At 38.1% G+C, this 127,500-nt stretch overlaps 1 protein-coding gene across 1 annotated transcript; it reads left to right on the forward strand.

Annotated features, from left to right (window-relative positions):
* Window positions 1-11,337: 11,337 nt before the first annotated feature.
* FGFR2 (fibroblast growth factor receptor 2) lies at window positions 11,338-112,821 on the forward strand. The gene is made up of 15 exons (XM_032224940.1): window positions 11,338-11,515; window positions 21,784-21,953; window positions 39,533-39,656; window positions 69,864-70,054; window positions 71,001-71,145; window positions 78,232-78,434; window positions 86,534-86,685; window positions 88,259-88,380; window positions 90,782-90,892; window positions 92,394-92,584; window positions 98,939-99,061; window positions 101,054-101,124; window positions 103,982-104,119; window positions 107,610-107,715; window positions 111,691-112,821. The coding sequence occupies exons 2-15, from the start codon at window positions 21,813-21,815 to the stop codon at window positions 111,853-111,855; spliced, it is 1,983 nt and encodes a 660-aa protein (XP_032080831.1). The 5' UTR covers window positions 11,338-11,515; window positions 21,784-21,812; the 3' UTR covers window positions 111,856-112,821.
* The last annotated feature ends 14,679 nt before the right edge of the window (window positions 112,822-127,500 follow it).

A 127,500-nucleotide genomic window follows, 5' to 3' on the forward strand; every position in this document is an offset into this window, starting at 1 on the left:
TTGTTCATGCTATCTCCAATTGAGTAATTTCTGTGCTGGCTATGCATATTGCGATCCAGGCACCACTTTGGTGGTATAAAATCTGTTTTGATTAGCACTATAGAAAAACCCAGCATCTTGTTGAAAGCCAACACAGTGAGATAATTCACATGGTAAACTAAGTCCAGTGGATTGCAATAGCAGTTAGACTTATATACCGCTTCATAGGACTTTCAGCCCTCTCTAAGTGGTTTACAGAGTCAGCATATTGCCCCAACAATATGGGTCCTCATTTTACCCACCATGGAAGGATGGAATGCTGAGTAAACCTTGAGCCGGTGAGATTTGAACCGCCAAACTGCAGCTAACAGTCAGCTGAAGTAGCCTGCAGTGCTGCACTTTAACCACTGCGCCACCTCGGCTCTTTTGTCAAGTTTACCATTACCTATGGAAATTTAGTAGAGCAGGGGTCCCCAACCTCCGGTTCATGGACTGGTACCGGGCTGGGACATGCCGAAAAACCAGGATGTGCAAACAAGTGAAGCGCCATCCACAGGATGCAGGGAGCATATGAAACAACGACTCTTCTGATCTTTGGAAAAACCTCTTTCCACGGAACTGGTCCCCGGAGCCCAAAAGGTTGAGGGATGTTATAGTAGGGAATTTATTCTGTCATCTTGCTCAACCACTTTCATAGTCTTCTAGTTACAGAATATTATGGAAGGAAGGGTTGCTCAGAATATTCTTTTTAGCTCTTGGGAGACATCAGTGGTGGGATGCTTATCTCGTTCCAACTGGTTCGGTTGGAACGGGGCCGGCGGTGTCCTCGTGCATGTGCGCAGTTCACGCATGCGTCTTAGTGCCTGCGCGATGGTCCAGCTGCTCGCGGAGAATCGCGCAGGCGCTGTATGTGCCATGTGACTGCATGGAAGCGCAGAAGCTTTCAAAGACCGGTAAGGAGTGCGGGCGGCGGGGTGGGCCCTTCGAAAACCCACCCCTGGGAGACATGTACATCAATCAAACAAGCAAGTAGCAGGTAGCAGCAACTGGAAATCTTGACCAAGTTCAAAAGCTAAGGAAGCCAAGCCTGATTAGCAGTTGAAAAGAGACTTGATTTCATATTCTTTGTGTTGAGTAGCTATGTGAGTACAATAAACCAACCAACAAATTCTCAGGAAGTCCCAAGACTATACTGTCTCCTGAACTGCACTTTATAAGCATTTCCTTCTCTCTGTTATGTGACTTGCGTGCTGAACACAAAGTTCAACCATAAGATAGAAATCTCTGTTCGGGTAGTTCAACATGCATGATACTTTTTCATCCTGCGACTAAGAAAATTGTATGGATATATTTAGGTAGTCACCATAAGTTGAACTTGAGTCAGGGACATCATCACACTACCGCTAGTGTGGAAATGTTCCCTCTGGCAACAATTCCATAAATTAACGATATGCTGGATAATTAAATCCTTCCTTTTCTTTGTCTGGAATCTCCTACCAATAGATTTCATTGGATAATCATGCATTCTGGCATTGGGATAAAAATTTGTCCACACCGTACGAGTTTCATCTACTTCAGACATTTTTTCCTTGCCAAGATATATGGGGCCCTGCGTCTGGGCCTATTTTATTTGTACTTTTGCCCAGATTAGATAGCAAAACCACACAGGCAACTTGTGCAATCCCATAAAAATGTAGGTTGATATGTTTGATTGTAGCCTTTCACTCTCTCTGATATATGACTTGAACTATGTGCGAGAAATCCATCAGGCAGAAATCTCTATTCAAAGTAGCACAGCATGTTTGGTGTCTCCCAAATTTTGTTTCTGGTTCAGAAGAGCATGGTTTTTAAATGCATATTTTAACTTGCAGCAATGTAGTTTGCTTCTTGGTTCATATTTATATATACATTTATTTTACTGTAAATGAGTACAAAAACCTTGAACACCTAGAATAAAAAATCAAAAGCATATTATTTTCTTTTTAATAACAAAGGAGCTGGCTTTCCCCCCCCCTTATATTTGTATTTCTAGATTTAGATCCTATCAAATGCTGAGACTTTAGCTCTCTGTTTTAGCTATAACCTAATAGAACCATTGTTAATAAAGTAGGCTTTGTTTCCAAACTCTTAGCCCTTCTTTATGATGACAGTGGGCTTATTATTTATTATTTATTAATTGGGCTTATTATCGGGGAGGGGTCTTATTTTCAGGAAACAGGGTATTTATATTTATATTTCTTTACTTTACTTTTATAAAAAACTGGTTAAAATTCTTCTGTCCACAAACTTTATGATAGATTTATGAAGTATGTCAAGTGGAGCTGAAAAGTCTCACATATGTATAATGAGTTTTGAAGTGTTATATAATATAATATTGTTAATAATTAATAATAATTAATTAATAATAATAATATGCCAAATAGATTGAAGCAAGCATATTATTTTGCTTGTGTGTTGGTATCCATATTAGAAGAAAGAAATACTCAGATTATTTATTTTTAACAGCCATCCTGACAGTAAAGCCACAGCAGCCAGAATTCTGATAGACCAAGAATTTTGCTGTCGTGTCTACATCTTTCAAATGTAGTTGCAAGAATGTATTTCTTGCCAGTTTTTTTTTTTTAAAGAAGCAGCTACTGAGTTTCACTGCAAATCCATGTTTGTGTTCCAAGTTCAGTTGTACTCATGCCCAGGACAGGGTATAGAATTACAGCTTGAAACTGTATGTTGAACAAATATGGACCAAAATTGTTTATCTTATTGAAAAATCTAGAAAACAAAAAAAAGGGGCATGTTTTTTGCATATCTTACAAATCCTATCCTCAATAACTTTCTTGTACTGCTGTTTTATTTCCAAAATGTAAACCTTTTGTTTACATTGGTATTGTTGCCATCCGTCCACGGAATATAACAAAACAACTGCAGATTGAAAACTTACAAAGGCTAAGTTAGTGGAGGTTAAGTAAATAAGTAGCAGATTTTCTCCCTGCATATAAAACCGCTTTCTTGTTTAATGGATGGATCCCCCTTTTAATTTTATGCAAAGTGGGCTGCAGATTGGCTGAGCAGTCCTCACTGATGCTGGAACAACAAGACTTATTCTTGAATAATGTTTTGACATTGGCATGGGTGTGTCTCAGCTTGAATGAGAAATAACTTTGAAAGGTGAGCTAGTAATGAATTCACTTCCATAACAATGCCTGGACATCCGCAGAATAGCAATGATGCGAGAAAGATTCATGTTACCCATCTAGCCCACACTAACTTCCCATTTTAAATTCAGAGAGATTCCCGAACTAACTAAAACAATAGCAATAGCAGTTAGACTTATATACCGCTTCAGAGGGCTTTCAGTCCCCTCTAAGCGGTTTACAGAGTCAGCATATTGCCCCCAACACAATCGGGTCCTCATTTACCCACCTCGGAAGGATGGAAGCCTGAGTCAATTCTGAGCTGGTGAGATTTGAACAGCTGAACTGCAGAACTGCAGTTAGCTGAAGTAGCCTGCAGTGCTGCATTTAACCATTGCGCCACCTCGGCGCAGTAATAATACTGAGCAAGCATCCTGCTTGCTATGAACTAGTACAGAAGGATTGTTGTGTTGTTGTCGTTTTTTCCACTGTAAGCCTGAAGACAGTTGTAAGGGCATTTATGTAAGCTGTGAATGCATTAAATATTGCTTGTTGTATACTACCCAGAGTCATTTCTGGTGAGAAGGGAGGCTATACAAATTCTGACAATAAATAAATAGATAAATTATGAGTCAAGAATGACAGCTTAAAAGAGAATAAAGAACTGTCCTTGAGACAGAACTAAGATTTTGGGTCAAAAAACTTACAATGTTTTTTTTTAAAATCCAGATTTTGAAACTTGTTCCATAGGGATCAAATACGTATAGTGGGAGGGTAGAAGCCCCAATTCATTGCTGTAGAGCAGGGGTGAAATACGCTCAGCGCATACATATGTAAGTCAGAAATGGAAATTTGGTGCATTTCTTGTATTTTCCAAGGGAGCAATAAAGTGGAAATGACCTCCATTTTCGCTTATCCTCTTGGATAATAGGAAATGTGAAAAAGACCATTGGCTTACCTGAATGGTCGTTCTCTCGGCGCTGCGGAGTGTCCAAGCACGGGTTAACTTCAGCTTGCTGCCCAAGGAACTGAGTTTAATTTTGATTGTAGCTCCGCCTCTTGGTTGCCTCAGAGGCTCAGTTTAAAAAAACTCAGTCGCTCTTGCAGGAGTCTTTCTTGGGGCTCCAGTCCTTGGGCAGCAAGCTGGACCCCAATTTATTATTTATTAGTGATATTGCAGCTCCTTTTGCTTAGGACACTTAGTTTAGGTTGCAGATAGTTTTTTCGTTGAGATTCTGCCTTTTGTTAAATCCGTCTGCCTCACATCGAGCAGACACGCTCCCTGGGGCGCTCGCAGCCCAGCCACCACCTTGGGCTGCTTCTAAGTCGGGGTTTCCACTGGAGGAACGGTCTCAGTGAATACTAGGGAGGCAGCCAGGTAGCTAGAGCCCCCTGAGCCCCTGACAGGAGCGTTAGGCTCCGTGCAAGCCCGACGACGTTCCAGGCGCGTGGCGTGAACGCCGACTCTGACTCTTTGGAACTGGTTGTTTTAGTACAGGTAGTCCTCAACTTACAACAGTTCACTTAGATTACAATGGCACTGAAAAAAAGAGACTTATGACTATTTTTCACTCTTATTATCATGGCATCACCCCCCCATGGCTACGTGATTTACATTTAGATGCTTGACAGCTGGTTCATTTTTATGACGGTTGCTGTGTCTCGGAGTCATTTGGTCCCCTTTTGCGACCTTTGGACAAGCAAAGACAACGGGGAAGCCCGATTCACTTAACAACCGTGTTATAAATTTAACAACTTCAGTGATTCACTTAACAACAAATATGGCAAAAAAGGTCATAAAATGAGACCACTCATTGAACGAATTTCTCATGTAAAAAGAGAAATGATGGGCTCGATTGTGGTCATACATTGAGGACTACCTGTACACTATCAAAAAGTGACAGAAATTTCTGCATACCAGGATCTGGTGAAGGATATGCACAATATCAGCGAGATTATTACAGGTAGGCCTTATTTGTGACCACAATTGAGCCTAAAAGTTCTGTTGTTAAGTGAGACATTTGTTAAGTGAGTTTTGCCCCATTTCACCATCTTTCTTGCCACAGTCATTAAGTGAAGCACTGCAGTTGTTAAATTAGTAACATGGTTGTTAAGTAGATCTGGCTTCCCCATGACTTTGCTTGTCAGAAAGTTACAAAAGGAGATAGCAATAGCAGTTAGCAATAGCAGTTAGACTTATATACGCTTCATAGGGCGTTCAGCCCTCTCTAAGCGGTTTACAGAGTAAGCATATTGCCCCCAACAACAATCCGGGTCCTCATTTCACCCACCTCGGAAGGATGGAAGGCTGAGTCACCCTGAGCCGGTGAGATTTGAACAGCCGAACTGCCGAACTAGCAGTCAGCTGAAGTAGCTACAGTACTGCACTCTAACCACTGTGCCACCTCGGATCACATGACCCCTGGATATGGCAACCATCAAAACAGGACTCAGTTGTCAAGAGTCTGAATTTTGATCACAGGACCATGGGATAAGTGTGAAAAACGGTCATAAGTCATTTTTCCCAGTGCTGTTATAACCTTGAATGGCCATTAAATGAACTCTCATAAGTCAAGGACTACCTGTACTGCATATTAGCATCTGGCATACAACTTAACATTTTATATCACGGGTGTCAAACTCGCCGTGTCACATTGTCATCTCGTGACGTATCGCAATATTTTTTCCCTTCACGGAGCTGGGTGGGTGTGGCCTGTGCATGACGCATTCAGCCTATGGGCTGCCATTTTGATATCCCTGGTTATATCAGAGGTGGTAATGACCAGTTCTGGAGAACCGTGGTGAGAATTTTGAGTAGTTTGGAGAACTGATAAATACTACCTCTGACTGGCCCCATCCCCATCTATTCTCTATCTCCCAAGTCAGACAGCTGATCGGGAGGAAATGGAGATTTTGCACTAACCTTCCCCTGGAGTGGGGAGGGAATGGACATTTTACAGTATCCTTCCTCTGCCACATCCACCAAGCCACGCCCACAGAACTGATAGTAAAAAATTTGAATCTCACCACTGGTTTATATGCTGTCAGTGTATTACTGATGGGCATAACAAGTGGCTCTGCATTAGAGAACAGGTGAATGGTTTATTGTGGCTGCTCCAGCCCTTTGGAACGAGCTCCCCGTGGAGATTCGGACTCTCTCCACCCCTTCGGGCCTTCCGGACGGCTGTGAAGACCCGGCACAACAAGCCTGGGGTTGAGTTCCTCCCCTTACTTGAATTTGCTGTGTCTGTTGTGCTTTTAAATTGTTCGTATTGTCTGATTGTTTTTGTCCTACTTTTTGTAATTTCCCCTCCCTTGGCTTTTGTTCAGCCGCCCTGAGTCCCTTCGGGGAATAGGGCGGCCTACAAATTGAATAAACTCCAAACTCCAAACTTTATTTAGGTTTGTCTCTGCTGTTTTGCAGTATTTTAACCAGTAATTGAGGGCACAGCAGGGTGGAAAGTCAATCTACACTTTTAGGAGAGGAAAAAAAAGAAACCTATCAGATCCAAAGTGATCTGCTTCATAAACGTAGATCATGAGAAGAGTCTCTGGGAAATCATGCGTGTCACATGGATTGAAATGGTCCCTGCCTGATCTGGCTGGAAGGCCATGTGGTTGTTGCTGCATAATATATTCCTGGAACAAACAGGCAGCCAAGCACTATATAGCTGAGTTCATTGTTTTTGTGCTAAATTTCATGTAAGTATTAAAAAGTATGTATTAGTTTAGCCCAAAGCATCTCAGAGGGAGATGGGTTAAATCTGTGGAGCAATATGGTTTTCAGGTTGCCTGGATCTCATCAGTATTTAAATCTGGAGATTTTTCCTGAAAGAAAAGGGCAGGGTAATTCTGCAATATCTCACCTGCACTCTTTTTGATTTGGGCGCGGAGTCAAAAAGCCGTGCGGAGAGAAGTTTTATAGACAAGGCTTATAAAAAGTGACAGGCTTTAGCTGCTTCTAGGTTAGAATCTGGCAAAGCAAACAGTTATGTCACGACTGTTCTTAATATTTTATGTTTCTCATGCTAAAACAATTATTCTTACTATTTCTAATGTTTAAGTGTAAGGGCTGATGCTTGTAGAGCCAATATGACCTCATTATTCAGGCACTGGAAGAAGGGATCAGAAAGCTTTGAAGAAATATTAATTTAAAACAAATTTTTAAAAATGAAAGAATACTAAAAAGCAACTTTGAAATTCAAAACAAAGGAATGGGTGAGAAAATAGGTTGAGAGGCAATGAAATGGAAGATCCTTGAAGATATTATAATTGGATGGAATAGCGGACAAAAACATTTTGCACTATGAGTTTTTTTTCAATACAGCTATGCCTTTGTCATTCTAAGATCTCTTCTTTTTTTGAAAATCATTAGCATTTCCTCCCCTTCCCCATTTATAATAAAATTGACTATAGCTTTTAAAGGCATTCAGTGGAACACAAATCATTTTGGAAAACACATCCCTGGTCAACAAAGTTAAAGCCCCACCCAGTTTTTGCATATAATGGGGGTAGGACTTTGATCTCCCTGTTTTGGGAGATAAATTTTGGCTATAAATTTTGTCATTCATTGATCATGAATGTCAAAAATGCTCCTATTTCATGCATCATCTCCATCTTTCTTGCTACAATTTTGATACACAAATGTAATCTCTTTAAAAGTAGATCTGCCTGGTTTGCTAACAAGGTTCTTAAAGCACAGTTAGTTTCTGATTGAAAATCCTTCATTAACATGACATCTTAGCTGATATTTGAATATTTCATGGAGCTATGCTTGAAATAAATCTTAGATCTAGTTAATTTACAAAGTTCTCTGAGCTGTTGATTAAATCTAAAATCAATAAATCTACGGTCTGAAAAGTTATATAAAGAATTGTTTGTGTTCTGAGTAAGTGGAAGGGGAGCTGAGTGGAGAAATTTGTGACATTGTGGTATATTTTCCCTATGTATTTTAGTATATGCTGTCTATGTATTCTCAGACCTTATAAATATGAAAGGACAAAGCTTGGTGTATGATGTTGCAATGAATATTTGTCATTTTGGAATAAATGCTATTTAAAATGAATGCCTTGCGTAAAGAACAGTATTAACTAAGAAAGTAAGCTTATCTTACTTATTTTTAAATATCCGAAAACCTAAACCAATTATGAATTCTGGGCAATTTTTAAAAAACTTTTTAATCATTTTACCAATATAAAGTTTATAGTAGACAGCAAATCATTTGCCATTTAGGATGTCTCTCTCCTTCCTTCCTTCCTTCCTTCCTTCCTTCCTTCCTCTTCCTTCCTTCCTTCCTTCCTTCCTTCCTGTTTCCCTGCTCCTTCCTTTACATTCCCATCTCCTTCCTTCCTTCCTTCCTTCCTTCCTTCTTTCCCATGTAATCGATTAATGCAAACGTTACAATAGATTAATGGAATCTGTAATTGCCACATTAGTTAATGCAGTGTATTAGCATTCATTGAGGACTTTTTAGTCAAAAGAATTTTGAGCTGTTGAATATCGAGACTCATTTTTTAAAACCATATGTGGGAACTGTTGCTCTTTGTATAGCAAGATTATTTAGATTATGATCCGAAGTATTTTGTAATATCAGCCACCCGTCTTATGACTTGAAAATAAAAGAATCACATTGCTTTAGTGAGGCAAAGCTAAAAGAAGGAATTTTTGCCGTAGAAAAATAATCATTGTTTTTCACAGTGCTAATTTATGGAGAGTGGTCAGGATTAGCCAGTAGTTTTATGGGCTTGGACATTTATTATGTTCTTCCACATCATCTTTACACCTGAAGACAGTTTACGTAGTGTTATGTTTTATTAGTGATTGGTGGAAAGCGATGACTGGTGCTCAGCCATTCAGATCAGTTATACCATGAAGGAGAATAAAGACGAGTGAATTGGTTCTGCCTATCTCAGTGAAAAGCAGTAGTCCTAATCGCAAGTTAGGGAGGCATTCAGTGATTTAGAAAACCGATTTCATGCATCTCGAACAGAGAAGACTCCCATTGTGAGGTTTGTCTTCAGTTCATGATGAAGTTAGAGAGCCAACAGACTTATTCCTCCTTTCCCACATTGTGTTTTTGGCCAACCGAATATGCTGCTATGTAGGCTGGCTGTGAGCATTAGATAATGGCTCAAAATAAATAAATAGAATTAAATAATCCATAAGGCAACATTTATTTACTAACCATCATTTGGCTGCTGCCTATTCTCAAAATTCTCATTAAAGCACCAATGTTCCTGAAACAAGCTAAATTATGCATACAGAAGAACTGCTATAATATGCCTCAGAGCTGTGATCCCCCCAAACATCTGGTAGAAGCCACCGTGACATTGTGTGCAGGTGTCATGGCGTCATTATGTAAATGATCCAGATAATGTTATATGTGCACTTTGCAGAATTTGCATCATTTTTGTGAGGATGCCACGATGTGCATGACATTGCTGGCCAGAACCCTGCCTGACTCGCCTATCTCCCCTGCAGACACACACATGCCTTTGAGATTCTATTGATGAAATCCATAGGTCATGCAGACTACAATATTTGTAGGTGGTGCAGTGGTTAAATGCAGCACTGCAGGCTACTTCAGCAGTTCGGCTGTTCAAATCTCACCAGCTCAAGGTTGACTCAGCCTTCCATCCTTCCAAGGTGGGTGAAATGAAGACCCAGACTGTTGGGGGCAATATGCTGACTCTGTAAACCGCTTAGAGAGGGCTGAAAGCCCTATGAAGCGGTATATAAGTCTAACTGCTATTGCTATTGCTATTGCTATTTGTTAGAGGCAATTTATGGTCGTGCCTGTAGGATTGTGTATTACCCAGAACTCCTCAGAAGAAATTGTAAGAGATTTTTCCTATTGCCATGTCATGCTACAGATCAGTGGTGAGTTTCAAAAATTGTTGGAACCTACTCTGTGGGTGTTGCCTCCTTTGTGGGAGTGGCTTGCCACCCATGTGACCAGATATGAAATTATGAATTAGTACTTAGGTCAGTCCAAGTAGCTATTCAGAAACTCTGGCATTGAAGCATGCAAGTCTTAAAGCTGTCAAGTTACAAGATCCTTGCCAGTGGTGGGTTTCAAAAATTTTGGAACCTCTTCTGTAGGTGTGGCCTGCTTTCCAGGTCCACTGGTGGAACCTCTTCTAACCAGTTCAGTAGATTTGACGAACCGGTTCTACCGAATAGGTGCAAACTGGTAGGAACCCACCTCTGCTATAGATCTTGTAATCAATTAGATACAGTAAAGAGATCTATCGAAATAAATCTCATAGTCAATTAGACTATAGAACCAAGACAGCTGTTGGCTCTACTTGATGTGGAATGTACCTACATTCAGCATCTTGCAGTACCTTTCACTGAATGCAAAATGTTAAATTTGCAATGTTCTTTTACTAGGATGCTTGTGTGAGGAAGAGGCTCCCTCTTCTCATCACAGCCTGCCCTTTAATTGTCCTGAGAAGTGCATCCACTTCTCTTTTGAATCTAATTTTATCCCAGACCTCCTAGGATGGTATGTTGTTCTTCTTACCAGCTATCAATGATAAAGCACATTTTATCAGTGTCTCTAGCTTGCTCAATATTATTAAAATGGTAGCTTGCAGAAATGACCTCCAATAGACCGATTAGATCCCACAGATTAGGCCTCCTCCGAATTCCATCCACCGGCCAATGCCGACTGGCGACTACCCGGAGGAGAGCCTTCTCTGTGGCTGCTCCGACCCTCTGGAACGAGCTCCCCATGGAGATTCGAACCCTCACCACCCTCCAGGCCTTCCGCAAAGCCCTTAAAACCTGGCTGTTCTGACAGGCCTGGGGCTAAAGAGCTGTTGCCCCCCGCCTCGAATGGTATGACTGCTGTGTGTTTTTAAATTATGTATTGTTATGTTCCGTCTTTTTTATTTCTTGTCCGTACCCCCCTCCCCTGATTTGAATTGTGAGCCGCCCTGAGTCCCCCTTGGGGAAAAGGGCGGCATATAAATGTAATCAAATCAAATGATGATGATGATGATGATGATTGTTTTAAAATCTGCACATACTTTGCTGGATCAAGTTCTTTCACTGACAACTGTTGGACATTTCCCCCCCCCCCCCCCACTTCTGTTGCTTCCTTTCCCTTCTTTGCCCACCTATATTTCACTTTAGCAGAGCCACACACCAAATATCAAATCTCTCAGCCTGACGTACGTTCTGTACTTCCGGGAGAAACGTTGACATTGCACTGTCAAGTGAAAGAGGCCACCACCATCACTTGGACTAAAGATGGAAAACGTTTGGTGCCCAATAACCGGACAGTCATTACTGGGGAAACTCTGTGGATTAAGATACGACACCCAGAGATTCTGGCCTTTATGCTTGCACTGTTAGGATTGCAGACAGTGAAAGTTTCTACTTCATTATAAATGTCACAGGTAAGCTTGTTGAAAGACATTTTCCAATGTACGTAGTTTAAATTAATTAGGTATGGGGATGCAGCTTTACTTTTTACTAAGGTAAAAGAAAATATGCGACGTAACATTCTAGTTATTTTACATTACCCATCTGATCTAGCTTTTTCGGTGATTTCATTGATGGCCTTTTTAGTATCTTCCATGTGAAAATCAAATAGGTTTTAACACAAGAGGGGATTTTCAACTGTCCTCCCCCAAATATTCATCTCATGCCAATGATGGGGTTTTTTTTTGGACCCAGCAAAACAAAAAAATAGCCCTCTTCTCCATCAACATTTTAATTTTTTTATCTGCTGGATTTAATTTTTTGGGAGTGGTTGTGGTTTATGTAATTTTTTAACTTCTCAAACCAACTTGTCTTAGCAACAGTTTTGCTGAAAAATGGCAGCACAGTGTATTTAAGGGATTAAATTAAAAAGTATTTTTAATTTTAGTATTGGAGTAAACTGAGGAATGTTTGATTGACTTCTGAGTTGCTACCTACACATAAATGAAATTATTGATTACTCTGAGAAATACAGATAGTCCTCAACTAATGACTTACCAGGATGATTAGGGAACTGGACACTAAAACATATGATGAATGGTTGCAGGAACTGGACATGGCTAGTCTAGTGAAGAGAAGGACCAGGGGAGACATGATAGCAGTCTTCCAATATTTGAGGGGCCACCACAGAGAGGAAGGGATCAAGCTATTTTCCAAAGCACCTGTAGGCCAGACAAGGAATAATGAATGGAAACTGAACAAGGAGAGATTCAACCTAGAAATAAGGAGACATTTTCTGACAGTGAGAACAAGCAACCAATGGAACAGCTTGCCTTCGGAAGTTGTGGGAGCTTCATCACTTGAGACTTTCAAAAAGAGATTGGGCTGCCATTTGTCAGAAATGGTGTAAGGTCTCCTGCTTGGTCCAGAGGTTGGATGACCTACAAGGTCCCTTCCACCTCTGTTAATCTGTAAATTGATGACAGTTACTTATTTACCATTTGACCATTACAAGCAATATTCCCCTCCAAAGCTACTTATAACCAGGTTTCAAAGTTCCAAAGTTGCTTTCCTGGTTACGTGACTGCATTTTGCTTGGAACTGCCCTGAATTTATGACTGTTTGCAGCATCCCACCATGACCATGATTTATGATGGCTTTTGCCAGGAACAGGCATGTACTCCTGGTTTCTAGCAGAAACTGGTGCATAGTGAAAATGGGTTTGCTTAATGACTGCTGTGTTCAATTAATGACTGCCACATTTTCTTAACAATTACGATGAAAAAGATCATAAAATTGGATTCAAACACATGGTGACTCACTTTACAGATGTCATGACTTACAATTGTAATGCTAGGTTCAATTATGGCCATAACTGAAGGACTACCTGCATAAGCAGCTTTGTGTGTATATGTTCATTATTTAGCAGCTTGCCTGTATATATTAAAACTATGAAGTCCTTTAAAATAGGTCCTTAAAAATGTGTGTTAGTGTGTACATAGTAGGGGTGGGTTTCAACCAGTTTGCGGCGGTCCCCACGAACCGGTTGGTCAGCGAACCCGGAAGTAAGTAACTTCCGGGAACGCGAAGGGCCGACCCCGCCCGCCCACGTTCCTTACCCGGTTTTGACGAGTTCTGCGCTTCCACGCATGCGCAGGACACATACAGCGCCTGCGCGATCCTCCAGGAGCAGCTGGAGCATCGCACAGACGCTAGTACGCATGCATGCACCGCACGCGTGCCCGAGGATGCCGCCGGCCCCGTTCCAACCGAACCGGTTGCAACGGGGTGAGAAACCCACCCCTGGTACACAGCCTCACTATTTCAGAGCAACCATGACTCATTCCAGAGGCATACTATTACTGCTGTCTCCTCACATGTGCGCACACCCATCTCTTTCTCTTTGCATGCAGAAATGTTTATTTTGATGCCTAAAAAAATGACACAGCTACCTTAATAATTCACATGGAAGCAGTTTACATGCATCCCTGTGTGTTCTGAGTCACTTTTTTTCTATAGATCTGGAATATAAACCGGAAACTAAAAATTATAATTAATAGAGCCACCCAATATGTATGCATCTATCTCTGCAGAATTATATTCATTGGGGGTCACCCCAGAGATAGCCTGAAGGTCACATCATGAGAAATAAGGATGTTTAAATCATTTAATGTTCCCCTAACAAATTGAGTGGGCATATGTGTATTATTGTAATAAAAACAAACTATTTGCATTTTCAGTAATAATAAAGCTATTTTACATTACTTTATATTCAATACATGGTACAGATATGATCTATTCATTTAGGCAAATATGTATATTTCTTAAGTCACAAATGTATTTTATTTTGCTTCTTAAGAAAAAAGAATAAACAAGGTAATATTTTATTTACGATTTTGATTCATGATCTGTATATATGCATGGAGGGGACAGTAGTGCATACACATGGATGTTCTGAAGCACAAACCTAGTTTCATTGACTTACAACCTATGGTTAGTTGCACAGTCAGCTAGATGTTTAGTCTGGATTTAACATTTTAACATTTTGATCTACTTATCGAATCCTTCCAAGGATGATGATGATAATGATGATGATAAGTAAGACTTTTCATTGGCTCAAGGTTGAGTCAGCTTTCCATCCCATTATTTCAGCCAACATATTATTGGGGGCAATGTACTGACTCTGTAAACCGCTTAGAGAGCTGTAAAGCCCTGTGAAGCGGTATATAAATCTAAGTGTTATTGCTATTTTCAGAATCATCTCTCACATATGTATTGTTCTTAATATCCAGACTGCAGAAAAATGCATGTTTGCTTACAACATCTAGCAGATAAATGATTTTTAAAATAATTTTTTGAAACTTCAGATGTTCTTTCATCTGGAGATGATGAAGATGACAATGATGCCTCTGAGGATTTTGTGAATGACAGCAACCCAACCAGTAAGTAGATTCAATAGTTAAAGCTGTTTGGAAGATATGTGTTGAAATACATTGTTCTTGCTACCTTTTCATTATTCTGCTCTTGGAGCTCTTCATCCAAGCTCCCAGCTTAAATTTTGTGAAGATGAAGTTTTGTTTTACAGTGGTTTACTCCTTGGCTGTAAAGTGCCTAAGCTTTAATTATCGATAGTTTATACCTCTTATTTTAAAAATATGTCTATTTGTGGCATGGATATAAGTTAGCATATTTTCCTCTGTTCGTTTATTTGAATATGTACCCATTTATTTCTGATATGTGACAGTAATTTATAATAAAACAAACACATTTAAGGGAGAATATATGATCAAGAAGCTATATTTTTCCTAATGACTGTATGGCATAATTCCAAAAAACTCTAACAAGAAAGTTGACAGTTAAGACAGAGAGTGATTACCATATCTGTCAACATAGAACAGTATCAAAACAATTTGAAACTAAACATTGCTGTCAGATTGTATTTTTAATAAATCAGAAGAAGAACTATATAATAATCATAAACATACTGTCTATATTTAATTGTAATTGAAGGAAAATTTAAAATGAATGAATCCAATCTAGTTTAATTTAACTTCAACAACTCCTTTTTGGAGAATGTCCATGCGATCTCAGTCCAAGATTACACACCAGTTTCTCTGTGGGTTTCCATATATGAGTTGCTTCTTACTTATGAGAGAAGAATAGAACAGGTGGGTTGATGCCAAGCTGCATTATGGTTTTTATAACATTCATATTTTGTTAAAATGCTTTTTACGAAGAAATATAAAGGCAAGAGCACGTCTTGGCTATTCAGTGCAGTTGCTAATCTGCTGTTCCTTCAAATCCATCTCAAATTTGAATTTGAATGTCAACATAGATACTGGATTTTATGGTGTATATGCTTTGATCAGCATTTTAGGTTAAGATGCACTAAGTCGCACCAGTATTGTTCATAATTTGATCACAGCCAGTAGGGATTAGGTTAAGGGTAATTATGATAGATGATGGTGTTATAATGCAATGGTACTAATCAGTGCCGGATTTAGATGAAAAGAGACCCTAGGCTATTCCACTTATGAGGCCCTTTCACCTCCCATTTTTAAGTGGGAGGGCGGCTCTGCTCTGCGGCAAAGGCACGAGGCCAGCCGCCTCCCCTGCTGCGCTCAGCTGCCCGGCTCGGCCCTCACGCCCTGACCTGCCTGGCCGCTGGTGGGCTCCGCATCGACGGGGTGGCTACTGGGAGCGGCCGCGCCTCTCGCCTGACCGCCGGTGCCGGGAACGTGGGCGGGCTCCCCAACTGCCACTGCGCTGGAACAATCTTAACCAATACATTTTTATGTTTGTTTATTAGTCATATGCGTAGAATTTCTCCTTATTTTCGGTTCAGTGTTTTAGTGTTCACTGTTTTTAGAATAGTGTAATTTTAATTTTGCTAACAATTTGAATGTAGGCCCCTCTTGATCTTGAGGCCCTAGGCTGAAGCCTAGTTAGCCTATAGGAAAATCCGGTCCTGGTACTAATTATTGTAATAGTAAAAATTTACAATGCATACCAAACACTTCATGATTTACCTTGAAAATTCATGATCTCCTTGTGTGGCTAGAAGAAATCAGTTTTAGTGATGATCATTTTTTCAAAGGTTGTCTAATGTGACAAAATTACCTAGCTACCTATACTAGACAAATACATTTATTACAGTTTTGAAAGAAATCTAGAAACCAGGATGCCAATATGGTTGAAGGTTAACTAGAACTTGGAGACAAGAGTACACCCTACTTGTTGTTGGTAAAATATAGATTGCTAATAGCAATAGCAATAGCAGTAGACTTATATACCGCTTCATAGGGCTTTCAGCCCTCTCTAAGCGGTTTACAGAGAGTCAGCATATTGCCCCCAACAATCTGGGTCCTCATTTTACCCACCTCGGAAGGATGGAAGGCTGAGTCAACCCTGAGCCGGTGAGATTTGAACCGCTGAACTGCTGATCTAGCAGTAGCCTGCAGTGCTGCATTTAACCACTGCGCCACCTCGGCTCTTGCTAATATTGTACACTATCTCATAGCAATTAATAAATCAGGACCATTTCAGAACATAGTAGCCATATGAATTCCTGTATTTAATGCTGATTCTATTTAGGAACAATTTATCCTTTATCCAGATTTTGGACTTCTCCCCAACAAAGTTATTTGTTTAAACTGCTTTGTGGAGCATGCTGGTTTGAGGGCCAAAATATGTATTCATTATGGATAGGTCTTTAGTAAGATTGTTGCTGAATGAGGGAGGTCGTTCGTTTTTTGTATGTGTGTTGCAGACTTAACTGATTTATTTTGGTTGCCTAAATTCCTTTGCAGCAATATTGCAACTTAGTTTGTAAGATCTATTTTAAGGTTTCCTCCTTGTATACGCCTCTTAAAATACTGAAATATTTTCTTAATATTTACTTTTAAGAATGGAACAGCACATGATCAAATGCTGACTGGTTTTTCTAACTAATTAGTTCTAAAGTCTCCACCCTGAAACAAAAGCAATCACACACACAATGTTTAGAGTGCTTACATTTCTTTTAGATGTTTTCTTTGATTGGTCAGCTTGTTAAAGAGTTTGTAGCCGAACGCTTCCCCAGCTGTGTTTTTATTTTGCTTTGTGACTGAAAGTAGAACAGAAGATTCCTGAATGTGTGTTAGTGGATTCAAAAACAGCTATAACTGAGGGCTGGAAAGGTTTAGTTGTTATGTTCTTTTATGCTAATAAAGGAAATGCAGTTGGGCACGGGGTTGAAAGAAGAATGGTTATGTGTCTGAGCCTCTCTCCTCTTAAGAAATTCCATGTCAACTGATTTATTTCAGGAAGCATCTATTGTAAAATAAATAAATGGCCCTGCTGTTAAACAATTTTAGTTTTAATTTTTCAATAGACAAATGAATTAATAGAACTAACTTATAGTCATGACATTAATACATAGCTAATCAGATTTCCCTTATCTGGGGGAAAAGACTAAGGATGTAATAATTATAGCCCAGGAAAGATAATGAAAATTAGTAGTAATTATGATTGAGCTAAACTACTATTTGCACAACAATGTGAAATCACAGCTGCCAGTTTAGCTTTAGCTGCTGCTGGCTGCCATTCATATTGAGTTCTTCTCAAGAACTTAGGATGTTGTAATGTATTGGCTTAGTATACGGGTAGATCCAAGCAATGTGGTGTTTAATAACTGGCAAATGGAAATTTTGTCAATGCGCAGATTCTTTGCACCTCCCGTCCACATATATTTAAGATATTCCCTTCAAAACTCTAATTCTGAGGCTGTATGCCTTGGCAGGCCACCATCGATATCTTGACATTTAATAATATAGCAATAGCAATTAGACTTATATACCGCTTCATAGGGCTTTCAGCCCTCTCTAAGCGGTTTACAGAGTCAGCATATCGCCCCCACAGTCTGGGTCCTCATTTCACCCACCTCGGAAGGATGGAAGGCTGAGTCAACCTTGAGCCGGTGAGATTTGAACAGCCAAACTGCAGATAACAGTCAGCTGAAGTGGCCTGCAGTACTGCACCCTAACCACTGTGCCACCTCGGCTCTTCATAATATAACTGTCAAAAGTTATATTACTACTTTAGGTTTTTCTGGTTAGATAGGTTTGTTATTAATAATAAATGCTAGTGCATATTACTATGTAAAAGCAAACAAAAAATGAGGTTGTAATGTTGTTATTTTATTTTACTACCCCATGGCAGAGGTGGGTTGCTCCCGGTGCGGCCCAGTGGTAATCTGGCCTGGGTTGCAGAAGAGCACAATCAAAGCTGGCCCCTCCTGTGAACCGGTTCCCCGGTCTCTGTTGCCATTGCTGGCATCTTCTTTATTAGCTTTTAATGGTCTTTATGCATGCGCAGAACCATTTACAAACTGCGCAGGCACGAGCAAAGCGCGCACTAATCAAACCTGTACCGATTTGCATAGGAACCCACCCCCTGCCCCACGGGTGTCAAACTCGCAGTGTCATGTTGCCGTCTTGTGGCGTATCATGACATTTCCCCCCTACACAGAGCTGGGGTGTGTGTGGCCTGCGCAGGACACATCCAACCTGTGGGTCGCCAGTTTGACACCCCTGTACTCAGAGGTGGGTTCCTACCAGTTTGCACCAGTTCGGTAGAACCGGTTCGTCAAATCTACTGAACCGGTTAGAAGAGGTTCCACCAGAAAGCAGGCCACACCTACAGAAGAGGTTCCAAAAATTTGGAAACCCACCATTGACACACACACACACACACACACACACACACACACACACACACAAACACACACACACACACAGACTCACACAGAGAGAGAAAGAGAAAGAGAAAGAAAGGAAGGAAGAAATAAAGAAAAAAAGAAAAAAAGAAAGAAAAAGTGAGGGGAATGAAAGAAAAAAAGGAAAAAGGGACAGAGAGACAAAAGGAAGGAGAGAGAGAGAGAGAGAGAGAGAACACATGGCCGGCAAGCCACTCCCACCAGGTCACATGGCCAGCAAGCCACTCCCACAGAGTAGGTTTTAAAATTTTTTGAAACTTACCACTGCCTGTACTACACAGAAAGAATTGAAAAGTCAATGTTTTTCTCTCTTTTTTCCTTTTCCCCCTACACTTTCTCTTCTCTTTTTCTTTCCCTATAGGCTAATTTATTTTAATCTTTCATTGAATTTTATATTCTGATAAAGTAATGAAAATTTGATGAATGGAAAAGTTACAATAGAGAAGGGATGCTGAGAGGCTTTGGCATCCCCTAACATATTTTCACCATAAGATACAGACTAATGCTTCTGTTTCTGATTTGAAAAATAAGTGATAAGGTAAGGCAAGATGTGATTCACTAGGTATCCTAGGCCCTTATTACTTGAAATAATTATAAGCCTTTGAAAGAGAGAGAGAGAGAGAGAGAGAGAGAGAGAGAGAGAGAGCAAGAGAGAGAGAGAGAGATCTTCACTCTTTCAAATAATGTTTCTAGTTTCTCCTAGCGATATTGTCATGACATTGAAAATAAGTAAGCACAAGGAAAAATTGCTATGTGGGTGGATAAATACTCTGGCTAAGACCTTCCAATTCCATGGCATGTTAACTTTCCCTGTATTAATTAAACTTGTATATACATTCCCACCCCCATTCCAAATGTAATAAAGGGAAATATAGTACAAAAGTCATTTTTACCAGGCATGAATGTAGCCTTTGGATACATCCTAGTATTTATCTGAGTTAATTGAATGTATTTTCTAAAAACAGAAATGGAGCTCATTAAGGTTCATTCCTGAAATTCTGTTGATAGAAATCCTATATAAAATAGAAAACAAGTTCTTTCCTTCCTCTCCCTTTCTTTCATCCTACCTAGATTGCTCAAACTCTTAGTGATATTCTCAGAATGGTTTTTGAAGTATCCATTAACATTCCACTTTTAGTTACTTAGAAAGGTGGGATAAAACTAAAGGAAAAAAGCCCTAACATATTGCAATTTAGAGCTACATATGAAGATTCAGAATCAAAAATAACAATATAAATATACAAAATGGGGGATTTTAAAGAAGCTTTAACCAGGAAGCGGACTAACATGAAAGAAGCTGCTAAGAGAGCATACTTTAATTTGGGACTATCATGGAGACATTACTTAGTAATTAATTACTACAGTAATTATTTTTTCTAGAATTAAGTTGTGGTGTTTTAAGAAGCATTATAACAGGATATGTTTGTTTCTTCTCTCCAACCCACAAATTGTGGCTCAGAATTAGTTCTCACCAGATTGTGTAGGAAGTGGAAGGACTATCACTGCAAATTGTGATGTTACACCTTGGGTTGGGTTGCCTTGAGTTGGGCTGAAAAAAAGGCTCAAATTATTGAAAAAAAATTGAAGGACTTTATCCACACAACCCTTTTTACTATGGCACTGTTAAAAATACATTATCTGAAGAAACATATTGTGTGCATGTGTAGTATTTATATAATTCTGTACCATCATTCTTCATTGTGACATACAATTAAATAATAATGAATAATAGATGTAAAACTATTGTAATGTAAAATTATTGCAATTATATAAGTCCTATATCAAACCATAAAATTGAATAATCCTATGACTAATATACAAATGGATTCTAACCAGTGGTGGGTTTCAAAAATTGTTGGAACCTACTCTGTGGGTGTGGCCTCCTTTGTGGGAGTGGCTTGCCACCCATGTGACCAGATGGGAGTGGCTTGCCGCCCATGTGACTGGATATGAAATTATGAATTAGTACTTAGGTCGGTCCAAGTAGCTGTTCAGAAACTCTGGCATTGAAGCATGCAAGTCTTAAAGCTGTCAAGTTACAAGATCCTTGCCAGTGGTGGGTTTCAAAAATTTTTGGAACCTCTTCTGTAGGTGTGGCCTGCTTTCTGGGTCCACTGGTGGAACCTCTTCTAACCGGTTCGGTAGATTTGACGAACCGGTTCTACCAAATAGGTGCAAACTGGTAGGAACCCACCTCTGATTCTAACGTAATTAAATATAAATAAATCCAGTTAATATTCCTGAATACTTTCCTAAATGTTTTTGTTTTCAAGGTCTTCCTACAATTTAGGAATAATGATGTCAACTAGATCCCCAGTAGAAAGGTATTCCAAAGGATAAGTGTAGTAATAGAAAAATGCTTCTCTGTTGCCCTCTCCTGATTCTCTTAGAAATAAGAAAGAAGAAACACTATGCTCATTCGGGATGAGTCCACTATATGAATAGGATCGGTTTAAAATAAACAGTCCCATAGGCACCTAGGCACCAAGACTTATAGAACTTTGGAGATCAAAACTAGATGATTAAATAATAGTTTTGCAGAACAATCTACAATGTGGTCATTCAGAAGATGATGGATTCAATAAAATTAAGGCCAACGTTTCAAAAGAAATGTTGTAAACTCTGTTTTAATGTAATATCCCGGTTTTAAGGGATTTTTTGTTCAATTTAAGCTTAAAGACGATGGGTTTTTAAAAAGTTTCATTCTTAAACTGGGTTTCAAGTGCCTTAAGGTATGAATCATAAGTAATAATTTACATGACATTGACTAGACTTTTGTCTAGGTACACACTGAAATTTCTGAGATATTCAATATCTTATGTGACTTGTCAGAGATAACATAAATCAACAATGTAAAACATCAGTGTGTCTCATGTTGTGTCTCATTGGAATGTCACCCATTTGGGAAGTTTCTGGCCTGGAATTTACATTTGTATAGAAATTGAGTAATTTTTTTCTCCCTTCTCTTCATTTTTTTTTTTTAAATAGAAGGACCTATATGGACAAACACTGAGAAAATGGAGAAGCGCTTACATGCTGTTCCAGCAGCTAACACAGTCAAATTTCGTTGTCCAGCTCTAGGAAACCCCCAACCAACCATGAGATGGTTAAAAAATGGGAGAGAATTTAAGCAAGAGCACCGGATTGGTGGATTTAAGGTAAGAAGTTTTTTTTTTACGAAAAGTTTTTTTATTAGATAAACATTAAAAACATTGGGCATATAGAAGAGAACTGTGAGAATACGATGGTCAGGGAATTGTGTGATTTGCATAATTCACAATTGAACTGGCTGATCATATGTACATAAATCCTGACTGATCACGCTCCAAAATTTGTAGTATGATTTTAAGTTTGTCTGATGAATCCCTGGCAATTTTGGATGTTCTCAAAGAGCATTGTCGGCTTTTTATGTCTCATGAAAAGCTTGCCATATATGAGGTGAAATATTCATGCATAAAACATTGCAGTTTGATGGAAACTCGGATCCCATACCATTTAACTTGATCAAATGTTATTATTTTATGTTCTGCACACCTATTGATAGGATATCTCTATGTGTCCCAACAGAAATAATTTATGGTACATTCATTGGTATTCAGCTATCCTTCAAAGAAGGGCAATATCCAGTGATCACATACATATTTTGTATGTAGAGAGGTGTTCTGTATTGTCTTAGTACATGACATCTCCACTCCTTTGGGGCATGTTGGAATATTGACAGACTATAATGAGTATTTACAAAACGATTACTGTAGTACTTTGCCCAATCATCGAAACACATATGAGAAGCCAAATAATGCACTGGTTGCAGCCATCAATCATTTTACTTTTAATGACTGTTTCTGAGATCTTTGTGAGGCTCAGATAAATTTGTTGGAAATTCATGTTGTCCTTGGAGTAACTAATTTGCTTTGCAGATGGTTATCTGCAAATAAAGTAGAGTGCCTGGTAGAAACCAAGGAATATGTTGGCTGGTATATTGTCTCCCATTCACAGGGGATCTGTTATGTCTTGTGCCTGTTTCTGTGCCTGTTTCTGTGGGTATGTGTATTGATTTCTGATTTGACCCTAGAATCTCTGGAAATTGGGCAGAATATAAATTTAATAAATACTAATGTTCCTGCTAATACTAATCCTGGTAGCAGGAATAGGAATGACCAATTTTAAAATATAAGAGAGTCATTTGCCAGTCAGTGCAAACAACTAGATGGACCATAATTTTGATTCAGTATATGGGTGAATTCATTTACTCTACTTCTTTTCATTGTGCTTCCAACTCAGATCTCACATTTCATTGTTGATGAGTCTGCTTGGCTGGTAATGTAGTTACATTTGTAGTTACATTTTGGGAGTTGTAATTTATGTAGTAGATCAGGTGTGTCAAACTAATGTTGTCATGGTGGCGTCATGTGACGTATTTTCCCCCTTCGCTAAACCCGGTGTGGTCAGTGTGGGTTCACCGACAAATGCGCACTCGACAAAAGTGTGCCAACGAAACCGCGGGGAGAAAACCGCGAGTTTGAAATTACGGTGACTAATGAGCGCAGAAGCACACCGACAACAGCGCGCCGATAGAAGCGCGCTCTAAACCTAACCCTAAAGGTAACCCTAAACGTAACCCTAACCCTAACCCTAACCCTAAACCTAACCCTAAACCTAACCCTAAACCTAACCCTAAACCTAACCCTGAACCTAACCCTAATCCTTACCCTAACCCTTACCTTAACTGTAATTGCTCTTCTGTCAGTGCTCTTTTGTCGGCGTGCCTTTGTGGGCGCGCTGTTGACATTGCGGTTTTATCGCCGCGGTTTTGTTGGCGCGCTGTTGTCGGGCGCGCATTTGTTGGGTCACGGTCAGTGTGTGATTCATCCAGCCAATGGGCTGGGAGTTTGACAGCCCTGTAGTAGATGGTGTGTGCCTTCACCTGGAGCATTATTTCTGTTTACAGATTTTGCAAAGCCAAATTATCAAAAATCCAAATCGATTATAACTAGTGACTTTCTGGTTTTAAGAGTTTAGTGATAAGGGAAAAAGGAAATAAAATAGAACTTGGCAGTAGCATTCAATAAAGTGTTCTTAACAGTTTGTACTTTTGAGCTATTGCAACCAGGAATATTTCAATTTGGAGAGATAGAGTGAAGCAAAGACATAGAGCTTGGTGATTATAGCACACAATAAAAGAAAATGGAAAACTATTTTAATGAATTTTATGGTCTGTGAAATAGATGTGGGAAACTAGGTTTTTAAGGGGAAAGTAATTACAATTACTTAAGATACTTGCTTGAAATGTTCATAGCATCAGATTAGTCGTCTCTCTTTAATTTCTGAGTTACTGATTAGAAAAATTAGCTAGACTGTCAAGAAAATGCAGGGTTAAACTGAGGTCAGGATTTTAAAAAAGTATTTAGTGAAATTGCTTTTCTTCCACTACTTTAATGTTGCCTGCATAAAGGGAGGGGGGCCATTACAAAGAATGTGCCCTAAAAATCCTTTTTAGTTACACAGGCTGTGCGCGGGGTCAAGAGGAAGGCAAAGGATGAAAACAGCTTAGTATTTCAATGGAAGCCCAAACCTCTTGTATGTACATATGAAATACATATGAAATGGTTGGAACATGCATTGGGATAGCACAATACTCAAATTATGAAAACGATATCACAAACCTCAATACAACTGTTGTTATTCTTATAAAGACAATAGTTGTCTCTGTGACCTGCTCTCCTTGGTAACTAATCAATGCTCAGGAGAACTGACTACCAAATTGACTCAATATTATGCAGCTTGGACGGCTGATGTTGGTTCACAAAGAAAAGAGAACTCTCCCAGGGGCTCACCTCAGCTTCTCTGAGATCGGTTGTGTTACCACACTGGATGCCTCGTGGCGCCCATCTCCACAACTCCGGATTTGGGGATCTGAACCCAACTCCCTTTCAATCTGCCGAGGGTGAAGGAGGCCATCGCCTGTCCCTGTGGAATGGCTTTCGCCTATCTCTCAGGACAGACTGATCCTTGTTCAGCTGCTGTACACATGGAACCCTTCTTCACTTCGGCCTTCAAAGTTCTCATTTGAAGTCGCAGAGCATCCCTTACCTGCTCTTGAGTTGCCATAGGCAAGGGGGATGGGAAAGTGAACTTAGCAGCTGAATCAAGGAGCTGGTATCTCAGTCAAAACAAGGCACATTCCAACTGATATGCTGCGGTTGTCTTCACGGAAACCCACAGTGGTCGGAGGAGAATGACTTTTACAACCTGTGAAATTGCTTCATTGGGGAATGTGACTGATGACACATATTTGGGGAGGGGGAAACAGGGTCAGAAACAAAGCCTGAATTAACTAAGGTCAGAGTTGGCTCCACCTGGTCTGTGCCGGCATAAAGCTCCTAATAAATAACTGGATTTCTTTTGAAGCTTGGCTTGAGGCTCATGATTTAATGTGGTACCTGCTGAAATTAGTTTGTTCACTGCTTCTGTTGAAGAATGTGAGTTGGAATTGTGAATGTAGCCTGGAACTGATTTGGAGTCATCTGGAAGCTCTTTAGTTCTTTTGATATTAGAAGAAATGTCTGCTTGCTGTAAGAGCCTTGATGGAGTTTTGTGTAATGAACTGTTATTGGAAATGGTGGGGATGAGGCATGCTATATCTTGGAAGGAGCCTAATTTAGGGTGATACGTGAGTCTGTTCCTGAGCTGAAATTGGGGTTGGAGTTGAGTGTGAACCTGTAGTGTGGAAGAGTTACTAACTTAGTTTACCCCTCTGCCTGGATCTTTGGTGCTTGGAACAATATAGACTTATATAGTTGGAAAGGACCTTTCAGGTCTTCTAGCCCATTACTCTATAATGCTATTATGTCTTTCTCATGATTCTCTTTGCTAAAATAAACTTAACTAAATCTGAAGAATCTTCTTGGTTGAGAAGTGAAATGTCTTTGAAGAAAAACAAGGAAGTTCAGTTGCCTCTTTGAAAAGCTCCTTTGGGACAACAATGACCTGGATGACTGAGAATTTCCATAAACATACCTAGTTCCTTTAGTTGTTTATCATACGATTTAGACTCCATACCTCCTATTATCTTTGCTACTCTTTTCTGTCCTCTTTTTAGGACCTCACCAACTTTTTTCTATTGTGGTGACCAGAACTAGATCCTGTGTTCCATATGTGGTCTCACCAGTATGATATAGAGAGGTACTATCACTTCCCTTGATCTTGATACTATCTCTTGTGATGATGCAACCCAGGACTGTGTTGGCTTTTTTGACCGTTGCACCACACTGCTGACTCACACTTATGTGGTGGTTTATCAGGACACCCAGATATCTTGAGACTGTAAGGATGTGCTTATCATAGGAGATGTGGTTTGTGACAGTGAGCAGAGGAAGTCAGCTGATTCTGGACCACATAGAAGTTCTTCATCTATGCTGGGGATGGGGCAACTATGTCAGATGTTTGAAAGAGGATTGGACAAAGTCTACTCTTTGGTCTGTGGCCAAAAGAAGCAAGCAAATAAATTAATGTCATTAATGACATATGCTCTCCAAGGCAGCTTTTTAACTGGCTTATACCAATAATCTAATTTCAGTTTAGCTTGCTTCCTAAGATATACATATCAGCTTTTTGTTCAATTCTGTTGCTCAACTAAAACACAGCATAGGCTCCTAGCACCATATATGAAGAAACTCAGATTTGCCAGTTGCAAATGTGAAAGGAGATAGGCGTTGCCATCTCTCCCCCACCGCCACTCGTGGCCAGATTTTCTACAGCTTTTCCAAGGTGTGCAAATGTTCCACATTAATGAAATACATATTTTTCTATTTACTTGCTTACATCATAAAGTGTGAGAGGCCACCTGACAACAGCTTCTGTGTTTCCAAAGCATAAATGGATTGTTTACCATTCAATGTTAGCCGCTTGTCTTGGGGATAACAGGGTAAATACAAACCAGTTAAGGGAGCCTGGCGTATTGGTCTTTACTTCTAATGACGTGTTTCATTTTCAAGAAAGAAAATTGAACAGATGTTTCTCTTCAAGAAGAGGGGTGTAATTATATACAATATATACTGAATGTGCCCCTTGATTGACACCTGCACACACACACACAGACACACACACACAAAATGCATGTGGTTAAAACATAGTATGATGTTTCCATATTGTTCAGAAGAATGTTATCCTCTAAAGTTTAAGAATATTCATATTCTTATTTGAAAGCAACATGTATGTATATGTATACACAAACATATGTAGACATACACTGTGTGTGTGTGTATACATATACATCAGTGGTAGGATTCAAACATTTTTATTACTGGTTCTGAGGGTGTGGCTTAGTGGGTGTGGCAGGGGAAGGATATTGTAAAATCTCCATTCCCTCCTCACTTCAGGGGAAGAGTATTGCAAAATCCCGATTTCCTCCTGATCAGCTGGGACTCAGGAGGCAGGGAATAGATGGGGGCGGGGCCAGTCAGAGGTAGTATTTACCGCTTCTCTGGAAAAAAATTTCGTTACTGGTTCTCCAGAACTGGTCAGAACCTGCCGAATGCCACCTCTGATATATATATATATACACAAACATACATACGAGAGGTGGGTTGCCTGCCAGTTCATCCTGGATTGGCCGAACCAGTAGTAGTAGCAGCAGGCAGCTCCGCTCACCCACTCCGGCCATGTCGGAGCACACCCGAACCCATAGTGAAAAAATTAGCAACCCACCTCTGATACATGCATATATTTTGTGTGTGTGTGTGTGTGTGTGTATGTATGTGTGTGTGTGTATGTGTGTATGTGTGTATGTGTGTATGTGTGTATGTGTGTATGTGTGTATATATATATATATATATATATATATATATATATATATATATATACATATATATATGTATACATATATCTATATATCTATATCTATATCTATATCTATATCTATATCTATATCTATATCTATATCTATATCTATATCTATATCTATATTTATATCTATCTATCTATCTATCTATCTATCTATCTATCTATCTATCTATCTATCTATATCTATATCTATACCTATACCTATACCTATACCTATACCTATACCTATACATATATATATATATATATATATATGTGTGTGTGTGTTGTATTTGTGCTGATAAATAAATAAAGGGATAAATAAATAAATATATATATGTGTGTCTGTGTGTGTGTGTGTGTGTGTGTGTGTATGTGTATGTATGTGTACATCATACTATGTTTTGACCATATGCATTTTATTTTATCATAAAGTGCCCCAAGACTTAGGAGCTGCATGTTATACAAAACTTAGGCATACTTGCCTATATACATTTCCATATGTACAAGCCTGTAAAGAATGAACAAATATTTTTTTCTGGGGCATAGTCAACAAAACAAGGATTTACAATTCAAGGGAAAGAAAAAAGTAATCGCTACTCCATGTTTTTATAGGTATGTGACTTTTCTAGGAAATGTATTTATAAACCATATAAACCATGCATTTATAATGCCTATAAAAATACAGTGCATGTGAAGTTATAACAACATATTGATATTACAATCCTACTTACTCTTGTGTTTGCTGCTTTATTTCTCCCACCCCACCTATTCTTCTCTTGCATGTTCAGATTTTTTGTCAAAAACAAAATTGTAAGAAAACTTATAATTCCCTTCTTAAGTTTAGTTGTGCCTGTCCCTCTAAAAGGCAGCATCCTTTAAAAGAGGGGTCGCTAACCTTAGCAACTTTAAGCTTGGCGGACTGCAACTCCTAGAATTCCCCAGCCAGCAAATAATTCTGGGAGTTGAAGTTCGCCAAGCTTAACATTGCCACGGTGTTGTGGCCCAGCAGGATCCATTTGAGCTGCTGATGAACTCGGATAGCGAGGAACCCTATGAGTCTGCTATGGAAGATGTGAAGGACCCTGGCAGGGTTCAGACTCAGAGCAGGGACCAGAGAAGCTGGTTGGCCACCAGGAGCCGCCTGAGACATGGAGCAGTGGGGAGGACTCAAGGCAGTTTGTACCTGACGCCAGGCAAAGGAGGGCGGAGAAACAGAAGCAGCAGCTGCGGAGGCAGACTCATAAGAGATAATCAGGCCCAAGTGGTTATGGCTTGGCTCCTCCCAAGAGAGTATATAAGTGAGAAATTGGGAGGGGTCCTTTTGCAGGACACAACCGTTCGTAACAGTCTTGAGGAACTCTTGTCTGGTCTGTTTTGTATTTCCGTTCTGTTTGGTTTGGGTTGCTGGCAACCCTTCTTGCCCGAGAGTGTCTCTCTGGGCTTTCAGCCAACGGAGTTGTAATTCCTGTGATTAAAGAGTGGCAAATAGTCACGCCTGTGTCGGAGGTGGGGGTATCAGAACACAAGGTTGGAGACCTCTGATTTAAAACATAGTGGCCTCCTAATGATAGATTTGTTTGTTTCCTTGTTTGTTTGTTTGTTTGATTACTTTGCCATCTCAGGATGAAAAATACAAATGACTGCTACAGGGAAGAATTAATTTTTCTGCAGAGAATGACTCTGCCTGTTCTTTAAACATTTGGAAACTCTTAGGTTTTCCAATAATACATGCCGAGGTCGTATTTCAAAGGACCGTTGCTTTCTTTTCTTTTTTCCCCAAGTTGAAGTGTGCAGTTCTGCCCACACCATCACCTCACACACCAGTCTGCGTGTCTGTTGGAGAATTTTTATGCTCCTTCCTCTCCCTGCCTCTCCCCCCCACCCCATCTACTTAGCCAGATAATATACAGGACTGAAAGTTTATTCTTTCTACTTACTCACCTCCCAGAAAGTAAATTCTGTCTATCAGTTTCTACTGAGGTATTTAAAAAGGGTGTTTGTTTCCTCAGCTGTGTTTTGATAACCCTTTTTGCCCACTAAACTTTAGCTTGGTTAAATAACCTGATAGTTTTCAATGTGTAGATAAAAATATATGTAAGGGCCACATAGTAATTGATCTTACTTTGTAGAAAGGAATAATATTCCCACACTCAGCCTTTTAAGAAGATTCTTTTCACGTATGCTGTACTGCTTGATTGTGGTTCTAATAATCTTTCATGTTGTTCCTGGGCAGAAAGTTACTTATTAAATCTAAGGTAAAAAGATTAAATGTGATAAAAATGTGTACACAATATATGTGACAAGTAGTTTAATCCTATATATTGTCCCTACGTCTCCTTAAATTCAGTTGGATATATTGGTGGAGGGCGGGAATCTAATGTCATTTTACCCCATCTACTGTATATCTGTAAGACTCTTTTATTCAACCATTTCTCTGAGTAAAAATAAATTGTTAGATCGGGTAATGGAAAGGCACACACAGGCTAACGGTAACAACAGCTCTTTATTAACTCAGTAGCAACTATGTACAATCCAGCTAAGTTTGAGTCTGACATCAGCCCTTTTATAGGGAGCTGTCAGATCCTTCGGCCAATGAGATCAAACCTCTGTTCCCGCCGGAACAGAGGACCTTGGTGGAAACCACTATAGCTGAAGCTAGTATCTAACATAAGTCTTATTCTGAAGTTTCATCATTACAATCACACATGCAAGCCTGTGCTCACCATAGCACGAAACATCATTTTACCAGGAGTTAAAATTTTATCTTTGCTTGCTTTCATCAATCCTCATGACAATGTTATGCAACCTAGTTTGATCTCAATTTAGGTCATGGGTGTCAAACTCGCCACGTCACCTTGCCATCGTGTGACGTTCCGCAACATTTTTCCCATTTGCAGAGCTGGAGTGGGCGTGGCCTGTGTGTGACGCATCTGGCCCACGGGCTGCCAATTTGACACCCCTGATCTAGGTAGAGAGATAAGAAAAGAATGCGCCACCTCCATGTTTTTTCCTGATTCTTACCGTGATATAGCATTAGAGAAAGTCCTTGACTTATGATCCCAATTGAACCCAAAGTTTCTGTTAAGCTAGACATTTGTTAGTGAGTTTTGCCCCATTCTATGACCTTTCTTGCCACAGTTGTTAAGTGAATCACTGCAACTGTTAAGTTAGTAAGTGAATCTCACTCCTCCATGGACTTTGCTGGGTCAGTTGCCAAGCGACCGAACTTGGATTATATGATAATGAGCATGCTACAATGGTTGTAAATGGGAAAAATGCTCGCAGGCCATGTATTTCAGTGCCGTTGTAACTTTGAATAGTCGCTAAATGAATTGTTGCAAGTTGAGGACTGCCTGTCCTTTATCTAATGTCATTTTTTTTTCAATCTTAGGTTTAAGTTAGAAATTGAAAGTAAGGATTAAAATTAGAACTAGAATTATTATTTCTTTTAGGAAGCCTCGTTCAATCAGCTTTGCAAATCTTTTTTAGACTGTTTTGTGCAGCCGTAATATGCACTTGTCTAGGAAAGCTGGGCTGACTTTATCCTAATTCTTAAGTGCTGGCATATCTTGGAGTCAGATAAAGGCAAGTAATAATGTGGAATGTTGAGAAGTTCCCTGGCAATACGATACATTATTTGGCAAATGAAAAATATATGCCCTTAGCTAACTGAACAAGTTCTATTATCTGAAGTTCTAGTTATTCTAATATAATCTTTCGCAGTGTACCAAGATTGAACTGAGCTCAGGACTTGTCAAAATCAGATAAGGAGATCAGTGTATCCCCCTCCCCCTCCCACCTCTCCCCCTTTTAATTAAAACATTTGTCTGTTCTTCCAGTCTGTCGGGCAGAGGGCAAATGTCACAGTGTGATACAATATTGTTGGCTTTGTAAATAGGCTAATTGTCCTGTTGCTGTTCATGGTCTTGTCCCCAGCTGATTCAGATACATCTCTCAGCCCTTAAAGATTTCATTCTTCTTTTTATGATAAGTATTCTTCATTCTATGCATACATACCCTAACCCTATAGGTTTTTTTTAATTAAATAGGTATGTATTAGGGTACTACAAAATCATAACGAAGAGGATGATATCAATACTAGATCCCAAAAACAGAACATTGAAATGAGTTATATGTAAATATCAAAACAGAACTTAGTTTCTAAGAATTCTTTAAAGCTTAAGCATCCATGAAGACCCTGGCATGACTAGATTATGTCCAGCTACTTGCCTTATTTTCTCTCTCCTACACACCTACCGGGTGTGCTGCTGGTGTTCTTCCTCTGGGGTTATTATTTGGTCAAGATCTTCATTCTTGTCTGGCACATTTCTTCAACATTTGGTGCAGCAATAGCAATAGCAATAGCAGTTAGACTTATATACCGCTTCATAGGGCTTTCAGCCCTCTCTAAGCGGTTTACAGAGTCAGCATATCGCCCCCACAGTCTGGGTCCTCATTTCACCCACCTCGGAAGGATGGAAGGCTGAGTCAACCTTGAAAACATGTTCCTTTTCTTAAAAAAAAAGTTACATAAACTTTGTGACATAAATAGTGGATAATTTGGTCCTCACCTTTTGTATTAACTATCTGTTTTTAGAAAGCATCTTCCTTTCTTAGCGACTGCAATCTGTTCCTTAAATTGGAAACCAAAAGATCATTAAGTGAACACATAACAGGGAAAGGAGGGAGGGACAGACAGACAGACAGAAAATCATTAGTTTCTGCCCTGTTATTCAAATATGTTTTCTTGTATGGTGTCCTGTGATGGATCTGTCCCCTGAGGTTTTTTCCTCTCCTCACAGGTGGAGAGGTTGCTTAAACAAGCTGCTTTTCTTTCCAACATCTTGAGTTCCTAAAACAATTACTGACCTTAATTAATCGATTAGAACCCTCTGTAGGTGTTACTACCTGAAATTAACCAAACTTTAATCAGTTTCACAACGAAGGCTTTTGTTATCAGGCACACTAAATTTGGTTGTAGATAAACACACTTGGTCAGTAAATAATTATAATTACTATTGTATTTCTGAATAGTTGCTAAACAAGATTAACTGCTAAATGAGGAGTGTCTACAGCAGGGGTGTCAAACTGGTGATCTGTGGGCCAGATGTGTCGCATGCAGGCCATGCCCATCCCAGCTCTGCAAAGGCAAAAAAAGTCTTGATACATCATGTGATGAGATCAAGTTTGACACCTGTGGTCTACAGCAGAGGTGGGTTCCTACCAGTTCGCACCTATTCGGTAGAACTGGTTTGTCAAATCTCCCGAATCGGTTAGAAGAGGATCCACCAGTGGATCCGGAAAGCAGGCCACACATACAGAAGAGGTTCCAAAAATTTTTGAAACCCACCACTGGTCTACAGTAAGTAACACTGAGTCTATGTCAGGCCCGCAGTCATATTCCTTTCTGGATCTTTGGCCTGCCACAGTCTCTCTTATTTTACTATGCTGTTTCATTAGTGGGGGAATTGGGAGGAGGAATAGTAAGGAGTAAAATGTGATGTTGTCAAAATAAAATTCCTTTCTAGAATCCAAGGTCATCCTTTGTTTTGCACCTCTGCATCTGATGGGTGGAACTGCCAGCATGGCAGTAGAAGATTGGACCATGTGATGGACTTGTGGGTGTGGGGGCAAGATCATGAACTTTCAACTGGGTGGGAAAACCCAGGAAGCTTTCAGATTCGGGTTTTCACAGATGTGCCAACATGGTTCTCTTAATAAATTGGAACTTTGAAGGATACTTGGCCTTGGACTCTGATTTAACTTTGGATGTTATTTGGAATGCTGACAGTCCATTGACTTCAAAATTGTATGGAAATTCCTCTCCCCCCCCTCTCTCTTCAATCATCTGTCACATTTTGAAGATTTTCAGATTGCAATTTACACCATTCACATTTAGTGTTTGTACTAAGGAAAGATTGATCTCCTAGTACAGTGTTTCTCAACCTTGTCAACTTGAAGATGTCTGGACTTCAACTCCCAGTGAATGCTGGCTGGGGAATTCTGCGAGTTGAAGTCCAGACATCTTCAAGTTGACAAGGTTGAGAAACACTGTCCTAGTCAATGACAACCATATTTTCTATGAGTTCCAGACTATTTTGACTTCCACTGTAATATTACAGAGCATTTAATAAATGGAACTTTTTAGAAGAAAGTAGTGCAGAAGGATTAAAAGTAGAATTAATGCTGCTTAATCTTGAGCTTGTTATAGTTGATTCACTGATAAACAGCTTGGCTCTGTACTAATAGTCCTGTCTGTGGAAAAAAAAAGATATATCCTGTTAAGGTTTTATCTTGACAATAAGATGACTAATTTGGGAAATTATAAATGTAATTTCCTTATAGGCACCATACACATTTTGCAGGAAAATGAATATTAGGCATGCTCGAAGTAGGGTTAAGTTGTGAATCAAAGTAGAGATTAACTATCAATCTTATTGAGCTCTCTCAGATTTTTTCTCCCTCAACGAAAAATCCATTATGCACAAGACAAGTTATCCTTTCAAACCTTGGAAGACTCTCTTGCTCAAGCCCCAGCCTCTTCCCTTACTTTTATATTAGATACAGCAAAGAAATAAGATTTATTTTGGGTATTAGCAATAGCAATAGCAGTAGACTTATATACCGCTTCATAGGCCTTTCAGGCCTCTCTAAGCAGTTTACAGAGAGTCAGCATATTGCCCCCAACAATCTGGGTCCTCATTTTACCCACCTCGGAAGGATGGAAGGCTGAGTCAACCCTGAGCCGGTGGGATTTGAACCGCTGACCTGCTGATCTAGCAGTAGCCTGCAGTGCTGCATTTAACCACTGCGCCACCTTGGCTCTTATTAGTTATTTAAAAAACTATATTACAGGAGAAAATGCATTCTGGCACCTGAAGTAGGTGTGCAAAATGTGACTAGGCATGTTTAGCTGCTGAAAAGATTATGATTAGATCACAGTTCAGATCTCTCTTTAGTCATATATACTTTGAGTAATACATCCATAGAAATTTTGGGATGCCTAGGTGAACTTTGTCTGTCTTAGTAGTATGGACAACAGCTCAAACTGAGTTGTTGAAAACAACTGGAAGACACCAAATTGCCAATTCCATAACCGGGGCAAGGAACGCAATCTTATTTAACATTTGAATAATTATGATTCCCCTCCACCAAGTTATTAATTTTTATTTCCTGACTCTGATGGGACATGCATTATAATTTATGAATGACTTTCTGATTAGTAACTTATTTATGTAGCATTCCTGGTCAAAATGTACTTTTTGAAACAGTCTTAAAGATGAAGAGCAAGCCACTGTTTCATGAGGTCTCTCTACGGCTTTATATTTATATTGGGAGAAGTAGGAATTAGTTAACATTGCAGTTGACAATTCCCTTGATGTGCTCAATTAAAATCGGGACAAACGTAAGCCACTCAGAATGAATTCCATACTCTCTTTTTTTGGAGTTATAAAGACTCAGTGTATTATGGGAATAGGACCCATCAGAATGCTTTAGAAATGTTTCATAAATCAAATTAAACATTACTATATTGAAAGATCTATCGATGTTGAGCAACAAGCATTGTGAAAATATTAGATCTGTGAAACTTAAAAGAATTTGCATTTGGTTTATACAACATGCAGTGATGTGGGCAAGGACATATGCAACCAAAACTATAGAATGAATATTATTTGGAAAGTTATTATGATAACTATAAAGGGTATATCTGTTCGTGACCCGTCAAAACTGCGCTCGACTAAGCCGCGCCCGATTAAACCGCGTCACTGACGTCATCAACAGGGCAACAACAGCCAGCGTGGAGAAAGAAGGGTGCTTTAAATAGTGCTTTGAAAGCAAGCCGATTCAACTTAAGGTAAGGGTTAGGTTTAGGGTTAGCTTTAGGGTTAGGTTTAGGGTTAGGCTAAGGGTTAGGATTAGGTTTAGGGTTAGGTTAAGGGTTAGGTTTAGGGTTAGGGTTAGGGTTAGGTTAAGGGTTAGATTAAGGGTTAGGTTTAGGGTTAGGTTTAGGGGGGTTAGGTTTAGGTTTAGGGGTTAATTTTAGGTTTAGGGTTTACAGCATGCTTCTGTCTCTGCGCTATTGTCGCCCTGTTGATGACGTCAGCGACGCGGTTTAGTCGGGCGTGGTTTAGTCGAGCGCGGTTTTGTGGTGGAACCATATCTGTTAAATTTATTTGCAGAGCATAACCTTAAGCTGCAATGCAAAGAATATTACAGTGAAGTATGAAATAAATATATTGTATTAGCTTTAGAAGATTTCTATAAAAATTGCATATCTTATTCTATTGACTTGCATAAACGATCAATATAATTTTTGAATTTCCTGTAGTTAAAGCTTCCCAATTCTTAAATATAAAGCTTAATATTTGGGCAACGTGGCAGAGAGGTTTTAAAAATATTTATGGAAAATAAGATTTTTAACAGATATAGTTCAAATTAATGAATCTAGTTACATTGGATAAATGAGGAGAACAATGAAGTTCATGTGTACAATTATATTAGTTGTGTCAGGATTTCTTGCCTGAACAGGGGATAAATTAGAAAATCACCAAGGTCCCTTCCAACTCTGTTCTTCTGTTAAATCTCGTGATTGTATTGGCTTCCTGTAAATTTTGGCTCTTTGGAGTGTGCAATATTCATCGAAGCAATAATAATGGTGTCAGATTGCATCAAAACTGTATCTTAGACTATATAAGTAGCACACTGATTATGCAGGGGTGGGTTCCTACCAGTTCGCACCTATTCGGTAGAACCGGTTCATCAAATCTCCCGAACAGGTTAGAAGAGGTTCCACCAGTGGACCCGGAAAGCAGGCCACACCTACAGAAGAGGTTCCAAATTTTTTTGAAACCCTCTACTGGAGGAGAGAGATAGAAACACACACACACAGAGAGAGATAGACAGACAAACAGACACAGAAAGAGAATCACATAGAGAGACACAGAGGGAGGGAGAGACACACAGAGAGAGAGAGAGAGAGAGAGAGAGATAGAAGATAGGAAGAAAGAAAGGAAGAAAAAAGAAAGAAAAAGTGAGAGAGAGATGAAAGAAAAAAAAGAAATAAGGGACAGAGAGACAAAAGGAAGGAAGGAGAGAGAGAGAGAGAGAGAGAGAGAGAGAGAGAGAGAGAGAGAGAGAGAGAGAGAGAACACATGGCCGGCAAGCCACTCCTACCAGGTCACATGGCCAGCAAGCCACTCCCACAAAGGAGGCCACACCCACAGGGTAGGTTCGAAAATTTTTTGAAACCCACCACTGTGATTATGGAAGTATAATTTATGGCAGCACAGAATATAACAACTAGCAATAACTTGAAGATGAAGTGAGAAATAGTTGGCACTTACCTGAAATATCTTCAAGTATACTTATGCTCCTATAGTTTTTGTGCTAGAATATTTGGATTTAGTGCATAGAAAAACTTGAGCAGTGTGGTGATGCATTGGTTAGATTGTATTGCAGGTACATTTAGCTCACTGCCAGGAGTTCAATCCTGACCGGTGCACAGTTGACTCAGCATCCTTCCTTCTGAGGTCGGTAAAATGAGGACCCAGATTGTTGGGGTAAATATGCTGACTGTAAACTGGTTATAGAGAGCTGTAAAGCACTGTGAAGCGGTATATATATCTAAGTCAGACGTGTCAAACATGCAACTTGTGGGCTGGATCTGTTCCACGATAAGTCCCGCGGTGCCATATAGGAAAGGTGACTGATTGGCACAGGCCATTCTGACCCACCCCACCCACGCCCACCTAGTCGGCATGAAAACCATGCCACACTCACCCCTCAAGGGGAAACAAAATCCTGATACGGCCCATAATGGGATCAAGTTTGATACCCCTGATCCAAATGCTATTGTTAGTGCTTATTTCTATTTTTGCTTTTGAAATCATGATCTCGCCTATTTTTTCATTATTCTGAGTTGCTGCAGCAGGGGGTTGAGTGTATCAACTTCTGCCGCTAGTGTTTCATCCTGTGTATAATGCTGATGCAACCAATTCACCTACTCCATCCAGGTTCACTGCACATAGTGAATGCAGTGCACTGCACAAGAGAATTACTCTAATAATTAGCAGTTAGACTTATGTACCGTTTCATAGGGCTTTCAGCCCTCTCTAAGCGGTTTACAGACTCAGCATATCGTCCCCACAATCTGGGTCCTTATTTCACCCACCTCGGAAGGATGGAAGGCTGAGTCAACCCTGAGCTGGTGAGATTAGAACCGCTGAACTGCAGATAACAGTCAGATGAAGTGGCCTGCAGTACTGCACCCTAACCACTGCGCCACCTTGGCTCTTAATAATTGCTAGTGACTTGCCTTAAATTTCATGTAGAAAGAATATATGAATGGTTCATGGGCTCCTTGTATCTACCATATTTTTGGAGTATAAGATGCACTTTCCCCTCCCCAAAAAGTGGTTGGATATGCCTGTGCATCTTATAAAGTGAATATTGCGGTGGGAGGGGGAAGGAGGAGTTTGGCGTGGTGCCGATCAGTTGTTTGAAAATAGGCAGCGGTGGCAAATGGGTACCGGTGAACAGGCCATGCTGAATGGGCGGTGGCACATGCGCTGTGGTGGCGAATGGGCTGCTCCGAACTTTCCTCCCGATAAACTTGGTGTGTCTTATAGTCCGGAGTATTTTATAGTCTGAAAATTACGGTACATCTTTCTTACTTGACTGTATGTAAACTCTTTTAACTATTTACTTTACATTTGTACAATCTGAGTCATAGAAGGAAAGAAAGGCAGCAGTGCTTATTAAAAACCAAGCCTTTGATTGCTCACTGAATATTTCCTGGTGCTTAATAAGAAGCTAAAATATATAAAGTAAACCCAAGATTTTGTTATGAAGACAATCACTGTCTTTTATTCTGTGTAAAGGCTCATTATTATATTCATCTGTGGAAAAAAAAGATATGGAAATAAAAAAGAACATCTCTTTTCAGACTCTTTAAACTTCAAAGATTTTATGCATAGTATTATATTATAACTAAGTTCCAACAGCATATATGTAAAAGAAGTTATATATAAAAATTATATTATAGAAAAAATAGTAGCTACAGTAATACAAATAACTGGGGTTGGAAAAGAAGCAGAAATTTAATATTTGTCTTTGCTCTGAATCTTGGCCTTATATTGAAGGATGAAGCACATTGGAGGATGATCCATGATGTTTTATGAGCACTTTTGGGAAGGAGAAACACTTTATGTGTTGGAGATTACTTGACTGATTGCTGTTTTATTCAAAACAGAAATAATCCCCTGAGGCTTGATGGAGAGAAAATTAGATGTTGAGAAACTGGATTCTAGATCAGTTATTTTCCAGAAATGCAAGATTTTTTTATTTTCAGCTTTGGTTTTTCAAATGTCAATTTAATGGCTTAATTGGTCGGGAGGAATGTGTATTATTGCTCAATGTTAAATCTGAAATTATGTCATTTGTATAATAGTACCATTCCACAACATACATCATTTTGGTCAGTAGTATGAATTTGTAATTAAATAGATGAGATAAATGTAATGTATTTTGGCAAAGTTAAGTAGATTGACTGGACTGCTTTATATATCTGGTTATTTATCAACTCATTTATTCAGCAAATTTATATAGCTGACCATCTCACAAAGCATGACTTTGGGTGGTATACAGGGCCCCCAAACTTTAAAAACAACAAAATACTTAAACATACGTTTTTAAAAAAACAGACAAAACATAGCACTTAAAAATCCAGGAGAACAAGAAAACAACTTGACATCACACAACCATCTTGTCGACTTCTCATGCCCCCCCCCCCGAGTTGATTAAAAAAACACTTTTAAAGGTCTTCCATTAAGCAACAATAGCCTTCTTCTTAATAAGCAGAAACTGAAAATTGATGCTCTTTAAAATATTTTTATTTTTTAAAAAATTCTGTTAGGTACGGAATCAGCACTGGAGTCTTATAATGGAAAGCGTTGTCCCATCAGACAAAGGAAATTATACCTGTATTGTTGAGAATATCCATGGATCCATCAATCACACATATCACCTTGATGTTGTTGGTAAGTAATATATAGTGGTGATAATACTTTTTAAAAGAAAGTAATATATATATCTTAAAATGATTTACTTTTGGAATATAATGGTTTTGTTATCTATCTATCTATCTATCTATCTATCTATCTATCTATCTATCTATCTATCATCTATCCATCCATTGATCCATTGATCCATCCATCCATCCATCCATCCATCCATCCATCCATCCATCCATCAATCTATCCATCCGCAATTATGCACTTTGATACAGTCATTAAAACATCAGACTAGAAACTAGGGAACCATAACTTTTAGTCCTGCTGTAAGCACAAAGCCAATTGGATAACTTGTGATAATCATTTTTTCTCACCTCTAGGAATGAGACAATGGCAAACCACTTCTGAGAAACTTTGCCAAGAATATTGCAGGGACTTGTTCAGGCAGTCTCCAAGAATTTGACATTTAATGAAAGAAATATGTGTGTGGATGTGTGTATTGCTTAACTAGTCAATTAACTAGTTAATTGCTTAACTGGTTTACCAAATTGCTTGTACTTTCTACAATGAAGGAAATAGAATTTGGGATTCACAATCCTTTCACCTAAGGAGAATCTGAACTTTTTTGTCCCCCCCCCCCCCCAGCATTTTATTAAGATTTGTCATTTTGGGTAAACATATTAATTTTATTGAAATATACTCTTTTTGTGAAAATTACATGAACCGAACAAAATATCAATTTAATACAGGAAACACAGCTCTAATTTTTTGTAAGAGATACAACAACTTTTAAGAGTAAATCCATAAAAGGCTCCAAGATCAGAAACCAGGTTTTGGGTTTAGAAGAGTTAATGTTTTAGTACTACAAAAGTATGAGTTTAATATGAAAGAAGTTTTAAATTAGGCTGAAATATATAACATGTTTATTAAAGATGCCATAGAAGATTGATGTATTATTTCTGGATCTATTTATAGTACTAAGAAGGATTAATGTTTTCTAAAAAAAACAATTCTTAATAATTTTGAATTTAGAAAATGTGAAGACAACACTGGAATATAGTTCTTCATAAGTGCTTAGAAGTAAATATAAAAATAGTAATGAGAACACTTTGAATTGTTTAACGCTATTATTTTAATTTACACCATTTTAATTAAAAACAGCTTACCGATGCTCGGGAAACAAGAAATCAATCATTTAAAAGCTATATATAATTCTGGGCTAAATTAAAAACCAACTGAACAATAAGCACTTTTCCAACATGATTTCAGCACAGTTAATCCACAATAAGACTAATATACGGGCCATGCCCACTTCTGTCACAGCTCTATAATGCCCTGTTCTCACTTTATCATCTTGTAAACTGGAATTCCTATTTCTTAAAATTGTTAATGTAGCCTTAGCTGAATTAAATATAACATTTTAAAAAGAACGACAATTACCAAATTATTTTCTAATTCAAGTGGATATTTTTGGGGGGAAAGATGTAAGTAGTAAGTAAGATCTTTATTACGGTCAAAGACCAGCAATATACATTTGTCTTTACACTATATTAAAAATACTAACATTAAAATATAATTAAAAGTATTTATATTAAAAGAGGATAGTAACATAATGGTCCAAAGATTGTTAGAGGTATGTCCAGATAATTGGTACAAGATGGTACTATACTTCTGTAGCCATTTTTTTTCTTATGGACATTGCAGCAGCACAGAACTTTGCCACTGCATACGTGGGAACCGGGTTAGTGTCCTGGAGGAGAAAGCCTAGATAAACATTGTCTGCCCTCCCTGGCAATCTCTCTAATAAGGGGAGAATATATGCAGACCTACAAGCTCTGTATAGCTCGCAGTGTAATAGAACATGTGAATTATCTTCCACTTCTCCTTTGCCACATATACAATCCCGTTCTACTATAGGTGTTCTCTTATACCTGCCCTGGAGGAGTGCTGAGGGAAGAATGTTAAATCTGGCTCTGAAGAAAGCTATTCTTTGTTTTGGGGAGATCAGGTCATTTAGATATCTTGCCGATTCCCACACACCCTGTTTGATTCTGTCCCTACTGTGGAGAGGCAACCTATTTAGTTCTTCTTGGAACTCCATGCCCCTCATTCTATTAATTAGTACTTGCTTTGCTTGCTCAAAGCCTAGGGACATTAAGAATAATGGTGAGAGCCTATGAGAGCCCAGCTTGTGATCAATTGCCTGTTTCCAGGGGGAAGGGAAATTGTCAGTCAACACTAGTGGGGACAATCCCTCTGCAAAGAAATGCATTTTAAGCCAATAAATGACCATCATCTTCCAGGTTCTTACTTGAATTTGAGGCATGCCTGTCTCAATTCTTAACTGGGCATTTGGAGAGGGGAAAGATGTATTCTTTAATTCAGAGCGCTGAGGAGCTGTTATTTAAATTGTAAAACAAACAAAGCAATTCCCAACAGATACAGAGGTCTCCCCTCCCCGCCAGTAATTTATTCATAAAGGAAAGCAGAATTAAAGATACAGACTTACACACACAGACAAACACACACCATAACCACCATTCCCCTATGGCTACTGTTGGGTAGAGAGAGCCTAGGTGTTGTATGAAGTCAGAGCCTGATTGCTACTTCTTTCACTTTCTTCCTGGTTCCACTTCTTTTAAATGTAGCCCTGAAACCCACATCCTAGAACTGAAGATCTGTTTCTTCTTTCAAACTTGTGTTCCAGTGGTGGCTTTCAAATTTTTTTCGAACCTACTCTGTGGGTGTGGCCTTCTTTGTGGGAGTGGCTTGCCAGCCATGTGACCTGGTGGGAGTGACTTGCAAGCCATGTGTTCTCTCTCTCTCTCTCTCTCTCTCTCTCTCTCTCTCTCTCTCTCTCTCTCTCCCTCCTTCCTTTTGTCTCTCTGTCCCTTTTTCCTTTTTTCTTTCATCTCTCTCACTTTTTCTTTTTTTCTTTATTTCTTCCTTTCTTTCTCTCTCTCTCTCTCTCTAACCTTCCTTTTGTCTCTCTGTCCCCTTTTCCTTTTTTTCTTTCATCTCTCTCTCACTCTTTCTTTCTTTCTTTCTTTCTTTCTTCCTTTCTTCCTCTCTTTCTCTTTCTCTTTCTCTCTCTGTGTGAGTCTGTGTGTGTGTGTGTGGTGGGTTTCAAAAATTTTTGGAACCTCTTCTGTAGGTGTGGCCTACTGGTGGAAACTCTTCTAACCAGTTCGGTAGATTTGATGAACCAGTTCTACCGAATAGGTGCAAACTAGTAGGAACCCACCTCTGTGTGTTCCATCTTGTGGCCTTCCTGTCCTTTCATGCACATGAGCACAATTGAGTCACATGTTTTCCACTCTGTCCCCTTTTGTAACTTCCCTTTTCCTGCGCTCCAGCGGTGCTTCCTCTCCTCTCAGGCTGTGTGCCATGGGTGAAGTTCCTTGTACTTTCAGGCTGGCTGCATTTTGCAATAACATCTCCATATGGCATCCTGGCCTGATTACTTCAGTCTAGCAGTAGGCACCAGGGTCTCTGAATCCTGGCCTAAAATAACATTTTCAAAGTGACTATTGTGAAACTTTTACTCCGGGAGATCTTTAGAAATTTACTTCGTAACGAGAATTAGAATATTAAACCCTGGTCACAATTGAATCTATAGTTTATATTTTTCTGACTTTATTATATCTATTTTTTTCTACATATGGGTATAGAAAATAGTATTACAAAACACTATAAACTTAATGTATACCTTTTCTCCTAGTCTAGCCCAATTTTTTCCCTCCTGTTGCCAGATTTTCTTTCTTAGTTACATAACATTTTAGGCCATTTAGGTCACAAATATTGGCTCAGCTATCTGCCAACCTGCTTTCCTTGACATATTCCTACTGTGATTCCCAAGCTATGGATATGAAACACAATTATCATTAGGCATAGTATATACATTGGATATTTTACTAATATTTCTCTGCCAGAATGCAAAATTCATTTGCTTTTTCTGGACGAAAGGCCAGAATAAGCATTCCAAGGAAGCATAGGATTTTGTAGAGATTTTAATACTTTTTTCTCCTAGGTTGTTTTTTTAAAAAAATTAAGATAACTTGATGACTAAATCATTGTTGTTCGAGCACTTGTTTAACAATGTTTATTGACAGTACAGTTCCAATAGCTGCCAGGAATTATGGTGAATAGCATTCCATGTGACACTGCCCTGAACAGACCAGCTGTTGAGAAAGCACAGCTAAATATATTCACTGGCCAGGTGTTAGGTGTATCCCAATAACTAGAGAAGAAGGAAACACATGGAATATATACAACTGTTTCCAAAGAATAGTTTTCCTTTTTGTGGGAACACTTTAAAAAGAGTGTGGTTATACATATGAAAGGGGTAAAACTATTTCTAAGGATGTTACAGACTGCCCCTGTTTTACTTTTTAAAACTTTTCACTTATTTAGGATAACCCGGGTAAATATTTATGTGAAGCCCCTTGCCTCTTCTTGGTCTTTGAGGTTTTTCAATGCCTTGCATTCAAGAATATTTGGCCTTATTATTTTTCTTGGCAAAAAAATATCAGTGAACTGAGTGAATGAATGGAATGGTAATGAGAGTGATGTCATTTATTGCTATGTCTGCTACTTTAATAGAAAATCATAAAAGTAAATAGTAAAGCCAAGATTTTCCATCATGATTACTAGTCGCTGTGTGTGAGATCTGGCGTTTTCGCTCTTGTCCCTTCCTCTTTCCTCCCTCTGTCCAAAAATTGACTTATTTTTATTTGCAACCTTGGGTGTTTTTTGAAGGCTAGAGTCCAATTCACTTGATAGAGTTGTTGTTGTGGGGAAAATAGGAGAAGAAAGGACTATGAGTTATTTATAGAAATAACAAAGGAGGGATATAAATTAGTTAATAAATAAATAATGTGGGCAGTGGAACATAGTTCTTCTCCACTCTACAATGTCTAGCCTGCAAAACTATACATATCACATTTTTGATTGGTTTTAATTGTATCAATGTTTTTCAACATGTGGACAACTCCCAGAATTCCCCAGGTAACATATTCTGTTCCACCATCAATACCAGGAACCAATGTGCATTTGTCCAGGTTCTTCCTAGGGTATTACTGTGGCCTAATCCTGAACGTACTTGTTACTTTACTTTTTTCCAGATCTGTCTTATGATCCATACCATAACACTCTAAAATAATATTATGGTTATGAACATTGTAAAAAAAGTCAGCATTGCCTGCTAAAACTAACATGGTAAAATCAGAATCTTTTAATCAGATATTTTCAGTGTATAGATTTGCACTGAAAGTAGCTTTTAAGCCATCAAATATAATTTTACAAACCTAACATTCTGTAATGTCTAAATATCTTTCCTTCCCACTATGAACATCCGTAGGCCTAGTGATATGACCTTCCGTCATCACTTATAAAGCCCTTCATGGTATTGGACCTGGGTACTTGAGAGACCGCCTGCTGCCAATTACCTCCCAAAGACCCATTAGATCACACAGGGCTGGCCTCCTCCGGGTTCCGTCTACCAGCCAATGCCATCTGGCTACTACCCAGGGGGAGGGCCTTCTCTGTGGCAGCTCCGGCCCTTTGGAACGAACTCCCCCCAGAGATTCGGACCCTCACCTCTCTCCAGGCCTTTTGAAAAGCCGTTAAAACCTGGCTGTGTCGGCAGGCCTGGGGTTGATGAGTTCCCTTCCCCTCTCGATCTGTGTGGCTGTTGGCTATTTTTAAATGCTTGTATTTGTACTTTTGTGTTTCCCTTTCCTCCTTGGGTTTGTTCGCCGCCCTGAGTCCCGCTGGGAATAGGGCGGCATATAAATAAAACGAAACCTGAAACCTACTTTTTATCCCCCCTGTGTGTATACTGTTAACTAAAATCAGTCCAGACTGATAATGATATAACATTAATTTAGTGTTACGAAAACACATTTGTATATGGTAGTTAGGTAATAGATTCAGGAAAACCTATGTAGAGGTTTGCTGGGTGAATTTTCCATCATGTATACTACACAACCAACAATATAATTATGGGTTGCTGTGCAGTGATTATATATTACTCAGAAATTGGCCTATAGTCAGCAATAAATACACTAAAGATTGGTCTTGGCTTTCAAAAATATTTTTTTTAAAGATTATGGAATAAAAACCACATTTTAATACCTTTTGAGGTATCATTCTTCTTTGAAATCATCTGAGACAGTGTTCTTTCTTTCATAAAAATTCTAGTTGAATGTAAAGGCCATGATGCTGATAATTTTACCCCAGTTTGCCAAAGAACAGCATGCAATGTGTGGTTAAAATCATCATTATTACTTGGCGGGATTAATACTGTAGGTTAAACTCTTCCAGAAAGGGAGATACATCCAACTGGTCATTTAGTGGGTTTTGGTATTGCTTTGAAAGCAAAAAGACATAGAAATTATAGAACATTATGCCAAAACTCAATGAAAAGAAGTAGCTAGCATCCATTTCAAATACTGCACAATTTTACATTTGGAAATGAACAGACAACTTAATTAATTTTTAAAAATTATATCTCAGCAACCTACAAGTTTAGGGGTTGATGATCTATGTTAGGTGGTTTAACTTAAAGCTTATACTGTTGCTATTGTTTAGTTACACTTTCATCTGTCTGCCTTTTTATTTATTTATAATTAGTGGCAGATGAGCATCAAATGATACACACCCAACATTTGTGATGTTTTTGATACGTTTTTTGGTTTTGTTTCTGGCTAAGCTGTTTCTATTCAAAATATTCAACAGCTGAACAGTGCCTCTTTTTCATTTATGTTTTTTAAAATGAATTAGCTGCTTTTCAGAACAAACCTCTGATATTAACATTAAAGAACAGCATTCAAATATGGCTTATAATTCTTATGTTTCTTACTTCTTGCTTCAGGAAAATCCCTTATGATATCAGAGAATCTGAAAATTTTCCAGCCATTTTCTTGCCAGATATTGACCAAAGGCTAAGTTGACAGTGGGCATTATTGTTTTCCTGTAGTAACTTTTGAAAAGCCTCACTCTTTAATCTTCTGTGTATACCAATAGTTAACATAAAGTTTCATTAGGAGTATACATGTTATTTTCAATTGTTAGTTAATATTTGAGAATAAAACAAGTGCATTATAATCTAATATTTTGCTCCAAACATGGGTGCAGCAGTGGTGGGTTTCAAAAATTGTTGGAACCTACTCTGTGGGTGTGGCCTCCTTTGTGGGAGTGGCTTGCCACCCATGTGACCGGATATGAAATTATGAATTAGTACTTAGGTTGGTCCAAGTAGCTATTCAGAAACTCTGGCATTGAAGCATGCAAATCTTAAAGCTGTCAAGTTACAAGATCCTTGCCAGTGGTGGGTTTCAAAAATTTTTGGAACCTCTTCTGTCGGTGTGGCCTGCTTTCCGGGTCCACTGGTGGAACCTCTTCTAACCGGTTCGGTAGATTTGACGAACCGGTTCTACCGAATAGGTGCGAATTGGTAGGAACCCACCTCTGGGGTGCAGGAAAAAAATGGAACAACAGCAGAATATTCTTGGTTAAACAAGCAATGTTCAGTTCAAAATTTTAATGACTTTCAGTCATTTTCCTATATCTCCTGAAGTGAAGATAACCACTTGTTTCAAGTAGAATGGGTGAATATCTATTGGAGGGTGAGGATCAGGTTGGAGGTCTTTGGGTTCTATCTTGAGGAAGGGGGCAGAACCCTTATAGAAGAGTTCAGTGAAGTAAAACTCATTATTTACTATGTAATACAGGTAGTCTTTAAGTAATGAACATTCATTTAATGATCATTCAAAGTTACAATAGTGCTGAAAAAAGTGACTTACAACTGATCCTCTTACAACTGCGATAGCATCCTTAAGGTCACAAGTTGAACATTTTGGTGTTTAGCACCTGGTATGTAAATGCAATGATTGCAGCATCCTGAGGCCATGTGATTGCCATTTGTGATCCCCCCCCCCCCCAACCAACTTCAACAAGCAAAGACAATGGGGGAAGCCGGATACTTTTATTTGTTTAAATAAAAGTACATAACTCAAATAATGATTGCATCACTTTGCAGGTCTAGTCTTGATTGTGATTGTAAGGCTTGGACTACCTGTTATTTTGTTATTGATGTTGCCATGCAAAGTTGAAACTCCTGTCAATACTGAGAGCAAAGATAACAGCCTAACTGGCATCAGTGTACCTTATGAGTAGGGATTTTATTAACAAATGGTACAATGATACAGTAAGGCATTTGATAAGGTAGACCATAACCTACTACTAGATAAAGTAGAAGAATGTGGGTTGGACAGCATCACCACCAGATGGATTCGTAACTGGCTGACCAACCGCACTCAACATGTAGTCCTCAATGGAACTGCATTTTCATGGAGGGAAATATGCAGTGGAGTACCCCAAGGCTCTGTTTTGGGCCCAGTACTCTTCAACATCTTCATCTATGATTTAGATAAGGGAATAAATGGGGAACTCATCAAATTTGCAGATGACACCAACCTGGCAGGAATAACCAACACTCCAGAAGATAAGCTTAAGATACAGAAGGATCTTGACAAACTTGAACATTGGGCACTATCTAATAAAATGAAATTCAATGGTGAAAAGAGTAAGGTTCTACATTTAGGCAAGAAAAACAAAATGCACAGGTACAGTATAGGTGGTACCTTGCTCAATAGTAGTAACTGTGAGAGGGATCTTGGAGTCCTAGTGGACAACCATTTAAATATGAGCCAGCAGTGTGCAGCAGCTCCCAAAAAAACCAACACAGTTCTAGGTTATATAAACAGAGGGATAGAATCAAGATCACGTGAAGTGTTAATACCACTTTATAATGCCTTGGTAAGGCCACATTTGGAATGCTGCATTCAGTTGTAGAAAAGATGTGGAGACTCTAGTAACAAAGATGATTAGGGGACTGGAGACTAAAACATATGAAGAACGGTTGCAGGAACTGAGTATGTCTAGTTTAATGAAAAAAAGGACTAGGGGAGACATGATAGCAGTGTTCCAATATCTCAGGGGTTGCCACAAAGAAGAGGGAGTCAAACTATTCCCCAAGGCACCTGAGGGTAGAACAAGAAGCAATGGGAGGAAACTAATCAAGGAGAGAAGCAACTTAGAACTAACTGAGGAGAAATTTCCTGACAGTTAGAACAATTAATCAGTGGAACAGCTTGCCTCCAGAAGTTGTGAATGCCCCAACACTGGAAGTCTTTAAGAAGATGTTGGATAGCCATTTGTCTGGAACAGTATAGGGTTTCCTGCCTTGGCAGGGGGTTGACTCGAAGACCTCCAAGGTCCCTTCCAACTCTGGTATTGTATTGTAATCATCCTCCCTCCCACCACAAAGGTGGGGTAGATCTCTGGTTCTATGACTGTAATAAACTGAAACTAACTAACTAATGTAGGGCATTGTTTGGTACAATATAGTGGAATAGGATCATTTCCTGTTGTTGGTTTGGGTCTTGGATCTCTACAATTTGGGTGGCAGGTGATGTTGGAAGCTCTTAATTTTTGTAAAAAAAAAAGAAGAAGGCAAATATTTAAAAAGCAATCGCTAGTGTAGATCAACATGTAGAATTCTCTGCAGTAAAATTTCTTCCACAGAGTTCAAATTTGCCCATTATTTGAGGGGCATAAATCAGCTGAATTTGCTTAGCAATCCAACAAATTTGTGATGATCTTTTGTTGTGGCTACAAAAATAAGAGGCAGGTTTTAGCCAATGCATGGCTGAAATTTAGAAAAAAAATTAGATCTGCGTAAACCAGCATCTTGGTTCATTTTCTGTATAAACTTTTGTATTTACCCAGCTTTACTGGAATATGTTTCACTTGGACCTATTCTGGCATTTAAAAACATTTAGAGTTATGTAGGCTTTAATTCTTTCTACTCTAGTTATCTCAAGAGTAGAGGTGGATTCTGTTAAAAAAAAAGTCTGGTTCTTGCTAGACAAAACTGTGTTGTTGCCAGTCATCATTATTTTCAGTTAGGAAAAAAAAATGTTTAGAGCCTGATGTAAAGTGTTGGGATTCAGTATTTGGTAAGCATTGCAGGATTTGATCCAAAACACCTGGAGGTACCAAATTTTGCTTTTGGAGGAAGGCTTGTTTTAAAATTTGTCTTGGTTTGAAAAAACGGATACTTAGAGCATTGCTAACATTTGCTTCTTGTTTACCTTTACCAGTTCATTTCATGTTGCATATATTTGTTGTTCACTAAAGTTCTGGCACCAGTTTAACTTTCAAGGTGGGTCTGTAGTAATGGAAGTTATGACATGCCAAGGTTTACATGTCAGCTTGCTTTGCTTTGCACGTCCAAATAACTCAATCCAGTTTCCACATTAATTTGGCCATTTTGTATCCTGTCAGATGAGCATTGCCACAGATTTTTATAGAGTCGTTGTAGGCCCCAATGGCCAGCCTGTTGCAAAACGTTCAGGTTTTCTATGCAATAGATGCTCCCATTTCATTTTGAAGACCGAAGAGAGTGCTATGTGAAAACATATATTTAAACTTTGAGAAGTTACGTTAATGTGAGTTGATTTAACCTCACCTAACTATGTGGCACCTGGCTTATCAAATGGTATCTTTGGGGGACAAAATGCCTGCCCAATCTTGAGACAGGCCCAAATAATTATTTGCCCTGAGATTTTGAGAAACATCAACATAAATTTACAGTGTGTGTTTAAATATGCATACAAGCACTCCGATTCATTTCTTAAAGCAGTACCATAAGAGGTGAAACTAAAAGAATTAGCTGATGAATTTGTTAAAACATGCACACATTTTGAAAGAAACGATTAATAACAACATGATTCATAGCTAGTGGGAAAAAAATTCTTCTTCCAAAGAATTGGACCATATAAATGTCTTCTTGTTGCTAACCTGTATCACAAACTTTGTTTGATGGTATTTATTGCAACTAGCACCTTACCAAAAAGATGTAATAAATTTTCCTCGCAATATCATTTCTTCATTGAATAGGACACATGGTACCAGACCTCCTGAACACATATTTATTTTACTTCATTGCTTTTCCTGCCAGCCCCCATTTTATGTACATCACATGAAACTTTGCCCGTATCAACATTTTGTTGGAATGGAAATAATTCAGGAAATTGAGTCTATGAGAATAGTTTGATGTATTTGTTTTAATTAGATATTCTATAGCTCGGATTAAGTCTTTATAAACTCTGTATCATTCATCTCTTTGAAAGATCCTGAAAGGTCAGTCAAGAGCAAATTACTTCCCACACTCCTTGCTAACCATAGTTTGTTACAATGGTTGGACAAAAGTGGGAAGTTCACAAAAGAATTAAAAGAGAAAGTAGAATCTGAATATTACTCCATTTGGGATTTATGATATAATTGGCTAGAGGAAAAATGTAGGAAAGCAAAAGAGAAAGGAAAAAAGACCAACAAATTAAAAAACAACTGCAAAACTGGAAAATGATTAAAAGATAGAAATACGAAATAGACTGTAGCAAATAAATAATAGGAAATGGATACAAAATGAGTCAAATGTTATAAAGGTTGTTATACGTAGAATATATGATTGCACCGAGATCCAGAACCTACCACTGGTACAGATAAAAGAATCGCAACTGATATATACAGAGCCGAGGTGGCGCAGTGGTTAGAGTGCAGTACTGCAGGCCGCTTCAGCTGACTGCTAGTTCAGCAGTTCGGTGGTTCAAATCTCACCGGCTCAGGGTTGACTCAGCCTTCCATCCTTCCGAGCTGGGTGAAATGAGGACCCAGACTGTGGGGGCGATATGCTGACTCTGTAAACCGCTTAGAGAGGGCTGAAAGCCCTATGAAGCGGTATATAAGTCCAACTGCTATTGCTATTGCTATATAAAAGAAATGTAATGTGTTGCAAAGATGAGATGTTTGCATAAAGAAAATAAAAAGTTTAAAAAAACGATGCTGGGAAAAAATAATGTTATATACTTGTAGGCCTAAGTGTGTTTGTCTGTGTGTTTGTGTGTGTGTGTGTGTGTGTGTGTGTGTGTGTGTGTGTGTGTGTGTGTGTAGCAGTTTTTCTGTTGTAATGCTTGTCACGGCTTCCAAGAAATTTAAACAGTTACTGTATCCCCATTTGTCCTCCTTTCCAATTGCCATGTCCTCCTTTGCCTGTTCAGATATCTGATAAACCTAGTTTAGCAAAGAAAAAGCAAAGAAACTGATGAAGAGAAGATGAAAAGGAATCGGAGCCAACTCAGGGTAGAACAGGAGATTCTGGTTAGTTGAATATTGAACAGTGGGAAGCAGGAGAAGCCTGCAGCGTTGGCTGCTGAACACCGAGTTTCCAAAACACAAGCTGCTTTTCAACTTAGATGGAAATATTTGTGTGTGGGTGTGTGTGTCTGTGTGTAGAAATGTAATGTATCCTTTAAATAAAACTATAATGGTTCCTGTTCTGTGGAAATAAGTGAATGGAGCAGGATCAAATTAAAGTTAATTTAAGGTACCTACCTGGTAGAAGCGCACATATTTCAAAACCAATTTGCAAAAAGTGCTTTTTGAACCACATCAAGTATAACATTTCTCTGTAATTTTTAAAAAAGCTGCTCACTTTTTAAAGATTTCCATGCAAACTTGAAAGAAAGATATTTCTACAAGTGTTAAAATGCCAACACCTTCCCCCCTCCAAGTCATGCATAAAAAAAGAAATGTGTTCCATTTAATGAATGCTAGAGACATATTCTATTTTTTTTAAAATTTATATGCCGCCCTTTCCCCCCGAAGGGGACTCAGGGCGGCTCACAACTCAACCAGGGAAGGGGGGATACAGACAAAATTAAAAACGACACAAAACAATACATAATTTAAAACACACAACAGTCATACCATTCGAGACGGGGGCAACGGCTCTTTAGCCCCAGGCCTGTCGGAACAGCCAGGTTTTAAGGGCTTTGTGGAAGGCCTGGAGGGTGGTGAGGGTTCGAATCTCCACGGGGAGTTCGTTCCAGAGGGTCGGAGCAGCCACAGAGAAGGCTCTCCTCCGGGTAGTCGCCAGTCGACACTGGCCGGCGGATGGAATTTGGAGGAGGCCTAATCTGTGGGATCTAATCGGTCTAGTGGAGGTAATTGGCAGCATATTTGCATTTGAGTGGGCCCGAAAGATTTTTTCCAAACTGCACATGAGTGCAGCCTTAATAATTACATGCATATTTCTGCTTATGGATTTTTTGAAATGAAACCACTTATTTCCTCTAATACCCTTCTTAGTATTACGTAATTGCCTGGTTTCTTTACAGTAAATCCTTCCCCTAATTCTGTTTTTTATTTAAATTTCTATTATTCATTATATTAATTTGGGGCTTTTACAAAATGTTAATCTAATTTGATCTGGTTTTTTTGGTGTGTTTTTTTTTAATTTTAAAAGAAATATTGGTTGCAGGATAGGAATGTATCTTTGTTGAAGCAGCTTTGGTTAAAAGAAAGTCAGAGTTACATACAGCTTAGCCTGTTGAGGCTTGAATTCTGGCATAGTGATTTGCTGTTGTTGATTCTTTACAGAAGCAAGAATAAACCTGACATGCTTACCTTACTGGAAGGGTGGACATGCTGAGACAGGGGGTTGGGGGCTGTCAGGCAGGCAGGTATCCATGCATTTATCTATCCATCCACACTGGCGCTTGCCTCTAGGTATTTGGATAATAGGAGAATGAAGAAATGTTCTTTCTTTCAAAGCCTGACTGTGGACTTCACACCTGGCATAGGCTTTTGACAACACAACACACTAATAATGCAGAGAGAGAGAGAGGGAGGGAGAATGTAGACAAATAATTAGAAGCAGAGGTTGTGGCTTTGCTGCTTGTCATAGTTTATCAAAGGCTTGTCTAAACTGAATGTGGGGAATCCAGGTGTTGTCATTTGTTGGAGGAATATTGGTTTGACATATTTAAGGTTACACTTTTGAATCACAGGAACTCTGATTTAGCTCTTATGCTCCAGTTTCTCTTAAATTGCTCTTTTCTAAACTACCAATTTCTCCCCTTTACCAGGGTTGACTCAGCCTTCCATCCTTCTGAGGTGGGTAAAATGAGGACCCGAATTGTTGGGGGTGATATGCTGACTCTATAAACCGCTTAGAGAGGGCTGAAAGCCCTATGAAGCGGTATATAAGTCTAACTGCTATTGCTAGTATCGCCCCTTTCCCTTCCTACCCAAACCCATAAATGCAGACTTCATTAAAAATGTGTTAATATATTTTGCACATGTATCCAACTACATAAAGACTTGAGAACAGGTTTGGTGCAGTGGTTAAGAAATCAGGCTAGAAATCAGGGAGATGCATGAAGACACCTGGGTGATCTTGGGCCAGTCACTTTTCTCAGCCCTTGGAAGGAGCCAATGGCAAATCACTGATGAAATATTGCCAAGAAAACTGTAAGGACTTATCCAAAGGAAAAACCTATGAAATTATTCTAGGGAATCTACTGTATTGGGCCACCCTGCTGCTCCTCTCTTGCACTGATTCCTGCATGCCTGCCAGTCTCTAAACCAGGAGTCTGAGACTCACCCGCTAAACAAAATGCATACTTTTTAGGAACAATAATGTGTCATACGGGCACTTCCATGCAGCTACAATTTCCATTCCAGAGTTTCCTCCTGCCTTACTCCACATACAAGTGAAGCAAAAATTCCTTGCAGAGCTTTGCGGGGCTTTGTTGTTACTAGCCTCCTAGCCTACTGGCCTCCTGCAAATTACTTCCCATAGACCAATCAGATCGCACAGACTAGGCCTCCTCCGAATCCCATCGGCCAGCCAATGTCGGCTGGCGACTCCCCGGGGGAGAGCCTTCTCTCTGTTGCAGCTCCAGCCCTCTGGAACGAGCTCCCCGTGGAGATCCGGACCCTTACTACTCTCCCGGCCTTCCGCAAAGCCACGAAGATCTGGCTGTTCAGGCAGGCTGGGGGGCTGTTGAAATAGCCAGCCCCACGGGAACTATGAATGTTGTGTATTTTAAATTGTTGTTTGTCTATTTGTCTATTTATCCCCTTCCTTTGTTTATTGTAAGCCACCCGGAGTCCTTCGGGAGTGGGCGGCATACAAGACCAATAAAACTAAACTAAACTAAACTAAACTAAACTAAACTAAACTAAACTAAACTAAACTAAACTAAACTAAACTAAACTAAACTAAACTAAACTAAACTAAACTAAACTAAACTAAACTAAACTAAACTAAACTACTACAACAACAACGACGTATCTCTGCAATTTGGGTTGCATACTGCAACTGAAGCAGAAACTAGCCGGGATGTAAACTCAGCCAATATTGTGAAATCAGTCAGGTCTGGAACTGCTTTTGAATTGGCGCAGATCCTCATGCGTAGAAATGCCCTTGCTTTTTGTGCAGAAGGAAAGAGACTCGTAGCCTTGTTCGGATTTCTTTTGCCTTCTCAGCCTATCGTGTGAGGAGAGCTGAGTGGCCTCTCACATCTGATTTCACTGATGACTTAAGCAAAGAGAGGATCACAGCACAATTGCCTACTGCAGAGTTCTAGCCAACATGGCAGTGACTCTGTACAGAGCTTACAATCAGCTGGAAGGCCAATTTTTTATTTTTTATTTTGCTTAATATCCCCAACTCATCTTGGAGACTAAAATGGTGCTGCTCCCTGCTTGAATGCTGAAGTGAATATGAAAAGGTCTGGTACTCATTTACCCTTTCCAGTGTATTATTACTTTATGACCTTTTCTTGGAAGCGGAGAACATTTAAAAATGTGTACTTTAGGATTAAGAACTGTGCAAAGCTTATGTGCAAAGTTGAGCATATGGGGAGAAGTTGTGAATTTTCCAGGTTATTGTAAAAATGTTGAGGTAGCAAAAGGATGTCCTTATACTCTGATATTAGAACTTGTTGGCACCACACTTAAAAAACAAACGAACAAAAGCCTAATAAAATATAATGGGAATGGGAATCCAGCTTCAACTTATGTTATCTTAGTGATTAGACAGGACTGATATTTCTGTCTGAAAAATTGGGGAACTGGGTCAGACAGTCCCCAGTAAATAAGAATAATGTGGACTTAGTATCTAATTTAGTATAAGAAAATTTCTTGGTTCTTCTTTTAATAAAAACTATTTAATTATAACATAATGATATATGACATTCCTTTCTGGATTCTTTTTTTAACAGAACAGTATAACAGAGTTGGAAAGGACCTTAGAGGTCTTCTAGTCCACCGTCCGCTCAGACAGGAGACTCTATACAATTTCAGACACATGACTGTCTAATAGCTTCTTAAAAACCTCAAGTGACAGAACACCAGGGATGGGTTCCTGCCAGTTCTAACCTCTTCTGTAGAAGAGGTTCCACAAATCTACATTTCAGCTCCCTCTACCCGCCTGTCCGCACATCATCAAGATGAAGAGCGAGAGGAGGAATTCTGGGAGTTGAAGTCCACAAGTCTTAAAGCTGTCAAGTTTTAACCATGGGTTTTTTTTCTAAAGGATTAGGGTGCAAGGGTCTTGTAACTTGATAGCTTTAAGACTTGCGTGCTTCAAATGCCAGAATTTCTGAGCCAACATTTTGGTTGCTAAGCAAGAGCGTTAAGTGAGTTTCACCACATTTTACAAGTTGGCCACACCCACCCAGTCAGTCACATGGTTGGCAAGCCACTCCCACTCAGTCACATGGCTGGCAAGCCACTCCCACAAAGCAGGTTACACCTACAGAAGAGGTTCTAAAAAAAATTGAAACCCACCACTGCAGAACACCCACAACTTCTGAAGGCAGGCCACTCCATTGATTAATTGTTCTAACTATCAAGAAATTAATTCCTTAGTTCTAGATTGAATCTCTCCTTGATTGCTATCCATTGCTTCTTCTCCTGCCTTCAGGTGCATTGGAGAGTGGGATAACCCCCTCTTCTTTGTGGCACTCCTCAAATACTTACCTTGTATTCATTTAGTTTGTTTTATATGTTTTAATACAGATTAAAGCTCTAGAGAAGAAATGTTCATGTAAGAGCCTGGGAATGTAGATAGTCCTTGATTAATGAACATTTGTTCAGTGACCGTTCAAAGTTATAACAGTGGTGAATGAGGAAACTTGCAACCAGTTTTCAAGGTTGTGGCTGTCACAACATCGCTGCAGTCACATGATCACAATTTGAGTATTTGGCAACCAGCTTGCAAATTATGATGGCTGCAGCGTCCCATGGACATGGAATAGCCATTTGCAAGCTTCACTGCTGGCTTTCCAGAACCAAAGTCAATGGGGAAGCTGGTAGTAAGTGGCAAATAATGATTACATGACATTATGCCTACACAAGATTTCCCTAATGACCGCAACTGGAATTGTCTGAAGCTATTGTTAAATTGTCGTGGTCATATGACATCACACTTTGTGATTGTGTTGTTTAACATCAGAGTTGTCAGTCCCAATTACCATAATCAGCGGAGACTATCTGTATATGCCAGCTATATAAAACCAAAAATACTTGGGGTGTTAGGGGGGAGGGGGGAGGGGGGATATATAGTATGTGTTAGATTTTATAGTAACGCGATTGCACTTGTATACTGTTGCTCTTTAATTTCACTGTAAAAATAGGACAAGCTGAATATATTAATAGATAGTAGAAATACACTGAAGGGAAGAGTAGAGGGTTAGAAGAAAGAGGGGTAGAGAGGGTGGGAGAGAGGACTGGAGGGAGGGTGAGAAGGAAGGGAGGGAGTGTACTGGGAGAGAGGAGTGGTAGAGGGGGAGGGGAAGTAGGGTAGAGGGGGATGTTGGAGGGAAGAGGGAAAGTTGGAGGGGGGCGAAAGAAAGGGTGTATGGAGGGTCGAAGTGGTACATTGGGTTTGTATTTTGGGGGGTATTGTTGACAAGAGGAATGGCTGTGTTTATTGTTTAATGTTATATGGCCCCGGTTATGCACAGTATATATGTGACTGTACGAAATGAAAATGGAAAAATAAAAACACATTTACAGAAAAAACCAAAAATACATTTCAGGCTATGATTTCAGCTAATGTCTCACACATGGCACAATCTGTTTAGTTTAACAGACACTGGCATTTTAGCATTGTATACCCTGCTGCAGCTGGAAACTGATGCAGTCATACTACGCGAAGCCTAGGTTTTCTTTGAGTTGACCTCTCTGATGTTCATCTCCACACATTCCCAAAAGCTGGGTCTTCTAAACAAGCAGGTTGTGACATTGCTAGGAGAAACGTATTTTTTTTCTCCCAACTTCCAGCTTCGTCTGTGAGAAATTTGGTCTTTAATTTTGCATTCCAGAATAATTCTGTTTTATCCTTTTTCAAAAACCTAATCCCCAAGTCACACTATTCATTGTTTTGTTTCACATTTTCCTCATCCAAGGGATGATACTATTTATTTTGCTTATCAGAAGTTCTAAAGCTTTGGTTTTGCCTGTGCCATATTAGGGATCCCATTGGTTAACTTGAAGATTAGCAGGATAGACATTACAACCTTTTTTCCCCTACCAGAACCACATTTTTTCTCTAGGGAAGCTGATGGAATGCATACCACAGCAATATAACAACAGCTTTGGTAATGAACTCTTTTCCCGCCACCCACTTCACAAAGGGCAGATTGGTATTAAGACCATCCGCGATGACAAGCAAGCACTTTAAAACGAGAACATTCATGTCATCTTCTGCCAGTTTCTGACTGGCTGGTGATTAATTTCATTTCTTAAATCTCTTTAATGCGCTCACTAATAAGGAATGCATTTTGATGTTTATTTAGTGAAATGGTGTTCAGAATATATTGTGTAAATAACTCGGTGCCTTACCCACTTATTACAACTCCATCTGAATAATAATGATTGGCAGGGAATGGTTGAGCTTTGTTTAATGCATCACTTTAGCCTACAGAATTTGTCTTTAAAGATTAAAAATCTAGTTACCCCTTTTTGATGGGAATATTCACACCTTTACTCCATACATTTCTGCTGGTTTTTGGATATAGCGCTGGCTTGGTGACATAGTCGATCAATCTTCTAAAATATGGTGCTTTTCTAATATGACACATTTAGCATAGCTTCGTGACCCAACAAAAGCGCGAACGTCATAAGCGCGCCAACAAAACCATGGGGCTAAAACCGTGATGTCAAAAGCGCGCCGACAACAGCGCGCCGACAACAGTGTGCCGACAGAAGCGCGATTTAAGTTAAGGTAAGGTTTAGGGTTAGGTTTAGGGTTAGGGTTAGGGTTAGGTTTAGGGTTAGGTTTAGGGTTACATTACAGCGCGCTTCTGTCGGCGCGCTTTTGTCGGTGCGCTTCAGGGTTCATTCGTCGCTCATTCGTCGCATGGTTTTGTCGGCGCGGTTTTGTCACCACGGTTTAGTCAGGCGTGCTTTTGTTGTTCGCGCATTTGTGGTGAAACCGCATAGCTTTTGGTCTTGTTTTTGAAAATGTGGAAAGTAATTTTGCAACATACAAGTTGTCTTCAATTTATGACTACAATTGAGACCTGAATTTTAGTCATTGAGCAAACTGGTTAGTAAGAAAGAAACCCACACGACTGCTATGCTCAACTACCAGAATCCCAGCTCTCCCAGTTGTTAATTGGCCATTCAGCTTATAAGGAGGTGAAGCAGCTCCAAAGGAGGACAGCCAAGATCTCCTCCCTACATAGAAGGGAAGTCAATGGCAGGTTGGAGAAAGGAAGCATAGATTTTTGTGTTCCAACTTTTCTTTCTCCAGTCCACTGAGTTGTTGCCTTCCCCTCCATGCACGGAAGGGAAATTCAACGCTGTGCTGGAAAAAAGGAGCTCAGATTTACATGACCTAACTTCCTTTCTCCAGCCCAATGCAGGAGTTGCCCTTCCGTCTGTGCTTTTATAAGTCCACCATAACTTTGAACGGTTGCTAAACAACTGGCTGTAAGTCAAAGATTACCTGTATTTTGCATTTGTGGAAAACGATTTCTAGGGAGACAGTAGCAGATAAAAACAAGAAATACAAGGAAAGGGTTCCACCACAAATGCACGAACAACAAAAGCGCGCCTGACTAAACCGCGGTGACAAAACCGCACTGACAAAACCGCACGACGAATGAGCGACGAATGAGCCCTGAAGCACGCCGACAACAGCGCGCTGACAGAAGCGTGCTGTAACCTAACCCTAACCCTAAACCTAACCCTAAACCTAACCCTAAACCTAACCCTAAACCTAACCCTAAACCTAACCCTAAACCTAAACCTAAACCTAACCCTAAACCTAACCCTAAACCTAAACCTAACCCTAAACCTAACCCTAAACCTTACCTTAACTTAAATCGTGCTTCTGTCGGCGCGCTGTTGTTGGCGCGCTGTTGTCGGCGTGCTTTTGACATCGCGGTTTTAGCGCTGCGGTTTTGTCGGTGCACTAAAGACGTTCGCGCTTTAGTCGGGTCACGCAAGGAAAGTGCCCATAAAGAGCTCATACAACACATTTGATTTCTGAAAACCTTAGGTGCTTTAAGCAGTACCAGCATGGCCCTTACTTATCTGAACAACCACGATGTGTTATGGGTTCTCCTCCTAGTTATATTTTCCATCTTAAAAGTATTATACATTTTACTTCATGCAACATATGAAACAGGAACAAAAAACATCCTAACTTGCACATCTTAGAGCAATAATGGTCAAAGATAGGAACAGGCATGATAAAGCCTAGAGATACAACCACAACACACAGTTGTTAAGTCATTCTGGCTTCCCCATTGACTTTGCTGGTCAGAAGGTCCAACTGCAAACGTCATAAATATGAGTCACTTGCAAACGTCATAAATATGAGTCACTTGCTAACTGTTTAAATGTTGTTTATGTGTCCATGCTGCAATGCTGCAAGTTGTAAGTGTGAAAAACGGTCATACGTTTTTCAGTGTCATTGTAACTTGAAATGGATACTAAATGCGTGTTATTTTTTTAGGTCTATCAGAAATATGCCCATTGAAAACTCATTTTTTACCTGTAGATATATGACCTTTTGATTTTAATTTTAGAAAAGGCATGCTGAAAACCAAAACACCATCTTTTTATCATCAAGTTTATTGTGACAGGATGCATGGACCCAAAAAGATCCCACTGGGATATTAGAAAGCATCCAGACAAGCTACTTTGCCTTCTGATAAATGGATGTTTTGTCATTAGATATGCCCACTTTGGAAGCCATTTTAAAAATAAGAATTCTTGCATTGCAGCTATTCTGTATTTGCATCCATCATATGCTCTTAAAATTCTGAAGGTGATTTTAACTACAACAGATTGCCTTGCCCTAATCAACTACATCCTTGTAAAATAAGCACCATGGCTATCTTTAATTCAGTTAATTAATTAAATTAAATTGTGACAGCATCTAGGCTAAGCAACTGAATCCAGTGACCAAATCATTACGTCTTTTAATAAAAGAGGTTGACATCATAAAAGGATGTCCAAAATTAGGTTTAGCAGAAAAATCTACTTTCATTTTGTTCCTTTCATAATGATAAAGGGGAAGCTCTATTTAAAAAAATCTAAAATCTATAAAAATCTAAAACTCCACTTCTGCATTGCTTTTAATAAATTGGAATCTTGTTGTTATTAAAAGCTTTGCAATACAGTGAGTGCTGCTATAGAATATCTGTTGAACATTTGACTGAAGTGCTAGCTCATAAACTTTCTCAACTATAAAATGGTAGCTGTCAATCAGCTCCTTGCAATAATTTCTCATCAGTGTTAGAATGAAGCTATAGATTGTATCATAGTGGATTGAATTGCAAGAATTGTTTTGTTAAAAATGTATGTCACTTAGGTGTGTTAGCCTTAGCTTGTGCTTCAAAAATGAGAATGGTTACAAGTTATGGATATGTTCCTTTAGATTCAATCACATAAAAAATATTGTGGATTCAGGTCAATAGCTGATTAAAATAAAACAATCTGATAGACAATAATTAAGATCATAGTTAACATAACTGAGTGTTTTGTAAAGGTACAGATTCCTGAATGATGCTAAGGATTATTCAAGTGATTAAACAGAGATAAATGTATGGATTGAACTGCCCAGCAGTTTCTTTAATGAAACAAGCAATGCTTGTTTCATGGACATTGTTGTCCTGAATGAAGTTGAATATTTTTACAAGTGATTGTCATACTTAATTTTGTGTTATAACCATTATTTTTTTTTAACAATGTACATTCTATTTGATGATAACTCCATTAGCTAGTTGGAAAGAATATTGTGTAGTGAGGATATTTGTTGACTATTAACTATTTAGCTACATTTTAGGAGTCCAATATGAAGCTCTTACTCACATGGAAAAGAACAGATAGAAAAAGTGTTCTTGATGGAATTCCCCAAATAGGTGAACAGTCAAAGATGCAATTAAAAGCCAGATTGTGCTTTTAATGGGATATGACAAGGTGTGATCTTTGTGATATTGTTGAATTCAGCTATCCAATCAACTTAGCCAAGGTAATGGAAGAAGAACCGAAAGGCCCCATATTAGCCACCATTCCTATATATGGGCATAAGAAATGTATTGTTAGTATTACTAGACTGCTGGGATTACTTGAAAATTTGTTTTTATTATCTTTTGTTATAAAGTATACCAAGTGTCAATAGCAGTTAGACTTATATACCGCTTCATAGGGCTTTCAGCCCTCTCTAAGCGGTTTACAGAGTCAGCATATTGCGCCCACAGTCTGGGTCCTCATTTCACCCACCTGGGAAGGATGAAAGGCTGAGTCAACCTTGAGCCGGTGAGATTTGAACCGCCGAACTGCAGATAGCAGTCAGCTGAAGTACCCTGCAGTGCTGCATTTAACCACTGCGCCACCTCGGCTCTCAAGCAGTTGTTGCTATAAAAGCTGTCAATCTTCACTGTATGGGAACAGTATTTTTTCCTCTAGATAAGTAGCATACTAATTCATATATCAAATCAAAATATAATTTGATTACCATATCACTTGAGTAAATCAACCAGACATCTGATGAAGTGAGCTGTACCTCAACTACCTCAACTAGTTGGAAAAGGTCCTACCTAGGTCTCTCTTTTTTTTTTTAGTAAGCCAAATCATGCAGTTGAAATTAATTTAATAAATGTATGGTTAAGCAAACCATGATTTAATGCCATGATTGACTGTATTCACCACATTTAATCCACCTTTTAAGTAATGTGGGCAGAATGCTCAATTAATTGTCAAAGATTTTTACAGAGTTTAAGCTCCTTGTTGAAGAAATCATATTTCATGATTCCATGAAAAAGGGAGCTTCCCTTTTTCTGGGGAAAGCTCATGCTGCAAATTAATAAATTCTCTATCAGTTCTTGTCCAGTGTTTCTTCCCTTAAAATTATAGAAATAAGAAGAGATATAGAGATAAGAATGCAAGGAGCCAGCCTTAGCTGTATATTTTACAGCTTTCCCCTGTTAGTAAGAAGGACCTTGAGATATATGACCTGAAAGGTTAATAGTTGAGATCTTTTGCTATTCTATCTTAAAAAGTTTTGTATACCTCAGTCTTTTCACAATATTTGGCATACCAGATATCACTGAAGTAACTTTGATCATTCTTTGCTGCCGTCTAGAAAAGGTGTCCGGTTGCTCAAAGTACAGATATGGTACATGATTCTTAAAAGCTATTAAAAATGTTTGGAATTGCCCCTTGGTCTGCAATTTAGTAGGAATTTACGGCAACTCCTATTTTCTTGCCGTAACAAGAAAAATATGTTTTAAGGATGTAAACTGATTACCATGTATGGCAAATAACATTTCACCTTTAATATTTTGACTCATGATATGGGTCTCAGAATATGAGTTGAAATATGATTTAAATTTTATTTTACTATACTATACTATACTATACTATACTATACTATACTATACTATACTATACTATACTATACTATACTATACTATACTATACTATACTATACTATACTATACTATACTATACTATACTATTTTTGTACAGAATAAAGCCAAAAGCTTCATTACTTATACAGTATTTATGTTGGGAATATTTTAGACTTAAATTATGTAAAATTAAAGCCTGTCTTACTGATTTTACATTTATTTCCTGATACAGCCCCAAGGATATTTTATTAGCATGGATGTATTGCTTATATTTATTTACTACCAAAGCAGTCTCTGTTTTAATGATACATAAAGATACAAGCATCTTGAGAATTTTGGATTATTGGCAAATATGCACCATTACCAACTAAACCAAAGGTTTTTATCCTATGGCTATTTTTAGGATTATAAAAATGTTCATATACAGATGTTGCGGTAGTCAAGAATCATCTAGTAATAAATAAAAGAAAATGTAAATTTTATTCTAATCATATAACAATGATTATCCAGCATTGAAAATCTATCATCTTCCTTACTTAAACAGAGACCACTGATTCTATCACAGTTTTTTTTAAATATATGCCAGTTCTCATAAGTACCACTGTATTAATCAGTGAATGCTAGATTATATCCATAATTTAATTAGAAGAAGTATGACATTTTAGTTTGTATATTGCATTTTGCTGCTACTCATTTTCAAAACACCACCAAATAGCGATTTTCTTTATTAGAAGAGATGATGGTGGGATATCATGCACAAAGGCAAAAGAGAAAGTATTAAACATGGGTAAACATCAAGTCTATGTCTTAAATAAAAATGTGCTGGAAGACTAGTCATATGGCACACTAGTGATATACAGTGCAGACTTTTCTGTACTAAAATCAGGAATGTGTTGCTTATGTGTGAAAACTTTCCAAAACTCTATGGGAAACCCAAGGAAGAAAAACACTTATGTGGGAACAAGTTAAGAAACTACCTGTACACATTGAAAGAATGTGTGAAGTGATTTGCCTGGCATACCACTATCATAGAGCTACCACAGATCTTTGCTATCTTTTTGAAATGTGTGAGAAGATCATGTATGCATTGTGTATGTGTGTTTGTGTGTCTGTGTGCTTGGTGTTCACGGAATTCCTGTGTGTGCTTGAATCCTTGCTTTGAAAGGGTCCCTTCTTATTGAGAAATTCTCTTGTCTCTATCTTTTTCTAATGTATCCTGAATGTTCAATTTATATAACCACTCATTCAATCCAATTGAATTGTATGTAGCAGTTGACCAGGCTGAGCCCGAGTGAGGGGGTCAAACATGTCATCAGTCTTGAGCCCCTTCATTGCCACAAGAGATCGAAGTCCAGCCATCCTGAATTCTGTAGATAAGTTTATTCTTATCTGCTGCCAATTTGCTTTGATTGTTAGTAGTTCAGATTTTTGCAGACAACTTTAGCATACAGTAAACCGATATTCATTTGAACTCCCTAGAATCCTGATTTCCTGACCTTGACATTGTATGTGGCCAAGAGGTTTTGTTAGGAGCCAGTCATTCTATGATGTCCATGCTTTCATGGCATATTGAAAATCATGTGAATATCTATGGTAATATCAAAGAAATAACATCAAACATACTTTGTCCCTTTTTTAAACAAACCATATCTAATTAGTGTTGATTTGTTTCATGTTGGTCATTATAATTTGTTGTCATGTTACCATGTTATCAAGTGCTCTTAATGCTTGATGATAGCTAAGTAAACCTATATATGGGAACATTATGCAGAAAACCTGACACTTCTTGTATTGTAGCATGTGAGCATGAAATATACTGTAGTCTAAAAGTTATTATTTTGTCAGATGATGGGAGTTATTTATTGTTAGATGAATATTTGGAAAAGCTTAATAATTTGCATGCTAAAGATTTGTGTTTACTTTCAGTCAGTGGTGGGTTTCAAAAATTGTTGGAACCTACTCTGTGGGTGTGGCCTCCTTTGTGGGAGTGGCTTGCCACCCATGTGACCAGATGGGAGTGGCTTGCCGCCCATGTGACCGGATATGAAGATGCCGACGACACTTGTCAGAACTACCTTAAATTTCCTCACACACAGCACTGGCATGCATAAGAATAGGATGTAAACTTGTTTTTTAAAAGGCATCTTTGGTTTGCGTTAAAACAACTTCAACACACGCAATGTTCTGATTGCACCACAAACGCAGTAGTCATCCTTATCTTTCACAGAGGCACTGAGTTTTATAAATATGAGCATGATAGTGTAGAATAATCATATCCAAGGACCAGTGGTGGGTTTCAAAAATTTTTGGAACCTCTTCTGTAAATGTGGCCTGCTTTCCAGGTCCACTGGTGGAACCTCTTCTAACCGGTTTGATAGATTTGACGAACCGGTTCTACCGAATAGGTGCAAACTGGTAGGAACCCACCTCTGCTTTCAGCCATGCACACCCAGTGTTTCATTTATGTAAATATTTCTGTGATTAATACAGTTTCGAACTCAAAATTAGATCAGCTGTAATATTTCAGTTGCATTGGTATATGGAACTTAAAGTTAAGACTGTATCAAACTTAATACAAAGTTTGGGGAAATCCCCCCTCCTCTTTCTTTATTTTTCTTCTTTATTTGAGGGCAAGAAGTAAGGTCACTAAAACAATCAAATCCTGATGTGCGTAAATGAAACATGAGGCCTGCTGACTTTCTAAGAACACATTAAATAATGTTCTCCAAGGTTTCATTTTTGTACTGTAGACAATTGTAATATTTTTTGGGAAGGTGGAATTATGTTAAAGAAGTGTTAGGCTTGTTGTTTTTCTAACCAAAGAAGGATAAGTGTTATGAAATTGTATCTTATTTATAAAAGATGGGAAATTTTATACATTATTTCCACCGCTGTAAAAATAGTAATGTATAACTTACACCTCAACTTCCACTCTGTTTTTATACCATCTACTTCTACAGCTGATGAAGCAGAACATTAGAAAGGTAAAACATGAATCATAAGTGTGAAATTTGGAAGGATGCTGTTTTATTTCTGGTATTTGTTCCAAGCCAACAGTAGAAGTAGATCTAGGAGGTCTTCTCGTGTATCATTTCATGCAGGAATCGTCCGATTTGACTCCTGTTTTGAACCTAGAGGAAGTTCTTATTTAGCAACTGCCAATTTAGAGGCTGTTCACAGTCATTACAATGATGAAAAAAGTAACTTTATGATCCTTGCAGGCCTGAAGTAAAATCCTAAGCACAGCCAGAGTTAGTAGTGATCGTTTTGCTTATTGATCAAATGTCAGCCTCAATTATAATTGTTAAAGGATAGTTTCCTGACTGGTTTCTGGTTTGATCCCTCATCCTTAAATGGTTTTGATTTTCTCTAACACCCCGCCCCCATTGTATTCTACAGATATTATTAAAACTACTTTGTGATTAGGACATCATGTTGATAGGCAGGATATACATGTTTAAAATACATTAAGAAAGGCAGAAACGTTGCAAAGAAGAATGAAATGTTTTGTGCAGCATCTTTTAATGCTTCCTTAGTCCTTTCTCTAAACAAATTCAGTCTGTCCTGGAAGCCAACAGATACAAAACACATTATTACATTACGTACGAAACAGCAGGATCTGTTCTTGTTTTCCATTCCCTACTCCTGCCTTCTTTCCTGAGATTTCACACTCAATGCTTATGGCCTTTAGGATTTGCCTTTGAATCCTTGAGGGCAAGAACTGAGCTTAATTTTTAATAGAGATTCTTTCAAGTAGTCAGTGCCCGGCATGAAATTCTGCTTCCACGGAGTTAAGACCTAAACACAATTCCACATATAGCTGTGAAATCATTTAAAAACAAGCTTTGCAAGGGGCACAAGTTAAAGAAGACAGCTGCTTTGTACTGCAATGCTATTGCTGTATCAGCAAATATATTCCCGGGAGGCATTTGTGACGGGCCTGCCATATGAAAGATTTCATTGTTTGGCAGCGCTGTTGCTTGCTATATAAACTCGGTATTCTACTTTTGAGGAACCCCACCAAAGATTGTACGACGTTTGGCATTTGGACACTATTTAAATTTTTCTGTTAAATACTTGTACCATTAATAACTTAAATACTTAAATATTTTTATAGCGCGCCACTATCAGAGTTTTAGAAAAACTAGGAAGGAATCTTTTATTGTGAGTAAGAATGTTACAATTTCATCTTTATCTTATGAGGTGTACCTCTTAGTCCAAAGTTTTAAGGATAATTGTTTCCATAAAAAAAAATCCCTGGTAAATTTACATACATACATACATACATACATACATACACACACACACACACACACACACACACACACACACATATATACTCCTGGAAACACCAAACCTGAAGTAGTCTGAAGCCGCCTGAAGATGACGAATGAGACTTCGTCGAAACGTCGCCAAGACATCTCCAATTCTACGCGGGAGAAAACCCGAACAACTAGAGACCTACATACTAGCACCCGCGAAAACCTCAGAAAACATATATATACATATATATACACACATTAGCAGTTAGCTTCCTCCCATAATTGGGGCTTACCAGGGGTTTGTAAAAATCTAATAGATACCTTTCACCCTGGCTTCGCTGATAACTGATAAGAGCCTGTGGCCTAATGGCTAAGATGTCTGCCTAGTATGTAATATAGCCCAGGTTCAAATCCCAGTAAGGGTATGGCTAGCTGACGAGAGCTAAATAGCTTGAAATAGATCTATACTAGTCTCCCTTTATTTATTTATCAGCACAAATAAATAATATATATATTATATGGAATTATTTTCTTTCCAATGAACAAGAATGTCCTCATGTTGTTTTGACTATAGATGACAACAATTGAGCCCCAAATTTTTGTTGCTAAGCAAGGAAAGAAGCAAGGAAAGAAAGAAAAGAAAAAAGAAAGAAAGAAAGAGAGAGAGAGAGAGAGAGATAGAGAGAGAGAAAGAAAGAAAGAAAGAATTTTAGATTCAAAAGAGCCAGTTTGGTGTTGCCCCAAAAAAGTTTCTTGGAAGAAAACCAACATAGATCATGTTGTGACACTAGATGGGTGTGAATAATCTATTCCTTTTACTCTGGGTACCAAGACTTTGTAGCTCCAAACCACAGAATGATGTCATGTGTTTTGAAATTTGCAAAACCATATGTTGGCCTGATAATACCACAAAGAAGTAATAATAATAATATTTGTTTTTCATAATAATAGCAGTCGGCTGTGAACTTAGAAGATTGTATTGTACAGTAAGTTAGGGCATGTAATGACTTTTGTGCAGCTGTCTTGGGAAAGCAGTTTAAGATTCTTAGAAAAGATTTTTCTAAACTGACATCTTTTAAATCGTAAAAAATGAATTCTTATTTTTGAGCATTTTGATCCTTGTTACATTTTGTCTATGTGCGTCTATGTGTATGTGTGTGTTTATAAAATATTTTGGCACATTTCTAGCAGTTCTAACTGTTAAACTCAACTTTAAGTCAATTTTATGCTTGTAATACTTACATTCTAATTTGTAATTAATATTGATAGAACATTTTTCTCCATTTTCAATAATCCAAATGATCTAAATATAAATTTAAGAAATAAATAAAATAATAGAATGCTAATAATCTCCAATTAATATTTATAAACATCACTGTATTGAAGTGATGTATCAAGGTTTATAACTAAAAAATAACAAGAAATAGAAAAAAGAAAAGGTTTCCGTAAAATGATGTCTTCTAGATCTGAAACTGAAACATGCAGAATTCTATGAGAATTATTCCAGATTGAATAAAGCTACCATGGACTATACAGATAATTTTGTTTTACTATGATAGATTTGAAATGATACTATACTTGTCTACTCTATACTCAGCAATAATGTTGATTACCATTAAGTGATTACCATCTTATTTAGCTTAGAACTATTAACATATTAACATTAGTCTTCCTTCCTTCCTTCCTTCCTTCAATCCATCCATTCATCCATCCATCCATCCATCCATCCATCATTTTGCATGTTGTATTGATGCATTTATCTCAATGTCTGCATTGATTTCAAATGTAGAATATAAGTTAAATACTACTTAATGCATATTAAAATCTTCAATTTTTATTTAATAAGTGGTAAATACAATATCTCACTGGTAAAGGGCATTAAATCAAGTCTCGGTCACTTAAAAAGTGGTAATTGATGAATTTTGCTATAAAACTTTGCTCTATATTTCCTTGTGAAATTTCATTCTTTGCTCCTTTAAGGATAATGTTTCAATAGTCGTCCAGCTGTAATTTTTAAAATCTTCTTGAAAGTATAGCTTTTGCTCTGTTTGGTTGTGATATTAAGCCAGCCAAAAGTTGTCTCATGTTCACCCACACTTATTTTGGCGACATTGATTAATTCTGCATCTTTATATGCTTATATTCTGTCTTTTGTATCTCTCCCCCACCCATCCCTCTCTTGATAGAACGATCACCACACAGGCCTATCCTCCAAGCTGGTCTACCAGCCAATACCTCTGCAGTTGTTGGGAGCGATGCTGAGTTTGTCTGCAAAGTTTATAGTGATGCCCAGCCTCATATCCAATGGATAAAACACGTAGAAAAGAATGGAAGCAAATATGGACCAGATGGACTACCACATTTGGAAGTTTTAAAGGTAAGTTTACTATTATTATCATTATTGTACATTTTTGAGACAATAAGTGATTATTTTACAAATGTTATTGTGAAATGGAACTAAGGGATCAAATTCATTTGAATAAACTAGAACTTTTTCATTTTTCCTGTGCGAAAATGAGCTGGCACTCACGGGAGTTACTGTCCGATGTCATCAGGTGACAATACTGTCCATTCTTGACAGAAAGAAAAGCAAACATTTGTTTGGCAATTTGTTCTCTACACAACACTCTTTTTCAACCTCAGCAACTTTAAGACGTATGGACAGACATATTGGCTAGGGAATTTTGGAAGTTGAAAGTCCACACAACTTAAAGTTGTCGAGGTTGAGAAACACTGCTCTAGAAATCCTTTTATTTACTAGCAAAATGATTCATTTTTCAGATTTTATTATTTATTAAGAGAATTGTCATATACTTTTCTTAATATTACTTACGATGGATTATTATTTTTTGCAAAGAATATACAAATAAATAAAGAAAACTATGCTCTGCTTTTAATATTCAAGCCTAGGGGAACACTAAGTGGCCTGGAATGGTTATATTTGATGCCAAAGAATGTTGGCTGTGCTGGTTTTACTGAATGTCAGTGATGCTGAAGTGTCAATTTTTCACCACCTTGTTATGAAACTTCTACTGGGCAATGAACTTTCAAGTTGGCAGCCACTGATTTCCTTACAAAATATTGTTCTGCTATGAAATAATAAGAGCCTGGAATCTAAGGAGTTGGCACCACTCAACAGTTGGTCTACTCAGGAGTTTTTCCATTCTATTCTTGTTTTTTTAAAATAACATAAAATAACTATATTATTTATCTACTCATATGCTGTTTGAAGACATCTTCAGTATTTTGGTGGCGGGACCATGGTGGTGTCTACATTTGGGGTAGCAGTTACATTCTTCTCCTGTGTTATTGGTCTATTCTAGCATTCGGGGATAAATAGTTCCAATGCTGAAGTGCTGAAACTGTACAATGTGACAGAGGAGGATGCTGGAGAATATATTTGTAAGGTCTCCAATTATATAGGGGAGGCCAACCAGTCTGCCTGGCTTGTGGTTCAGCCAGATAAAGGTAAAAAAATGTCTGTTCAAGAAAGGTGGATGTAGAAGCTGGAAAAAGTGGTGCTTTGGGATTCTTCAGGCAACTTCTAGGATAACTCTATGACCTTGGTGCATTTATAATCCTGTCTTGAAGATGCAACTGGTTTTACTCCAGTAGCCATGGAAAAATTCCCACAAACAGTATACATGACTTTTTAATTAGCTGCTTCTGTATTTTTCTTTCAAGCATTCAAATATATTTGTCTATATATCTTTCTCAGTATACTCCGAAGGACTTTAACCTCTGACTTTCCCTTAGTTTCATTCTTCACTTTATGTCTAGCACACCCCAATAGTCACAGAGACCATATGTCCTTTATTTTAAAGGGACAGAACTTTGTTTCAGGAAGCAGCCCTTCAGATTTCTTTCATTATTTATTTTCTTGGTTTTGCTCTTGGAATTTTTCTTTGTAAAGCAACATTATAGACACAAACCTATTTTATCCTCATGAATCTCATACATATTTCCCATTTTTTCAGGTTTGTCCTTTCTCTTTTCTAAGAATATGTGGTGACCAGTGGTGGGTTTGTTGGAACCTACTCTGTGGGTGTTGCCTCCTTTGTGGGAGTGGCTTGCCACCCATGTGACCAGATGGGAGTGGCTTGCCGCCCATGTGACCAGATATAAAATTATGAATTAGTATTTAGGTCGGTCCAAGTAGCTATTCAGAAACTCTGGCATTGAAGCATGCAAGTCTTAAAGCTGTCAAGTTACAAGATCCTTGCCAGTGGTGGGTTTCAAAAATTTTTGGAACCTCTTCTGTAGGAGTGGCCTGCTTTCCGGGTCCACTGGTGGAACCTCTTTTAACCAGTTCGGTAGATTTGACGAACCGGTTCTACCGAATAGGTGCGAACTGGTAGGAACCCACCTCTGGTGGTGACTATAGCTATACCATTAGTCACAACTAGTATTTGGGATAAACTTAAGAAAAGTAATCTTGTGGGTAGCATATTTTGGACTTTTTCTCCGTGGTATCAGACCAAATCTGAATTCCTGTAGATTCAGTTCAGAATAAACTATTTTCCTGGAAATCTAGTGCTGATTACCGTATATACTCGAGTATAGGCCGACCCGAATATAAGCCGAGGCACCTAATTTTACCACAAAAAACTGGAAAAGTTATTGACTCGAGTATAAGCCTAGGGTGGGAAATGCAGCAGCTACCGGTAAATTTCAAAAATAAAAATAGATACCAATAATGTTTTTGAATATTTATTTCAAAGAAAAACAGTAAACTAGCGGTGTATTCAATGAAATACTTCACTCACCTCATGATGCTGATGTCCCGCTGTGATGATGATGTCCCGTGCAGCCGCGGGAGCGATGTCCCGCCTCCTATGACACACGGCACAGTGATTCCTATCATTGGATCACTGTACCAGAGGAGGTGGGACATCGCTATGTGGCTGCTTGCCATAACAAGGAGGAGGTGGGACATCGTTGCAGAGCGGCAGGAGGGGGAGGAAGGGGAATCGTAAGACAGCCCTGCATTACATTAGAACGTGAGGAGGGGGGATGGTGCGGTGCGCGCTGCGCGGCAAACTGACACAGAGGGAGGGGAAACTCACAGGGGCACTGGGCCATTCACGAGTGTCACCCAGCGGCATGGCCCCGCCCCTTTTTCTCCTCCATTTCGGGCAAATTTTTCACTGACTCGAGTATAAGCCGAGGCGGCTTTTTTCAGCCCAAAAAGTGGGCTGAAAAACTAGGCTTATACTCGAGTATATACAGTATATTCTTTATTATCACATTATTTAAATACTTGAGCTGCACAAAGCTATATATTATCATGTGGCTCTTGTTAATAAAGTGACAGTCTTGGTAGCTATGTAAAAGCATTCTGCTCTGATGGTCAATGAACATGAATCCTCTATTGTTAATTCCATTGTTTGTGTGCACAATGGAACAGTAAAGCTACCATGTAGATTGTTTTAGAACATTGTTTAATTTGAGATTCTTTATTTTGCCCTTTGAACAATCCTATTGTTTACCTTGAAATGTTGAACAATAGAGTAGATTTAGTATGAAAAATGGCCTTGTATCTCACTGTACTTGGTGTCCACACCAATAAGATCATTTTAGGGAGCACTGATCTGTACATGTTTACTATAATAGTGTCAAGTTTTTCTGACCTGCTCCCGACAGAAACAGAAACTTTGAAAAATAATGGATGTAGTGTAGGCACACCAAACAATCTTAGATTGACTTCTCATCTCTATTTGACACATAGTTGTTCTGTTTTCTGTTATCTACTACCATAACATTTCATGATTTTGCCTGAGAGGTCTTTTTAAAAATAAGTCTTTAACCTCTATCAAAATTATAATGAACATACTTCCTTTTTTATCTCTTAGTTTTCAACTCTTCCATCTATGTCTCTGATATTCCTCTTTAATTTGAAGGAGAATCTTTTTTTAAAAAAAAGATTTTTCTTTTGTGGATTTTACGTTTCTGTGCCATTTTTAAAAACTCAAAACAGTTTGTGGTCGGATTTTTCCATGTTTGTTTGACTGCATGCATATTTAGGTGGTGAGTATAGGTTTGGTGAAGGGTATTCATGATTTATTCCTCTCTAAGGTGCGCTGGGATCTGTTGGTAATTGCCTTTTGGTTGAGGATTTGTGGATGGGATCTCCCCCACGGCGGTGAAATTTTGCTTCTCCGGAAGTGCCACGTTCCCGTGGTCCCATTTCCCATCCACAACAATTTCCTAAAATGTCTAGCTTTTCTCTTGCCTTCATTTTTCTCCTAGGCTGCCGGTGTAAACACCACGGACAAAGAAATTGAGGTTCTCTATATACGGAATGTAACTTTTGAGGATGCTGGGGAATATACATGCTTGGCGGGTAATTCTATTGGGATATCCTTTCATTCTGCATGGTTGACCGTCCTGCCAGGTATATACTGCTATCTTCCATGGTTTTCTTCCTTTTCCTGCTTCATTGTTGATTGCTACTAAATAACATGGCTTCTGTCTCAATAAGGGCTTTTCAAAGACTGTCCAAAATTATAGACTGGGATGGTTTTGGAATTCATTTGAATAATTCGAACCGTTTTACCCAAATTCCCATTTAAAAAAAAGGAAGAATACTTTAAAAAATCATCAACTTTTCCAGTTTATGTTTCTCTGGGAAGGTTAGACTTTAAAAGCAAATCAGAGGGGGAATTTGAGGGAGCGCTTTTGAAAAGCTATTAATGCCAACAAATTGGGATATATGTCCATGAGAATTTGCCGTACAGAAGAGGGAATACAGAAGCGGTGTTTCTCTAACTTTACAATCAATTTGGTGTACTCTTTAATTGCTGCATGCTCCAGGCAAATGGGCTACTCCTGGTAGTCCTCAACTTAAGTCCAAAATTTATGTTGTTAAGTGAATTTGTTCCATTTTATGACTTTTCTTAAGTTAAGTGAATAATTGCAGTTGTTAAATTAGAAACATGGTTGTTAAGTAAATCTGGGTTCTCCATTGACTTTGTCAGAAGGTCATAAAATGACTCCTTAACACTGCAACCGTCATAAATATGAGTCAGTTGTCAAATATAAATGACATGACCATTGGGCTACTTCAGTGGTCATAAGTATGAAAAAAGTCTCTTTTCAGTGCCATTGAATGGCCACTAAATGAACTGTTGTAAGTTGAGGACTATCTATAATTTGCTTGTTTGCAAAATGTGTCTTGTCTTGCTTGCGATGATGTTGCTTCTGTTTTGAGCAGAAGTGCACCGTGATTTGCTTTTCTAGCTGAAAATGTCAATTAGAAAATAGTGGACATCTAGATGAATAAAAACTGCTTGCTTTGTAACCCTTTAACCTATTTCCGTACGCTGTTATTGTTAGAGAAATGTACCTTAAGTTGTTGAAAGTTGCAGTTAATAATTTGCCTCTCTGTGTGTTTGTGTCTTTTCTGTTTAAAGTTTTATATAAAGATTCCTGCATGTATGTATTGCTAAAGCATATAGTTTATACTTGTGCTGTACATGGCTGTAGATTTTTCTCAAGGTTTCCAAAGTTTTTCTTTCCTGTTAATGTAAGAAAACCCACATTACTATATTTTTAACTTATTACCTTTTGAAGCTCCAAGCTACATCCATCAATAAACAGGTGGTTATGATTTAAATGGCTGTTGCTTCTGTTTACTAATTTACTTCCCTATTTACAATTGCTAAAGCACAACTTAATCAATTTATGTGAAGGAGTATTAACATCACATGATATGGAAGATTAGCTTTTATACTGACCAATTATACTTGTTGAATTACTACTGTTTTAATACTGAAATAAAACGATTAGGTACACATAACATAAACTGATATTCCTAATAGTGCTTTTTTCACAGATGCAAATAAAAAGTGAGGAAAAAAAAGATATCCCAAAAGTTATAAACCCAAAAGTCACTGCAGGCTAGGATACTGTTTGCCATAATTATTTTAATCTTGCATAATTTATTTTAATCACATGGATGTCAGCAAATCATTACACTACCCAAAACAATTGGATATAAAATTGGTCATCCCCTAGAAGTGTAGCTATGATCGCTGGGAATATTTAAAGTTTGCTATTCAACACATCTCAAATATACCTGTTTGGAAAATGTTGATCTGCAAAATAAACATGGGTAGATGGTAACTATAAACTAGAATTGTAATTGTCCAGTGCCACTTTACGACTAGATCTAATATGAGCACAATATCCCCTTGATAAGCTTACTTATATACCGTACTTGCCTACCTAGATATGTGAGTTTATGCTGAAGCTAATTTGTATCTAGGCATAATTCAAAGATTGAATTATGGAAGGAAGTGCTGAAATCATTTTTTTGAAATTGTCAATCATTACAAATATAAAAGCTTTAAACTTCCTGCATTTGTTACTAGGGCAAATATATCCAACTAATTAGGCTACCATTTTCACGGTATAGTCTTATCATTATTCAGGTAGGACAGTAGATAGTTCTTGTAATAATTATAGAAAATAGAAGCCTTGGGGAGAAAAGTTACGTTTTTTTTAAAAAAAGTAATTATTAAAAATAATTTGTTTCCTGTTGGCCTTAAAAAGACCTATATTAGATTTCATGAGTTGCTCTGCCAAAATGTTTGGATATAAGAGTTTTAGGTGCTCTTAACATCCTCTGAAAGGTGGCTCAGTGGCTAAGATACTGAACTTGTCGATCAGAAAGGTCAGCAGTTTGATGGTTCGAATCCCTAGCACTGCGTAACAGAGTGCGCTCCCGTTACTTGTCCCAGCTTCTGCCAACCTAGCAATTCGAAAGCATGTAAAATTGCAAGTAAAAGAATAGGGACAACTTTTGGTGGAAAGGTAACAGCATTCTGTGCGCCTTCAGTGTTTAATCATGCCGGCCACATGATCAAGGAGACATCTTTGGACAGTGCTGGCTCTTCGGCTTTGAAACGGAGATGAGCATCGCCCCCTAGAGTCGGGAACCACTAGCACATAAGTGCAAGGGGAACCTTACCTTTACCTTAACATCCTCTTAAATGTCATTAAAGTGAATAACATTGCTCTAAGACATTGGATGGCAATGCTTTAATAGCTAGTTTTCGAAGGATCTAAAACGTACATCTCGGTTCCTTCTGACGTTAAATGCCCTGATCCTATGCTTATCTCTTAGAAATATATATCACCTTGTTCACTGGACTTACTCCCATATGAGATAGATAGGAAGATAAAATTGATGAATGTTTGGTATTTAACAAAATTTGGCAGTATTCATGAATGAGAAAACCTAATCGAAAATACTTGATGTATTTAGTTCCCGCCAACTTCAGTAGAAGTACAGAAGTCCAAGGTAGCTGATGACTAATCTTTGTTATGCTTTGTTCTCTCATAAGCCTTGCTTTTCCACTAGCTTTCAGTTCTTGTTTGGCTTTCCTTGTATGTTCAGGTGGCCCACAGAGTTAACTACAACGTTCCTTAAAATTATTTTACTAAACCTGTCATTTGCTGCAGGCCAAGTTCTGGGAGTTTGGGATAAATGTTGATTCATCTGGAATGAATTATGTGCCTGTTTTCCTATCTAAGGAACCTTGGCTTTAAAAAAAAGAAAAATAGAGTAAGAAGAAAAAGGTGATCACTCGCATAATTCCAATAATATGTAGTCTTACTTTCAAAGATAAATAGGCTGGCTAATAACCCCGACAGTGATCATATTCACAAGTTACCTTGAAAGAGTCATTTAATAAAGAAAAAGTAGATTCAGTCACATTCTAAAATATTAGATGTGCTAAGCACTAAAACATTAAAATATCCTCTCCTTTAACTATGAAAATATTAGGCATTTGGTGTCTTATAAACTTGGTTCAGCAATACAGGTAGTTCTCGACTGACGACCACAATTGAGCCCAAAATTTATGTTGTTAAGTGAGATGTTTGTTAAGTGAGTTTTGCCACATTTTATGACCTTTCTTACCTCAGTTGTTAAGTGAATCACTTTGGTTGTTAAGCTAGTAACAAATGAATCTGGCTTCCCCGTTGTTTTTGCTTCTCAGAAGGTCGCAAAAGGTGATCATGTGACCTTGGGACACAGCAACGGTCATAAATATGAGCCAGTTACCAAGCATCTGAATGTTGATCACGTGATTGTGGGGATGCTTCATAGGTCGTAGCTTTGAAAAATGGTTATAAGTCACTCTTTAAGAGCCAAGGTGGCGCAGTGGTTAAATGCAGCACTGCAGGCTACTTCAGCTGACTGCAGTTCAGCAGTTCGGCTGTTCAAATCCCACTAGGCTCAAGGTTGACTCAGCCTTCCATCCTTCCGAGGTGGGTAAAATGAGGACCCGGATTGTTGTTGGGGGCAATATGCTGACTCTGTAAACCGCTTAGAGAGGGCTGAAAGCCCTATGAAGCGGTATATAAGTCTAACTATTGCTATTGCTTTCCAATGCTGTCGTAACTTTGGTCACTGAATGAACCGTTGTAAGTTGAGGACTACCTGTACTTGCGGTCCACCTATGTACTTGTTCTTTTCTCTTCAGCTTGATGTTTTTCTGCCTCCTAATTTGTTGTCCCACCTGTTCCCCCTTCACACCTGCACTGTAGCTTCAGTCACAAACAAACCTTACCCAACATATCCAGACTACGTTGAGATTTCCATCTACTGCTCGGGAGTCTTCATCATTATTTGTATGGTGGTGGCCGTTTTCGTGTGTCGCATGAGATCTACAACCAAGAAATCAGACTTCAGCAGTCAACCTGCGGTACACAAACTGACAAAGCGCATTCCTTTGCGCAGACAGGTAACAGAAAGTAGATAAAGAGTTACAAAAACCTATTTCCCTTCCCTTAAGCCAGCAGATCCTTTGGGGGGCAAAAGGATTCCGATTCAGGGAGTGTCTAATGGGTGAAAAAAACAGTAGTTCTATAAATTCAAAGCTGTTGGGGAACCCGCAACAAAGTCTGATCCCAAATATTTAAATGATGTTTAAATCACAAAAAAATGTAGTCCTGGTTTAGGACAATAGTTCTCTGCATAAGCTCTGAGTGTGTTCATCCAGGAACACGTAAAGGAAAGTTGTTATATTTAAAACTCTGATCCAAGGAATTCACAATGTGGAAGTGAATAATTTACAGAAACCCATTTTGAGTCCACAAATTCAATTAGAGAACTGATTTTCAAAGTGTTGCAAGTTATTTAATGTCAGGACAGAAATGAGTGATGTTGAGAAAGAGAGATTAAGTTTCTAGGGGAAAAAGAAATATTTACTGAGCTACAGCAAATAGAAAAGATTTAGTGCAGGAGGAGGGGAAAATCAGTGTAAGTCTACATTTGGGGGGTGGGGAGAGATGCAAATTCCATAGAAACAGAAGTCTTCATCTGAACAGCAATAATTATGCTTTACTATAGCATCTCAACACAGGAATGTTTCCACATAGTGGAATGTGGTTTATGAGCTCTGAAAATGTTTTTTTTGTTCCTGATATCTGATTTACACTATAGAGAGATAAAGAGATTTGCATGTATGAAATTGTGACTTTCTTTCTTTCTTTCTTTCTTTCTTTCTTTCTTTCTTTCTTTCTTTCTTTCTTTCTTTCTTTCTTTCTTTCTTTCTTTCTTTCTTTCTTTCTTTCTTTCTTTCTCCCCCCCTCTCGCTCTCGCTCTCTTTCTCTCTCTCTCTGTCTCTCTCTCTCTCTCTCTCTCTCTCTAGATATGTGTGTGCTGATAGAAAAGAATCTTTAAAAAGAAATAGAAATTGATAATGGGTATTGATATAGCTATTTTATGCTAAGGTACTGTAAATGGCATTTTTGAAGCTCCAGATCATCTCATGTTCATGATATCTGATCTAAACTTCCCATAAGATATTTTGGGGATATATATCAGTTATGATTTTACATGTGGCATTAAATCATCACTGGAAATCAGTTTATCAAAATCTTTATAAAAAAACTAAACTACCTGTGTTTTCCCAAAAATAAGACCTTGTCTTATTGCCACCAATAAAGGCACCGGGTCTTATTTTCAGAGGGGGGATGTCATCCACTGACTCACCTCACTTGCTCGCATCACCCCTGGCCACCTTTTCACTATCAGAGGCCTTCAGGAACTTCTTATGTGACCGGCAAGGCTATCTTGAAGGCCTCTGTAGCCTATAACAGAGCTCTGGATCGATCAGGAAAGCCTTGCCAGCTGCAGAAGAAATGGGCCAGCAAGGCAGGTATTGGGGTGGGCTCGGCCTGGCTGCAACTGTTTGAAGGAAAATAGTAGGGCAGCTCCACTCCCCATTACCCACCCTACTTTAATTTTTAGCCATGCACCCTGGAGTATGTTGGGACCTATTTTGGGGGTAGGGTTTATATTGGGTGCACGTGTAAAAAAATGAAGCTAGGACTTACTTTTGGGGTAGGCTGTATTTTTGGGAAAACATGAGAGCCGAGGTGGCGCAATGGTTAGGGTGCGGTACTGCAGGCCACTTCAGCTGAATGTTATCTGCAGTTCAGCAGTTCAAATCTCACCGGCTCAAGGTTGACTCAGCCTTCCATCCTTCCGAGGTGGGTGAAATGAGGACCCAGACTGTGGGGGCAATATGCTGACTCTGTAAACCGCTTAGAGAGGGCTGAAAGCCCTATGAAGCGGTATGTAAGTCTAACTGCTATTGCTATTGCTAACTGCTATTGCTAAAACATGGTATTATGATTAAACTATTTCTCATTTACATGGTCATCATTTTGCCATAATATGAAATAAAAAAATAACATAATATTTTAATTGAAAGTGTTATTTCTCTAGATGCATGAAGCCTACTTTTAAATTTTAAAGTTTTTGCAAAAGAATTTTGACACCTTTTAAATAACCAGACCTTCTTGTATTCACCTATTGTTTCAACTGCTTTGAAACTCATAGAATTTGGTACTCAATGTATTTTGATGCAAAAAAAAATTGTCCTGATACTCATCGTTTGTTTGTACTCAATGCACAAACTACAACTTGTCGATGTTGGCTGCCTTGTGACTCACTACTTTATTCCTTATGGGAAAATTTTCTTTGGTACTCATCATTTTTGGTACTCATTGTGCCTCCTGGAACCAATAATGACAAGTAATGACGTATACAATACTCATATTTGTGTATATAACAAAACACATGAAAAATTGAATGTCTTGCTGTCGGCTAAACAAAACTTTCACTTTCAGCCTTCTTAAAGATAGTGATCTGAATCCTGGATAAAAGGAAATCATTGGAATGGACCCAAACTAAAACATCTAGATGACCTGACTTAGATAACAGAGAAAATATTATTGGTATAGAGCACCAAGCATCAATCAATAGTTAGGCCATGGTTCACCATAAGCTTAGTCTTTCCTCAATGCCAGTTATCCTATTGATTTGCTTTTGGAATGCTTTACTTTGATCATCTCTCACAGATTTGCACATGGAAGTCCACACAGCAGATCTAATAGTTTGTGTTGCAATTTTACCAAAATAATTGGTGACTAATTCCCCAGGTTTCTTGTTTTTTTATTTATACAAGAAAATAACTCCTGTGATTATCTGGTGTATCTACTTGGAACCTTTGCAGCACTTTAATACATTGCTCTATTCTTTTTTGTGATGTGGAATTGGCAATAACACAATGATTGAAACTTAACATTATTCCCATAATGGCAATTGAATGGTAATTCAAGACCGTAAGTCAAAGAAATTATAATTTGTAGACACAAAGATAATATACATACAGCAATACACATAAAACACACACACACACACACACACACACACAAAGTACACACACAGGTTTCTTCTAGTCCTAAAAGTTACTGCATAATTATATTTAAGGTTAATTTTTTCTACTTTTTCCTTTAAATGCAAAGAAGTTGGGAAAAAGAAATCCAAATATATTTGGTTTACATTCATGTGTTACTGAATGACATGATTAAGGCTTTATTGCTTCTATCCTTTTATGCTTGCAATCTACTACTTTTATTCTGAAATTTGATGAAAAAAAATCTTGAAGTGATTTAATAACAATATTTTTATATTAGCACAGCTAAATAGAAACAGCTAAATGCAGTATGGTTTCTTCATAGCATTAGGACAAACAGTCATACATTAATTTAGTAGTCAATTGGTTTAGATGACATTTGGAGTCCTGGTGATACAGCAGTTCGATTTCCACTTTTTAGAGATTATTTTTCTGTGAGAAATCATTCATACTGGACAAATTAGGACTTAAGTGAAATAGTTCCATATATAGGAAATTGCTTCTAACATTCCAGGTTTCCCAAGCTAAGTTATCAAAATTAATATACCAAGTGCTGCTTGTGATATAGGCTTCAGATATTTTATTTTGCTGCATATATGCTGCAATAAATTGATCCAAGTCAGTAATATTTCCTAGGGGAACTTCCAATGAATGCATGAAAACTTTTTTTTCAGTTTTCTTTATCACTTCGACAAATTTCCCCAATAAAATTAAATCAGGGGAAAAGGAATGCTGATGATTTTCCTCCATTAATAATAATTCAAAGATTATACTTGCTAATTCTGCCAAATCTCAAGTGATTAGGAAACCTACAAGTCTAACTTCATTTGCTAATAACCAATCTATCAAGTAAAGTACAGCACAAACTGCACGTAATAAACTTCACCAGATTTTTGTTATAGAAAATGGTCTTTACTAATTTTTTTTATTAAGGTTATATCACTTGTTCTAAACACTGTTTCAAACCAAAAAGAATGTATCATACCATTGGATCGGATTTTTGTTTTTTACATTCACCAGTTGGAGTGGTTATCAGAAAGTTAAAAGTTAAAATTTCAAAAAATGAAAGTTAATGGCATTTTTAAAGGAAATGTACTATAGCTATGTGCAGAATGTATTGATACATAATATATAAAGAAAAGAAAAATAGAAAGAAGTCCTTTTCTAAACAAAATGCTCTAACTGAATAAAGAATAGTCTGTCTAAACATGAATACATTTTTCCTTCTGAAAGCCAAGCAGGAACTAGACTCAAATGGCTTTCTTGTACCTGAAACCAACCTATTCAATTGTTTTACATAGAAATAAGCATTAATTGTCCTTTACCTTCTGTAATAGTTTTACTCCATAACTAATCAAAGGATGTATTTATCTTTGAGATTCACTTGTTTGTTTTATATCTATCTGCCTATTTGTCTGTCTATCTTTCTGCCTTTCCGTCTATTATCTATTTGCCTTTCCATCTATCTAGCTTTATGTCTGCCTGACTGCCCGTCTGCCATGCTTCCCTCCATGCCTCCATCCATCCAGCCTTCCATCCCTCCTCCCATTCCTCCCTCCCTCGCTCCCTCGCTCCAGCCATCCATCCATCCATCTATCCAATCATCTATCTATCATCTATCTATCATCTATCTATCTATCTATCTATCTATCTATCTATCTATCTATCTATCTATCTATCATCTATCTATCTATCTATCTATCTATCTATCTATCTATCATCTATCATTTATCTATCATCTATCTATCTCTATTATCACATGAAAACACACACACTGTCACACACAGCTTAATATACTATAAAGGAAATGTGTTTTTGTTATAAATCTTGTATATTTTATTTAAATTAAAAATTTAATCAACTATACAGATATGATCTCAAAAGAGATTAATGAAGTTTCATTAGCTTTTCTAGAAGTTCATTACGCATAATATAGTTTTAAGCCGTTTTAAGTAGACTTTTCCATGTAAGGGTCACTTTCTGTTTTGAAAGAAATAAAACTTTTGAGCTGCGTATTGTAATTCTTAACAATTTTATACAATGAACAATGTTCAAATCATTTGATAATGTATCGGTGTATCTCATATAAGGAATTTCAGCTTACATTAAAAGCAAGCATTTTTCCGTAGTGTTGAAAATAAGGATTGGCCTTGGAAAAACACATTTTTTGTCTAAATGTTTTTCCATAGTAGCCTGAACAACGATTCTGTCATTTAACTGTGGATAGCCCTGGTCTTGTTTTGGACAAATTAATGTGAGCATAACTTTTTGGCAGGTTTGAATTCATATTAAAATAATTTCCCCTTTGTTTTCTCATGTTGTTTAGTAACAGCATATTTTACATCAAGCTGTCTTCTATCATTTCTCACAGGGCCCTAGGTTAAATTTGTTTTAACTTTACTACCAGTTTCCATCACAATCTGCTTTCTCCATGATGATGATAAAATTCCAGAATAATTAAAAATGGTGAGCAATTATAAATATTTGAACATCTAAGACAGTGTTTCTCAACCTTGGCAACTTGAAGATGTCTGGACTTCAACTCCCAGAATTCCCCAGCCAGCATTTGCTGGCTGGGGAATTCTGGGAGTTGAAATCCGGACATCTTCAAGTTGCCAAGGTTGAGAAACACTGCTCTAAGACATCTTACTAAATAGCTACTATGGAGAAGCTGTTTATTTTTCCCTGACCCTTGACCCCCCCCCCCCAAAAAAAAAGAAAGTGGTGGACACAAACATTTCACAAAGCATAGCATTTGCAACAGGCAAGCAGGAATCCATAACACATACAGGGTGAGCTGATTAGATAAATGTGTAATTAACATAAATATGTGTGGATAGGGGAACAATTAGTTATTGATTCGAAAGCACAAAGCATCAGATGAGGTTTACTTGATGTCTCTCTAGGCTGTCCTGTCTTGGCCCAGGTCTTCTTTGTTTATGTATATACTTGTTTATTTTTATTTAAATTTTATGGCCATTCACCTCAACAGGGTGATTCTGGGCAGGTATCCCATTAATGTCTCTTCTAGGCAGAGACGCTATTCAAAACAAAGCACTGAACTCTTATATTTTTCGTATTCTAAGAATGTATATGGAATCTCTATGGCGCCCAAAGAGATTTTTGTCAAGCAGATTCATACTAGGCTGCTTTATTTAACATGTTCTAGCTTCACTTAGTATCATGTCCGCTGGAATAAGGAAACCGAGACACCAAAAGAGGTATTTTTGGGACATGAGTTCTTACAGGTTATCTTTGCTCTGTTCTTTGGGGGATATGTATGTATGTATGTACACGTATGTATGTATGTATATATATATATGTGTGTGTGTGTGTGTGTGTGTGCACGCTGATAAATAAATAAAGGGAGACTAGTATAGATCTATTTCAAGCTATTTAGCTCTCATCAGCTAGCCATACCCTTACTGGGATTAGAACCTGTGCTGTATTACATCTTAGGCAGATGTCTTAACCACTAAGCCACAAGGTTCTCCTCCTTATCAGCTGAGCCAGGAAAATAGGTATGTATTTAGTGTCACAACCCCTGGTATGCCCAAGTATGGGAGGAAGTCTACTGCTTCCATTCTCTGTCTATCGTCTCGTCACAAGAGACCATCCAGACAGAAACCCAATATTTTTACTGTTGCCTTTGTTACATTTGTGTTGTATTTGTGCTGATAAATAAATAAAGGGAGACTAGACAAATCCTGTAATATATATATTACAGGATTTGGAGGGAAAGGTTTCAAACTGTATAACATGTTTATAAAATAAATATTGTTAGGTAAACAGCTGGTAAAGAAACGCTAAATTTTACATTTGAATTAGGGGACAAAAATCTGTTCATCTAATAGTCATATCAGATCACAAATGAAAAACATTCACCGAGGTTTTATATTCCAGAATGATTCTCAGATTATGTTGCAAGAAATGATATTTCCATATTTTGAATGGCAGCTTTGCAGGGTCATAATAAAACAGTGTTTTAAAAAAACATTTTTTTCTTTGTTTGGCTTTGGTTGAATGTTTAATATTGAATATGGGGAGGGGGGTGTCCTGAGCTTTTCTCTCTTTATTTTTGCATGTATGAGAGTAAGACTGAACAAATGAATGGACTGGAGTGTGCATTTGTGTATAATCACAATATAAATAAACGATCCAACTGAAGTTACATCCAAACATAACTAGTGAAAGAGGCACTAGGCTAGAAAGTGGGAAACCTTGAATTCTAGTCCCACTTAGCCATGGAAAAACAGTTGGTGTCTTTGGCCCAGTCACTCTATCTCAGCTCAACCTACCCCACAAGGTTGTTGTTATGGGCACAATAGGAGAAGAAAGGTGTGTTTGATATGTTTGCAGTCTTGGGTGATTTGTAAAAATAAAATAATCCTAAATAAATAGAGCCGAGGTGGCGCAGTGGTTAAATGCAGCACTGCAGGCTACTTTGGCTGACTGCAGTTCTGCAGTTCAGCTGTTCAAATCTCACCGGCTCAGGGTTGACTCAGCCTTCCATCCTTCCGAGGTGGGTAAAATGAGGACCCAGATTGTTGTTGGGGGCAATATGCTGACTCTGTAAACCGCTTAGAGAGGGCTGAAAGCCCTATGAAGCGGTATATAAGTCTAACTGCTATTGCTAAATAAAAATAAATAAATACAAAATTAATTACTTACATCTTATAATACGGAAATGTATGAATTTATCAGTATTACATTGGTAAAGTGTACCCCTCTTGTAAATTATTAGCAAGTCTCTAGTGCAAACTCAAGAAGTCTGAATACATTTCTAAAATTGTATGAATAGATAGAAAAGTTAGTCTGGTAATCACAGCATATTTTAAATATACGTTTTGGGACAATAAGGATGAAAGATTGTTACAAATATAGTTAGTAAATAATATGAACATCCATTCAGAATTCAATAAGGAAAGTCTGGATCTATAATTAATTCATTATAAAGTTAATTAAAAGAAGTGTTTTAATAGTAAGATTCCCACCAGGACATTACAATTGTCAGTAGTCCATCTACTCCCTTTCAGAAACCAACTAGTACTCATGAGCTGGCTGTCCTACTTTCTAGTGCCAGTTTGCAACAATTGGGCCCAGATTACATCTCCTTTTTGCATCTTGTATTCAAACAACAGGTGTCTGCAGAATCAAGCTCTTCTATGAACTCCAATACACCATTGGTGAGAATTACTACCCGTCTTTCTTCCAATGCTGACGCTCCCATGTTGGCTGGAGTTTCTGAATATGAACTACCAGAAGATCCAAAATGGGAATACCCAAGAGATAAGTAAGTAATTATGAAAGAAAATGATCCTTCAATCTTTCAGTTCTCATATCCCTCATCCAGAAGAATTATATGCATTTACTAATGCTATAGCATAATAAACTGGTTATGGTATACAGGAATTTCTCCCCTTTTTCTGCTGTATATTATAAATGAATCAATTTGATTGATTTGTATATTTGTATATTATAAATGAATCAATTTGATTGATAAATTATCAATCTTTCAGTTCTCATATCCCTCATCCAGAAGAATTATTTGCATTTACTAATGCTATAGCATAATAAACTAGTCATGGTATACAGGAATTTCTCCCCTTTTTCTGTTGTATATTATAAATGAAGGAAGCGTGGTCCTAACCTCAAACCAAACTCTGGTTGGCCCTCATTCTTAACCAAAGTTAAACCTTTTAGATGCATGTAATCCAGTTTTTAAAATCCACCTCACTTTTTTTTTGCAAACTTCAAACAACTTGTTTTTAAAATTTATCCCTGAACAGTTTGCTTTTTGGCATTTAATGTATATTTATGGAAATACTCATAATTAGGTGAATGAAAGCTAGTGCCATACATTTCACTTGCCACCTGCAAGCTTCTAGTCAACAGTGGGAGTTGTATGCATAACTCTGTCAGCTTTCCCTGAGGGGAAACATTAATGCGGAAAATCTTAACGCATTAAACACTTAAAACAGCATTCAGCATAAATGCGGGTGGACCAGATTTGTAATGAAAGAAGCTCTTTAAATCGAGGTTTATTAGATTGGGGGTCTGTAGGCTCACAAAGACAATATTGTTTAAACTCCTGTAAGAAGCACAAGAACACATAAATTAGTCATTTTCCAATGCAAATGTTTGCTTTCTGCCAAGATCTTAAATTCAATTTTAGTTTCAGAACGAGCACAGCATGATCTCAGCTAAGCATACAACCCGTTAGTCTTTGTCTATTGTTGAAGTAGCAGACATAACAGATATATTAAAGTGTTCATTAATATTAACATAATTAAATTAAAAGCTTTTCCAGTTAAAACTTTCTTTTTAAAGAACATTTACCTTAATTGTGGTTTTTTTTGCCATGGACATTTAATTTTATATGAAAGAAAACATTGTGCATTTACACCGATTGGAAAACATATACCAACAGTAGGTATTATTGTTCGTTCCACAAGAATACATAAAAAAATGTTGCAAGCTTTGAATAGCCATTTGATCTGTTGACATTTCATAACCCATAGCAATATTCCTGAGTTTGGGACAAAATGCTTTGTGCTTTTAAGATACAGAATCAGTGACATTTTTCAGAATTCAAGCAAGCTATAAAATCCTGTTTTGGTACTTCCAAGTGTATGAGGAAAGTGTTGCCAATAAGTATTAATTACACACAGAATCCGTACTTCAAAAGCTGAATGGAGGAACGTGCCCAAACGTCGGGATGTATTTTAATACCCTTGTTAGTTCTTTGTAAGAAATGTCCAAGTCAAAACGATTTGCTGAAAGGTTCTTTTGTGTTTCACTCTTGTATTTCGCCGATTTCAACTGTACATCAGATGCTTTATGCTAATCCTTGATTTACATCCCAGGTTGACGCTAGGAAAGCCTCTTGGGGAAGGATGCTTTGGTCAGGTTGTCATGGCAGAAGCAATGGGCATCGACAAAGACAGGCCAAAAGAAGCGGTTTCTGTTGCAGTGAAAATGCTGAAAGGTAAAAGAATCAAGTGACAAGTTCTGCAAATCATATTTCTTTTCGTGGTCTCTGAAGTCTTAAATGGTAGAAGCCCAAAATTCATTTAGTTCACTGTGGGCTTCAGCAGCTTTCCTAGTAAATCAATATATTCGGCAATGTATTTAATTTTAGTAGTGGCTATTTACAAAGAGCAGTGGTGGGTTTCAAAAATTGTTCGAACCTACTCTGTGGGTGTGGCCTCCTTTGTGGGAGTGGCTTGCCACCCCATGTGACCAAATGGGAGTGGCTTGCCGCCCATGTGACCGGATATGAAGATACCGACGACACTGTCAGAACCACCTTAAATTACCTCACACACAGCACTGGCATGCATAAGAGTATGATGTAAACTTGTTTTTTAAAAGGCATCTTTGGTTTGCGTTAAAACAACTTCAACACACGCAATGTTCTGATTGCACCACAAACGCAGTAGTCATCCTTACCTTTCACAGAGGCACTGAGTTTTATAAATATGAGCATGATAGTGTAGAATAATCATATCCAAGGACCAGTGGTGGGTTTCAAAAATGTTTGGAACCTCTTCTGTAGGTGTGGTCTGCTTTCCGGGTCCACTGGTGGAACCTCTTCTAACCGGTTCGGTAGATTTGACGAACCGGTTCTACCGAATAGGTGCGAACTGGTAGGAACCCACCTCTGACAAAGAGAGCCTATCTGTGTAGTAATCAAGTCACCTGGCTGGAAAGCAGGAGACAGTGAATTCTAGTCTGGCCTTATGCCCAAAGTTAGCTGAGTGACCATTGGCCAGTCACTCTCTTTCAGCCTTAGGAAGAAAGCAGCAACAAACCACTTCTGAAAAATGCTGCCAATAACATTTTAGGGACTAATTCAAAAACCACACAAACAAAAATTACCAACAAGGCAAAAAATGTTCATGGCTGATTAATCACCTTGCTGTGCGGTGTCATTGGTTTACATCATAGCAATAGCAATAGTATTTAGACTTATATACTGCTTCACAGTGCTTTACAGCCCTCTCTAAGTGGTTTTACAAAGTCAGCATGTTTCCCCAACAATCTAGGTCCTCATTTTACCGACCTCAGAAGGATGGAAGGCTGAGTCAACTTTGAGCCTGGTGCGATTCAAGCTGCCAAATTGCAGTCAGCTGGCAGGCAGCAGAAATAGCATGCAGTACTGCACTCTAACCACTGCACCACCAAGTCTCTTAATGGACATTAATCTCAGGAATCCATAGCAAAATGCATTTTTGGACATCATTTTTGGACACTTTTTGAAACAAATAAAGAAAGAACAAAAGTTTATAAAGAAAGCACATCAAAGTGTGTTGATGAGAGAGCCTGAGACTTCATCTTAACATAATAAGAATCTTTACTGATGAATGACACTCATATACTCTCATGGTTAAGAGCCGAGGTGGCACAGTGGTTAGGGTGCAGTACTGCAGGCCACTTCAGCTGACTGTTATCTGCAGTTCAGCGGTTCTAATCTCAGCGGCTCAAGGTTGACTCAGCTTCCATCCTTCCGAGGTGGGTAAAATGAGGACCTGGATTGTTGTTGGGGGCAATATGCTGACTCTGTAAACCGCTTAGAGAGAGCTGAAAGCCCTATGAAGCGGTATATAAGTCTAACTGCTATTGCTATTGCTATTGCTATGATAAGCCTATACATAGTGTTTTCTCAGACAGAAGGAGTATGGGGGAGATAACAAGAAAAACCTCTATAAAAAGATATTAAATGATTCTGATGTAATCAGAATCTGGGTGTGTGTATGTGTGGCATATGCTTATACAAATCTTTAAATACTGAAGATAATAAAATGGATTTGTTGCTAATAATACATGTTATGTTTCTTATATAACACCAAGATTTACAATTTACAATCCCATCCACAGTTTTCCGGATTTCAGTTGGGTTTACTTCTAATTAGATGTATGAAAACAAGATATGCAGTGAAGGAGATTTTTTCAAAGCCAAGGCGACTTTAAACCAAAGTAATTTGGTTTATTAAAATCCATACATTATTGCTTATAGAAATGAATTTAAATCTTACTATGCTATTATGAATTTATAGCCACACAGATGCACAACCAGCTACTTGTAATCTAAGTTTATATCTGGTTACTCTTATAGTATGAAAGAATATTGTTTGGATTTCCCTGCTAGATCAAAGGAGGAAGAATTTCTAACAGACCACAGTCTGATTTCCCTGGGAAGGAAACAAAACTATTTTTTAGCTCATCTAAGAAGTTGGCCAGTATAAATCAATGCAGGGAGTAAAGATTTGGTCAAGAATTGCAATTTTACTAGTTGGATGATCTGTTACAATAGATCAGTTAATGGAAAAGTGAGTTGAGTTTGTATATTGTTTAAAACTGCATGGCACTTGTTCTGTCTTGCATAGATGACGCCACAGAGAAAGATTTGTCTGACCTGGTGTCTGAGATGGAGATGATGAAGATGATTGGGAAACACAAAAATATCATCAACCTTCTGGGAGCATGCACTCAGGATGGTGAGTATCATTTGGATCTTGCAGGTCCTGAAACAATGTCATTTTATTGTGCAACATGCATCTTCTTTTTTCATTCTGCACAAGCTAAGTGAAAATTGCAGTCCGAGGGGCAGTAGAAAGATCCTGATGAATAGCATACCTGTATTTTGCTTGAAAAAATAAACATAACTCAGAAGTTAGTGTGCTTGGACATACTGTAGATGTTGCTTTCCAAAATCATTAATTCTCCTGCATAACTGTATTACAGTATTATGAATATTATTAAACCTCCCACCCTTCTTTCTCTACTGTTGCACTGTAATTCCCTCCAACCCAGAAGTTGGAAAGATCATTAACTGCACGCCATTGATGGATTTTTGTATTCTAGTTTCCTAGAGTCTGTGAGAAAGTTGCTGGAGAACAATAGCAGTAGCAGTTAGACTTATATACCACTTTATAGGGCTTTCAGTCCTCTCTAAGCGGTTTACAGAGTCAGCATATCGCCCCCACAGTCTGGGTCCTCATTTCACCCACCTCGGAAGGATGGAAGGCTGAGTCAACCCTGAGCCGGTGAGATTTGAACAGCCGAACTGCAGATAACAGTCAGCTGAAGTGGCCTGCAGTACTGCACCCTAACCACTGCACCACCTCGGCTCAGTACTTATGTGAAATACTAAACTGTACAACTAGTATGGAGAGTTGCATAAAGATTCTCTTTTTAATGAAGAGAGAGAAAAAGAGATGCAGGAGAATAGTATTGTTTTGCTTTTAGATTCATTTTCTAATATCTTAATCTACTTTCTGTTGGAAGAAAATGTAACATTTCCCCCCAATTTTTCAATGACATTTGAATCCTAATGATAAATGCATATCTTTCATTATTGAATATCATGATGTAGATCAGGGGTGTCAAACTGGCAGCCCTTGGGCCAGATACATCATGTGCAGGCCATGCTCACTCCAGCTCAACATGAGGCCACAAGTTTGACACCCGTGCTCTAGATAAAGGGTGTCAAACTCGATTTCATTGAGGGCTGTATCAGGTTTGTGTTTGAGCTCAGGGCCCCGGATGGGCATGACCATGGTGAAACATGACCAGCTCAACGTCACTTGTGTCAGAAGCCCTTGTGGTGGCCTGAGCACTCTCAGCCCTCCAGAGCTCTGTTTTCACTGGCAGACAGTTGCAAGAGATCTCGGGAAAACAGATCTGCAAACAGATCTGCAAAACAGATCTCAGGAGGGCCGCACACAGCTCTGTTTTTGCTGGCAGAGGCACTGCGGGCCAGTCCTTCACTTCCAGGGCAGCCCTGTATGCCAGATCTAAGGACCCTGTGGGCCGGATCTGGCCCCTGGGCCTTGAGTTTGACACCTCTGCTCTAGATAATATTATGTTGAAGCACCAAAAAATATTTTTTAATAGAACTGGTTTGCCTTTCTGGTCTATATGGGGTGGTCTTATTATAGATATGTTGAATTGATATTCTGAATCATAATAATAGCTCCTTATTTGCTTATTTTAAAGGGCCTCTATACGTGCTCGTGGAATATGCTTCCAAAGGGAATTTGCGAGAATACTTGCGAGCCCGACGTCCACCAGGAATGGAATATTCATTTGATATTAACAGGGTCCCTGAGGAGCAGATGACGTTCAAAGACTTAGTCTCATGTACATACCAGTTGGCAAGAGGAATGGAATATTTAGCATCACAAAAGGTAAGCCAGTGCTGGGTTTTTTTTTAAAAAAAGTTTTTCATTGCCATTTGGTATTGTCATGTAAAGATGTTGTTTTCCAACCTGAAAGAGAACTCTCTTACATTTAAAGAATAAGATCTGGCATATGATACAAAAGAGTCTCAGCACTTTCTTATACAAAACTTATGGACATATATGTAACAAAAGAACTGATTATATTTATGTGGTTGCTATAGGTCTATGACATCATAGTCATGATATATAATGACAATAAATCTCCAAAATGAGAATGAAAGATTGATCAGGCTGGTACTTCATACATTAAGATCTCTGTGTATTTGTTCATTATATTACTTTTGGACATTTAGCAACACAGTGCTATTTCAAAAACATGCCCATTTTCCTGGTAGGCAGGAATATCCATATTCCCCCCCGCCAAAAAATAGCAATATTTTAGAAGTTGTTTGTCATTCCCTGCTTTTTAGGGCTGAGAGAGAGTACATATTTGCTGACTCAATTTGCTAAAAATCTGTAAACCGCTTAGAGAGGGCTGAAAGCCCTATGAAGCGGTATATAAGTCAAATAAATAAATAAATAAATAAATAAATAAATAAATAAATAAATAAATAAATAAATAGTAAAATATACACTAAGTGTCCAGTAGACATATATAGATACTTTTGTGAAGTTAATCATAGCCAGTTAAGGAGTCTTGCTAAGTAGATCAGTAAGAATGGCAGGAATGAATCCACATAAAAAAATTAGCAAAACATTGTTAGTATTTATAACAAATTCAAGCCACATGTCCAGTTTTACAGGTGAAATAGTATATTTTGAGTGACTGCATCATTTCCAGCTTGGAATAATTTCAATTTAGTTTTAGAATTTGCTAGGAGCTTTTAACCTATCGTAATAAATATTATATAAACATTAATTTCTATTTTGACGCATTAGGTGATCTATCTTTGAAAATCAATACTTATACTATCCTATAAATGAATTAAGATATGACTAGAAATTTGAAAATATCAGGAAATATAAGAAATATAGTGAAAGTACAGCTGTTTGCCTCTAAATTCTGGAAACATGCTCAGAAAGGGGTTGTGCCCCATTATCATTATAAGTACCGTGTTTCTCCAAAAATATGACAGGGTCTTACATTTTTTTTGACCCACAAAATATGGCCTTGGGCTTATTAAAGAGGAGGGCTTATTGTTTTTGGGTTGCCGGGCAGCTACTCCCTGTGCCGGGCTCCCAAGAGCCAGGCACAGCTTCAGGGTCGAATGGCTGTGTTGTGCTGTCACAGCAGCAACACAGCAGCCATGAGGTGGCCACGCTCGCAAGAAGCCGCCCATCAACCGCCCTTTCCAGCTGGGCACAGCGCTGCTGACCGATCTAGTGGTACCCGGTGTTGAGGACTCGAAAAGTCCTCGACATACGACCTGGCAGCCACAACAGGCCAGGCAACGCCCTGATTGGCTAGGGCGCAGCATCACCTGTTGCTAGCCGCTAGAAGCGCCCTGATTGGCTAGGGCATAGTGTCATCAGTTGCCAGATGCTGAAAGCGCGCCCATTGGTTATCCCTGCTCTGACAGTCCATTTAAATAGCTGTCAAGCAGGGATGGTGCTGAATTGCCTGTAAATAGTTCAATGTAAATAAACCTCTTGTTCTGGCAGTCCTGGCTCTCGTCTCGTCTTTCCACCGATCCTCAAAACCCGGAAGGCACCAAGCAACGTGAGTGCCTGTTTGCTGCCCTCTGCCTTCCACGGCTTGGCCCCTTCGGAATGCCCCTAGATGAGTGAATGGGGCTCTGTATGGCTGGAGAGGGGGGGTTGCATGAGCGGCTTTTCTGCTCCCCACTCGCGCGACTCGCAGGCTCACAATGCCCTTGGCTAACTCTGCAGAGCCAGGGCATCTCCGCTGTGGGCGCTACCCACCGCTTGGAGGTTTTGTTTGGCTTTCAAAGCATGGAGGATGGATGCCATGCTGGGAGTACGCTCTATGGCAGCGTACAACCATTGAGCGTACTCCCAGAGCGGTATCCTACTTCCGTGCTTTGGAAGCTGCAACGGAGGATGGATGAGGCTCTGGGAGCGTGCTTTATGGTTGCACTCTCTGCAGCCCACAATCATAGAGCGTACTCCCAGAGTGGCATCTGTCCTCTGTGCTTTGAAAGCCGAAAAAAAAACCCAAGCGGCCGGCTTCACCAGCAGCGGACATGCCCTGACTCTGCAGAGTTAGTGAAGGGCATTGTGAGCCTGCAAGTCACGCGAGCGGGGAGCGGAAAAGCCGCTCGCGCAACTCCCTCTCCAGCCATGCAGAACCCCATTCACCCACCTAGGGGCATTCCAAAGGTGCCGAGCCGTGGGAGGCGGAGAGCGGCGAAGAGGCGCTCGCGTTGCTTGGTGCCTTCTGGGTGCCGCTAGATTGGTCAGCTGTGCTGTGCCCAGCTGGAAAGGGGGATTGCTGTGTGGCTGCTCGTGAGCATGGTCACCTCTCATGACTGCTGTGTTGCTGCTGCGACAGCTCAACACAGCCATTTGACCCTGAGGCTGTGCCTGGCTCTTCGGGAGTCCGCTCGCAAGAGAGCAGCTGCCCGACAATCCCCCCCTCTTCAGCTGGGCACAGCGCCACTGACCGACCTAGCAGTACCCCGAAAACACCAAGCAACATGAGCGCCTTTGCCCCCCACCTCATTCCCGCGGCTTGGTGCCTTTGGGATACTGCTAGGTCAGCGAGTGGTGCTCTGCCTGGCTGGAGGGGAGATTGTCCAGGGGGTTTATTTTTGGGGGTGGGCTTATATTTTTGCCCACATGAAAAATGTGGCAAGGCTTTAGTTTCAGGACAGCTCGTATTTTCGGGGAAACAGGGTAACAATCATTGAGACATCAGGGTTAACATTTATCTTCTGCTGTCCAGAATTCCAGGCACTTCCGTTTGTCTCAGTAATTCTTTTCTTTATGCAATTGATCGATGGATGGAATGTTTACATGCCAACACGTTGTGTTTTTGGATTCTTAGTGACCACATAAATAAATTTTCTCTAAGGTGACCTATTTCTAACCTGTTCTTTCAAGTCTGCCAATGGTGTAACCGTCTTAACTGCGTCCATCCATCTTGTTGCTGATCATCCTCTTCTTTCCTTTCCTCCCACCTTTGCCAGCATTGGAGGTTTTTCCTGAGAGCTGGGTCTTTGCATAATGTGTCTGAAGTAGGCTAATTTGAGCTTGGTCCTTTGTGCCTTGCGTGAGAATTCTGGGGTTTTTTGTTTGATGATCCTTCAGTTTGTTTTATTAGCTGCCGACGACATTCTCAGCATATAGTTCAAAGATGTCAAAACTCTTCATATCCTGCTTCTCTAAAGTCCATATAGTGTCACAGAGTACACCATGGCTTGTACAATTCTGATCTTTGTAGATATAGATACATCATGGTTGGTGGTGGGTTTCAAAATTTTTTGGAACCTACTCTGTGGGTGTGGCCTCCTTTGTGGGAGTGGCTTGCCGGCCATGTGACCTGGTGGGAGTGACTTGCAGGCCATGTGTTTTCTTTCTCTCTCTCTCTCTCTCTCTCCTTCCTTTTGTCTCTGTCCCTTTTTTCTTTTTTTCTTTCATCTCTCTCTCACTCTTTTTCTTTCTTTTTTCTTTCTTCTTTCTTTCTTTCCTTCTTTCTTTCTTTCTCTCTCTCTCTCTGTTAGTCTGTCTGTCTGTCTCTCTCTCTGTGTGTGGCAGTGGTGGGTTTCAAAATTTTTTGGAACCTCTTCTGTAGGTGTGGCCTACTTTCCGGGTCCACTGGTGGAACCTCTTCTAACCGGTTCAGTAGATTTGACGAACCGGTTCTACCGAATAGATGCAAACTGGTAGGAACTCACCTCTGATCATGGTCTCTTCCAAGGCCTTCATGGCTTTTTAATCAATTCCAGTCTGTGGCATATTTTTGGGCTGCTTGTTCCTTTACTATGGACGGTTGATCGTAAAAGTCAAAAACTATCCACCATTTCAATATCATCATTGTCAAAATCTCTCTGCTATATTGCACATAGTAATTATTATTTTATACAGTAATTCTGGAAAACTAATATGGAAAGATGATGATGCTAGGAAGATTCAAACAAGGGTTCTTTTGACATGCCATTCCATACGATTTTCCACTACTTGTTTCAATATCTGTGCTGCACTGAGTTTTTTCTGCAGGTAAAGTGGACTTGAATGTAGTTTCTTCTCTTGAAGAACAGATTTCTTGAATCAATTCAACAAAGTTTCCCTACCTCCCATTTGATTGCTTTTTTTTAAATGTTCACATTACAACAACAGAAACTAATTATGTTATATCTCCATGTACAATAGTACTGTGTTTCAGTGGCAGAAGATAAAATCAACAGGTTTTAAGTAGCCAAAGAATCTAGACTTGCTTTTAAGAAAACTGCTTTCAGAGCATTTGACGTGTATGACTGGAATACTTTTAAGGATATAAGTACTTATTGGGAAGCTTTGAAATGATTAAAATGCTTCCCAGAAGATATTATTTAAGTATAAAATAAACTTTGCCTCAATCTGTGTGTTAGATTGGATACGTTTATATACCTTCTTTTTAAACTGCTTATTTTAGTGACAGCCTAATTTTGCAATTGAATTTCAACTAACAACAGCTTTGTGGGTGTGTTTCAGTAATCAAGAGAACCAGTTCAAACTATTACTGGGAGTAGATATTGGACCATTCTTTACATTATTCCTTACACCTGACCACATGGCTGTAGATTTTTGTTTCTCGGTTCTTAATTCAGCTCTTGCTGTATTATTCTAAAGATGCTTTATTGGGATTCAATTGTTTAATGCTCAACAATAAGCCCTAGAGATAAATAGAACAAATGAATGGTTTGAAAACCTGAAAATGCAAAGCATAATGTATAAAAATAGTAGATCAGCTTAATTTTAAAATGCCAAGAATTGCAAGCTATATAACACGGAATACTCTGGATTTATAGCAAAAAAAATTCAGGCTCCCCATATTTCAATTGGCTAACATTTGATTCTTTGCTAATTTTATATTTTAAAAACTCCAATTTCCATTCCAATAAGTTACATAAGACATACTGTAGCTCCAAATCTAGTAGAGAAAAAGAAATGAGACATAAATTAAAGACATAAATTTAAAAGAATAACATCATTCATAATTGTGCAGTTCTTATATATATATATATATATATATATATATATATATATATATATATATATATATATATATATATATATATATAAGTCACAACCCCTGGTATGCCCAAATATGGGAGGAAGGTCACACTTCCACTCTCTGTCCTTCGGCTCGTCACAAGAGACCATCCAGACAGACACCCAATATTTTTTACTGTTGCCTTTTTGTTACATTTGTTATATTTATGCTGATAAATAAATAAAGGGAGACTAGTATAGATCTATTTCAGGTTCGATTCCCAGCAAGGGTATGGCTAGCTGATGAGAGCTAAATAGCTTGAAATAGATCTATACTAGTCTCCCTTTATTTATTTATCAGCATAAATATACACACACACACACACACACACACACACACACACACACACACACACACACACACACACACACACATATATATATATATATATATATATATATATATATATAATTATATATATATATATATATATATATATATATATATATATATATATATATATATATATATATATATATATATATATATATATATATATAATTATTATTATCCATTTGCTTTGCAATCTAGTGTCAAAGTCCTGGGAGAACTTTGGAGCAAGATTGTCAAAATCTCAAATCAAATTTTTGCAAATATAAAATTAGAATCATCATGAGTAAAAAAAAAAAGATTGAATAAAAATAGATAAGTCAAATGTAAACCTAGTTTCTAAATGATTTCTTGAATGTTTTGAATAGAACTCAGTAATAAACATCAGTATATCTTCTATTTTATTTCTCCATGTTTAATTTTATTTTTGATCAATTTCTTAAAACAGAATTTTCTGAAGATCTTTTTCTTTTCTCAGCCTATCACTTTTCAGATTCTTCATTAAAGTTATCTGTAAGACTTTGTTGGTGTTTATTTATTTATTTTTTGGCTCCATCAAGAGAATTCTTATTGTTTGTGGGTGGGTTTGGCAAAAAGAAAGCATCAGTGCATATGAATTGATGGAGCCTCCACATTTTGAATCATGGGAACATCTTGTATTTTAGTTATGTGAAGTGCTTTTTTATATTGACGTAAATATCTCATGTAAGTATCTGTTTCAAGCAATAACATTTTTTTTAAAAAAAAAACTGAGAATCATGTTACAGATGGGTTTCGGATTTCTTTGTATCTTATTTCATTGTATTCTTTTTCAGTGCATCCATCGAGATTTAGCCGCAAGGAACGTTTTGGTTACTGAAAATAATGTCATGAAAATAGCTGACTTTGGGTTAGCTAGAGACATCAACAATATAGATTATTATAAAAAGACTACTAATGTAAGTGAATGGCAGTCTTATCACTTGATCCACTATCTTTTCCCAGTGCATTTAAGTAAGGCAAATGCATTCTTAATGGACTTTTTGTACAGCAGCCTAACTTTTAATCAAAGAATGAAAATAATAGGCAAGTGTGTAAGGATTCCTAACTCCTTTTTACTAGGAAGGAAAGGTTATCTGCTTACATAGCCTGAAAAAGTACATGTTACATGATGCTTTATAAGGGATAAATTTTAGTGGCTCTTTTTTTTTAATGGTGTCTGTTAAAACTGTAGAACATTATTTCACTCTCAATTTGTGGGTCTGTTTGAGAGGGACAGAATTGTTAACTCAGACACATATACCTGCCTATGCCACTATGTGGAGGTTATTCGGTGGATTATTTTGTGGGACACATTCTTTATGTAATTGATGATTTTGTGAGACACATTTTTATGTAATTGATGATTTTGGGAGACACATTTTTATGTAATTGATGATTTTGTGAGACACATTTTTATGTAATTGATGATTTTGTGAGACACATTTTTATGTAATTGATGATTTTGTGAGACACATTTTTATGTAATTGATGATTTTGTGGGACACATTCTTTAATTGATGACATTTGATTTTAGTCCTGTAAATATCTCTGATTAGCCATGTTTCAGTTGGGCTTCAAGGAATCTTGGTGATGTTCTTGACATTCTCCTGGTTAAAGTACACAAGGTCTTCATTTACCAGTATATCGTATTCCTACAGACAGTTTTCATACTGTCAACCTCTTTCGCTTTATGAATGTGATGAGCTGTCCTTATCACAGGCAGCTACTTATATGAGGCTTTTTAAAAGGTATATTTGATTAAATCTACGTTCATAAAACTAAAGAGGTTGACAGTGTGAAAACTGTCTGTATGAATAATATTAGAAAACTACTGTATTTTTCTAGACAAATCCCTGAATGGATATTCTGAATCATTACATTTTGCCTCTTGCTAAAAATACAAATGCTTGTTTATTTTTTACCATATCTGTGTCTCATCTTTTTATATAATTGACTGAAAACAGAATTGAGTGGGATCCATCCAGGGATTGTCTTCCGCTCTAGAACTGTTGTGAGTGGTAATGAGTACCATTGGCTAAATCTGGGGCCATTTGGATTTTTCTTTATTTCAATAATTAAATAGAGAAGATTCTGAAAAAGCATCTGCAAATGTCTTAAGGCTAGTTTAGTTTATGATCAAATAAAATCTTTCTGGATTATATGAATTCTTTGGAAAGTTTAGAACCTTATACAAGAGATAATAAAAGATAATGAGCTTTTATCTTCTCTTCTTTTCAACCCTGGAGGTTTTAGTGTTGAATTCCAGGTCCATAGAAATGAACAATCATAAGTTAAAAGGTTTGTAGTGCTCAGATCCAAAGCTAGCAAAAGTACTTTGGACCCAGCACAAGCACTTTCTCGGTACCTGTCCTCAGCTGCTTAAAGGAGTTGTTCTGTTTCCCGATATCCTGTTATCACTTCCATAACACTTCCTGAGCTCAGAAGAGTATATTCCTGACCCCACCCATCTATACAAAGCAAACTCAAGAAAGATGCAGATCAGGGTTGGGTTCCGGCTGCTGCTACTGCCGATTAGTTAAGGGACGCACTGTACATGTGTACTTCATGCGCATGTGCTTGATGTGCGCTATGTGTACATGTGCAGTACTAAAAATGCTTCTGTGTATGTGCAGAAGCAAAAAGCAAGATGGTGGCTCTTACAGCGCTGTGGAGAGAAATGGTTTGGGGGTGTGGCAAGCCGAGTTAATACCTACTCAGCTCAACCGAACCGAACCAGTAGGAACCCATCTCTGATTTTGTAGCTGCTGTTGAATATAAAGCTCTATTGTCTGCTTCAGACATGAATACTTTACATTTCTGTTCACAAGTCTATGAATGAGTCACAAGATCTAATGCCGCACTATTTGTTAACGCATTTGGTAATCTTTTTTTTCTCATTAAATGCCCAGGGTCGACTGCCTGTAAAGTGGATGGCACCAGAAGCTCTATTTGATAGAGTTTACACACATCAAAGTGATGTGTAAGTAATTTTATCTTATAACCTTCTTTTATCTTCTTCAAATGAATTTATAGCTTCCTCCAAAGAAACAGAATTGTGTATAATAAAACACATATTAAACTGATTTAATTATATCTCATAGAATTTTTCCTTTTAACCTTTGGACCACCATGGGAAATAACTTACTATAGCATAATTTGGACATATTTATACTATATTTGAGGAAATTTAGTGAGGTTTTTCCTCTCTCTTTTTAATGAATAAGAAAAGATCTTTCGCCCTTAATGCATTAGATTGAAAAGCCAAAGAAAACAATGAATATTTTCAATTTCATTCCTGATGTGTGAACTTTCTTTTAGCAATATTATTCTAAGTAGGTTTCTCCTTCCTGACTTTTCTGAAACTCTTGATTGCTGTTTCATTTCCCTTTTTAAAAAAAGGTCTTAGATATTGCTCTGTTAATAATCTGGTTAGCTTCAGAACACATGAATGATCTGGCTTCTTCTCAATAGGTATAGGTTTCTTCCACTAAACCATTTTTTAGAAATGCACACTGCCCAAGCATTTTTTAAAAACTTATTTGACTTGCAGTTTATTCTCAACCAAGTAATTTGTGGCTTCCTATATCTTGAATTTTGCAGTACAAGATGACATTTGTCAGGAAATAATATTTTTTTATATATTTCTCTAAGGATTGTCAAAAGAACTCTGGAATGAGGCAATAGCCTAAATATCCAATCCATATAATTAATTATTCTTTTTCAGCATAGTCATATTTTTTCATATTATTATTAAGCTTATATCTTACCTGTCTGTTTATGGAAACTTTCATGATTGCTTAAAATAATAAAAACAATTTCCTATATACTGGAAGAGGGAAAGGTGAACACATGGAGGAGTTTTCCATAATATTGAACTTCTGTTGGAAACAGCATTCTCCCATGCTCCAAACAGCTGAGCCTCTGGCAGTGGGAGCATCTTCAACAATCTCTCTTATTCACTGAAGTAACCAGGCAAATTCATAATAAAAACTGCAGATAATCAGATCCCCAAGCCACTGGGACTTTAAATTCGCTATCAATGTCTTCAATTCTATGTGTAAGAGATAATTTGTCAGGATTTTTCAATGTAGACATAATGTGATATTTGTCCTTGCACAGGATAACAATCCAGAATTTTTTACCAGTTGCAACGTACAGATACTTTTCAGGGATAGTCTCACTGCAATAGTTGAGTTGGCTTGTTGCAAGATATAGCTATTGAATTTGAATTTGAATATAGCTAGCCAATGCTCTGGCCCTACCAGCTCAGAAAAAGCTTCAGCTAGCATATTAGCTTTACTTAGGTAAACACATTCCTCATCACAGCTGACACCTGAAATCCAGGGACAGAAATCAAGGAGTACTTTCAATCTGCAAACCCATTCTTTCTTAATCTCATTTCAGCTTGTTCTCTCTCATCCACTCTCATCCATTAAATTTAGATTACATTTAGATAATGTTCAAGGACACCAATTATATTACATCACCATAGGGATGCCACCCAAGTCTAAACTATGAAATAAATAATGCACTCAAGACCACCCAGAAGTATATCATAGTTGATAATACAAGCTCATCAAGAATGTCAGTTAATCAATGAAGGTAATCCATGAAGGTGGCCAATCTCAGTACCATACCATACTCCAGAAGAAACTCCAATAGAAATGGAACCTGATTATCAATACCGCTTCATAGGGCTGTCAGCCCTCTCTAAGAGGTTTACAGAGTCAGCATATTGCCCCCACAGTCTGGGTCCTCATTTTACCCACCTCGGAAGGATGGAAGGCTGAGTCAACCTTGAGCTGGTGAGATTTGAACCACCAAACTGCAGATAACAGTCAGCTGAAGTGGCCTGCAGTACAGCACTCTAACCACTGCGCCACCTCAGCTCTTATTGCATCCACCTGGAGCTGGAAGGCCACTCCTTTCTCAACAGTCCTCCAAGAATGGAGTTTATGAGACTGAGTAATAATTATCGTGACCCGTCAAAACCGCGGTCCACAAAAGCGCGATCGACGAAAGCGCGCATTTGACGTCATCACAGCGCGACGAAAAAAATTAAAAATTGAAATAAAAATTAAATTAAAGCAAGCCGATTGACATAAAGTTAAGGTTAGGGTTAGGTTAAGGGTTAGGGTTAGGTTTAGAGTGTTAGGGTTACGTTTAGCGTTAGGTTAAGGGTTAGCGTTAGGTTTAGCGTTACGTTAACGGTTAGGTTTAGGGTTAGATTTAGGGTTAGGTTAAGGGTTAGGTTTAGGGTTAGGTTTAGGGTTAGGTTTGGGGGGGTTAGGGTAAGGTTTTCACTTTATTTTTACATTTTTCGATCACAGCGCAATGTTTTCGTCGCGCTGTGATGACGTCAAATGCGCGCTTTCGTCGACTGCGATTTTGTCGTCCACGGTTTTGTGGTGGAACCATAATTATAGAGATTCCAGGTCAACAAAAAACTGTTCTGGGTTTCATTTAGACAGGAGAACTTCTTACATTGTCATTAGACCATGATAAAAATGTCTAAACAGTTTTAATAGTTTGAACCAATCTCAACAAAACAATTCCTTTGGGTTTTTTTTTAAATTGCATCTCTTTAATTTTCCAACTGTAAGGAATTTAGCAGGATTTAGGTACATCTATTGCCTAGGCTGGATTACATATGACATTATTTTATAACTACCACACATTCTGCATTTTATCATGTGCCAATTTATTTATAAATTTGGTATGTTCAGGATATATACTGCATATTTGATGACAGATGGAGATTTAATTATAGGATAAGATTCTGCACTGGTCTGATTCGCACACCCCTAATTCCCTTTTTTTTTAAAAAAAAATTTCAGGTGGTCATTTGGTGTCCTAATGTGGGAGATCTTCACTTTAGGTGGGTCACCCTACCCAGGAATCCCCGTGGAAGAGCTTTTCAAATTGCTTAAAGAAGGACACAGAATGGACAAACCTGCCAATTGCACCAGTGAACTGTAAGAGCTCTTTAGACATATATACATAGAATAGATTTAACATGCATTTGTGATTTCATGCAATTTTTGTTCTTTTATTCCCTAAATATATGTGACATCAACGCAGTGTATGGCTTACCAGGGCACAATTCACATTTTCTCTTGCAATTAATTAAAACGATTACAAACGTAACTGTCAATACATTGGTAGGAAGTATTAATAACTATTTCATCATAACTATAAAAATCTTTGTTTATAATTCTCAAATGGGGATTGTCAATTGTGAAAAGCAGTTGAAATTTTATTTCCATCCAAACAGCATCCAGTTGTGCATTTCACCATTAATGCAGGAAATACAAGTAGTCCTCAACTTACAACCAGAATTGACCCCAACATTTCTGTTGTTAAGTGAATTTTCCCCCTTTTTTCAACCTTTCATGCCACAGTTGTTAAGTGAATCGTTGCAGTTGTTAGCAACGAGATTGCCAAGTGAATCTGGTTTCTCCATTGACTTTTTTTGTCAGAAGATAGGAAAAGGGATCACATCACCCCGGGACACTGCAACCGTCATAAATATGAGTCAGTTGCCAAGCTTCTGAATTTTGATCTTGTGACCATAGGGATGTTGCAATGGTCGTAAGTATGAAAAATGCTCATAAGTCCCTTTTTCAGTGACGTAACTTTGAACGGTCATAAAGTGAATTGTTGTAAGTCGAGGAATTTACCTGTGAAGCATTGCTAAAAAATAAAGCCAAAGCCTTGCCATGATATCAGAGGACGTCACAAAATAACTTTTTAATTGTGCCTATAGAGTGAATGTGTGTTACATGCAGGGCCGGATTTAGATGAAAAGAGGCCCTAGGCTATTCCACTTATGAGGCCGTTTCACCTCCCATTTTTAAGTTTGTAAATTACATGAGAGACAATAAAATACATCATTACTGTGATATATATCAATATATATAGCTGGCCTCCCGACGGAGGGCGGCTCTGCTCTGCGGCAAAGGCAGCGAGGCCAGCCGCCTCCCCTGCTGCGCTCAGCTGCCTGGCTCGCCCCCCTCGCCCTCACCTACCTGGCCGCTGGTGGGCTCCGCGTCGACGGGGCGGCTACTGGGAGCGGCCGCGCCTCTCGCCCGACCGCCTGTGCCAGGAATGTGGGCGGGCTCCCCAACTGCCGCGGCGCTGGAACGATCTTAACCAATACATTTTTATGTTTGTTTATTAGTCATATGCATAGAATTTCTCCTTATTTTCGGTTCAGTGTTTTAGTGTTCACTGTTTTTAGAATAGTGTAATTTTAATTTTGCTAACAATTTGAATGTAGGCCCCTCTTGATCTTGAGGCCCTAGGCTGAAGCCTAGTTAGCCTATAGGAAAATCCGGCACTGGTTACGTGTATATATGTGAGAGAGTTCAATTTCTCTGAAGTTTAACATGCTGTGTTAAACTTCAGAGAAATTGAAGTCAAAATACCCTTTGATAGCAAAAAAGATACCTGAATTATTTTAACTACATGCAGAGGTAGTCCTCAAATTACAACAGTCCATTTAGTGACGGTTCAAAGTTACAATGGCATTGAAAAAAGTGACATATGACCCTTTTTCACTCTTACAACCATTATAACATCCCCATGGTCATGTGATCAAAATTCAAGACACTTGATGACTGACTCATGTTTATGACGGTTGCAGTGTCCTAGGATCAAGTGTTCACCTTTTATGACGTTCTGATTATCACTTAACAATCTTGTTTCTGACTTAACAGCTGCAGTGATTCACTTAACAACTGTGGCAAGAAAGGTCACAAAATGGGGCAAAACTCACTTAACATATGCCTTGCTTAGGAACAGAAATGTTGGGCTCCATTATAGTCCTGGTCATAAGTTGAGGACTACCTGTAATGGAGTAGGTTTTGTGTTGCTTTCGATTGTTGCTTTTTTCTCTGGCTCCACTTTTTTAATAGAGTAAAACCTCAATTTAATTCACGTGGAGGAAGGCTGTCCTTTATTTCCAAGGGCCTGTTAAATTTGAAAACACCATTTGTGCTATTTTAAGTCATTTGTATTAAAGGTATCTTCACAGAAATGAGATAAAAGATCTGATACAATGGGACCATTATCTGTTGCATCTGAAGTTCGTTGCATGTAACACCCACTAAGTTGAGATTGTATATAAAAGCAAAGTATTTTTAGGAAGGAAAAAACAACAAGCAGAAATCATTATCTAGCTTGAATTAGGCAAGAGTTTATTTTGTTTAAATAATTGTTCAGGACCAGAAAAGCATTTGAAAAGCATTTAAAGCTTTTACCTAACTCACATTGCTTTCCTTGAACCTCTGTAGTCCTAGCATATGGTTCACAGATTTCTCATATAATCAGCAATAAGCTTTCTATCTTCTACTTACGTATGGAATTATAGTACAATCTGGACAGATTTCCAGACAATTAGAATAGCCTTTTCTCTTTAGTGCAGCATTAGGATTACCTCCAGCTGAATGCCATTAATGGGATATTGCATGCCCATTTAATTTACCTTAATTTATCTAGAGGGTGGAAATAATGATCACATAGAGGAAACGGAGAACAAAGTTAGGTGATTTACTGTTCAATTCCTCCCTTTGCTAATACATAATTCAGGGATTGGAATTGATGGGGACAGTATTGATAACCTCACTTCTTTTTATACGTTATATATTTATATTAAATATATTACTGTTTAATATAAACATTAAACAGTACCGTATAACTAAGGAAGACTTGTTCAGCAAGGCTCACCTCTTACAAGTTTGAAGGTTTTTAGCAAACTATTTATTTTAGGCAAAGGAAGATTTTGACAGCCAGGGAGGGATCCAATTCCCAATAGCTCTAGTTTCTGTAGCCAAGCACCAGATATAATGGAATTTGTAATTCAACAACAATTGGAGAGTGATCTTTTTTTTTTTCTATAGAAAGCATTGCTTTAAAGTCTTATAATGATAGTAAGGACAAATACAGATAGTGAATAAGAACCAGTATAACTTACCTGGAGCTGAGCACAAATGGGTTTTCTCCATCAATTCTATATCCTATGAAATTCGTGAGCAAGGAGGTTATGGGGATAAATTTTAAAAAATTCTGCAATGGGGCAGGAGGCTCTCATATGTTAAATTGAGCGCCAGAAGAAAGAGTTTCCTGCTGTTCTTTTAACTTGTTTTTAATGTAAGCAGAAAAATCATGGTGTTGAATGACAAAAACATCACATTCACCTTTAACAATGGTCCACAATCTCTTTTCTGCTGATAGAATTTCTAATTGCAAATTCAACTAATTGCATAAAAATGGTATTTAAACATACTGAATTACTTTGCCTTCATCTCCAATCCTCTGAAACCACAGGCATGTTTTCTTAAAGAGCAAAATACTTAAAGACATGTAAAATGTGAATACATCCTGACCTCTTGCAGAACAGCAGTGAGATATTAGGAATATGCCACAGAGACTTTAATTAACTTAATAAAATGCTGGTTTCCACAGCTACATGATGATGAGAGATTGCTGGCATGCGGTGCCTTCACAGAGACCTACTTTTAAACAGCTTGTGGAAGATTTAGATCGTATCCTCACACTTACAACTAATGAGGTGAGTAAAACAATTTGTCCTTAAACATTAAGTAAAGAATGGCAATAAGAGTTGTTGAGATAATCTGCAGATAATCACTGGCAACCAACATATTACAGAAAATCTAGATGCTGGATTTTCTTTATTGCACATTTGGCCTCATGCGACAAAACAAAATCTGAACACAGGGAATTCCTTTGGGATCTAGTAGAACACAGGTGGGGAACCATGGCGCCTTTATGAGCCGAGGTGGCGCAGTGGTTAGGGTGGAGTACTGCAGGCCACTTCAGCTGACTGCTATCTGCAGTTCAGCGGTTCTAATCTCACCGGCTCAAGGTTGACTCAGCCTTCCATCCTTCCGAGGTGGGTGAAATGAGGACCCAGACTGTGGGGGCGATATGCTGACTCTGTAAACCGCTTAGAGAGGGGTGAAAGCCCTATGAAACGGTATATAAGTCTAACTGCTATTGCTACTGCTATTGCTATGACTTGTGGACTTCAACTCCTAGAATTCCTGAGCTAGCAGTCATAAATGGGCCATGGGTTCCCCACCCCTGTACTAGAATAAAGTAACCTACAAGGTGCAAGGTAGGATAATTGGCCAAAAAATATATTTGGGGATGGGATGATAGACACTTAAAGCCTTATTCTTCCCAAGTTTACTATTTTAATTTGTTACTTATACAAATAGAAAACAGTAGGGATGGATAAATGGCAGACAAAATGGATTTATTTAAATTGTGAATACATTCTCTTTCAATGTCCCAATAAAATTATATTATGTCTATTATATCACTCACATAATGCACTTACGATGAGTTAAAGGAACACTTTTATTTTGTTCTGTGCTTTTTAAGCTTTGCAGAGTCAAACAGATAGACACTTTGAAGAATCCATGCCTGATGATAATAATTCTTGACTCTAGATGGTTATGCTGCAATAATTTTGATCTTCTAACTTTAGAATACTATCAACATTGACTGATGTGCATAATCTATAAAGCGTGTCAATGTGTATTTGCTCATCTTAACCCTAACCCTAAATCTCTTTCCCAAACACACGTGTGTGTGTGTGTGTGTGTGTGTGTGTGTGTGCATGCGCACACACACGCATGCACACACAAATAATTTAGAATCAAATCTTAGTTGTGCTCTACTTCTTTCGTTTTGCTAAAGGAGGATGCCCTAGAATTTTAGTATTTGTATATAATACACAAAGGAATCTGAATATTGTACTAGAATTTTAACCGGGAAAAAATAGGGAGGGATATGTTATGGCTAAGATATACAAGTTCTGAAACTTACATTTAATTTGAAATATGTTTTTTTTTCCAAAGAGTTTTTGGAAGCTATTTGGAAGTAGGATACATTTGGATAATAACAAGGGAAAGATATTCTGGAATGTGACAGTTAAAATTACATATGCGAGCCTATGCCAATGGCTACCCCAAGTGTTGAAACCGAGTAAGAGTTATTGCGTAAATTGGTTCTAGCCCTGTATTGACCACATAAATCTGTTGAATCTACTGAAATCACATACACCCAATCTTCTTCTAATAGCTTCCTCCTCCCATTTGTGCCAAAAGTGTCCTGCTCCATCTTATTTCTCAAAGCTGTCATTCCAATTCATATGAGAAAATTATTACTTCTTTGAAGTCTGTGAGATCTTTGCCATTGACGGCAGAGAAGCCAGAGTTTAACCCTTCATGTTCTGGTGAGATTCATCTTGTCTCTGGATAACATAGAGATAACACACACCAGACATGAAAAAAAAATGCTTATGAGATACGGAAGTAATGTTAAATCAAAAGTTCCCTGCAATTTCTTTTATACTATGTGTTTTGCTCTTGTTTATTTTACATTGAATTTATCATTACCATCTTAACTATTTTGACTTTTTTAAATGGTAGACAGGAAAAGTGTTTGAAAACCTAGCTTGATACAATTGGTTTTTCTCATCTCGGAACCAAAATATGGCTTAGCAAATGAAACAACTGCATTTAAATAAAAAACAGCTGTTCTGCAGAAGTTGAAAGAGAGAAGAAGCAATTCAAGGAGAAAAATAACTTTATTCTCCTGCCAGAACTGTTATTTCTAGAAATGTTTTAATCTAGCTTTCAATTTGGTTGATCCAATGGCTGGTTTTGCTTTCATAGAAATGCAGTGGGCATTGTTCAGCAATAGATGTTCCTTTGCATTCATTTCTTTAATATAAATGGCTTTTTTCAAGGAACACTCTCAATTCCTTGCGTGGTTTTGGCTGATTTCACTTATGCTTGCTTAAAAGAATGGCTCAGTTGATTGGGTCCCACAATTATTCATGTAGCAAAAACAAACCATATAAAAAAGTACATTGTACTGCAGCTCATTTACCCTCACTGAAATGTCAAGGTATTATAAAACAGTTTAGTTGAATGAAATGATCTTTCTTTCTGCAAATTATTTCCATGTGTTGGACAAAAATAGTTCTCCGTAGGGTGAAAATTTGTTTTTTTTTTTTTTTATAATGGCAAAACATTTCATTTGATGTGGTTAGTGTATGTGTTTCAAATAGTGTGGTTGAAGTTGATGTTGGGACATATACAGTACATATGCCTCAGAAATCCCTTTGCTGTTGTTTTCCTTTTTTGTATCTCCCTGAAAATACTTGGCTTTATGAGGAGTTGCTATTTCATTTTTATCCCATTCTTTTAATGGTGATTGAGAGCAGAGCAAAAGGGCCTTTCTCCTTCACTGTTCTCTTACCTACATACTATTTCTATGAAACCAGTGTATTGTTTATTTTTTTTATTGAAAATTTTTGAAAAGAAAAAGCTTTTACAAATATTTATCTCCCCTCCCCCACCCTCCCCTCCTGAACTCAACCCCCCCAACCTCCCCCCCCCCGACTTCTCAGAACAAATATAGGGTATAAATCTTTAACAAAGATGTTCTAAAATAAACTTTAAAAAAAGTTAGTATCATCTTTCATTTGAGCTTTAACTCCTCTTTTGTTAGGCTAACTCTAAACAGATTATATCATTCCTTGCTTCTTCAGTCATAAAGTATCTGGAATTTCTTAGTCCCGTATTTATTTTGAATATAGTCAATCCATCTTCTCCACTCCAGTTTATATCTCTCATTTGAGTGGTCCTTGAGATATGCTGATATTTTAGCCATCTCTGCTAAGTTTGTGACTTTTAATGTCCATTCTTGAATAATAGGCAAATCTCCCTTCTTCCAGTATTGCGCCACCAACAGTCTTGCTGCCGTTATTAAATACAAAATCAAGTTAGTCTCTATAACAGTACAATCAGTAGTTATACCTAACAGGAATAACTGTGGGGTAAACTTTATCCTTTTTTAAAGAATATTTTGCATAATCCACCATATTTTTATCCAAAATGCTTTAACCTTTTTACAAGTCCACCATATATGGTAATATGTAGCATTAGTGTATTGTTTATTTGTGAATGCATTTAATAAAAGCTTATTAAGACCAAAGCCCACACAAGCAATTCTTTATTATATATATTTTTGAATCAACAGGAAATTAAAACCATCTAATATAGCATCTATGCAAAAACAGCTTAAAAAGCTATTTAAACTCACTTAAAGTTAACCAGCACTGCAGTTAATGGCACATTAGGTAGGATGGAATTCTGCAAAGAAAGATCTGTGAAAATGCCCCTTCTTTTCTTCTTCCCAAATAATTTGAACTTAATGGTGAATACTTTTGCAAAGCTCATGTAGCCATCTTTTTGGGTTTAAGCAGCTTTGTCTAGCTTTAGGTAGTCTATGCCAGTCTAAGCCTTGAGATAATAAGCAGCTCAAAGTCATCCAGTAATTTTCATATAAAGGATGTAAATTGTAAAGAAGAGACGCCTGTGACCATTAACTCATGTGAAAGGTCTCCCCTTGTTTGTTGCTACTTTGTGTGTGTCTATTAAACCACACGATGCATGGTACCATCTTAAGGCAATACAAGATTGACTTGCTTGTTTATTTTTCGTTTCAGGAATACCTCGACCTTAGTGGGCCACTGGAACAGTATTCGCCTAGCTATCCAGATACCAGGAGTTCCTGTTCTTCAGGGGACGATTCTGTTTTCTCCTCCGATCCCATGTCTTATGAACCTTGCCTCCCTAAGTACCAACACATAAACGGAAGTGTCAAAACATGAAAAGAACTTCTGCCAATTCCACAAAGGAATGAAACCACAGCATCTACAGTATTTACCACATGAAAAAGAGTCTCTTGCTTTAGACACACACAAGATTTTCTTGTGCATAAGAAAAACCAAAATTGGGGAAAAGTTGCCTAATTATTGCAAAAAAGAAAAGCAGTAGCTTGGAACATCACCCAATATTATGAAGAGAAGAATTTTCATGGGCCATTTGTGGATGCCCATGAGCAAGTTAGCTCTTCGGCCTGAAGCCAAAACAGCCTTTCTAAAGTCAATGGACACGTTGGACTTGAGGCAAACTTCAGACCAGCCTTCTTTGTTAATTTTGTAATATTTTGAGAAAATATATGTTGACACACACTTACAGAGCACAAATGCAATATATAAGTGCTGGATGTATGTAAATATAATCAAATATGTACAAATATATATTATATATTTACAATGAACTATTTTTTTGTATTGATTTAAAAATGCATCCTCCCCCCCCCTTCGAGGAAATTAATCTTTCTTTCTTTTTTAAAAAAAGAAACCGCTATTTGTAACTACATTTCTTGCATAAGACCTTTTTTTTTTCAATCCTCCACACCCTCCTCCTCCTCCTTTTCCTTTCCCCCCTTCTTCCTTCAAATCCAAAGGTGAAAAATATTTTACTTTCAGGGAAAAATGGTATATCATTAATTTATTAATTAATTGGTAATGTACAAAACAATTAATCTTTTATAGGGGTTGTGTTATGTTGTAATTTAAATGGCATTTCTATGCAGACAGCACAAAGAACTAGTAGATATATTGCTCAAAAGTTACTAGTTGTCAATTTTTTTTAAAGAGAGAAATATTTACAGTATATAACTAATTCTGGAAATTAATGTTCTGATTAACTTGGGTTTCAAATGTTGAATGAGAAGCTGTTGCTTTAACTAAAACCAAAGCTCTCAAAAATAAAAACGTGTCTTTTATCAACAAAGTATCTTTTTATTACTCTCTTCAGTTCTTGCATTGTTACTATTCAAGATTACGACTGCTAAAGAACAAGAAACATAGCCATTTAGAAAAGCATTCTTCTCACCTTTTCCCAATTTATAACTAGGAAATTATTTAATGGGGTGGACACAAATAGGGACTGAACAAATTTTAGACATACTTAAAATAAGAATGTACTCTAACTTGTCTAAAATTTTCTACAATCTTAAAGTGTCCTCAGACATGCATTTGACTAGAAAGTATTGGTAGTCCTCAATTGAGCCCCAAATTTCTGTTGCTAAGTGAAACATTTGTTAAGTGAGTTTTCCCCATTTTATGACCTTTCTTGCCATAGTTGTTAAGTGAATCACTGCAGTTGTTAAATTAGTAACACAATGAATCTGGTTTTGACTTTGCTTGTCAGGTCACAAAAGCTTATCACGTGACTTCGGGACAACGGCAACAGTTGCCAAGCATCAGAATTTTGATCACATGACCCTGGGGGATGCTGCAACAGTCATCAGTCACTTTTTCTGTGCTGTTGTTACTTTGAATGGTCACTAAATGAACTGTTATAAGTCGAGGACTACCTGTACTAAAGTTTAAAGTTTAATAACATTTATATGCCGCCCAATCCCGTAGGACTCCGGACGGCTAACAATACAAATAAATAAAAAAGAAGAGAAGGAAAGAAAAGATAGATTTAAAAAACACACTATGCACTCCGTTCCAAGTGGGGCTGGACCATATTTTGGGGTCAACAGCCCCAGGCCTGCCAGAACAGCCAGGTTTTAGTGGCCTTACGGAAGGCCGAGAGAGTGGGAAGGGTCCGGATCTCTGCAGGTAGATCATTCCACAGGGCCGGGGCAGCTACAGAGAAAGACCTCCCCCGAGTGGTCGCCAACCGGCATTGCCCGGTCGACGGTACCCGCAGGAGGCCCAATCTGTGAGATCTTATAGGTCGTTGGGAGGTATGTGGCAGGAGGCGGTCCCGTAGGTATCCAGGTCCTAAGCCATGTAGGGCTTTAAAGGTAACGACCAGCAGATAACGATATCTGCTTCCTGGCTGTTTTGATGTAGCACTGTTTTTTTAAAAAAATATCTTCATATTAAAGTAACAAAATTGAGAAGGTCGCAATTTCAGAACTTCATTGGAATATCTTTCTTGGCGGTTACTTTATATCTATTTATTACAAATAATTACAAATAATTTCACTTATCCAGTCTTAAACATTGATACCTGACCAGAAATATTAGATTCCTGTAACATGTTTTTTCAGAATTAAGAACATGTTTTCACATTTTTAGACAATTTTAGATTGGTGTTGCCATGCAATATGAATGCAGTTCAAGCTGACTTATTTAACAAAGACAGAGATAGATATAAAAAGGTCATTTCCCTTAGCATTAACAGAGGTTTTCCACAGGCATTAATGTTAACATTGCAAAATTAATTTCATTCACCTTAGGTTTCTTTTTTTAATTGTATTTTAAACGGTGATTTAGAAGTTTCTACATAATGGATTATATTATGGGATGCACAAATAAATTCCAAACTATGATTGATTACATCAGCCAGTCCATTTATGGTGGCTCGGTGGATGTCTGCATTGGGTACCACAATCTTTTCTTATATTTCAAAGTTCTCCAATTGCAACACATGTGGTTGGTGCTTTCTAATCAAATATAAGTAAGTAAGCCTCCAGTGTCTATAGAATGAACATTATATATTTTTATAATTTGGTTGAGATTCATAGAACATCAGTATGTTTGTCTGATATTTTCTGACAACTTTCTCCATTTCCAGATTCTTTTATAACACAAATATATATCAAAATCTTTCCCCAAGATATCCACCATTGGAATATATTTTTTTTAATGTTTTGGCTCTATTTTCATTATTGCACAGTATTAGGAAACAACAAGCAGAAAATTAAGCAAGCTAGGTAGAATTCACTAGTGGTCTCTATATAGTTTAACTATCGTTACGAAATGCTAATTATGAGTGATATTGATATAACTATGGTTTAACTATCATTGAGAGCCGAGGTGGCACAGTGGTTAAATGCAGCACTGCAGGCTACTTCAGCTGACTGCAGTTCTGCAGTTCAGCTGTTCAAATCTCAGCGGCTCAGGGTTGACTCAGCCTTCCATCCTTCCGAGGTGGGTAAAATGAGGACCCGGATTGTTGTTGGGGGTGATATGCTGACTCTGTAAACCGCTTAGAGAGGGCTGAAAGCCCTATGAAGCAGTATATAAGTCTAACTGCTGTTGCTATTGCTAAGAAGTGATAGCTTTGAATAAGGTGATTTAATGTTCCTATTCTCTAGTGGCTAAATTTGACATTCTTGTAAGTTTCTAAGCCTTATGCAGAATATTTACTAACTACAATAACAATCTTAAAGTTCCATCACACATACAATTTCTATAAATTATTCTTATTTTTTATTATTTCACAGAAATGCATGCTTTTTAAAGAAAATTTAAGGAAAGGGGAACCCGCTTTTCCCAGAATAGTCTATTCCCTGATTAAACTAGTTACAGTAAATTGGCTATGAGATTTTGTTATCCCTAGTTACTGGGTAATTGATTAGAATGTTAAAACCTGGACACATTAGGCAGAGTGCTAACTATTGGCAAGTTATTTTGTTGACCTTTGCATGAGAAGGAAATGAATTGGTTACGGAAATTGATATAATGAAAATGTTAATGATAAGCTATGGAATTAGCAACAACCAAGCTTTATTTGGCATACTGTATTACAATCATACAATGCCATCTTAAGTGCTATATGTGATATTTTATCCCATGTTACTCCAAAAATAACTATTATTATTTTATATTGATAGACTCATGAAAGAGCTGGGTTTTTCACAGATGCCAGTACTTTGGAAGTGCAGTGACATTAAAAGAAAAAGATCTTACAGAAAGACTTTAAGCTGCCAAGAATCACTTTTACATTTTGGAAAAGCCAGCGACCAAGATGGACTTATTTTGTCTAGACATTTATTTCTGGCATAGTTCAATATTTTAGATCTATATTCAGTAGAATATAGTACTCCTTCCGCAGATTCTGTTGCCACAGAGATGTATAAACTGGAAAGTAAATATTACATTTGGGAATGTAGGCTCAATGCCAGCCCATGAGATGACCACACGGGTGTTGGAGTAAATATACTTAAGGCTGTCAGATGATTTAGCATTATCTTGTCCTGAGAACAGATTTGGTTGAGAGATGTACTTTTAAAGCACAATTTGTACAGGTAGCTACCCCCACGAAAACCCATAATTTATAACTAGAATCATTTATACATAGCCACAATTAACAAGGAAAAAGCAATGGCGAGAACACTCACCACTATTTCTGGATTTAGAATAGAGAGGGAGAAACAATGGAACAAAGAACAATGACAATTCAACTGTTTTTCTTCTTTCTAAAGAGTTTTCTGATATCGGTAACAAAGCAGTCATCTCAGGAGTTACATCCTTGAATCCCCGTGGCTGAATAATCTATTTCCAGTATTGATATGAGTGAAGACTGATTGTGTAGTACAGTGATTAGCAATAGCAAAGCAGTTAGACTTATATACCGCTTCATAGGGCTTTCAGCCCTCTCTAAGCGGTTTACAGAGTCAGCATATTGCCCCCAACAATCTGGATCCTCATTTTACCCACCTCGGAAGGATGGAAGGCTGAGTCAACCCTGAGCCGGTGAGATTTGAACAGCCGAACTGCAGATAACATCAGCTGAAGTGTCCTGCAGTACTGCACCCTAACCACTGTGCCACTGGATGATACTGGATTGTGAGATTGCTCCAATAGGGGTGACTTTAGACATGCCTCTCCCTCTCCCTATCTCCCTTGGTCTGCTGATTAAGGCACCAGGCTAGAAAGCAAGAGCTCATGAGTTCAAATCCCACCTTAGCCATGAAAGCCAGCTGAGTGATGGGCCAAGCATTCTCTCTCAGCCCAACCCACTTCACAATATTGCCATGGGGGCAATAGAAGAAAGGTGTGTTGGATATCTTTGTAAAAATAATAAATCCAGAATATAAATAAATAATAAGTTGGCCACTTTGACATGTTAGAGAAAACCCATCATAAACTTAACAAATAATAAATGGCCAAAAAAGTCCCCACCACAACTTTCCTATTTTTTTTTAGTTGGCTGAGGTTGTGGCACGACAAAACCGTGCTCGTCAAAATAGCAGTGATAAAACCGCGTCACTAAAGCCGCGACGTCATCACCGCACGTCATCACCGCCGCGACAACAGCGCGGCGACGGAAGGGCGCTTTAAAACAGTGCGGCGGCAGAAAGCCAATTTAAATTAAGGTAAGGGTTAGGATTAGGTTTAGGGGTTTGCTTTAGGGTTTGCTTTAGGGTTAGGGTTAGGGTTAGGGTTGGGGTTAGGGTTAGGGTTAGGGTTAGGGTTATGTTTAGGGTTAGGTTTAGGGTTAGGTTTAGGGTTAGGTTTAGGTTTAGGGTTAGGTTTAGGGTTAGGGTTAGGGTTAGGGTTAGGGTTAGGGTTAGGGTTAGGGTTAGGGTTAGGGTTAAGTTTAGGGTTAGGTTTAGGGTTAGGTTTAGGGTTAGGTTTAGGGTTAGGTTTAGGGTGCTGAGTGCTTCAGAAGGCGCGGATTTGCCCTCCGCGATTATGTCATCGTGGTAGGGTCGCGTTTTTCCTTAGCGGCGCGGATTTGCCCTCCGCACTTATGTCGGCGCGGATAAGGGCTTCGCGGTTTTGTGGTGGAACCGGCTGAGGTATATACTGCTAGTGGTGTGTGCAATTGATTGTACAGTATTAAGTCTTTACTGTGTTTAATTACACATAAACTGTCTGGACTGACAGTGTTTATCATTAGCTTTGATGGCAATACTTCAAAAACTGACATCCTTGAAAGTAGAAATAATATAAGAGGTACCTTGTTTGTTTGCAGAGCTTATTTCTCTACTCAGTGAGAGGCCAAGTCATTCACGAAATTGATGTCCAAATTCACCTCCACCTACTTAAAAAACACAGAATGTCTCCAAAGCAGGATTTGGCCAGATCTGCCACATACCTGGTATAAATGTGCTGTAACTGAGAAGAAAGTAGGAGAGGGTAATTGATGGCTGGTTTGATAATTTTTAAATGTGGAGCCGTTAGAAAGCTATATAAAGCAATGGAGATATTTAATATGACTGAATTATTACTTTTACCACGGTTCTTGGATAAAAATGAAGAAAGAAGAAAAGATGGTGATCATCCAAAAAGTGAAGTGCAAAAGGAGGAGTAATTTATTTTCTTTAAAGGGACTTTAGTATATTCTTGTAAGTTTGAACTTGTTTCAATAATGGCCCAAGATTCAGAAATGTCTTAAGGGAAAAATAATCTTTCTTCGCCATGATGGTGGGGACAGCATTGAAAATGTAGTTTTCATTTACAAAACAATGTATTCCAGAACTGGTGTTTGAGGAAAGTATATTTCACTGACTCATTATGGAGCTGACACTAGTTTTTTTTCCCTTTCCTTTCCTTTCCTTTCCTTTCCTTTCCTTTCCTCACCTCCCCTTCCCTTCCCTTCCCTTCCCTTATCATATTTTCTTTTCTTTTTGTCGTATTCTTCAAATTTATTTGATTTGGCAAAAGAGGTGAAGTACTACAGGCTATTTCTGCTTACTGCCAACTGCCAGCAGTTTGATTCCCACCAGCCCAAGGTTGACTCATCCTTCCATCCTTCCGAGGTCAGTAAAATGAGGGGCCAGATTGTTGGTGGCAATATGCTATCACTTAGAGAGGGCTGTAAAATACTGCAGAAGCAGTATATAATGCTATTGCTATTTGGCATAAAACAGATTCTGGTACCAGCCAATTCTTTACAGGGAGTCCTCAACTTATAGCCATTCATTTAGAGATCATATGAAATTACAACGGTATTGGAAAAAGTGGCTTACAACCTCTACTCATTCTTACAAACATCAGAGCATTCCCCATGTGATCAAAATATGGGTGTTTGGAGCTAGTACTGTATGTATTTATAATGGTATATGATGTTATGTGAAGGTGGTTTACAACCTCTACTCATTCTTACAAACATCAGAGCATCCCCCATGTGATCAAAATATGGGTGTTTGGAGCTGGTACTGTATGTATTTATAATGGTATATGATGTTATGTGAAGGTGGTTTACAACCTCTACTCATTCTTACAAACATCAGAGCATCCCCCATGTGATCAAAATATGGGTGTTTGGAGCTGGTACTGTATGTATTTATAATGGTATATGATGTTATGTGAAGGTGGTTTACAACCTCTACTCATTCTTACAAACATCAGAGCATTCCCCATGTGATCAAAATATGGGTGTTTGGAGCTAGTACTGTATGTATTTATAATGGTATATGATGTTATGTGAAGGTGGTTTACAACCTCTACTCATTCTTACAAACATCAGAGCATCCCCCATGTGATCAAAATATGGGTGTTTGGAGCTGGTACTGTATGTATTTATAATGGTATATGATGTTATGTGAAGGTGGTTTACAACCTCTACTCATTCTTACAAACATCAGAGCATCCCCCATGTGATCAAAATATGGGTGTTTGGAGCTAGTAATGTATGTATTTATAATGGTATATGATGTTATGTGAAGGTGGTTTACAACCTCTACTCATTCTTACAAACATCAGAGCATCCCCCATGTGATCAAAATATGGGTGTTTGGAGCTGGTACTGTATCTATTTATAATGGTATATGATGTTATGTGAAGGTGGCCATTTGTGAGCTGGCTTCTGACAACAAAAGTCAATGGCAGACACTAGATTCGCTGAATGAGATATGATAACAATTCACTTAACAACCATAGCAAAAAACTCATAAAATCAGGCAGGATTCATTTAACAGCCACCTTCTTAGAAAAGGAAAACGTGGTCACAATTATGGTTGTGAGTTTATGACTACATATATTGATTACTTCCCAGCTAAAAGTTTTCCGTCCATTGATGGAATTTCAGGCGATCAGAAATTTCAATAGCCATGAAACCATTTTAAAACCAATAACTAAAATCAAAAAACCCACAACATAAAATTGTTTAAACAAATGGTCAGCCAGGACATGTTCCACAAAATTCCAGCAGTAAAATGGGATCCAGAAATAACTTTCTTGTAACTAACAACAAGATGCTTTACTAAAAAAGCTCAATTTTAATTTACTTCTAAATAATTGTAAGGCAGCACTCAACATCCCCACAATAAATGAGAAATGGCTCAAAGAATAATAATATTTCTCTCAAACCATGGTGGGGTTTAGAAAAGTATGAAGGGACTTAACTCTGAAGGATAAATTCCAACATTTGAGAAGGAAATAAGAAAATGATATAGTTCAGCCAAATTTAGAAAAGCAGATTTTTTTTTCTGTCAGCAACCCTGTTTAAAACAGGCAAGCCTACTTAGTCTTTACTAAAGGTAGTTTCACACTATATGTGGCAGCATCATTCAACTTCTAGATGGTGGAGAGCATGTTCTCTTTCAAGGCTAATGATTGAGGACAGGGAAGATTTATGTCAAAGATGATGATATGCCTATGGAATAGTTTTTGTTTGCACCAGTAGTGGGTTTCAAAAATTGTTCAAACCTACTCTGTGGGTGTGGCCTCCTTTGTGGGAGTGGCTTGCCGCCCATGTGACCGGATGGGAGTGGCTTGCCGCCCATGTGACCGGATGTGAAGATGCCGACGACACTTGTCAGAACCACCTTAAATTACCTCACACACAGCACTGGCATGCATAAGAATATGATGTAAACTTGTTTTTTAAGAGGCATCTTTGGTTTGCGTTAAAACAACTTCAACACACGCAATGTTCTGATTGCACCACAAACGCAGTAGTCATCCTTACCTTTCACAGAGGCACTGAGTTTTATCAATATGAGCATGATAGTGTAGAATAATCATATCCAAGGACCAGTGGTGGGTTTCAAAAAAATTTGGAACCTCTTCTGTGGGTGTGGCCTGCTTTCCGAGTCCACTGGTGGAACCTCTTCTAACCGGTTCGGTAGATTTGACGAACCGGTTCTACCGAATAGGTGCGAACTGGTAGGAACCCACCTCTGGTTTGGACTCTAAGAAAGAATAAGAATGTCAGTTCACAAATTTGGAACATTTTTACCACCAAAATTCATCTCAATGGCTTTTCTCCATCAATCTATTATCTTTGGTAAGATTTTTGATGGCTCAGTTTTTGCACTGTAAGTGTTTGAGTTCAGTTTTAAATCTGACAGTGATTCTTTTTGGTGCAGGTGGAAGTCTTTAAAATAAATTCATAAACAACACGAAAGGATATAATCTCCTACTTCATTCTCCTCATGTTTACTGATTGTCATGTCTTAAGAAAATGTCTATGGAGATTCTCAGTCATCCAGGTCACAGTTGTCCCAAAGGTGCTTTTTTCAAGAGGCAACTGGACTTTTTGGTTTTTCTCTGAAGAGGTTTCACTTCTCATCCAAGAAGCTTCTTCAGCCAAGAGGAGAAGCGAAACGTCTTCCTGGATGAGAAACGAAACATGTTAAAGAAAACCCCAAAAGTCTAGTTGCCTCTTTATAAAACCACCTTTGGGAGACCTTAAGAAAATGTTTTTCAGAATTAGTGGTGAACTAGGAAGCAAACTTCGAATTCAAGGCTTTGAAATTATTTGCCTAGTTCTTTGGAAGCTAACTTCTGTAAAGTCTCAATAGCTAGAATGAGGATTTATACCACACATTCTGAGTTGTTTAACTTTCTGATAGATGGCAACAGTGGTGGGTTTCAAAAATTTTTTGAACCTACTCTGTGGGTGTGGCCTCCTACTGTGGGAGTGGCTTGCTGGCCATGTGACCTGGTGGGAGTGGCTTGCCAGCCATGTGTTTTCTTTCTTTCTTTCTTTCTTTCTTTCTTTCTTTCTTTCTTTCTTTCTTTCTTTCTTTCTTTCTCTCTCTCTCTCTCTCTCTCTTTTCCTTCCTTTTGTCTCTCTGTCCCTTTTTCCTTTTTTCTTTCATCTCTCTCACTTTTTCTTTCTTTTTTCTTTTTTCTTTTTTTCTTTATTTCATTCTTCCTTTCTTTCTTTCTCTTTCTCTCTCTGTGTGAGTCTGTGTGTGTGTATGTGTGTGTGTGTGTGTGCGTATGTGTCAGAGGTGGGTTTCAAAAAATTTCGGAACCTCTTCTGTAGGTGTGGCCTGCTTTCCGGGTCCACTGGTGGAACCTCTTCTAACCGGTTCGGTAGATTTGATGAAACGGTTCTACCGAATAGGTGCAAACTGGTAGGAACCCACCTCTGGATGGCAAGGATGGTCCTGTAACTTTGATTTTTGTAGAAATACCTAACTTTTTTTGATATGGGGGACAATAGAAGAAGGAAAAATAAGTTGATGATGCTACATTGAAGCTTGCATTATGCTACTTGCTGGATTATGAATAAGAATCCTATTGGAAAGCAACAGGTACTGTAGTGATATTCTGCACAAAGAATTTCTTTTGCAAAATGTTTTTATCATCTCGTAGCACAGCAATTCTCAAAGGGCAATTTCTCTCTCTGACCCATATAGATGGAACCACTATCTAATTGCCCGAAAGAGTTATCTGGCTGACCCAGATGTGGGCAATAAAACTGAAGAAAACTCTACCAAGCTCCAATTTTTCCACTATATGAATACCGGCTGTTGTTCTTTTGAACTTTATATATACTAGTGTATGCCAAGGCACACTCAGACCTGGTAAGCAAGCATCTAGACACAATCGTATAAGGAATTGTTCATAACAGATTAGTGACAGGAAGGCTGCTGTCAGAAGGCAAATCTATTTGGCATGCTGCAAAGCAAAGTATTTTATGACTAGGCACGTCTCCCACATGGCTGCTATTCTACCTTGTGTCCTTAAAACTCTAAATGTGCCTTCAGCTCCAAAGATTTGTCCACTTGTGGAATATATAGTTAAGTATATATAAACACGTTTTTACATGAGGGAGTTTATGCAAACCTGACACACAATAATTGCTGGTCTTGATGTGCAATCCAGTGGTGGGTTTCAAAAATTGTTCGAACCTACTCTGTGGGTGTGGCCTCCTTTGTGGGAGTGGCTTGCCACCCATGTGACCGGATATGAAGATGCCGACGACACTTGTCAGAACCACCTTAAATTACCTCACACACAGCACTGGCATGCATAAGAATATGATGTAAACTTGTTTTTTAAAAGGCATCTTTGGTTTGCGTTAAAACAACTTCAACACACGCAATGTTCTGATTGCACCATAAACACAGTAGTCATCCTTACCTTTCACAGAGGCACTGAGTTTTATAAATATGAGCATGATAGTGTAGAATAATCATATCCAAGGACCAGTGGTGGGTTTCAAATTTTTTTTGAAACGTGTGTGTGCTGTAGGGCAAAATTGCAGTTTGCATCCAGCATCTCAATTTCTTCAAGAATCTTTGGATGCTTTGTTGACTGCTTTGAGATCAACCAGAGATATGAAAACGTAGTTTCCTTAATAGCATGCCTGACTGCTTGGAAAAATATTTTTAAAGGCAAAAGAAAAGAGAAGCATTTCCACATACAGAAAGAGAGAGAACTTTACAATGAAATAAAGGAAGACATGAACATTAAACTTTAGAGCTAATCAGGATTGGATTTGAAGCAAAAAGTACTTCAGATTGTGTTGGGTGCATTTGGTTCAACTGGCAGACAGAACATTAAAGCTTCCACATTCTCCAAATTCATTTTTGTGTTCAGATCTGCAGCACTGCTCTCCCTATTTGTGTGTGTGTGTGTGTGTGTGTGTGTGTGTGTGTGTGTGTGTGTATTCTTATTTTTCAGCATAACACATGAGATAATTTTGCCTTCCAGCTTCTTCATGGTAATTTCTGCAGATCTGAGTTTATGTAAATTGATATCTTTTTTTGTGCTTAATATTGGGTGAACCATGGACAATGTAAATAATACTGAACATTTGATACAGCAACCATTGCACACTGACACTAAATTGTAGTGACCAAGTGATAGTTACTTTCAAATCAGTGTGCATAGCATTCCATTGCACAATTTTTACAGAAAGTTTAAAACAGCCAAATATCAGAAGCAAACATGGCTGATTTTTCACAATGCCAACTCTATTTATTGCTTGGTAGCTTCTTTAATAATAATGATTTCCAAGAAGCTTTTCCAGGTGCACCATTGTAGACAAAATACCTGTTAAATTAATACCTATTAAAATAGTCAGTAAAAGCAGTTTACTGAGAGGCAGAAGAGCTTGGTGAAGTGTTGGCAGAAAATGAGGTTTGTTTTATTCCTGAGCATCACCAATAGTTTTTTTCCCTTTTAAATTCTTTGTTTCGTGCTCTCTAAAAAATATATTTATCATAATTTCTCTGTTTCAACTCCTATAACTACAGACTCTGTAAACAGTTAGAGTACTTGGGAGCAATTGATAACCTATATTAAATGGTTACATTTAAAATCACAAAAAGACTCAAGAGATTCAAATTAGCCCTTTGTAAAAATTTGGAAAATCTCCTGTCTGTTAATCCCAGCCTGGCATTCCTCACTAAGATAGCGACACCTTCATTTTTGCAGATGGTTGGAAAATAGTGTCTCTATAAGAGTTTCTATAATTAAAATGTGTCCATATTTCTCCAATAATCGTATAGTTAAAAGGGTTAACTTTTCTACTGCTGTTCATTGTCCACCCTTTTCCTTATGCAACCTTGAAAACTGAGAAATACTCTGAAAAGTTTTGAATGCTCAGATTATGACACTGAGGCCAAATATTAGTATTCCTACTATAATTTGGACAATCTGCTTACAATTCTTCATCAAGATTCCCGGTCCTTAAAAACTTAGTGAATTATTGCAAACATAAAATTGTATGTCATAGGATGTGTCCCAAGAGTTGAACCTTATTTAACCACATATACAAATACCAATGAAGAAAAGGTTTTATTTTTAGATGACCAGAGATGTTTCCATAGTCCTAAACTAGCATATAAATTTACAGATAAAATGCTATTTTGGAAACTGTTATGAGTTTGGAGAAAGCTGAGACCCCACATGCTGTATTTTAAATTGGCTTTTCATGTAACCACAATCCCAAGTGACTTCATTGGCACTTGCACCTCTGGAGAATTGGAAGGATTTCAGTTTAGCTAACACATTTAATTGCTTATTCATAAATTAAACCTAGAAGATTTCGCATATGTCATTTGTAACCCATTGTAACCTCCTCCTACTCAAGGAACAGCTAGACTTACAGTTACCCTATTGCTCATTCTAGTGACATGGCAAATAGCAAGTAATCATAGCCATGGAGAGAGGAAGATAAGCTCCTTTATACCTTCTGGTCTCTCAATTATTGTCAGCTGTGCCCATTGTATCAGTGATAGCTGGCAAATAGTCTTCAATAGAGAATATCTTGAACTTCAAGCTGACAGATACCATAAACAAGCAATAGTATGTTATGGGAGCTGCAGAAGAATGCATGCCATGAATTCTTTGACCCAGATAGTGAGCAAGTTAGAGAAAAAAAGCCCTGTGTTTTGAAAGTTTGATTCTGATAGGATTCAGGCAGATTTCTTTGGCATTTCTAGGCAAAAGGTAGGGAAAGAAAAGTTGTTTTATTTTTAGTTTCTTTTCTACCAAATAAAGCCCAATTAAGTTAGCCAAAGGGCATGGAAATCATAAGTTTAAAAATGAGTACAGAAACTTGTACAGAATTTCCTTCCATGTTTAGGAACATGGTTTAATTTTAACTATACTTGTAATCAAAGTCTACCCATTTAAAATCAATACACTTAGTCACTAATAAGAAGATAGGGACTATGATCTTAATAGTCAAGTTCCACTAACAATAGTGGAATTAATCTATGACTTTCCTAAACCACTAGTTAACTAATATGCAAAATGCATATACTTGTATAAAGGAAATAAGTATGTATGTCAGCCTGATCATATCAGTTATCTGCTTAGGAATGTGGAATATGTTCTAATCCACTTGAAGAATGTGCATATATGTCAAAGCTATTGGTCAGTTTAGAAGACACCTAGGCATTCATTTGCTGCTACTGAACATGCATACTTTTTATCGGTAACATTATTGACATATGATAAAGTAACTGTCATCTGTTACATTAATATAATAATACATTTTTACATTAATATAATAATATATTTGTTAGTCTTCAGCCTTTTTTGCTTTCCCATCACATTATTTCACCCTTGGTATGTTTTTTCCCTGTTCAAATGGCAGGGAAGTCATTTCCAGCCAGGTAGCTTTGTTGATTCATTGCAGAAAAATAATATAGAACTTGGTGGCATTTTGAAGCAGAACTAAAAGTTCTGGATAGGAAAAGCAGGCAAATAATGACAATGAATCATGCTGTTCATCCACAGCAATGTTGACAAACTCTACTTACCCATGAAAATAGGTCGACGTGGAATGTTGCAATTACACCGGACACAAGTAGAAGAAGAAGAAGAAGAAGAAGAAGAAGAAGAAGAAGAAGAGGAGGAGGAGGAGGAGGAGGAGGAGGAGGAGGAGGAGGAAGAGGAAGAAAAGAAGAAGAAGAAATGAAGAAGAAGAAGAAGAGAAGAAGAAGAAGAAGAAGAAGAAGAAGAAAAGAAGAAGAGGAAGAAAAGAAGAAGAAGAAGAAGAGAAGAAGAAGAAGAGGAAGAAGAAGAGGAAGAAAAGAAGAAGAAGGAGAAGGAGAAGAAGAAGAAAAGAAGAAGAAGAAAAAGGAGAAGGAGGAGGAGGAGGAGAAGAAAAAAGAGAAGAAGGAGAAGGAGAAGAAAAGGAGAAGGAGAAGAAGAAGAAGAAAAAGAAGAGGAAGAAAAGAAGAAGAGGAAGAAAAGAAGAAGAGGAAGAAAAGAAGAAGAAGAAGAGGAAGAGAAGAAGAAGAAGAAGAGGAAGAGGGAGAGGAAGAAGAAGAAGAAGAAGAGGAAGAGGAAGAAGAAGAAGAAGAAGAGGAAGAGGAAGAAGAAGATAGCAACAGCAATAGCAGTTAGACTTATATACCGCTTCATAGGGCTTTCAGCCCTCTCTAAGCGGTTTACAGAGTCAGCATATTGCCCCCACAGTCTGGGTCCTCATTTCACCCACCTCGGAAGGATGGAAGGCTGAGTCAACCTTGAGCCGGTGAGATTAGAACCGCTGAACTGCAGATAACAGTCAGTTGAAGTGGCCTGCAGTACTGCACCCTAACCACTGCAGAAGAAGAAGAAGAAGAAGAAGAAGAAGAAGAAGAAGAAGAAGAAGAAGAAGAAGAAGAAGAAGAAGAAGAAGAAGAAGAAGAAGAAGAAGAAGAAGAAGAAGAAAGAGTACTGGAAGAATATCTGAAGGACGGTGAAGATGATGCAACAAAGCTAGTGCATAATGAATTCTTACTAAATACCTAAGAGGTTAAAGTGATTTATGAGAAAGATGAAACCAAGAACAGAAAAGAGACATGGCAAAGCAAAGAATTATAGGGTCAGTACATTAAAAAAAAATAGAAGGGAAAGCAGATAACAGCAGGACCTGACAATGACTAAGAACATGAAAATTGAAGAATGGGGGAGAGATGGGTAATTCTGTCTGCATGAGACTAACTGTCTTAAGAACAAATTCATGCAAGCCTTAGCAATAGACTGCAAATTCTTCATCTGCAAAAAAGCCGAAGAAACAGAGGATCACTTAGT

The sequence above is a fragment of the Thamnophis elegans genome, chromosome 10, assembly GCF_009769535.1.
Source record: "Thamnophis elegans isolate rThaEle1 chromosome 10, rThaEle1.pri, whole genome shotgun sequence".
Classification (NCBI taxonomy): Eukaryota; Metazoa; Chordata; class Lepidosauria; order Squamata; family Colubridae; genus Thamnophis; species Thamnophis elegans.

What these genes read in the sequence shown, in the direction of transcription:
- FGFR2 (XM_032224940.1), top strand. Translation starts at nt 21,813, where the DNA reads ATGGAGAAGCGCTTACATGCTGTTCCAGCAGCTAACACAGTCAAATTT. An exon ending in ACCGGATTGGTGGATTTAAG is followed by an intron (nt 21,954 to 39,532) that starts GTAAGAAGTTTT and finishes AAATTCTGTTAG; the next exon opens with GTACGGAATCAGCACTGGAG. An exon ending in ATATCACCTTGATGTTGTTG is followed by an intron (nt 39,657 to 69,863) that starts GTAAGTAATATA and finishes CTCTCTTGATAG; the next exon opens with AACGATCACCACACAGGCCT.